This window comes from Clarias gariepinus, chromosome 5 (assembly GCF_024256425.1).
Source record: "Clarias gariepinus isolate MV-2021 ecotype Netherlands chromosome 5, CGAR_prim_01v2, whole genome shotgun sequence".
Lineage (NCBI taxonomy): Eukaryota > Metazoa > Chordata > Actinopteri > Siluriformes > Clariidae > Clarias > Clarias gariepinus.
The window spans coordinates 25,625,113-25,756,487 of record NC_071104.1 but is presented as its reverse complement, the minus strand read 5'-3'; the positions used below and the strand labels follow the sequence as shown (position 1 = coordinate 25,756,487).

Below are 131,375 nucleotides of genomic sequence, written 5' to 3'. Positions count from 1 at the left end.
CAAAACCACTAAAATTACTATTTTTATTTATTACTATACTAATTTTATTTATTTATTTATTTTTACATAGACTGTTCACTTATTTCCTTTCAAATGGATTTCATATTGAAAATGCATTTTTTTATAAATATACATCAAATAAATTATAGGTGTAATATTCACACATCACAAACATTGAGCCCATCATGTCGCCTCTGCGGATGAGCTGGATGAGATTGGAAAGAGCTGTTTCTGCCAAGCTCACCTTCCTGTGTTCCATATTTGTCATGTGACTCATATCACTGATGGGAGCCACATGTAGTTCAAAGCAGTTGTATTCAATGGCCTACAGTACCTACCTCAGTGAATGGTGAAGTTTCTGCATCACAGGAGTAGCTCCGTCTTACCCAGCTCTGTGTGACTCACTCCCTATCGTAGTTGCATATTAGTTTATATGTCACAGTTTTTTTTTATTATTTTAGTTAAGGAAATATAAATATACATACAATATATACAATCTGTATACAATCTGTATATCAAAATAGTATGTTTTGAATATATAATATATATTAATATATAATATTTTAAATCCTGCACTATTTCTTATTTAAAAGATAAGTGTAACAAATTTTCATGCATGAGGTATTTCTATTGCCTTATCTTTTATACTAAAGCAGGTGTTAAAATAAAAGATGGATTTGGCTCTAAAATGGAACATAGACTTTTGCATATACATTCACATTATACATTGTGTGACTGTGACCATACCTAACTGCCATCTCTCCTCTTCTTCTCTTTCTCCCCCTCTTTCTCTTTCCTCTCTCCTCCTGTCTCCCCCTTTCACTCTTTCTCTCTCTCTGTCGAGCTACACATGTCGTTCCTGAGCTGCCAGTGATCCAGACTCCCTCTGCCCTCCGGACCTGTCTGACCCATCCTGGTGCCCCGCTTCTGGCTGAAGATCTCGTCACATGGATGCCCCGTGTGTCTCTCTGGGATGCGTCTGGTGTCTGGGAATGATTCTCTCTACCTAGAAAATGGTTCTGGCCTTGACTGGTGTTGGCAACTGTTTCTCTGGGGACTTGACAGTTCGATAGTTCAGGACTAGAACTACTTACAAGTCTACCCGAGTCTTCAATAACTACCTGGACTCCATATTAACATCAATTAACATCAGCTATTATAGCTGAACTGCCTCCCACCCTACACACTGTATAAATGCAGATTATTTACTGCTTTCTGTTTCACCCAAATGAGGATGGGTTCCCTGTTGAGTCTGGTTCCTCTCAAGGTTTCTTCCTATTACCTCAGGGAGTTTTTCCTTGCCACTGTCGCCCTCGGCTTGCTCACCAGGGACAAACTGACCATTTTGATTCATACAAATTCACATTTCATACAAACTTAAATAATTCATTTGACTGTGTAAAGCTGCTTTGCGGCAATGAAAATTGCTAAAAGCGCTATACAAATAAAATTGAATTGAATTGAATTTGAAGTCTATGCCAGCATAAGCGCACACTGCCATTAAAGCAAACGGGAGGCATTCGAAATATTAAGAAACTCTATATAATTTTTTAAAGATTGTCACTCAAGTTGTCAATATTATTATTATTATTATTATTATTATTATTATTATTATTATTTTCCTGGCCAACAAAGGCGAACACACTACTTTATTTCATGGTCCTTGTGACCTTTTTTTCTTTTCTCCAAAGTCCAAACCAAACAGCCTCGTTAACAAGTAGATTTCTTATGACCGCTATTTAGTCCCAAGCCTCATCACACTGTGTGTGGAAATTCTCTTACTTTCACTATTAAACATCACTGTGATTTCTACTGTGTATTTTTACCAAGCCTTTAAGTTTGTCTGAAAGACAAATGTTCTATATATAGCTGTGGCTTGCTAATTTTTTAGGCCAGGGCTACATTTCCCATTTCATGCAGTGCATGTATCATTAATTATTATAATCTATTAACTTGACATCATAAAAATCTAAGAAAAAGGTGTCATTTCACCCTGGAACTCACTGCGATGAATCAGGCAGATTTCATTTGAACAGTCTCATCATGACATATGTAAGTATTGTTTATTTGTGTATATAGAAATTCACACCTGCAGTTTTGGATGGCATGCACCGCTGCCTGACCTGCTATGAACTGAAATTCAAATAGGAATTCCAACTGCGCCCTCTACTGTGCAAAACACATTATACACTCTAGGCCTTTAGCCAATGAAAGGCCTGAGCAGTGTAATCAATAGTTGGGTAGAACAAATGATTTTCATTTAAATGTTTTAATACACAGTTTTAATGTCAGATTGATAACAAATTTTAACCTGAAGGCAAACTCTTGTTTAAAAACTGTTGGTTGTATAATTGTTTGATTGGTATGGCTTCGGTTCCATACAAGCAGTCTCTAAAATCTGATCCATAATCTCTATACTGTATCATAATTATTATTTTTTTATTAACACAAGTAACAGACTTGTAGATGTAGACCCTAATGAGAATTGTTCAAACAATGGCATTAGCACCAGTGTATTATGTGTCGTGTGTTAAGGGCCTTGATCTTGCTTTCATGGGCCTCCTTAATCAATTCATATACTGTATGTGTAATACTGCACTGAAGACAGTGCATATGCAACATAAAGGTATGTGGTATTTAACCAGCTTGGTAGCAAACACCTTTATGGCGTCATGTTTTGCTAAGCAGTATCTGATCAATTAAATACTCAACAATCAGATGTAGTGTTATGACAATTTACTTCCAGCTTACTTTGCATAATAGAAAGAGATGCAATGTGTAGTACATCCATACAGGTAGCTTTATTTTGGAATAGTGAACTATTAGTATATATATATATATATTTTTTTTTTCCGTCCTATTGAGGTGGGATACCACTTTAAGACAAAAAGGTCATTGTAATAGGTAATAGTATTTAATAATTTGCTTTCTTGCAAAGCAAAGTGAACACAATGTACAGTATTGTGGAATGTACTACAACAGGAAGATTGCTCTTGAAACTGGGTCTAATTAGGACGTCATTCAGGAACCAATTACGTATTGTAAGCCTGTGTTCTACATATTTGGGTGGATTTCAGTACGCATACTATGCAATTTTAAAACACACCCAGTGTTTACACAGAAACACTGAAAATTGTGTACAAAAGATATTCAAAACATGCAGAGCTAGAAATGTGATGAGTGGCTTGTCTCCTGCACGATGCCTTCCCTGCATTTTGCCTTGTTTAATGGTTAGTTAACATTTCAAAAATCAGACTAAACAATCCTAAGTAAGGGACAGAAGGAGCTTTTTTTTAAATAGAACATGTATGATTTTTTCCCCCCAAAATCTGAAGTACTCTGCCTGGGCAAAAAAAAAAAAAAAAAAGTCACTGTTTGGATTTCAATAAGCAAATTCTTCCATATACCAGACTGATGGGTGTGTCGGGGTAAGAAGTGAAGAGTCATGAAGCGATGCACCCATCATACATAATGCCCACTGTACAAGCCTCTGCATGCAGTATTATGATCTGGGGTTGCTTCAGTTGGTCAGGTCTAGGCTCAGCAACATTGTGTGGTAATAACATGAAGTCGACCGACTGCCTTAATGGACTGACTTAAAAACTGATGTTTTCTGCCCTGATAAAAGAGGCATATCACATGTACAGTATATCATATGAAATAAACGTTACTGTGTCCTGACCTTAACCCCACTGAAATTCTTTACGATGTGCTGGAAAAGACTTTATAGAGTTGTTTGACTCTCCCATGATCGAGATTTCAGCCAAAAATGATGGCAACTCTGGGAGGAAATAAATGTTGTGATGTGGCATACGGTTGTTAAAACAATGCCAAGAAACAAATAGGGTGTGCATTCTGCATTTCCATGGGGCACAAAAATATGTGGAACTCCCAGAAACATGAGTGTGAAAACAACAGAATAAGCCTAAATTTTACTTATGGTGCCAAATACAAAAAGGTTTAAAATGATGTCAGTTGTAGAATATAAATATCTAAGAAAGTTAATACTATAAATATGTCAGACCAGAGTTTCAAGTTTGTCAAATTGCAAAAATTAGTTCATACTTATTCACTGACTCATTCACTAGTACTTCCAGTTTCTCCAGATTGATGTGCACATGGAACATGTTTCTTTAAGCTTTTATATAAGCAATATTGGGTTTTTAAAGTGATAAACCTCATAAGTAATGCTAGAATAGCTACTATATAAATCACTATTTCATGTGGTAATATGGCCATGTTTACGACATGTAACAAAAATTACAACCAGCGCAACACAGAGACAACACCAGGAAGCCTGCTCAAGATCTGAAAGGGGTGTTTGGAATGTTTATTTTGAATCATACAATGCCCTTGTTCATTGCTATTTTCTCATGTTATTTTACAGTACTTTTTACAACCATCTCTCTGTCGACAATTATTTAAACAAGGTATCATTTGTGAAGAAAAACAGTCATTAACTCAAACACTGACCCAGTGAGTGAAGTGGTGGCGGGTAGCAGGATCACAAAGGTTACATTGACTGCTGATTCAAGTCACCGAACTTGGAAGTAGTAGTTTCAGTGTGTAAACAAATAATGAAAAAGTTCAAGCAGATACAATGGTTTTGTTCACTACCCATTGATCTGGTAGTCTACGTGATTTTTTTGGGAGGATTTAAAACCAGTAACAGACTCCTTCAATATATATATTTCACCCCTTTAATGCAGTTATCTATCAGTCAGTTTTGTGTTTTGAAAGTCTGAAAAAAAAAAAAAGGCTGTTGGAGAAGAAAAGGGACAAGTCAGTGCATGGCAGTGATCATCCTATTTAATGGAGGAAGCCATTTATCAAGACCATTCAGGATCAAAACATTTAGAATAAGGGAAATTTATAGTGCATATTTTGGAATTGCACTACATGAAACTGGGTTTACAAATACTCTTTGGTGCATGAAAATGTGCAGGTTAGACCAACTTCACATTAGAATCTCAAACAATTATGAATTTGTTAGATTCTTACTGTAAGACAGTGGAAACAACCTTTTCAATAAAGAGAGAAAGAATGTTTGAGAAACCTTAATCGGTAAGAAGTCTTCACTTGGTGCTTTAATGTATTTCAGCATACTTCCTGAAGGTGCCTTGTTGATTTTTTTTTTTTAACTCTACTGTGCATGTATGTTCTATACATGTACTCTTTGCATACTATACCACTTAATGATATTCAAATCTTTCCAGCAGCAGTAATTTCACATATAAAAATAAATTAAAATTCTCTTGTTCAGAAGTTTAGTAACAATAGTGTATATTTTAATTGGCTTATCCTCTCAGGTGAAAGCCCAAAGCTGGAATCTGTCCGCCGAGTTGCAGGGGACCATAGAGGGGTTCTCGTAGCGAGCACTGAGGCACAGCTTCCGCCCGCGGTTATAAAACAGCTGATTCTACAGAGCCAAAGAGGAGCACACGGAGAGACGATTGGCAATATCTTACTGCAATCCAATAAAAGCAAACACTAAGAAATTTATAGCAAGAAATACCAGAAAAATATAACTCTTCATAATGTCACAAAACACAAAGAAAAGCTGCACACAAACACTGACTGATCTATGTTTCAGACTTGTATATTGGTAAGCGAGGGATAAGTTTCTGTTGTTCATTCCTGTGCTACCTCAGATAACCATGCCCTGACACGTTATTAAATGTAAGAGTTTATTACCATTTTTTTCAGGACAAGAGGACTATACAATGCTACAATGCTTTAGGCCATTCAGAACTCATTAGAGTGGCGCTTAAGCACAGATTAAACAGCATGGCTAGCCGCAGGGGAGAAGGATTAGTAAATATGTGGCAGCTCTTAAAGTTTCATTACCTCCTGGAGTTCCCATTTCTGTTCTTGTCCAGTGAAGGAGCTGTGGCCTTTATACTGACAATCCTGGAGTTTTACTGGCCCATCAGCTGCATGCAGGCAAAGCTCCTTCTGAATGTTGTGTCGTATTTCCTGGTGAGTTGAGTACTCAAAATACTGTTTTGAGAGGAAGAGTAAGGAAAAAAATGTTATTTTAAAAAAAGTTGTCCATTTCATATGTTGCATGCAATGTATAAGTTTTAAAATCGGCATGAAGTAGTTCTCATTTTTGTGCTTGTCTTCTACCGTTGGGAGGCACCACAGTGGATCCTCTGAGCTGCACATTTTGATTTTGGCACAAGGTTTTATGCTAGACACAACCCTCCCATTTCCGATATGGCTTTTTTTTTTTTTTTACCATTTTTATCTAAACACTAACAATGCCCTGCAACCCTAGTGGCTGGGTGTGGGGTATTAACTAGGAAGCGAACCATGGCCTTTTAATGGCAGACAACAAGCCTACCACTGAGCCACAAACACCCAATGAAGTTCACATGAAATCCTCAAATTCACTAACTTAAAATGCACTTTTCTTGTTCTTACAAGAAAAAAAGTGTGTTAGAGGGCAGATAAATATAAAAATGTTGTATAGGGACTATAGGACTATATGCTGGTAAGAGTTAAAAGGTCCTACCTGGTTGCCTCCTAAGCCATGGCATGGGTACATAATTAGCACCTTGCCTCCTTCATTGTTTTCTCCTGCATCCAGACACATGTCTTTTCCTGTATTCTTTATCTAGAGGAAAGTGTGTACATAGTCAGAAACTAAAAGACATCGAGATGGGGTAGATAGAGGCAGGAGTTTCGTGAAAAAATAAATTGAAAAGGGAGAGGGCCATCAGGGCAGTAAGATCCAAGCTGTTAAAACATGGAACCGAGCTTTCTCCAAGACCCTCTGCAGGAAGAGATGCATTGCGGGAAACCACAGTGGCCAGACACAACATTCTGTGGTCTGGAGTATTGGAACGAGGAAAAAGACAAAGAGAGAGAAAAAGACCGAAGGAAGAGTTGAGAGCCAAATGTAAGGGGGGCAGGGGGAGTGAGTGTGAGTGTGTGTGTGAGAGAGAGAGAGAGAGAGAGAGAGAGAGAGAAAGTGTGTGTGTGTGTGTGTGTGTGTGCGTGTGTGTGTGTGTGAGTGTGTGTGTGAGAGAGAGAGAGAGAGAGAGAGAAAACGAGAATGGGCTGAAGTAAGGTAATAATGGAAATAACGAGAGAAAATGAGACCCACCACTGTGTACACATGCACATACTCATATGTGAGCACACTCACTTACCGCACCAAACTGTAGTGGGTTGAGATCAGGCAGGAAGACCTCTGGGTATACGTTCTTTAAATACCAGGAGAAGCTCTTACACTGGAGCCTCTCACGGAGTTCCAAGCGTTTGGATACATCTCCAAATGATCTCTGTGGAGCCAAACCCAGACTGTCATTAATAGATGTTAATAAAGGTGAAGTGAAAGACTAATTTTTGAAGCAGCTTTGAAATCAAAAGGAGACCATCCCATACAATTTTCCCCAGGCCATGCAGGAACTGGTTTTAGGCAGTTTACCCTCCCTTCAGTTTAGACTAGCAGCAGGTCTTGGCTAGATTTTGAAAGTCTGCTGATGGTGTTAGTGGTTTGCACTATAATAGAGCAGCAATCTTGGATTCAAGTTGAGAGCCTGGCAAGATGCCTTTAAAATCGTCTCAAGAGTGCAAAATGATCAAGCATTTTCTTCCGCCAAATATGTGACCACAAATCTTGATAATATGACAGCGCAACCATCTAGTTGTAGAAGATGATGAATATCCGGAGTACATCTAGTATTGTCTTTAGGCTGTGCCCATCTAAACCATGACTACTTACAACCTGAACAAACTCTCAGTGGAACCTTCTTGGACATGTAGAGAACATTCATCATTCCAAAGAGGCCTCGCTGTGCAACTATAAAAGTGTGGTGTGTTAAGTGTGGTCCAATGAACATTATATAGGAAACCCTACATCTGTTCTTATACGGTCTAGGAACAGATCTGTGAATGATATTCATGTGAAAGATGTGAAAGATCTTTAATAAGACAAGCACTGCCTTAAAACTCCTTCAGTTTAAAAACTGGTATAAAGTGAACACACAGTATGAAACAAAAGAAAAAAGGATACTAAGAGCATGAACGTCTAGGAATAACTTTATTTGTTCCTCCTCTTTTCAATTTATTCAACACAGATGCTATGACCATCTTTTGGACACATGATTAATCATAGATTTTATTTAATTAAATTACGTTCATGGTGGTTCAATGAAAATCATATTCAGTTTCGGATTTGTCTTAATATAGGTCTGGAAAATACCAAATCCACAAATGCTTAGCTTGGCCAGTATGAGTTAAGTGTCAGGTTACACAAACCAGTCCCTGACAGTCTCAGCCAGGCAAGCTATGTAATTTCTATACATAACACATATAGCCTAATACAGTATATAATCAAGCACATCAATGTTTTTTCTGCCAAAAAGAACAACTTGTGTCTGCGGTAGGTTAAAACCAAACAATGGAACTCCTTTGTCACAAAGCACATTCATCCATCTATCAGCCTGGTCATTAATGAAATCTAGCTTAAAAAATTTTAAAAGTATTGACTGCTCCTGGGAGTGGAAGTTAACTCTCTACTATTGTGCAAGACAGCTAGAAGCAGAATTTAATTGCATAGAATCCTTGCATTACCTCTTTGGATATCTGCGCTGCCTGCTGGTTCCTGCGGTAAAAGATCTCCTTGTAGTTGTCCATCCAGACCTCAGCCAGCCTCACCTGATTACGGGCAATCACTTGCGTGCCCTTAGGGAAGGTGTGAGGGCTTTTGGTGCGAAACACATGGCCCACAATGGAGCAGGGAATGATCTCCAACTGACCCCCACACTGCCAGACCTTAAAATATGGAATCAAAAAGGGCAAACATATGCAGATTATTTTATATACTTCTGTGTGTGCTGTATAACCAAATAAGAAAACCTGGTTTTTGGTGACACTCAGAAAATGTGTTAAATATTATTACAATTTAATAACGACCGGTATTTTTGAAGCAAAACATGTGAAAGCAAATTGGATTTAAAAAAAATTTGAAATAAAATAACCACCTTAGAAAAACAAAGAAAAAGTATTTTTTTAAAGATGGCTAATAGTAAAGCAACAATAAAATAAAACATTGCAGATAATCCTTTTGCAAATAAGAAATGCATGTGCACTGAGGTGAACTTAATTCTAACCCAAATCCAAGACTGAGAAAACCAGGAAAAAAATGTAGCTCTTTTTTTTCCACTGCCTGAAGTTTTTGGGTTAGTTTCAGGTATTGTTGTGTGGTTTTTAAATAGAGTTGGATGAAGATTTTGCTGTGACCTGGCAACCCTGTCCAGAACATTAAATTGTTATGCTTTGAGTCATTACTTAATGAAGACAGAAGGCCATGACTCACTATATCTATGTCTTTATTTTACTTTTTGCACATGTACCCATACACACACACACACACACACACACATTATATACATCACACACTAAGCTAGTGATTTATTTTTTATAGAAAACTAATAACTATACAATAGACATTCACTTTTCAAATAAGTTATTTATTTATTTATGCATTCATACTTCGACTTTTTTATGTTAGAGTCATGGTGGTCTAGATCCAATGCTGGAAATACAGGGAATGGGGCAGGAACACACCCTACACATGGCCAGTCCACCAAATGGCACCATGCATACATACAGTACATTCACACATTTATAGTCACTAAGTATAAATATTATTCATGTATGAATTTGTTTATTTAAATGATTTAAATTATTTCTTACCCTGAAGGACATTTCAATATTCTCTCCTCCCCAGATCTCCATCTCCTCATCATAGCTCCCAATGTGAAAGAAATACTCTTTAGAGATGGAGAACAGTCCTCCAGCAAATGCTGGGGTTCTGTGCAGTGCAGGGGGGGAAAATAACGTCATTTACATAACTAGGTTTGTATTTAAATCTAAGCAAATAGAACTGAAGGACATTTTATTTTTTTTACAATACTTTCCTTCAGTTTTGGTTTACTTATAATATCTCGTATGTTTAATCCTTGTGCTGTGCCTTACTTGATGGGGTAGGTCTCATCTTTGCGCCGCTTTTTCTCATGATCGGGCAAACTTTCCCAGCCGAAGGACAGGCCCCAGTCGAAGTTGCCTCGATTGTGATTTTGCCCATATGGAGAAGGCTTCATGAACTCAAATGTGTTCAGGTCTATAGTGGTGATGTCTGGACTCACTACTGCTGTGTAGTTCTCTGCTATTCGAGCCAGCAAAGGTTCCAGCCAACCATGAAAACATTCACCTGTATTCATGAGAAGAGAGTCCCACTGTGACAGAGGTCGGAACCGAGTGTTTCAAGGATGTTCAAGAAGTGTGGCAAAAGAGGTGTGGGTAAAAACCAAACTATGCCAAGAACAACAGTGTAGAGTTGCATGCTTGAAAGGCACTGGTGCATTGGAAAATCTCTATGTAAATAGTGTGTGAAACCACACTGAATAACAACAATTTTTATGAGCTTAACCAGTATGACACAGAGGCACACACTTTCCAGGGAGGACCATCATTAATGCCACCATGCTCGGTTTGCTAGAGAAACGGTAACTGGGTACAAGGTGTGTGAGTGCAAAAAACCCAAACTTATGATGACTTAGTATTTTTCTGACTTACAGTGAGCATCCAAGAAAGTAAGGGTGTCTCCAGCAGCTACAGAGGCTCCCAGCAGCCGTGCAGTAATGAGGCCTTTCCTTTCAAGTTGGCGCACCACACGTACAATGTGAAGCTGCTTTAGATACTCATTCAGCTCATCCTTTAGCCGTTCTACAGAAATTTGTTAATGATTAGAACAAGGTCAAGGTATTCACTTACTTATATACACAGGATCATATTTAAGAGACAGAATCTAAGCTATGCCATGTAAAACACTATAGTAAAGTCCATGAATAATCGAAAGTTGGTCATTTTGCTGATTGGCCTCTGAACGACGACAAAGTGAATTTTAAATAAAAATATATATTTTAAGAGCAAAGTGCAAAAACATCAAAGAGTTTTTATTTGAGTGATTTCTCAATATGAAAAGAACACTATGCACTATATAGGGATATATGTGTCACAGACCACCATAAATAGAAACCTACACCAGAATGGCCTCAATTACCCTGGGCCTGTAGGGTACTAGTATAAAAATATTATTAAAAAAATTAACATGTACAAGAGAGATTGAATAAGAAAGATGTACAGAAAATGCCCTGCCAGTAATTCTAAGAATATTGCCATGCATGGCTGCAAGCTGAACTGACTGACTTTCTTTAATGATGATAAATTTAGTACAGAAGATTATTCTCTGCTTTGTCCCATCCAAATACCTCAATAATGGTCAATTGTCCCCTTTTTTGGAAAAAGAATGACCACAATATCAAAGTTACACTGGGTTTAAATATGCTGATACTTTATAATAATACAATTATGATGAATACAAAGGAGTATTTGAATGGATAATTGCTGCAGTGATTAATAAGTTTCAGCTAGTGACTAACCGATGCAGTGAATCACTTCTCATTTCTTAAACAAGCAATTCTGTAGTAGGGGAAAAGATGTTGCTGTAGTTCAGAAGGGTAAAATTATTGGCCTGCATCAAGCAAAGAAAACAACTAAAGAAATTGCTGAAATGACTATAACTGGGTTAAGAACCTTCTAATACAATAAATCCTTGAAGTAAAGTGCTGAACCATCAATTTCATGGAAGAAATATGGTAAGGGAAAAACAAGGATGACCGTAACTGGAGATCACTTAAACATTTGAAGTTGCATTGTTTAAAAACTAACAGTAAAAATCACAGCTATGTTAAATATTAATAGACAATTTCCACAAACGCAAAAAACAAACAAAAAAAAGAACTTACATACTTTAGTCTAAATAGCTTGTGGCAATAAATAAAAAAAAAAAAACACTTGTTAGTGAGTCTAATCAGAAAAAAAGGCTTTAGTTTGCAAGGGAGCATGAACACTTTGGACCAATGGAAAAAGGTCCTGTGATCTCATGAGTCCAGACTGACCCCATTCCAAAGCGATGGGAGCATCAGAGAGCATTCCAAGATACTACACTCCATGGTCAAAGAAAACGCCACTGTTAGCATTTAAATAAGCAAATACTTTCAGATACCAGGACAATGGGTGTGTCAGGGTAAGACGGGAATCACATAAAGCGATGCACTTATAATGCATAGTGCCTACTGTACAAGTTTCTGGAGGAAGTGTTAGTTGCTTCAGTTGGACAGGTCTAGACTTAGCAATGTTATATGGCAATAAATTAAGTCGGCTGACTACCTGAATGTACAGAATTCCCATGTTATTTCATCTTTGCATTTTGTTCTTCTCTTTTGGCACAGACATATTCCGGGATGATAATACCAAGTTTCATCTAGCTCATATTGTAAAAAATTGGGTACAGTACAGAAACAGTCTTAGACTGAAACTAAGCCAGTTAGATTATGCAAATACAGCAGTCCTTCTATAATGAACATTACACAACTTACACAAAGGAAAATAGACCAATGAGTTAGAAATGAGTGCAGAAGCACTGACAGTTTTTAAATAAAGCCCAACTGTGTGATAATTTCCTGTAAGCTTAGGATCTGTTACACGACTTCATTTTATGTGCCTTCCCAAACACCCTGGACAGATACTGCAAGATCACAAGGAGCTATGCTTGCTACTCTAAAGTCTGCTACAGTATAAGACATTGGTACAAGGATCCAGCCAGACCATCCTGTTCTGCTTTAGCAGTTTGGCTAGAATGCTTCAAAGTGGGCCACCTGACTGACTTAATTTCAGTTAAACACATGGGTGGTCCTGCAGTCCTAAAAGCTGAAGGGCTTTTACCGTCTGTGCTGGCATCATCGACAAGGATGATCTCTCTGAGAAGAAGGGCAGGAGAGGTGTGGAGCACACTGTAGACAGTCCGCAGCAATGTGCTCCACGCCTCGTTATGGAACACGATGATCACGCTCGTGGTCGGCAAGGGTGGGCAGCGCCGAAACGTCTGTTCTATGCATCTAGAGAGAAAAATAGAGAGAAATAGTTGGAATGATCCTTGCAGAGATAGACCAAGACAAATGCATGTCATTCCTCCTAAATTAGTGTGTACATCCATTAGATGAATACATCCATGAAATTTCCGTACTTCACTAGATGACTGAAAAAAAAAAGAACAATAAAATTGGGCTTGGTACAGTCTAAATTGCCTAGTCAAACTAATAAGAACAAGAACAGCCTTGCTTAATTAGCCAGACATAGTTTAACATCTTCCTTCTTTCCTCTTTTCCCTTCAATCAACCGCCTGCACTAGGCAGACATGGTGAAGCAATGTCTCAGGAAAAAGTCTGTGGTTTTTCAGAGCAGCAGCCAAATATAAATAGCGTGCTTGGCTTTTAGCCTCAGTGTGTGCTAGAAATTGAAATATGCATGCTATCAGTTCTGCTTAATGGTGGTCCTTTTGTTCATTATGTTTTCTGGAATTTGGTCATTTTGCTTAAAGACCACCATACACCATTCCTTAATTTAAGCACTAGATGGCACTATATTTTCCAATTAGTAAACGTTTCCCACAATTTTAGAGCAAGGTTTGGATTATTTTAGGTTTTACTATATTTATACAAAAGGCTACCAGAAACAGTTCCTATTAATGATCTCGTGCCAATCTTTTTATAGTCAGGATCACATTATAGTGTGATCTTTGCTAAAACCAGAAAAATATCTTTGCTTAGGTAAATATTGTTACATAATAAAAGGCAAAGTGTCTACGTACTCTGGCGGCCTTGTATCAGGGCCGAGGTCTCGACTGAGTGAGATACGATCACTAGCATACAGGTTAAAGCAATGTTTCTCCTCGCCTTTCTCCTTTTCTTTCTGCTCAGCTGGGCCAAGGTTCTCCGTATGGAAGGGTTTCCCCGAGGCACCCGGGGCACTGGGATTTTGTGGGGGCCGTTCCAGCACAGGCCTCAGCTCCGCGGCTGTGTAGTAACCAGGCAGACAGGGCTGGTTGCTCCTACTCTCCTGCTGCCTCACTGGGGCTCGAATCTGCATCTTTGGCATGGCATCCCTAAAGTTATTCACAGCCCCCATTACCATGCCCAGCATGGTGTCCCGTTTCTCAACAATCCCTTTTAGCCAGGGATCCTCCTGTGGGCTCTGACTGACCACCTCTCTTTGCATCAGGAACAAAAATGTGACAAACACTAGCGCCACAATGGCAACCTTCCATGGATGCAACGGCCTGCGTAGCAGTCTGCGGATCAAAGTCATTCTTCTGCGGTGGGAATGAATAGTGGTGTATGTGCGTGTACTTGTACAGTGTTGCAAACAGTGATTCACCTGACACAAGATGTGAGTAACATCACTAACTCCTAAACCTGTGAAAGATTAAAAAAAAAAAAAAAACGTCAGTGACAAAATTCATTTGCATGCACAATTCACAAAGTTTATACGTATAAAACCATTACATTTTAAAGAAAGCTCAGTTGCAATTACTTATGAATATAAGTTTGGAAAGGGAAAAACTTTGAGGCATTTTTCTCAGTTTCAACATCTAAGTTACCCAAAATAAACATTTTCATTGACATTTCAGATGTTTTTAGGATGGCTGGGAAACTATTCTCAATGAGAGAAATGTGTTTTTATGTCTTTTTATACATTCTCCAGGAAATTACTGCTGAGGTTTCGCTCCTACCAAACTGTAACATGGTACCTATAAGAACTATATATACCCCAATTATACTCTCCCATGAATCCCATGAAAGTTCTCAGCATTCCATACACTTTTCAGTAATGTCGGTCATAACTATATGAACTGGAGAAAACAAATGGGGAAGGAATAGATCTATATTATATACATATATATTTCCCTCATTAATTTTATCCCACAAATTTCCAAGTTCTTAGCAATCCATACACTTTTCAATGTTGTCGATCATGCTTTACAAAAAAAAAAGGAAGACTTTTAAAACGGCGGTGAATGACGTAAAGACATCCAACATATAACTGTTAATGTTAAATCCCAGTTATTTAGACCACACAAAATGACTTTGAAAAAATGATAGAAAATTGCAATCTTACCCAGTCTATAACATACGATATGCCAGTTAAAACATATAATCCAGGTCTCATGGAGACAGGTGAGATTTTATTCCAAGCAGAAACTTGTAATAAAGTTACGACTAAATCAGAATCATTTCAGTATTTTGTTACACCAGACCATATAACGACGCAAAAAATGACTCCACGTGCGAAAGCCTGGTTTGTATTTAAGTGTCCGTGTTTGATCAGAGGCGTTCTCATGGAGGTTCATCCGGAATCGTTTAAAAAGCTCCGGTTTCTGTCCAAACAGAATTCCAGCCGTCTCAGACCCTGAAGGGAACAGCCACGTAACGAAAGACAGCGCGTCTATCTGAGGAATCTCGACACTCTACTTCCGCGTGTGGAATCCAGGTGTGCTTGTCAGGTAAGATGAGCGGAGGCAAGTCTTTAGCGCGCATGCGCAGAGGCCACCTATACAACCGCTCCACGCCAAGGATACAGAAAGGAGCGTACAATGGATGTCCCCTCAGTGGGAGCACCCCAGAGACAAGGCAAAGTGCACTGCGGTGTCTCTATTTCTCAGAAACTTAACACCTAACACTTGTTCCTTTTTTGTTTTGTTTTGTTTTGTTTAAGGGGAAATGGGTGCTGCAACAAATATTAGAATTTGCGTCAAATAGTCTATTCGGGTATGCTTGTAATGTAATGCCAAATCTGACCTATGTACTATAATATAGTTGCATTATATCTGATCGAAATGTGTGTATAATTTTAAAAGTAATAGGTAGGAGTGAATTTAAATGCGCATAAAAAGCAAACAAGTGTAAACTGCTTAAATTCCGCCACATTAGATACTCAACTCAAAGCGGGTGTGTCCATAAACAGGATGCTATTGCATTGTGTTAGTGGTTATTTAATAAGCCCCGGAGCACTATTTGGTTTGGGACGTAGCCCGGGGATCCTGTAAAGTTAACCGGCTTCGCGCGAGCCCCTCGCTCTCAAACGGTTGCTGGGATACAGCGAGCGGAGGAACGCGCGCGAACTGCTTCCAAATAGAAGCAAGACTTTTACTTCAAAACAGTGCAAACTTGACAATGTTACTAGTAATAACGTCTTAGTCCGATAGAAAGCACGTCAGTGTTTGCTACACAGTAACGTTTAACATCAAACAAGCAACTGATCAAACTTACCCCACGTGTGTGAGAGAGAGCTTGGTTTGTGTTTAACTGCTCGTGTTTGACCGCCGGCGGTCTCACGGAGGTTCATCCGGATTCCTTTAGAGATTATCAAGATCAGTGACAACCCCTATATCTGACAGTGACGACAAAGGGATACCAAAAGTAATACTTTATTCTTACCATTGATGCCTATATTTTATTTTGAAGTTTAGAAAGAAAAAAAAAAAAAACTTACCATCGCACTCGTAAAAGAAAAAAAATACTTTAGTTAATCCATGTTATTTGAGACAGAGAGGACAGGACAAACAGCAGCAGCGATGGCCATGCGAGACAGAAAAAGCGGTGTGTCAGTGGCTGTTCAGCTCTTTAGACGGACCTGCCAAGAAGGGGCACCAGCTTCAGCTCCAGCAGACTTCCCCCTCTGTCCTTCCTTACTGGCACCTCACTGAGCAAGCAAAGTGGAGCTGCAGCTCCTGCACAATCAGGATTGAAGTAAAATCTAGCCTAACCATTCTGCATCTGGGAACACATCTGCCTTGTTATTATTTCTATATTTTTATTTAAATTGATTAATTTTATTCCCTGCAATAACACCAGAACTAACATTACTCATGCATAACTCTGAAGTCCCTGCAGAGGGTTTTCCTCAAATACAACAAAGGGTGTTTTTTCCACATCGAAGAGCTAAGGCTTGAATAGGACAGAGGAGAGAGGATGTCTTGAGAAAGAAAACAAAAGGGCTCAGTCTCCCTGACAGTGAAAAGACAAGCGGACTGAAAGTTCAGACAGTCTCCTATAGCCTAATTTAATCCCTGCTCACAGGAGGTTAAATAAAATTACAAATTAAACAAGGACGGTGTTTTAATTTTTGCTGTAGTACAGAAATAATCTGTATAGGCATCACATTACAAATATCATTCTTTAATAGAACAAATATTTTCTGGACAGATGATTTAATACATGATGTGTCATCAGGGAAAAGAACAACAGTTACAAAAAATATCAAATAGTTAGAAGGGTAATACTAAAGTACATCACCATTTTAAAACACCACAGTTGTTAGGATACTAACACATTTCTGATTTTCAGACAAAAAAAAACACATATAAGGACACACACACACACACACAAACACTTTCAAGACCGTAAAGCAGCTCTTGCTTTGTCTAAAATGTCCTTCCTTATCCTCGGATAGTTTGGGTGTGCATCCAAGACCTGAAAGAATAAGTTTCTCTGTTATTTAGCCTTTAATGTAAATGAATTCTATTTTATTCAAGCTAAAAATATGTAAATTAAAGTATGTACTTACTTTGTGACAAACATCTATGGCATCAACATGTCTCTTTGCCTTCAAATAGTTAAAAGCAAGTTTGTACCCTGTAACAAAAAAATAATATAAATATCAACAATCTTAAGGGCCAGAAAATTTAGCAGAAAGAATTAAATGAGCAAAATACCGATGGTTGGATTGGTCTGATTGCCATATTTCCACGCCAATTCATAGTTCATGGCTGCATCTCTAAAAGATTGCTCCTTCTCCATGATGTACCCCATGTATTCATAAGCTTTGCAGCATGACTATGGAAAAAACAAATAATAACCAGAACATTATAACAATATTTAATTACTAATATGATTATTTATAAATGTTAATATTACAGTTATAATAGAAAGAAAAGAAAAAAGGATTGATAGATAAATAATATAATTTATCACCATAACCAAAAATAACCGTTATCCTGTCTATAACCCTTATCATGTGTAAGGTCATAAGGCCCCGGGAACTTGAGGCACAAGGGAATAGAGTGCCAATCCCAAGCACATACTTACATACCCAATCACACATTACATTATACTGTAGTTAATTTGAAAATGCCCATTAGCATAAACAGAGGTCTTTATTAGAGATTTAAACCCCAACAATGGAAATGCAAAGCAACAATGTTAATCATTTAACAAGAGACTACAAAATCAGGAACCTCAGGGTTTTAAAATACACTGTTTTGTTCATCGTGATATTATAATTTTTATTATAAAAAAGACCAGGGTCATAGATAGAAGACAACAGTTAAAGTTAACATAAACAAAAACTATACTGCATAAGAGTGCTAGTCCTATCCAACCCTGAGCAAATAAGACGGAACAATATAATAATACCCAAAACTACTTAGAAAAGAATAAGCACTTCTGCCCTGTTGGTGTATAAGTAGGAGGTACAGGGTATGTTCAGTCAACTTTTCCAGTTTCCATGTGCCAGTTTTTGAGTTCTTAAAAACTTAAAAAAAATGCAAATTGTGCTAAATGGATTCTGACAAAGAAAAAGTGTTCCCTTTCAGGTATAAGCTATGATCAAGCTCAAGGTATCCTCACCATTAAAGAAAAAAAAAAAAAAAAAGACAAAGCAAACCTTATTGTGGCGCAGGCAGCGTTTTAACAGCTCTCCTGCCATGTCATATTTGCCAGACTGGATATAGATATCTGCCAGAAGCAACCAACTCTTTTCAAATTCATCGGCATCAATAATGTTCCAGTTCATCTTGGCAATGCGTTTCAGTTGGTTCCTGGCTCGAGGAGTCTGTTTGAGGATCATGTAGGCTGTGGCCATCGCCAGCAGTGCAGGGACATGGTCTTTCTGTTGTACATGAGAGTGAGGAAGGGGTCAGTATTACAATAATGTAATCATCATGGCATCCATCACAATACTGATCAGAATAAAGGAGCAAAGATTAATGAATAAATTAATTGCAATAATTGCATTTACAGATTTAGGCAGACCCCATTATCTAGAGTGATATAGATCTCATTATACACTGGAGAATATGAGGGTTGAACATAAATCGCTTAAGTCCTTGCTTAAGGGTCCAACGTTGGCAGTTTTGTGGTGCTGGGGTTTGAACCTGTTACCTTTCGATTAGTAGTCTAAGTCTTAAACACTGAGTTACTGTTTGCTAATTACCTAAAAAAAGCAAATTATTTTAATGTGTTGTAAAAATATTTTTTTTTTCTAAAACCACCAGCAGGGGCCTTAGCAATGAAAGTGTAGACTGCAACTTTGTATCCCCAAGGCCAAAATGTTATCACTATTATGTTTATCAAGGTGTGTCCTTGTGGACACGAGTATGTGTGTGTGTATTCTTTTGGGTTCTTGTGTACTGTTAATCCTATCCAAAAGGTTTTTGTATACCTCATTGTTTGCAATCTCAATGAACACTCCAAGAGCTTTTTCCACGTTGGCCTTCTGCTTGGTAGCCAGGTAACAGTAATGCTCGAGAATACGTAGCTGCATGTGGCCTTGAGGGGTCTGGGGCTTCAGCTCCTTTAACAGTTTCTCTGCTGTTCGCACTGCCAGCTGCTCTGACTCCTGCTTCTCTGTGGAGTTCCTGATATGGCAAATTATTAATCAGAACATAAAGTTAACTCCATTTGCTACAAACCCTTTAACCAAACAACTTAAGTAGAGCATGACGCACTGGCTATGTTTGCATGTATGAGGGTTGATACCACTACTTTTATCTTTTAAACTAGCCATTATTTCTTCCAACACATTAACAATGCCTTTGTTTTATTAGCATTATTATATTTAAATATGTACTTATTTACCTTATATTATGCTTTGACCAATATATAAGGGAAATTGTACCGTGCCGCATAAGACTAACTTTGCCTATTAAAATGTATTGTATAAAACCTGTATTGTGTTGATTTACTTTGTGTTCATCCCTCTGAAATAATCTAAAGTTCCTTCTTATTGTAGTGCATCACTGTTTACTCACCCCATGTCTCCATCCAGGTTCTCAAACACCTCGCCTCCCATCGTCTCATTATCCGGGTTTAAGCAAATCTCAATCATGTTGTACACTGCATTCTGACCCCAGTCATTGTCCTTACGAGCCTTATTGAAGTGACGCAAACCTTCATTGGGTTCACCAGTGTACCTGGGACAGAGAGTGTTAAGTTAATTATAATAGTTTCTCTGATATGTCAAAAGGTTGCATTTAAAGAACCATGTTTGTCAAATATATGTGTCACAATTTCTGAATTTAGCATAGATATGGGGATTAATAGCACTGAGGCTGATCTTATAAGATTATATAACTTTACAAATTTTAAGGGAGGTTTCTCGTGGTTTCAAAAGAAGGCTAATGGTTCCAGGCTTTGTATTATAAACCATCTGTTTGTAGTGTTCTGTGTAAAACATTGACAATTCCACACAAAGAACTTAGGGAAGCAGATAATTGACGAAGCTAAACGGTACGTCTGGTTGGAGGAACAAAGAGGTCAGTGCATTTGCTTCATTTTACAACAAGTAGTAGGATTAAGGCTTTTCTGCAAGATATATTAGTAATGATTTGTGGTCCTAGGCTAGTTTTAGTCACATTATAAAAAATGAGATAAAGAAAAATCCATAAATGCCAACGAATGAACTGAATGTAAAGCAATAAATTCATATTTGTCTGGCTTGATGAATTTTACCCTTTATTCCTTACCATAAGTAAAGGCCTCTGCAATAGTTGTACCCTGGCTCAAACTTGGCCCTCGGTGAATGCTTTTCAGCCGTATCAAGAAACCTGGGAATCTCTTCCAGTTTGCCAGCTCTGCGCAGCAGGTCAATCAGCCGGGACAGTGTTGGATAGTTGTCTAAGGAAGATTAGACATGGGAAGGATATCAAAACAAAATGACAGCATGCCAGCACATAGCTATGTTCTCAGGTTTCTCTCATCACTGGCTCATTCAGATGGGATGCTAGATGGACCTGATATAGATTGGCCGATTGATATGGGAGATAAAAAATAAATAAATAAATAAATAAATAAATAAAAGGCCACACCTGGTTTCCTCTCTAGTAACTGCTGGAAGTGGAAAACTGCCTGCTCATAGTCCTGTTTCCTGAACATAAGATCAGCCATCATCTTCCAACACAAATCAAAGAACACAGGTGAATTTCAGCTTGTACTTTCAACAAAGAAATCAAGCAAACAGAGGGGTATTATTGAGAGACTAACCAGCGTTGCTGCCTCATTTACTGGGTCATTCTTCAGGATGACGCTGCACTGCTGCTGGCAAGCCTCTACATCATCCAGAGTTAGATACAGCTGAGCTAGCTCCAACATTACCTGTTTTACCATAAAAAGAGGAAGCCTTTTTAAAGAAAGTAATAAGTAAAAAGAGATAGTACTTAATATTATAATAAAAAATGAAACAGAACCCAACAACCTTTTCTTCTAAAATCATAATAATCAACAGACCAATTAAAATGCTTTATATTAAACATGCTTCTTGTAGCCACCCACAGGACACCCCATCACTCCCACAGAGGGAACTGAAAGGATCCTGAGACACAGCTGCAGAGAGAGGAGCACACTGCACACACTGATTTAACCGTGCTGACCTTGCTGTCACTCTCACAGTACACAAGCGCTTCTTTGTAGAACTTCACGGCTCTCTCATAGCCACGCTGGTGGCTGCAGTGCTTGGCAATTTCAGCACAGATCTCCGAAGCGAGCTGCTTCTGCATGGGCACTGCATCAGGCTGCTCCAACTGAACACGCTTCAGCACCTTCGCCTGCACATCTCTCGCCTGATCAAAAACATCAGCCAATAATAAATGCAACGCTTCCTGAAAATAAGCTGGATTACACAGACAAATAAGCAATCAATAAAACAACGACAACAGACTTACACGATGTAAAGAAAGCAAAGCCTCGTCATTTTTATTGACTTTGCTCTGAATCTTGGCCAGAAGTACAAGGTAACGACAGTCCTCTGTTAGCAAAGGCAGTTCATTTACTAAAAAAAAAACAAAAAAAAACTATTTAAGCAAATTGATTGCTTAAATACCTGCAGTAAAGGTGTGGCTGCATGCAAAGCATTTCTTTCACACCATGTGCATGATAGTCTCACCGGGGTCATGCGAAATAGCCTCGTGCAGAACTTTCTCACAGCGTTCATATTGTCTCAGCTTCATGAGCAGCTCAGCCAGATCAAAGCGTAAGAAGCTCTGTTGACCATTCTTAAGAGCAGCCTCGTAATAGTTTATTGCCTGGAAAAAAGGAAAGGAAAAAAACACTTCTTGAGTGTGTCTGCTTTACCTTGATTACACAAAAGGGTACGATGCATGGTCACAGATTAAAATTTATATGTACACTTTTATAATCGCATCTTATAACATTTCTGATAAGCGTTTTATTCCTATAGCATTTTATCACAACCAAAGACACTTTAGATTTAGGTGAGCAGAAGAAGAGAATAAAGTTTACACATTAATTCGTAATTAAACTTTAAAATAGAGGAATTAGTAAAAGACTAATACTGTACAACACTTTGACTTAACAAAGAGCAAGTCCATAAAAATGAAGATATCAGGATAATAACAAGTAATAATCCAGTGTAGTGCCATAACTAGTTCAGGGAAGAAGTTGTAACCTTGAAGTTTGGCTTTGAAAAGAAAAAGTTACTGTAGGATCTGACATGGAAGAGTGCACTGTATAATCTACCACTCACCAAGGATAGATGAGCAGGAGTTGTGAAAACATAAATAGCAGGAGACATAATAGGGCATGTAAGAGTATACGCAGATGAATAGGAGCAAAGCTTAAAAATGTTTTGTCAGTATAAATTATTATTTGAAATTGAATGCAAGTGACAAAAAACCCGTATGAATGTATTGTGCATAAAATGTATGGTAATGTAAAAGCAATATGCTGCTTTGTCCTTAACATAGTGCTCATTGTATTGTTTTGTTTTATTCTTTTGGTCTCTAACAGAACCGGTTTTATGTTATCTGTGTGATAAATTAAAATGTTTACACAGTGTAAATATGCTTAGCATTCAAGGGCTTGAATAGACCAAATATTGTGATATGTTACTTTATAGACAAAGTGAGCCAAGTTGCTTGCACATGAAGGACATTCAATATCGTGTTGGGTACAAAACCTATTAGGAGTCTGGTAACCAATTCAAGCTAAGCACATGTATTGCTGAATTATGAAAGTATTTTTAAGTACAAGCAAAGGTGTGGAACTTTTAAAATATCTCTTTATATACTTACCTTAACATAGTTATGGGTTTTGACAAGTGCTTTCCCGATCTTGCTAGCCACAGCACCATCTCTAGGATTTCTCTTCAAAGCCTCTTCATAAACCTCAATGGCCATCTCAGGCTGAGAAAACACATTTTCATATTCATACACAGCAGTAAATGTAAGAACTTACAAACCTGATATTCCTGACCAAGCCACTTTACCAAACTGATATCTGTTGAAGTGTATTTGTACAACATTCCTTGAGTAAATATTGCTTAACCATATTTTTTGACAACACAAGCCATATTTATTCCAAAAATTTGTTTTATATTCATGTAAAAGAACAAGCAAGTAAAGGTTATATAACACATTAAAAGTATATATATATATATATATATATATATATATATGCATATATATGAGGTGCATGTACTGTAAGTACATTATCCAGGCTCGATGTCTGTCTCTGTGTGTGTGGAGTTTGCATGTTCTCCCCGTGCTTGGTGGGTTTGCGATGGATTGGCACCCTGAGCCTACAGTAAGTCTCCTGGTATTGGCTCCAGGCCCCCCGCGACCCTGAATACAGGATAAAGCTATATAGATTATGAGTGACATTGAGTGAGTTATGATGGTACAATTTTGCTCACAAACTGTGTTTGTTTTGTAAAGTTTGTTAAAGTGACAAACTTTAAAGTCAAACTAATATTTTTTGTAATTTACTCACTCAATGTCACTCATAATCTATATAGCTTTATCCTGTATTCAGGGACACGAGGGGCCTGGAGCCTATCCCAGGAGACTTAGAAAACAAAGCAGGGTTCCAATTCATCACAGAGCGCGCACACACATGCACACACACACACACAGTGCATTTAGTACAACTTTTAACTAATTTCCTTCTCACTTGCCATTTGGGTAACCAGAACTAGCCATATACTGTAGCTTCATAATTTGACCCGTTTACCCTAATTCTGATTTAGTACAGGCTTAAAATAAAAATATATGCCTTTAATTGATACCAACCTCTTGGATGTTCATATAGGCATCGCCTAATAGCAAGTATGTATGTGAGCTGGGCATCTTTTCCACCAAATCCCTGTTAAAAAGATACATACAGTATATACTTAGTTTTCTATTAGAATTTTATACATGCAGGTGTGGATGTGAGTGTGTTAAGAGAGCCAAAGAGAAAGAAAGAGCGCAAATTGTGCATTTTCTTATACTGTGCGTGTATCTGAGGTAGGCATTCACTAACGAATTCCAATCCAATATGGGTTGCCAATCCAATATAGGACATTAATAATATACTGTAGTACACTGTAGATGTATTTTATTGAGCCGTGTCTGTTCAAACTACACCTACTGAGGTGTAGTTTGGAGTTCCCCTCACCTATAGCAGCTTATATACAGTCGTTTCTCCTTCCTGTGGTTCAGGTAGACATCAGCCATTTTCTCGGTGGCCTGCACGAAGTAAGGCTGCTCCTGTGTGATGTTTCTAAGCATGCTCAATGCGAGCTCCGTGTCCCCTCGCAGCAATGCGAGATCAGCATTAGCGATGGTGACACGCAGCTCTTCGGGAGTACCAGTAAACTCATTTATAGCATCCTGCATCACTTTAGCTGCCTCGTGCTGTGGTTAACACAACAAAAATGTCAGGCTTTTGAGTCTTAATGCAAATATTAAATGGACTAGATTAATTACTTATTCAGCAGAAAAAAATTTCTTAAAGATACATGGAAAGCCAAGTCAATTTAACCTTGCATTACCTGTTCTCCATTGAGCCAAAGGGCTTCTGCCAACTCCAGATACACAGAAACACAGTCTGCAGTGCTGAGCTCCACTCTCCTGGCTTTGGACTTGGCAGAAGAGCCGACTCTTTTCACTCCTGGCAGACTCATGGCCAACTGAAGTGTCTGAATGGCCTCCTGCAGCTCCCCCATCTTTCTCTGTGTTTGAGCTTTAATTAGATGATACAGAGGGTGCTCCCTTACCTATACCCCACACACACATACACAAAGTGAGAGAGAAAAAGAATGAAAAGAACAGAAGTGAATGAAAGAAATCCTTATCCATACATACACAGGTATTTTTTTTTCTGTGCATTTTGGGATTCCGTGCTCAGGCAAACCCAGTTTCAAGTCACTGAAAATTGTCTGACATTGTTTGTCAGGCTTCTGATTGCCAACACGGCTTTACAGTTAGGGTTATATTGCCGCCTGGTGGTTTGGCATGCTTTATCAGTGCCTTTTTGCCTTTTCATGGTCACAAAGATTTATTTATGTACAGTATTTATGTTGGAAAATAAACAAGGCATAAACCTTTTTTTTTTTTTAATACCCATGTAAATGTGGACTAGGCAGAAGAGGGAAAAAGCACACAATACACTGAACTACAGTAAATTGTTGTATAAATAGGTTGCCTTAAATATCATTTACATACAAAAATAAGATGTATAAGAAAGTACAAATCGTAACAGCAAACTCCAAAACCAAAACACAGAGTCAGTTATTGATTATTTTCAGCCTTGATGAAAATGTCCAAAACATTTTCATACATTTTCCCTAGAGGTGAAACGTCACTGCACAAGATGGCTTTTAAATATATGGAACCATAATAACAAATATTTGTTGAAGCCTTCTTTAAAGAAAATAACAGCACTGAACCTTTTGCCTAAAAAAAATAAATTGAGCATTTTTAAAATTGTGCCACCATCACTCACTCACCGTCATTCATCGTCTATATCGCTTTATCTTGTATACAGGATTGCAGGGGGCCTGGAGCCTATACCAGGAGACTTAGGGTACGGGGCAGGGTACACCCTGGACAGGGTGCCAATCCATGGCAGTGCACATGCACACACATATATGCACTTACATGCTCATTCACACACTATGGACAATTTGGGAACACCAATTAGCCTAATCTGCATGTCTTTGGACTGTAAAAGGAAACCGGGGAACCCAAAGGAAACCCACCAAGCACAGGGAGAACATGCAAACTCCATGCACGCAGGCAAGAATAGAACCTGGCCGAGAAACGAACCCGGACCCTGGAGGAGCAAGGCGACAGTGCTGACCACTAAGCTTATAAAAATAATTTTAGCTTAGTCCTACTATTTCATACATTCTAGAAATACTTGTGGGGAATGCACTGCGAAAAGACATGCATTTCCCTCAAATTTAAGCAGAGCTATTTGTTATTTTATTTTATATACTTTTTCATTTTTATTTTCTTGAAGGATGTTAACGTATTGAAATTATATTGTGGAATCGTTGACAAAAATAATTTGTTTAACACTGACTGTAAAAAAAAAAAAAAAGGAATTCTTTTATCACCTCAAAGTTGTGGCTGAGGCAGAGCTCTAGAGACTGAGAAGAGAGTCTGAAGTTGCCCTGGAGGAGATGGATTTGTGCCATGAGGAGGTGGGCTTCTGCAAAGGAAGGTTTCTGTTCCAAACAATGTTGCAAACTGCTCTGAGCTGCCTCTATGTTCCCTGAACAGGACAAAGATCAAAGTGAACAAAAATGCTTACAAGAGCTATATGTCCTCATGAGAAACCAGATGTTCGTTAAAAAAAAAAAAAGAAATTGTTGAATTTGAATTTTCACCTAACAGAAACCTGATTTTTGCCATCAGAAACACAGCTTGGAGTAGTCCAGGGACGATCTTGACCACTGTGTCCAACACAGCCGCACAATTTTGCAGCTGAGGAGCAGGAGCCTGGCCCTGGGCTGGAGGCTGAAGGGTTTGAGATGAAGACAAATCATCAGTTTATCCAGTAACACAGGTTAAAAAAGAAAAAAAGAAAATGCATGCATTTTATAGAGAAAATATAGAGTGCTACTAAACATTATAACTAACACTTTCTAGATAAGAGGATCTCAAAACTGTAACAATACAAACAGATTTCCTCAGTAAATATTTAATTAAAGAAATAGACGTATCATTTAAATATTTTTCCTATGTGCTAGTCGACATTAATTATTGGCAATAATAGCTTTGATAGATCTAAATTATTTTGCTTGATGGTCTCATTAGTGGCTTACACACACAAACATACACACAATGCTGCTTAAGGCTGAGTGCGAAAGTTTGTTTATCCTTTGAAAGATATTCAAAGGGGATGCAAACCTTTGAACTTGCTAATCAAAGCAAAGTGGTTGAATTAGGATTTCTATTTAGGTCATGTACAGTAGTATCTTTTTTATTATGAAAAACATGTATTAATGTTGGGGGAAAACAAGGGAGATGCAAACTTTTGCACTCAATTATATATTTTGAAACAGTGTTTGTTATCAATGTATCTGTCCTACACTGTATGAGACACACCTTGGCAGGACAGAGAGCCAGATATTCCTTTGCAATCTCCAACAGGAAGTCAGGGTTGAGCTTCTCATAGTATTCTACACTGAGTGGCAAGCCCTGAAGAGTAGAGAAGTGTGTGTCCACAGTGACATTTAACAGGTTGATCACCTCATCCTGAGATTTTCGTTTCCGAATGGCCAAGACTGCTTGCAAATACAGCAGCTCCTAATACACACAGAAATACAGAAGAAAAAAACAACTAATGATGATATTGGTCAAAGACAAAAGGTCGACAGTGTTATCTAGTATATAATGGTTATAGGATATAGTGCATTGTCTGCTATTATGCTTTCCACTGGTATCACTTAAGTGGGTATCTTGCTTATCTAGTTAGTAGGTGAAGACTTAGTAGTTGGAGAGTACACTGCATGCTTTTATTCTGCAGCTCTAGTGAACACACACTGTGTCTGACTGATGTCATGAAGAAGAGTCTCACATGCCTTAATGGGAGATGTTACATACTACAGATGACGCCATCTAAACAAAACACAATGATTTAACAAAAGAAAAAATAATAAGAGAACTCCCTGAAGCATTGAGCAAATAAAAAAAATGCCTATGATTCACCATTACCCTTTTGCAGTGTGCATAACAAAGTCATTATACTGGAATGACTAAGATCTAATTAAATTCAAAAGTGATTTTACAAATACTTTCAGCTTTTAATAGAGTAACACATAGCTTTTGAGTTGTTTACTAGTTTAGCAAAAGGAATATGATAGTCTGTCTGTATACTGTACCAATATACAGCTGTGGAGGAAAACTAAGAGACCACTGCAAAATAATACTTTTCTTGTGTGCGTGTGGTATTTTTGGTTTGTTTTTTTACAGGTGCATGTATTGGTGAGATGAACAGTTTTGTTTAGTTTTTTCGTTAGACCACTCTTTTTGCAAAAAAAGCGAAGAGCTCAGCTTTGCCTGATGGTTTGTGATCATCTATCTTCCTCCTGATGACATTCCAAAAGGTTTCTGAAGTAAATTGCAGTGGTATATTTTTCCAGAGCTGTATATTAAAATATATATATATATTTGATGATATATGCATCAACATTTTAATACAAAAAGCCAAGAAAATCTGAAGAGAGTTAAGCGTGCTGAGGTGAAATTTGTGTTTTTAGTGACTCACAGCAGATTTGCCGATGGATTGCTGGATTTCAGTAAGAAATTCGAGCTGCTGCTCAGCGTCCTGCAGGTGACCCTCACTCAACTGGCAATGAATAATACCTGCAAAACACAAAGGTCTTTATAGACATCTCAGACGTAACCAAACTCCAGTGTTGTGTACCTTGTAATTTCTCCTCACCATTTCTGGAAATTAGTACCTACTAACAAGAGACACAATTGCTATAGGAGATTATTACACTGATATACAGTACAGTGAGGTCAATAAGTTCTCTTACTTAGAAATCATGGAGGGGTCTACAATTTTCAGCATAGGTGCATTTCCACTATGAGAGACAGAATCTACAAAGAAAAATCTGGAAATCACATTGTATGATTTTTTAACAATTTATTTGTGAATTACTGTGTTAAATAAGTATTTGATCACTTGCTTCTCAGCCAGATTTCTGACCCTCAAAGACCTATTATTTTGCTTTTAAATAGTCCAGCTACACTTTGCTCATGATTTTAAATTAGTAGCACCTGTTTAAGGCTGTTAGCTGTTATAAAGACACCTGTGCACCACACAATCAGCCAAAGTCTAAGTAGATACAAGGGGTATCATTGATGCTAAGAATGGTGAAGAATCAGCCCAGAACTACACGGGAGGAGCTGGTCAATGCCGTGAAGAGCGCTGGGACCCTTGTTTCCAAGGCTACTATCAGTAATACACTAGGACGTCATGGGTTAAAATCTTACATCGCACGGAAGTTTCCCCTGCTTAAGTCAGTCCATGTCCAGGCTCGTCTAAAGTTTGCCAAGGACCATCTGGATGATCCAAAGGAGTCATGGGAGAAAGTTCTGTGGCCAGATGAGACGAAAGTAGAACTTTTTGGTCTTAACTCCATTCGCCGTGTTTGAAGGAAAAAGAATGATGAGTATCATCCCAATAATACCATACCTACAGTTAAGCATGGAACTGGAAGCATCATGCTCTGGGGGTGTTTTTCTGCATAGGGGACAGGACGACTGCACTGTATTAAGGAGAGGATGAACGGGGCCATGTATTGTGACATATTGGACAAAAACCTCCTTCCCTCAGTCAGAGCATTAAAGATGGCTGGGTCTTCCAACATGACAATGACCCAAAGCACACAGCCAGGAAAACCAAGGAGTGGCTCCTTAAGAAGCATATGGACTATTTAAATTGTTTAAAAAAATCATACAATGTGATTTCTGTATTTTTCTTTGTAGATTCTGTCTCTCACAGTGGAAATGCACCTATGCTGAAAATTGTAGACCCCTCCATGATTTCTAAGTAAGATGCAAAATCACAGAGTGATCAAATACTTATTGACCTCACTGTATATACTGTGTGTGTGTGTATATATATATATATATATATATATATATATATATATATATAAATATACACATATACACACACACACACATATATATACACACATATATACATACATATACACATATATATTAATAATATATTATTAGTATAATAATAAGACAATATTAATGAAGTGAATGCAACATATTGTTATAAACAGAAATGATCCAGTCATAAGTTTCTGTGATGCCTGCTGACTTTCTCATGACTTGTCTCAAGAGCTGGGCGGTAAAAGGAATTTAGATTTAAAATTAATATTTCTTACCAATGAGAGCAGAGACACTGCTTTCATCCAATGTCATGGCAGTTTTGTACCACTTTATGGCCTCCTTGGCTCTGCCCTGAAGGACCAGCAGGTAGCCTAGTTCAGTGGCGAGCTCTGCATCACCCGATGCCAAAGAGAATGCCCGCTCCACCAATGTACGAGTGTGCTGCAGGATGCTTTCTGCTCTTCCACACTATAAACAAGGTTACATTATCAGTGAGGAGAACATGACACACTACAGTAATTATTTATTCCAACACATTCTTAGGTTATCGCAGTCTTAGATGTGCTAGGAAAACAATAACTAAATTGTGATCATATATTTGTTTGATTATGTCTCAAACAGCACTCTTACAGTAGTAGTTTTTGTTCCTTTTTTACTTAAACATGACTATTGAGTGAAATTACTGTATGAAGAGATCTTACCCCTCGAGTGAAAGCTAAAGACATCTTGTAAAGAAGTTCTGGGTTGTTAGGCTCTTGTGAATCCAGGTTGCTGATAAGGTTCAACAACTGATTTACTGTCTGCAAACACAGAATACAGATTTGAATATTATTTTTTACCTAAATGAAGTAAACTGACATAAAATAAGTGTAAGACTACTGTAGGTGTCAGACCTCTCCGATGTCACCTTCTCGGCAAAGTGAGTGCAGTGCTAGCGTTCTCAATCCCTCCAGGTTGTTTCTGTCTTTCTGAAGTAGTCTAAAGATAAAAGTTTGTTTTATCTTTAGACTACTGTATTAAGTTCATTTTGTGTACAAAATGAACATAAAACATTTAATAGACATGTATAAAGCAGAGTACTCTTTAAATACATGTCCCTATAAATAAAAAGGCTAAACCTTTAGAATTAAATCCATATCATAAATTACTCATTGATACAGTTATCTGTAATATACTTCACATACAGTATAAGTAAACAAACTTTCTTATATATGCTTTATATACAAAACAATCCAAGGTCATTTCCATCTTCATTTTACTTTTAACCAGAATGGTAAAAATGAAATGCATGTGTCCTGTGATAAGATTACAAATCAACATTATGTAACAGTATATGTTAATATAGAAGGGTAAGGCAATAATTATTGTATATTGCACATTCAACCTATATAATTCTTTAACATGATCTATTTCTTAATTTATTTTATTTGTTGATATTAATAAAATAACATGTGATACCCAAGACGCTAATTGTTATGTTGCAATTTCATATATTTTTTTTAAAAAGGTACACAAACTTTTGGACTGACTTCAGTACATTGGTCATCCTTTCTTCAGGTTTCCTATATTTCAATCATTCATTTTATGCTACTAACTTTTTAAAGAAAAAAAAAAAGAACTGCAGAGGTGCAACATGGCACACAATACAATAAAAGAACTGGCTAAATCTGGAGATCATCCTCATAGCAAAAGCATTTTTAATGTGGGAAGGAATGATTGTATGATTCTTTGCTTTCAGGAGGAGACGTTGGCACTACCAAAACCTAAACCACAGAGCGAATGGTCTTTCTTCCCTCACATCCCTCCGCAGCAGTGCACTTTTAAAAATGTGTGGCTTTTGGGATCGGCCTCAAAGGCCCCTTTGATTCTACCTCCCACTGGCCCTTATCCAACAAGGAGGGCAGAAGAGAACAATGGCCCAGTCTTTCAGCCTGAATCTGTGGCATCACATTTGATTTTCATTTACACTCAAACACAGACTGACTCCCACGGCCCTGCCCTGGCCTAATGACTTTTCAGTGTTTTTGCGTTTGTCTGTTTAGAAATCAGGGACACACAATCAAACTAACATATGAATATAAAATCTAATAGCAACAAGATGTTCTAAAGTCAGAATTAAAACAAAACAGTGATACCTCTGAGCAGCATCCACAGTCTGTTCCCAGTCCTGCAGGTTAAGCAGAAGCTTCATCTTCTTCATTAGTGCAGGTGTGAATGATGGGAAACTGACAATGACCTGGTTAACCGTCTCTAAGGCACCAGAGTAATTCTGACGGACCTCGTTATACTGCACCTAAAAAAAATAAAACAAAGAGGTATAACAGTCTCTGGCACTGAGATAATGTGAAGCTGCCAAAAGGCAAGATCATATTCCAAAAATAATATTCCCATATTACTTTTAAATTTATATAAGAAAATCCCCAAATTTAACAGGTAAACCCTAATAGCAAGACATCCTTAGCACCACTTACTGACCTGTGTTTCAACACGCATAGAAATAGAATACAGGAGGAAACACTACCTTTCCCATCAGAGCAAAAATATTGATTTTCTCTTTCAGAGCTTCGTCAAAGTATTTCCCAGATTTCTTGGTGTAGCCATCTTTACCAGAAGTCAGGTCTATCCAGCCTTTCAGTATTAGCCCCTAAAACACATGCATTAGTCATTAGACAATCTGAGATTTACTGATTTACTGGGAAAGCAATTTGAGAATTATTCGTGTCATTAGATTGAGCTGCGAACATGTAAAATGTTTTCAATATACTGCATCACGTTTCATGTAAAAAAAGAAATTATATATCAAATTAGGGGTAAAAAGTAATCTTATTGAACCATTATTGTGTGATCATTCATTAAGTAGCCATTGTTTCTCAGTGAGAAAATTAAAAAATATTTTGGCATGTCAAAGATTAAAACCATTTAAATGTTTCTAAAGTCAATCAAAAACAAAACCTAACACACAATATATCTGTATGGCAATTAAATTATTGTGATGGAATATTAGAAGTGAAATGTAATTTCTGTTGCATGATTTATTGTTTATTTGGGAGAATTGATTACACTGATATAATTTCATTACTGTCTTATACAGTAAGTCCTATTAGTCTTAATAGAAATCTTTATAATAGACCTTACCTCTATGGAGCCATTGGAGATTTTGATCATCCTGTCCACATACTCTCTGGCCTTGTCATTACGGCCAAGGAGCCAGAGAAACATCCCTGCATGGTACAGAGCTTTTGGGCTGGCACTCTTACGATTCTCCTTAACCTTCACATCAAGCTCTTGAATGGTGTCTTTGTCTGAAGCAATACATTAATTCCAAATAAAGTTATATCACAGTGGAGTAGATTAATACATTATTCAAGAGAAGACAAAAAGTTATAACCAAATTTCAAGCAATACATATAGTACTAGTCCCAAGTTTGGACACACCTTCTCATTCAATGTTTTTTTTTTTTTTAATTTAAATTTTTTTCTCCTTACATTGTTTATTAATACTGAAGACATTGAAATTATGACAGAACAAATATGGAATTATGTAGTCAATGAAATATGTGGTAAATAACACAGAATATGTTTTATATTTTTAAATCTTAGCCACTTTTTGCTCACTCTTGGCATTTTCTCAGTTGGCTTCATGAGGTAGTCACCTGGAATGGTTTTTCAACAATCTAAAAGGCGTCCAGAGGTGTTGAGTATTTGTTGGCTGCTTTTCCTACACTCTCTGGACCAACTCTTCCCAAACTAACTCAACTTGATTTAGATGATTGTGTGATTGTGGAGACCAGGTCAACTAATGCAGCACTCCATAACTCTCCTAATTGGACAAATAAGTCTTACATAACCTAGAGGAGTGTTTGGGGTCATTCTCCTGTTGGGAAACAAATGATGTTCCACTAAGTGCAAACTAGATGGCATGGCATGTCACTGCAAAATGCTGTGGTGGCCACGCTGGTTACGTGTGCCCTTATATTTGATTACGTCACCAACGGTGTCACCAGCAAAGCACCGCCACATCATCACACCTCCTCCTACATGCTGTGGGAACCACACATTCAGGAACCATCTGTTTACACTCTCTATGTATAACTATAACATGGGAAAAATCTCAAATTTGAACTCATCAGACCAAAACTTAATGTTTTCCACTGATACATGGCATTGGCCGGATTGGCCTGACTCACAGGGTCTCCTCTGAACATTGGTTGATAAAATAGAGGTAGCTCTTGGTCTTCCTTTCCTGGGATGATTCTCATGAGAGCCTGTTTCATCACAGCGTTTGACGGGTTTGGCGACTGCTTTTGGGGATAAATTCAGTTTTGGAGATTCGTTTGGATTGACTGACCTTCATTTCCTAATCTAATGATGGACTGACTTTTCTTTTTACTTAACTGAGTGTGTCTTGCAATAATATGGGTTTGTAGTAGCACTAATAAGGCAACTGACTCTGTACCCACCCTTCATCTGCTCAAGACAACTAATGGTCTAAAGCACCATAAGACAAGAAATGTCACAAATTAACAGGTTACATCTGTGATTTCCAGGTGACTACATTGTGACTTCAATTAAAGAATGCCACAGGTTTGCCAAGCCGTCACCAAAGCTAAATGTAGATACATCAGACAATTTTAAATATAAAACATATTCTGGGTTGTTCAACAAACAACCCTTTTTTTCAACTTTGTTCAACAAACACTTTTTTTATTTAATACATAATTCAATATGTTTTCTTTCATAGTTTGGATGTCTTCAGTATTAATGTACAATGCTGAAAAGATAGTGAATGAAAACGAAGGAGAAGATGTGTTTAAACTTTTGACTGGCAGTGCATATATTTATTACTTGTTTCAAAACTATAACAAATTCATTTTTTTTGTGATAATGTGGGTAAGTTAGTTCACCGGTGTCTACCTGGGTTAGATCTTTTTTTCTGGGCGTAGACCAGAGCCATCAGTGCACATAATGAAACATCTCTCTTATCCTTCATCAGTTCCAGCTCCTGAATGGCCTCTTGCACATGATCTAACAAATGAAAAAATGCAGGGCGAAATCCACACTATTGAATTAACACCATACAGTGTTTATATAGGAACACTTGGCTTAAAAAAATAAAGTTTTTTATTCCTCATTTGCTGATATACTGGACTCTTACAGATGACATGTTGATGCAAAAATCTAAATAAATGTGTAAAGTAACAACAAAGCCACCTTGCAGCCCCAGGCTCAAATCTGAGCTCGAGTTACAGACTCTGCCTGCATCTATGGGGATTTTCTCCAGGATCTCTGTTTTCCTCTCATGACCTAAAATCCTAATGCTCATAAGATGGCTATTCTAAATAGCCTCTAGGTGTAAATGAATGTGTAAATGAGTGTACTGTGATGAACTGACCCATCTAAGATGCATTCAAACCTATTCCAGGCATAGGCTTCAGGTAAACGACCGCCCTAAATGAAGTGCTGATTGAAAATTAATAAATGAAAAAACAAAGCTGCTTATAGACATGTGCATTGCATGATGCAATTAATCAATATTGATTACATGCTTTGTGCTGTCTGTAAAAATGCTGAGGCTCAGTTGACTTTTAAATAGTGCAAAATAGTGAAGGGGAAAATAATCAAGGCAGTTACACATAGTAATTCTTTTGTGTGGCAATTCATTTATCATCAAACCGATCCCAAAATTGATTTTTTAAAAATATTTTTTGTATTTATAAATGTTTGCATTTGAGTGGTAAAATGTTGTTATTCCTGTATATTCCTGTAAGTGGCGCACTCTGGCAGGTAACCACGTGTCTGATGTACAGTAGCAATATTTTGCTTTGTACCACACACACAAAATGATGCTTAAACTGGGGACAGTGTGCTCCTCTCAGTTGCTTCTAATTCAGACTTTTATAACCGCTGACTCTGACACATCCACTAGTGATAAGGGCAAATCTCATTACTTACCTTGCATGAGAAGGCCGTATGCATGGAAGAACATGTAGATTGGGCTACTGCTGAACTTTCTCTGGGCTTCACTTGAAATGTTTAACACATGATTGGAATACTTCTCCTGGCAGTAATAAATGATCAGGGCCTAAAAAGGTTTAAGATTTGGACTAGTTTTAAAAATAGTCCCACAGGATATGCAAGTTGTACATATCTTTTATCATCAAACATAAACACAACCTGGTGCTGATGTTTGATATTACACACACACACAAAACAATAAAATGTAAAATATTAAGCCAAATATTATAAAGATTCCCTTTGTGCGTGGCTCCAAGACCTCTGGGGGTATGCTGTGGTGCCTGGCACTGCAAAATTAGTGTCAGATCCTTTGGATACTGTGGGTTATGGGGTGGGACCTTCAAGTACTTGACATAGATCACCAATACAAAGTGAACTGAATCTGTGCTCACAATTTTGCTAGTTTCGTCAAGGGGTCACCACAGTGGACTATCCTATCCACACACAACTTGGCACAGGTTTTATGGCCGTCCTGATGCCACCCTCCCATTTAATCCGGACATAAGACTGGCACTGCATCCAGAATTGAATAAAATTGCTTATCGATTATATACCGGTAAACCGGTGACAAGATCATGGGCACCCATGGCTTATCTATTCCTGTGGGGACCACAGGCTAGTCTTTATCAGAACCCTCAGATTCCAATCCGTTCAAGCATCCATGGGATACGTTGGACAAACAAGCCCAATTCATGAAGGTCTAACTCTAAAACAGCCGAATATAACTACTAATGTGTCTGTGGCAGCACAACCCCAGAAGTCTTGTGGAGTCAAGCACAAGGGGAACAGGGGAACCAATACATTATTGGGCTTAATGTTTTACAGTACGACTATATAAGCTTTTTACGTACAATACATACAAGCTTACATAACGAATAAGTAACAAAAAGTAGTCTACCGCATACATATTTGATCCTTAAAAAATAAAACATAGTGTTACTTATATGTCATTTAAAGTGGCAATAAAACATTAGCATGTGATAAGGGAGAGAAGTCGCCGTTAGGAGGCGGATCACTCTCTCTGAGACACTAACACTAAAGCACTAACTGACCTGGGTTATTTCTTCGTCCTCAACTTCAGTCATCTTTGCTCCCGTTTGAAACAGGTCCCTGCTGATGAAGATACTATGTAGCGCACTGGGAACTGCTTTCTCACTAGTTTTTCGCCATCTTGGAGCTCAAGCGAAGCGTCCTGGTAACCAAACAACCGACGCCATTTTTGTCTGGAACCGAGGAAGTGGATCAAAAAATAAAACGAATCCGAACTGTTCCTTACAGATCCACATGATGGCGCCTCATGCCTGCGTCTTGAGAAAACGGTATGGCTGTGTTCGGACTTCGTCTCCAATGTTTGTGGCACTAAAAATGTCCCACCGCTGCACACAATCTTTACTTGAAGTGTTTACTTTTTTTTTTATTTACATTTTTCCTTTCTCAATTTTAGGTATTTGTATTGCTTTCTAACCCATTTATGGTGCTGGGAGTGGTACAGTTGGACACACTGTGGACAGAGAAGCTATACTTAATCTGTTTATATAAAGGTTCAACTCAGAAACCTGGCCCGAGTAGTTTATCACTAGAATTCACAATAAAAGTCGAAATGCAGACAAATGAATTATAACTACTATTGTCATTTAACAGTCGGATAGATGGATGGATCACAGACATTTGGCTCATTACAACTCTGTTACACTGAGAACTCTTATACCTTGATGGTATCCAAGCACTACATACGTGTATAAGTGTGGAAGGAATTTATGTAAAGACATATAGGGAAAAATTTTTTCTTACATAACTATGTTCTGGTATTCTGCACGAACAAAAATCCCAGTTTGACTTGAACAGTGATAGATAGATAGATAGATAGATAGATAGATAGATAGATAGATGTACATATGTATTTATGTTTGTTTGTATAGATAGATAGATAGATAGAACTTTAAAATTCTGTTACTGGTGTCACAATCTCCCTATTCCTACTACAACATTCTTTTCCAACACTGTGTGCATCCAAAGAAAGCAGATGATTTTCCTGCATTAAAGACAAGATCCTTTTTCCTACCAATTTCGTCTAGGTCTGAAAGCTGGTGCAACGTGCAGTATTTTGAATGAATGCAAACTTGGTGTGGGGCCGTGACCATAGACAAGGACTTTCCTCTATGCTCACTATGCTAAAATAAGCCAGATCACATGACAAAGCTCTGAAAGGAAGTCAAATGCTGAACAAATGCCTGGGGCTGCCATTTGACTGTAATGATAGTCATACCTAAAGGGAGGGCTGCACAGCCTAATAAAAGACACTCATTTGTAACACTGTGCATTAAAAAATAAAACAGTCAAGGAAAGGGCTTGGGGCCAAATTCATTTATTCCACAAATATTTCATTCATTTATCTTCAGTAACTACTTTATCGGGTTCAGTAGCCTATCTTGGGAACACTTGGGGCAACATGTGAGAATTCACGCAAAATGAGATGCCAGATCAGGGAACACCGCATATATATTCACACACTCACTCACATCTCACACTCACAAAGAACTTGGAGAACTTGAAGAAACTGGAGAAGTTGAAGAAAAGTCACATAGTGACAGGAATCACACGCACCGGGAAAAAATGGAAAACCTAGGACATTTATGATGTATGGCGGCATGCAACTATATAGATTTTAAAAGGCGACAACTGTTTAAAAATAAAATATTTAGCTATAAGCGACTGCTAGTTTGGCTCACATGCGAGCCATTCTCATTATCTCTAATATGTGGGATGAAAATGTCACTTGGTCTCATCAGTGCCAATGAGCATTATATAACAGTTTGACAATATCGATCATGAAATCTAACCTCTGGTTGTTTTGAATGTAGAGAACAACACAGTGGCTGGAAGTATTGAGCCCAGCCCAGAAAATGTGGTGTGCATCCATGGTGTCTACATGGAATCCTTACCCAAACCTGTCTGATATCATTTCTGGCAAATAATCATTAGTCTGAGCACAATTTTGCAAATAATCACATTGTTATTGACCTCAGATTCTGGGACAAAACATTGCACTGTGTTCTCTTTAGTAGTTGCATATCTTTTCTTAGAAAGGTTTTTGTACTGTTGTAAATTTGGTAGTTTTAAGAAATTCTCTTAGGATTTAGAAGGAAAATCTTTTTATCAAAATTACTTGAAAACATATGCAACAATGGCACATATACAGTACATACATAAAATACAGTAGAGGATAAATAGGGTACTAAATGTAATATCTAAACACTATTACAGGTTTGGGAATGGGGAATTCTGCATCCGTTATCTGGCTTTCATGGCTCACGAGCATGATTAAATCTACAGTACCAGATCATCTGACAGTAAAGGAACTGATCAATAAATGATTGGATTGAGATTAAAAGCATTACATGCTTTCCCCTAAAAGATCTGTAAAACCCTAAACACATCTCTAGTGGTCAGAAACCTCCATCAAATGGCTATGTGGCTTGCTCCATTGTGTGTGTGTGTTTTTTTTTTAAACATTCAAAGAGAGTGGTTTACATGCTGTAATGTGTAGGATAATTTTCAGCTCACATGCTTCTCAATAAGTGTTACTACAAAATAATTTAGGTCACAGTATATTCCATTTCTGTTTCAATTTAAGTCCTAAACACCATGCAGAAACCTGCATAAATGATAAATGGAACAGAAAAGGCAGTTATATGAAAAATTATTGGCTAATTTGGTATTGGATTTTTTTTTTCTTTTTTCATTCCCGTGTTTATTTTATTCACTCTTACTTATGGCCATTAACAAAAAATGGGCCTTGTTGCATTAGTGGTCAGAACATGCCTCAGAATGACAAAAACAGGATGTTGTAATGATTGTAAAGGGAATGGAACTTGATATGGAACTCATTCACTAGACATGTCGAGTTACCAAAGCAGAACTGTACAAAAAGAATACTGCTGCCCAATGGCAATATACAATTTAAGAACAAGTACTATATTAAGAACATTTAACATATTTAAAAACATTCTACATGGCAAAAACAGTCCACAGTTTTAAAAAAAAACATTTGCTGACATGTTTACATGATTGCATCACATAATTTCTTTTCATACTGAAATTGCAGTTTTACCACATTCCAAACATGCTCAATTGACCTGGTGACTGGGTCATACAGTATATGGCCATATAGTCAACAGCAATACTCATCTACGCTGTGGAATTTAAAGGATGCTTGATTGACATAAAGGGGTCCATTGATTAGCAAGAACATTTTAACATTTGCCACATCACACCATTCACCAAAATATTACCCATCTGAACTGTTAACAGTGGTGTTGGTCCTATGATTTCATGTTGTTTTCCGTTGTTACAGCCCATCCATCTCAGAAATTGATGTTTTTTATTTGAGGTACTATAGTCAATCAGTCTGTTTTCCTTTGACTCTTAGTAACAAGGCCTTTCAGATTTTTTAGGCTTTTGGTTTTTATACCTTTTATGCTTTTGCCACATGATTGGATGGAGAGGGAGCCACAAAAGTTCCTAATAATGTGGCTATTGAATTCATGTATAACTGGTATAAAAATGGTATTGCACTCTGTTCTTAAGAAAATGTTTATTTGCAGTTTTTAAATTTAGTATTTTAGTATATTTAGTAATACCATAGGACTGCTTTTTTCTGAAAGCTCTAACAACCTATTAAAATCCACTGTATATCCATATGGCTGCCAGACAAACTTACGTCTTATGACCGTATGTAATATGAGTGGAATGAGTAGAGCAACTTCCACATTAGCGTCCTCGTCACCCAGCGGTCAGTCAAACAGCACAGGTCATGTTGCCAGGCAACAGCCAAGGAGATTCTGCATCCTCTATCTTCATTTAAAGGATTCTCTTGCAGATGAGATTCCTGTGTTTGCCAGTCATAATGTTGTGATAGTGGCTACTGTCTATGATGTTGCTCTTATCTTAAATGTAAAAGTGTTGTGGGAACGATCTGTTGCTAAAGGGAGTGGTGGTTCTGTGGTTAGGACAGCAGGCTATTGATCAGAAGGTTAAATCCCAGAAGAAAACCCAGCTCCACTAACCTGCCACTGTTGCGCCCATAAGCAAGACCCCAAGTCCTTAACTGCTCAGTTGTATCTCCTCTCAGTTGTACCTCTCCCTGAATAAAAGCATCAGATAAATGACATAAATGAGGCTCTACAATATGTACACCATCTATTAAAAAAGCAGCAACAGATTTAGACATGGGTGACATTGGCAGCCCAGCATGGAACAGAGTGTATGGGGAAAAAAAGAAAAAATATATATAGATAATAAGTTTTAGGATAGGGTTTCTATCACTCATTTGCACATCACATTTGTCCATGTCATTTTGTATGATTAATAACCTTATTGGTGCCCTGAATCTATGTAATTTGTGATGCAGGGTACTGACTGTGAAGGTTTCTCACTCAGTAGCCTCTTGAAAGGCTGACTGCGGGGTTTAGCAGGAAAAAAAGTGCACATCTAACTTTGTACAACAGATGCGGTTATTAAAATAAATAACAATACAAAATGCTACTAAATAGACCACAGCTCATTCATAATGTGTACTGTATATAGGTTTGTGCAAAATAGTTAAGACAAATAGGCTAATCTTAATTGAGATGGGTAATGTCCTAATGCTTGTCCGTTTAAAAAAAAAAAAAAAAAAAAAAGCAGGATAAAAGGTCAAATGCATTAGGTGGCCATTTTGGGGGAAAAAAAGGAAAAAAAGTACAAATGGACAAAATGTAAAGTGTGCAGTTATGGAATCATTTTATGGGGATAATATGTGTTGTTATGTTCCTAGCTTATATAACACTGGGATTTTTTTAAATGTACTTATAAATGATAATAATAAAACATTAAAGCAAAGTTTAAACAAAGTAAAAAATTCTTTCTTTCTTTATTAATTCATTAATTTATTTATGACAGGATGGTTATGGGAAGATTGCTCAGGGTGCCATATGCACTAGAATAATACTCTTTATAAGGTTTTTATCCACAAATTTAGACATTTCAAATTGCACTTTTTAATGATCAGCATTTTTTTATGTTACTGAACATACTATACATTATGTGGCATTATGTTACATAAAGTATATAGACCAAGCAAGCCCAAATCATCATCCCTTCACCACCATCCTTGAAAGTGGGTTTGAGGTGTTTCTGCTAAAATGCTGTTTGGTTGTGCTAGGCATTAAGGGCATAAAAGGGAATCATTTTTCTTACTGTAGAAAATTGAACTCAAAATGGTTTGAAAATGGTTTTGTAACAGTATAACCATAAAATTGATGTGCAGCAACAATTGCTTTTCTAAGACTATTGCTTATGTCTTTCTCTCTTGGCATTGTGTTAACACAAATCTGAATGCTCCAGACCAGGAAACTGCCAAAACCTCTGCCTTTTCAAAGATCTGCACACCTGCTGATGATCTAATATTTAAGGGATGATACAGTAATTAGCAGCACCTGGCTGCAGTGACCGATTAATGCACAGGCTAGCCTAGGCTGCAGCTTATGGGCCCCCTGCACCCGTCCTCCCCTGCCTGGCTGCAGTCTATTCTCTTTAACGTGAAAGCAATAAGGAGGTACTTATTATTGGCCACATGTTCTTTTTTCTTTTTGATTTAATTTTTGTTAAATAAATAATGGCAAGGAAAAAAAGTCATGTTGTTGTCAGTCTAAGGTTGTATTTGTCTAATATTAAAACCTGCTACAATCTAATTATTTTTATTTTACATTATTAGTTTTTTATTATTCTATATACAATGTTAATCTTAAGTCTTAACAGTAGACTAGCAAATAAATGCTAGTCAAAACTAATAGTTCCTGGAATAGTTTCTAGATTAAATACACTAACAGGTCATTCTAACAGATAACAGTATTTTGTTGACTATAAATCAGTGTTTGCTATATGTTTGCTTTAAGCACACACAGCCAAATACACTCACATACTCCCTCACTGCACCATCTAAGGACGAGGAGATAAAAGATTTAAGTGCTCATTAGCTACAATAGAAGAAATGGACACTGAAAAAATGGGCCTTTTCCGGCAATGTGGAAGCCTTAATGCTGGTTGTGGTTCAGTTGAAATGAGCATGCTGAAAGTCATAAAAAGGGTGATTGGAAGAACCCAGGGCACTAATGCTTTCCTAATTAGGTGTGGTTAGTCACTTGAGACAGAAGCTTATGGCCATAAAACAATTTCACTTGCTCAAACAGGACATATTGCTCATAGACCTCTTATTATGCATGCATACGGACAGGAATTGAAATTTTTAGTTACTTGGTCTGCAAAATAACATTTATTACAATAGTTACGGTACACATTCTAAAAATGATTAAATGTTTTGCAATTCAGTTTTGGATTTAAAACAACATACTGTAGCCCAAAAGACTTAATTGCAGGGCACAAGCATCCACACACTTACACTTTCATCACACACAATTGGAAAATTCCAATTAGTCCAATCTGCATATCTTTAGACTGTGGAAACATAGAGTACCTGGAGAAAACCCCACAAGTATGGGGAGAACATGCAAACTCCATGCTCTAGACCCCATGGCGGAAATCGAACCCTCAACCTATAATGCCTCCAATAAATTCAATTCATTAAAAAAAGCGCACAATAATATGTAAAGATAATCTTTCTATGGCCAATATGCTGCTGGATATTTATTACTAACTTGTATGTTCTAAAGTCACAACTACAATAACAATATATTCTTAAATCAAACAATAAAAAAAAACGATTAAGACAAAAAGTCTTAAGTTATGACATCTTTATTCTTTTGGCTTCCTTAAACATTTGACTCATGGCAGTATCTTGCATGCACTATAATAATAGATTACAAGCTTAATGCATGTATAAAATATGTCATCTATCACCTGTGCTTATGTAATCAAAACATTCATTTCATACAAATGTATATTCCACTGGCAACAAAATGATGGTAGTACATGTACAGCACACTCACAGAACAGGATCATAGCAGTGTTTATGAGAGACATATACTGTATAATAGGTCTTTGAAGATAAGCAGTTGATTCAAAACAAAATAGAAATGTGCTTGTTTTAAAAAATAATGTTAATGGATTTAAAATTGCTGAATGTAAGTCACAGGCACAAAAATTATTAATCAATGCACATAGAGCATGCTTAGTTGCAAAGACAGCTCTTTAGTGTAATTTAAAGTACAGTCTTTGGAAGGAAGTAATTCAATAAAAAAAAAAGTGCAACCAAGGAGTGCATTGTGTGTTTGTTGTTTCAAATCCCTTCTTAAATAACACACGCATGCGCACACACACACACACACACACACACACACACACACACACACAGTATAAAAGAAAAGCAATATACATTATATTTTACAAATTCAAAATAGGCATATTAAAGAAAAATATTAAATTGAACACATTGTTTTTACCTTACCTCTAACTTAAATTTACTTTTAATTTTTTAAGCACAGTCAATGCCTTATAGAAAATATGCTACACAATTCATATTCATACAATATATCTGCTAGTAGGCATGATGGATGGATTGTTGGTTAATACGTTCAATCCAAACTGCAAGACCAAATGTTCAAGAAACTTGCACAATAAAGTTTAAATAACTGCTTCTAAATTTCTTGCTTGACTTTATTGTGTAACAGATTTTTTGAAATATAAGACCTAATAGTCATTTGTTTATTAATGGATTTATTTTGTACTGTATGCTCATGATGCAAAGAGGCACATATACTAATGGCTTTCTAGTGTTTTTAAGAGGCACCTGTGAGGCATAAAGCCATCCTGAAATACTGGATATGATACAACACTGTCTTTTATATAGATGTCCATATGTCCTATTTTTCTCTTCTTTAAAGCAGTATTTCACCAAAGTTCTTCAGCTGAATATGTTTATCATTATAATAAAAACAAATGTTTTCCACTGAAATAATAAAAACCTGTGTGAAAATGCATTCAATATTCTAGACAGATTATGTCCAAACACATGATCTACGCTGATACAATTAAAAGGTGTTGATAGGACACGATATATATATATATATATATTTGCTAAATTAAACAGTGTAGTTACAGCTGGTTATGGCTGATTCTGCCAGTTTATGTTGTGTATGATATGCTCCCTCATACACAATCAATGTTTTATCATGTTCATAGGCACATTTACATACATTATCTTATTTACTGCAGCACACAGATTCCTCTTTGGTTGATGGAGGATGATTCATGCATAAGTACCACCAATTCCCCATGGACTTTATGGGGAACCAGCTGCTTCTGTTTAACGCAGCATTTCAGAGGCTTTGTTTCAATCCTGTCGTACTACAGAGTCTAACCAGACGCAGCTCAAAAGGTTTCATCAACATCTTCGAAAGATAAAATTCCCTGAATTGTCCATTGTAAACAAGGTGATTCACTACTGGAGGTCAACGGATCCATGATTTCTAGCAACATCCATGTTTCAAAATCTTTGCAGAAGGAGAAGGCATAACTTGGAAGCATGGTTGTTGTCTTACAGCAGAAAAATTACACAAAGTGCATGGCTTAATCGAATAACAAGAACAACAATGTCTGCAAACTTAATGGGGAGGAAGTGTAGTTGATAAGACCAAATGACTTTGGAAAGACATGGAAATCAATCGTCCGTTCATTTTCCAACACGGTTTGGGATTCAGTGGTAATACACGACAAAAGCATCACTGATACCAGGAAGCATGTCAGAAAAAATATGGATGGTCCCAGAACGCATGAGAAGATGCTAGAACACAGTTAATGGCTTTCTTTCAGTGAAAATGGGGCTGACGTTTTAGTAAGACCGAGAGACAGAATGTTTCTTCAAATTAACATCATTAAAGACATTTAAAAAAAAAGTATGAAAAGTTTAATAAGACACAGTTCTGCCCTATAGCATATATAAGCACACTTTGGAAAAGAGCATATTCGATCCATATACTGTACATGATTATTAAATAAACAATGTTTTTTTTTATGATTTTACTTTTACCAGATGCTGTTATCTTTTCCTCTTATTTCCTTTTCCCTCTTGTCTTTCTCATATTTTTCTTTAATAGATTGTGTTACACTGGCATATGAGGGTGGGACAATGGTAGAAGATGATGTATTAGATTTGTCTGAATCACAGTGGTTGTTACACCTGTCTGTCACCACTGGGACTTTGTTTGAAACCATTCCATTCTCCTGTACAGTTGTCCTTGTGTTAGAGGCAGTTTTTCCACTATGTCTCCTGACATGCATCCTGTAGGCCCGCTGAATGATGGCGGCTGACACGTCCTCATGCTTGTGACGCAGAGTTGTAATGATGGGTTCATAAGATTCCTTGGAAGGGTTAGAGGCCATGAAACGGTCCTCCATTTGCCCACGGAGGACATCCATATTCCCACCTTCCCCCAAAACACGCTTTGTAAATGCAAACAAAATGTCCAGGCAGTGGATTCGCTCCCCACTTACGACTGGTAGGTCCATATTAATTAGCTGGATCGTGTTGGGCTTAGGTATACGCAAAGGTGGATCGAGGGTATCAGCAAAGTCAGACAACTGGTTGTATTCTATGAACTGTGTAGCGTCAGGGTCGAATTTCTCCCACACCTCATAAAACATTTCAAAGTCATCCTCACTTAATGGCTCCGCACTCTCCTCTGTAGCCACACTAAAATTCTCAAGGATCACAGCTATATACATGTTCACCACAATCAAGAAGCATATTATAATGTAGCTCACAAAGAAGATGATACCAATAGCTGGGTTACCACAGTCACCTTTGACTTGGCTGCCGGGGTGATCCTTGTTTGGGTCACAATCGGGAGGCCTGTTAAGAATAGGTGAAAGGAGTCCATCCCACCCTGCAGAGGTAGTGATTTGAAACAAACACAACATGCTGTTTCCAAAAGTCTCAAAGTTAAACATGTCATCAATTCCAGCCTCCTTCTTGACATAGGCGAATTGTGACATGGCAACAATAGCGTAGATGAACATGACCAAGAAGAGAAGAAGACCGATGTTGAATAGAGCTGGGAGAGACATCATTAAGGCAAACAAAAGAGTACGTATTCCCTTGGCACTTTTGATGAGCCGCAGAATTCGGCCGATCCGAGCAAGTCGAACAACACGGATCAAGGTTGGAGAGAAGAAGTATTTAATGACTTCAGAGACAAAAGTGCCTGTTGAACAGAGAAGGGACATTACATGTTAAGTACATTGCATGATATCTTCACAAACAATAAGTAATACAATTCGTGATGATGTACAAATCACCAGATCTTACCAACTATTGAGAGAATAACGACTACAAAGTCAAAGACGTTCCAGCCATTCGTGAAGAAGTACTGTCGAAGTGCAATCATCTTTAGTAGACATTCCGTTGTGAAGATGACCACAAACACCATGTTGATCTTCTTCAGGTGATTGCGTGCTTCTTGTGACTGACCTTCCGATTCCACCATCATAGCGACCATATTAAGGCAAATGAGTACCATGATGAAGATGTCGAAACCTTGATTTGTTACAACATCAAAGAGATAAGCCTGGAGCCTGTTCTAAAAAAACAAAGCAAAAACAAAACACAAAGTGTTTAAAAGACACATTTTTACCAATATTTATAGTTAGTTCCGAGACAGAATATTTTAATATAATAGTATATTATTTAATGAAAACAAGTAACTTGTAACAAGTAACAAGAAACTGTGTATTTAAGCAATTACATTTCACTTTAGTATATATCATTGGAATGTCTTACTGATGGCCGGGGAATTGGTTTTTGTGGCTTCTTCGAACCAAGTTTCTTCATAGCGTTGTAATATTTCTTCTGTTCCTCTGTCATAAAAATGTCTTGACCTCCAAAGTAAATAGGAAAAAAAAAAAGTTACATTTCCAACTTACTGAACGATCAGAGTGTTTCCCATGTTACTTTTGCCTACTACACATGCATTTATTTTATTAATAGATTAATTTCATACACCAAACCCTATCATAACCTTATTTTTTTCACACACACAATTTTATTTATAATTAAGTATACAGTATAATGACATATAACAATTAACTTATATAATATACAGCAAACTGTTTACTTATTTACACTACCACAACAACGTTTCGACATAGCTTTACATTCCATGGTCTTTTTTTTAAAAAATTTATTTTAAATTGTATAAACAATGCAGAAGGCATTATAATATGCAATAATCTCCTTCGAACAGTTGATATTGAGATTGAGACTTATGCTATGTAAAACCTTCATACAGTAATTCTGGTAATGGCTGGTAATTCTAAATAAACAACTTCTCCGCAGCAGAGGTAAGTTTTGGTCTTGCATTTCTGGAATTGTCTTCATGAGACATAGTATTATCATGGCTCTCGATGGGTTTTACAAATGTACTTGACAATACTGTTCTTGCAAGAACTGTTCCAGAACAGCCTGTCTTTATGTCTTAAAATAACCACTGACTGTTACTGCTACTTAATTACCTAATGACATTGTGTTATTTTATAGTTTTGAATTTAAAAATCCAGTATTGTTATAGAATGAAGAAAATAAATCCAAAACCTGTGTCCAAACTTTTAACTGGTACTGTAAATCGACAGATTATAACAGGAAAGTTTAGGACATTTTATAAGAGCTTATATTAATGTTTAACTTAATACTTATCTTTTTCTTCTGCTGATTGAAGTTGTCGATAATGACGCCAATGAAAAGGTTCAGTGTGAAGAAGGACCCAAATATGATGAAGATTACAAAGTAGATGTAGTAGTACAGACTTGCCTCATACTCAGGCTGTTGATCTACCTACACAGGTGCAAGGAGCAGTAAATGCCAGGAATATAATGTTAAGGATCCTCATATACTAAGACAATCATAAATGCTTTATTTACTATTAATCCTATTTTTATCCCCAGTTTGCCTGTTTTCTAGCCACAGGTCAGTGTCCAACCCAGGGAGCATGGCCAGTTTAGCTCTCATGCAATCTCTCAACATTACTTTTCTGTTGTGCCACTTAGGAAACCAAGCATTTTTAAAGCATGAACTTACACCACGGTTGTCTACTGCAGCATACATAATATCCATCCATCCTTTGAAAGTTGCCTGATAGGATGCAAAATAAATAAATAAATAAAAATTAAAAGCTGATACAGATTAATAGAAACGTTTTTCTTTAAATGATAGAAATGTAAAAGGTAATACATTTGGATATCAAGATGTTGTTTATTTAAACAAAACCTTATTACTTACCACTTGCAGCAAAGCCAGATATCCTGCTCCAACATTATCAAAGTTGATCTTTAAATTTTTCCACCTGACATCTTTACCCACACATTCACTTTTGTTCACGACCATGCTACCATTTAGGCGAACGCCAGTGGTGTTATTCACACACTCATAAAACTTTCCAGCAAACAAGTTGACACCCATGATGCTAAAGATGAGCCAGAAGATGAGACAAACAAGCAGCACGTTCACGATGGAGGGAATGGCGCCAAAAAGAGCATTGACCACCACCTATTGGAAAGCAACAAATCACTGGGTTAAAAGACTGTTACATTCAGAATATGTATCCCTGTGTTTGGTGGGTTTCTTCCTGGATCTTTGGTTTCCCCCAACAGTCCAAAGACATGCTAATTAGACATGCTTGTAAATGTTGACCGGAGGGAGCAAATGGAAATAAATACGATAGTCACCATTGGCCTCCACAGTCCCTAGTTGGACTACTGAAGTTCCTGGATGGATGGATGGATGGATGGATGGATTTGATCATACTGTAGATTTGATTTGAGCTCTTTCAAGCTCTCAATATCTTTACCCTTTACTGTCAACAGCCGTTCCCCATTTTTGTGTAGTAAAATTGTCAGGAAGACCAAACAGGCACTGCATCATGGTTATGTTCAGAGCTGAGTAATGCCTTTTTGTCACCCTTTTGACTTACATCATAGTTCAAATTACAGACTGTAGCTCTTGTGTAGCTGGCTAAACCTTTCTTACAGGATAATGGAGACTAAATCTAATGTTCTGAAACACATTTGGCTGGACGAGTCAGAAGAGGAGACAAGGTTAGAATCTGTAAAGAGTCAAAGAGGCCTACTGTACACTGGTCATAGACACACTAGAAGTGTAATGCAATGGCACTATTTTTATCTGTACCTGTATCACTCTTAGTTTTGTGTTATAAATATTTTTTATCTATATCTTTATTCAGATTTGTACATGAAATGCCTAAAATAAATGAATAATAAATATGAGCACTACCCCTATGTCAGTAGAATTACTGGAACACACTGCAACAAACCCTAGATACACCTCTCAGAGCTGGAAGTGGCTCTGAGAGCTCCTCAAGCTTAGCTGCTTCATTCATGTTCATGATAGTCTCAGCCACATATGCATGTTGTGAAAGATTGTTTTTTTTTATTATTCTGTTTATGGTCTTTACCTCGCACAATTATTCTAAAAGAAAGTGCTCTATTTCTGCCAATGTACATGTAACCCTAATTGGGCAGTTCCTAATACAGAACAAATTAAGACTATAAATGCATTACACGATGGTGATTACAGCATGATGTTGCCAGCTTTATGACTGTTAACTCACTTGCATGAAAGTAAAAAGCTGCTCATTTGCAGAAACACCAAAATGCACGACACTGTTTAGCCTTATTTGTTATAATAATTGTTATGCCCTTACTTTTTGAGTGCTAGTCACCACAGTTTTGCTTTATTTGTGCAGCAAGTGGGCTAGAAGTAAAACACAGGATGTGCCTCTTACCCTCATGCCTTCAAAACGTGATAGAGCACGAAGAGGTCTCAAAGCTCGCAGTGTACGAAGAGATTTGATGGCAGTGAGTTCTGAATAATTAAGGGCGCTGGCCACTAGGCTGATCAGAGAGACCTACACACACACACACACACACACACACACACAGATATAAATAATGTAATCAGGAGCCACTTCTTTTATCTGTCTCATCTACTACTGCTTTACCTCCATCAGTTTAGTCCCATGAGTGTTAGCCTTAGACCCACAAATGGGCAATACATTTACTCACTCAATCCCTTCCAACCAGAATCATGTACAGATACACATCAAATACAGGTGCATTCATGATTCTATCATACAATGTAGGAAGTGCGCAAAAAAGTAATTGCGGTAAGAAAATATAAACATGATTTAAATCAGTATTAATAATTAGTAAAAATGCTTGTAAATTTTTTTAATTAGTACATACGCCCACTATCAAGAAGTCAAGCCAGCACCAGGCATTGGTGAAGTATTTAGCAAATCCATATGCCAGCCATTTCAAAAGCATCTCCAATATAAAGATGTAGGTAAAGACTTTATCAGCATATTCCAAAACGGTTTTTATAGTCTTCCTTTTCTCAATATAGATGTCTTCAAAGGCCTAAAAAAAAATCCAAAAATGACATTACATTGCCATCAATTGTATTATACAGTAAAATATTACACTTTAAAGACAATAGTCTCGTTCTTTTCAGCGCACTTGTGCATTATGCTTTAATTCACAAGTGCACAGATATGACTCTCTGACAAAAGCTCACAACTCCTTACCAGTGCTGCACTGCTCAGCAGGATCATAAAGATGATGAATGACTCGAACCAGTTATGCTCCACTATCCTGTAACTGGTGTGCCTGATGTTCCACCATGTCTTCCATTTGCCTTTCTCCACATTCACTTGACAACAAGGAAACCTGTTCACACAGCCTGGGGAAAAACAAGAGGACCTTTGATTTTTAGGCAGGAGACTTGTAAAAACACATACATGTATATGTACATTCTTGTACATATACAAGAAAACATCCAGGTAAAAAAAAAATTGTGAGCATAGATACAAACATATACAGTATACTGTGTGAAAAGTCTTGAGCCACCCCTCGTTTCTCGGTTCGACAAACAGGGCAACATGCTGAGGATTCTGGTTTTTGATTTCTTAAGTACTGTTAATTTTTGTATTTAATTGGAAGCCACAGTTTAAGGAGTTTAAGTTTAAGGCCTGCATTTTAGGCCTGGTCATGAGGAGCACCGGTGCTGTACAAGGAACTGTATTAGGTCCTTTTCTTTTACTTTGTTGGCTTCATAGCCTTTCAGAAGTACCTGTACGCTATACCTTTCCCACTTTTATCGTCACTTTCCAAGTTCTCCGTTCGTCTCCAGTCTTCATTATGACACTGTTCTGCACACCTACACACCTGCCTGCACACTTCCGTCCACCCATTCTCCTTTATGGTCCATCATCTTCTGCTTGTGGGTTCACCATCGCCACTTGTATCTCACCTCTTCCAATTTCTTAATCGCAAAGGAAAGGATCAGTGTAAATTCGGTTCCAGAGACATTTTTCCATCGTGAGAAGCCCATGGGAGTTCATCCTTCATAATCCTTTATTTATTTTCAATAAAAGCTCAAACTTTCATTTTCACTCCCTGTGTCATGCTTTTGGGTTCAGCGTAAAACATTCCCCTGACAGATTCAAAAATCTTTTTTAAAGTAGGTGTTTAATCTTTAATGGATATTGGCCAACTTGAACGTGCAAAATTGTATTAGTAGGCATGGTCACTAAAAGTCATGAGTGTGGAACAGTCAAGTGAGCATGCAGAGAAACTGTAAAATGTGAGAGCACCTTATTTCGGCGAGCAAAAAACAGTGAGACGTGCACCTCCTTCCCACAAAGTTGCTAACGTCTGACTTGCAGGTCAACATGCAATTCACTGCATTCTTTTCCCCGCATGAACTTATTTGCATTCAATTCCCACCTGTACTGTTATGGCACTCCAACATAAACAATACCTACCGAACCAAAGAAGACTCAGACTCACCTGCGCTAACACACAGGAAGCGCTCTCTAATCCTTTCCACTTGTGTGAGATGTTTATAATTGGCTAGTGTCACTATGACTGATGTAACAGATGTGCATGCCCCCCTCACCCCCTGAAGGAACGTGGCCAAGGTGATAGTGGCGAGCACTTTACCGCTGTGCCACTTTGGAGCTCTCATTTATTCATTTTTAATGAACATTCTTGCTTATATTGCTCTGTGACCTCAGGTTTGCCTTCCTTTTCTATTAAAGATACAGTTTAAACACCATGATATTATTATATCACATATTGAGAACCCAGCATTAGAAATCCAGCAAACAGCAGCAACCGACATAAATAGAGCTACAAATGATGGTGCTGATTGCTTAATACTATAACAGGTCCACATTGGCCAAAAACATACAGTACTGTGCAAAGTCTTAGGCACCATATTATATGCTGTACCAATTTTGTTATATATGTTTATCATGTCTGCATAATTATGTACAAAATAATTTAGTATTTCCATAAATAACTTAAAAATGTATACATAAATAACATTACAGGAGAATATATGCATGGCTGTTAAGGAAAAATATATAGGACAAGACCAGCAAGTTCAGTAATATAGACTGTCTGGGTCTGCTTGTGTGAGCTCTGATAAGTACCATATAACTAAAGGTAGTAGTGCGAAGAGACGTTGGCTCAGGTGGCTAGAGTTTTGAGTTTTTATGAGTCTCAAAGGCCTAATGCATCTTCTAATCTAGATGTACAGTACTGTACTGGAGGGCTGGAAGCTCACCTTTCAATGATACCCATGGCTGTTCATACAACCCCTCTGCAAAAGGGTTTTAAGATCTGCACTTAAACTGCTGGGAGAGGTCAGAGGATAATGCCAGACTGGTTTGAGCTAAGAGGAAGACTACAGTAACTCAAATAACCACTCTTTACAAACACAGTAAGCAATAAACAAGATCAACACAAGATCATGTTCCCCGCTGTCAGCCAAGATCTGCAATCAGGCTCAATAAAACTGGGCAGCTGAGGCTTGGGAAGCGGCTGGGTCTTGTTGTCCGATCATCAACTGTTCAGTCTTGTTAAGTATGCACCAACTAATGCCTTAGATTTCTCTTGACCTTTACGGTACACTACTATCCCTTGGCTGGATAAATTGCATGGCTTGCATGAATCTGCTGGTGCATACTGTAGGTGTTCATAATGAAACGAATAGTGAGTGTAGTAAGTTTGGGTGCTATTTCATAGTTTTGCGCCTGCAGTGATTGTCTCACCTTGTGTAAAACAAGGATCTGGATCGTCCTCAGGTAATTCAAGCTCGAAATCAAACGATTCTCTTCTCTCCTTCAGTGGCTGGAGGTCCACTGTGCTGCCCTCTGAAAAGCTCATACTGTCTGACAGCTTCTGAAAGAGCAAGTACACACACACAGCACATCACCATGACAACATCTCGGATGGAGCCAATCGTCGCGACATCACTGAAGAGATGACACACAGTGCCTCAGAAGTCAACCATCTGAGACAAGTCACAAGTTAATGACCATCATGAGGCCAAGCTCACCCCATGACTGTTTCTCACATTCCAAAGTGCATGCAAAAGCAATCAAATGTACCCACAGACTGTTTCGATATGCAATGCAGTTTAGACTACCTTCTACCAGGTGTTGAATAATGAATCATATCAGCTGCGAGATACGGGAAAGAGTTTGATTGCAATCAAGAACAGTCTGTAGGTAAACTTGTTAACACTTCATTTGAAAAGCATGCATTAAGAACATGGTTCATTTAAATCTCAAATAACGTGAATGCTTTAATACATTTAGGTCAGTTTTTTACATGAACAAAAAAACTGACTTAACAATTACATGTTTTCCATCTTTACTTTTTCAATAAAAATATAAATATATATATATATATTTTTTTTTAAAAAGATGCTATTAAGTTACTGGCCTTTTCAGCGAGACACTTATGGAACAACAATTTTAATGTCTATAGAATCTTATTTAAATAACATATGAGCACTATGTTATTATTGTATGATATACACCAATCAGCCATATATTTAAAACCATTAACATTTAAACCACCTACTGTAGGTTTGAGGGTCCCCATGTGACAGCAGGGCTGCTCTGGCCCTTTGGGGCATGACTTCACAAGCACAAAAAACATCTTGATTATCAAGATAAGAATTTTGGGCAAATGTTCTATCAACTACTGAGACAAGGACCAGCTTCAGGACCTGGACGACTTGCCATAACCGATGGATCCATAAATTCTGCGCTCCACCAGAAAGTCCTGAATAAGGATGTCCGGCCATCAGTTCTTAACCTCAAGCTCAAAATCTGAACTAAAATGCGGTGGCGTGATCTTAAACAGGCCATTTATGCTCAAAAACACTCCAGCAAGAAGAGTGGGCTATAAGTCCTTCACAGTGATAAGAAAGACTCATTGCTAGTTATTGCAAAAGCTTGATTGCAGTTGTTGCTGCCAAAGGTGGCACAACCAGTTATTAGGTTTAGGGCAATTACTTTTTACTTTTTATAAAAAGGTAAAACGTTATGACTGATCAAGTGTAAAGCTCTATTTTATTAATATAGTTATCTTATTAAGCTAGAATATAACACTTATCTTTAAAAAAAGTAAAAAGGCCACCTATTAGTGCCACTCGGAAAACATGTAGCAGCCAGCAGCATTTTGCTTTTACCGAAGCCAGTTAATGATGTTCTCCTGGGCATGATGTAAACAGGCCACCACCAAATCCTCATATTTATTCTCAAATTTCACTTCCATTAAACTACAAATATACACAGTGCCTTGCATAAGTATTTATGCCTCTTGACATTTTTTACATTTTGTAGTTTTATATTAAAGCTGCACAATTAATCGCATAAAATATAAATCACAATATGGACTTGTGCCATTATTTGTAAAAGGCTGCAATTTATCACAAGTAAAACAGTATACAGATATGTCAATTTATTTGCTGTTAACCTGGATAAATATGTTTGCATAATGGTATATTTAATAGATGCATATCACAGTTAAAATCACAAGCGCAAAATGTCAAAATAAACGCAACTTTTTGATCAGATCGTGCAGCCCTATTTTATAGCCTAAATTCCAACTTGCACTGAATTTGGATTATATGTAATGGATCTAAACAAAATACCTATAATATTATCAGATATCTAATATTATTAACATAATTAGGTAAAAATATTATAAATCAACTAATTAGCTGATTACCTGTTAGCTAAGTATAAATGCACACATTTCAGAAATCTCCATAGTTTATTTAAGTACGGCCTTAACAAATACCATCAAAAAGCCGAAGAAGCTACTGTATAAAAACTGTATAGTGAAGCATGGTGGTAGTAGCATAATGTTTACAGTTACCGTTGGCTTTTTGGTTAATTTTCTGAATTACTTTTTGTGTATGGCTTTTCCTAGGCAAGCGTTATGTTGTGACAAGTTCTTTCTATTTTGTAATAATGGATTTAATGGTGTCCTGTATTATTTTTTTATTTTATACCCTGACTGATACTCTAAAAATGTGGCCCAAACTTACTGTTGACGGTATGGTTTGTTCAGGTAACAAATTTTAATGTGTGAATATTTTTGCACTGTAAATACATATAGATAAACCCTGTTTTGTACGTAAATATCTTTTTAGACTTATAATAACTATTTAGATTTTTCTACCCAAAGCAATATTATGGGTTCCTCATCACAAAGCACGTAAACACTCAAAAAGGGTAAATACATATGCAAGCCACTTTCGCCTATAAAAAATAATAATACATAATACATTTTTATTTATTTTATTAATAAATAATTATTTACTGGCTTTATTTTTCACTTGCTCACAGAATTGACAAATTCTGCTTTCATCATTCCAATATGGAGAGTGTAAAATGTCATCAAACATGTCCACTTTCATGATATTAAAAGATGAATTTTGACATTATGAAGCAAAATGCATTCCTTTGATGCAATCAGTAAGAGCATTTTGTGACATTTGAGTGAAGACAAGGAAAAGTCAAACCAGACATCCATTAATGACATAGGCAATGCTGCTCATTCAAGATATAGAAATAAATGAAAAAAAGAAATGAATAATGGAGATAATATATTTTTCCTGCATGTAGCAGGAAATATGACAGGACTAAACAAAAAAAAACACACAAATAAATCAGTCACAAAAACTACATGGAACTATGCATCCCTTCTCATGAGTGGTAAATGTAATCTATATGGTAGGTGTGGTATGTTCAGTAAATGAGTCTTACAAGTCTCCTGTCTGAAATCTTGAGAGCATCTCTGAAAGAGCAACAAACCAGGTTAAGAGAAGTAATCATGAGAAAAATTATATCAGCATGCTCTTCTCAGCCTGCAAGAAGAAAAGCTTACAGTATTTAGTATTACACATGTGGTGACCCCCACAACTTTGACAATTTAACTGTATTTACTATAAAAATACTATACAGTATATTGTTTTCTTAACTGAATTATCCTACTTTATCCTACAATGTCTCTTTAGTAATTGCTCCTAAGCCATTTTGCCAATTGCCTCTGAATCATCCACGTACTGTATCTACTAACACAAGGCTAAATCCCTAGCACAAGACTAAATCCCAAATCCCAAAACTGGGATTTAACCCTGGAAACACCTAAATGAGATAATATTCTAAAGTAGATTAGGTGAAATATAAAGTTTCTCAGGACTGTCCACCACCTCCATTGGCTATTGTCCTCACCTTTTGGCTGCATGGTACCGGTAAGTATAGGAATTAATTTCACCACTGTTAATTACACTAACTGCCGGTCACGAACAATCGCTAGTTCTGCCAGTCACTAAAGGTTTTGACTGTACAGTGATCAGAACTCGCTCTTTCAGTGATAACTTTACGTTTCATAATTTGGAGAACCAGAAACCAGTCTCAGAAAAGTTTGTCCGTATGTCTGTCTGTCTGTCTGTATGTCTGTATATCTGTATCTTTGGATGTCTGTCACAATTTTGTCACAGCTTCACACAAAACTGGCTGGACAGAATTTAATGAGAAGTCCATCGGTATTTGCCTTTAGTTAAATCTGCGCCATACATTAAATCAAAATGTTTAGTTGAAGGGACATTATGAGCAGCAGCCATCCTTTTTTTGAAATGAACGCAGCGCTTTTGCCATCAAGATGGGCGTAGCTGTATGTGCCACTCAAAGAGCCAATCAACTGGCAAAGTATGCAGAAGACACAGCAATGCCCCTACAAAGCGCCCAAATCCTCTTGAAACACAAACAAATGCACAACTCAGCCTGGCTTATTCCCACATAAGGTATATAACTTTTGGAAACTGATTCTTTAAAAATCTGTGGACAGATCATTGCATGTTTATTCTTCCTGCTGAAAGTTTAAAAGCAGTTTGTCTCAGTCTCATATGTTCCGAAACTGTGGTGCTAATTAATGCACCCATGTGAAGCGACAATATGGGAAAAGAAGAGAAAAAGCATATCTACAGCAAGTGAGGCCGTGTAAAATACCTAAACTGACAGTGTTATGCATCTTGTGTGAAAAGTGATGTTATGAACAGTTATGTGCCAAATTTAATAATCTACTTTGAACAGGAAGTGTATTTGACTGATGTCATAAGAAGTACATCTTTGCGTAAACAAGGCGTAAGATACTTAACCTAATAAAAAAATTATTTTTATGTAATAATAATATAATAATAAGTTGAGCTGAGAGTTTTGCCATATAGAAAGACAGGCAGACATGTAATTGGGCTTTAACCCTTTAACACAGACATTTCCACAAATATCTACTGGGATTTCTCCGGCAAGTACATGTATACCAAAAAAATTTATACCTGTAGTTAAATCTGCGCCATACATTAATTGACTTATTGCCCATTTTACTAAACTTAAAAATTTTATGGATAATTTGCCAATTTGCAAACAAATGAACTATAAACATCTACACGGGAATATTTTACACAATATAAAGGGTTGTAGAAAACCACCAACAACCAGTCTTTTTTCCTCTTTAAATGACACAAAGCAAATAAGTACTGTGTTTTCAAGCGGGGCCCTAAACTAGAACCACAAATCTTGGACGCACTAACCCTTAGTGGCACATAATATAATCTGGAGACAGAGATTCGGATCCTTAAATGTCAACCTGCTATAGCCTTCTTCTCAGTGAGGAAGCCAGCGGAAGCATATGGGTATGAATATACGGCTTTATACGAAACCAAACTGTATGAACAGCATAGATTTCTCCTAAACAATGACATCATTGTATTATCATTGTGCACATTATTTATTTGTGCTGTGTATTTACAAATGTTGTGTTCAAATTTGCATATGCACATCTGAATCACTTATTGTGTATAATACAGTGAATCTACTGCAGTGAACATTTATTTGTAACTAAGGAAATCAGCCACCTTACCTCTTTATCTCCCTCCATGTCAGAAGAGCAACTGCTTAAACCATCCATGTCGTGGCACTCAGGGTCAGAGTCTGCAGTGGCTATTGGCACACAAACAGTCAAAGTGGGATCGAAGATGAAATTGTCAGAGCCACTGTCTGCATGTGATGCCTCTTTCTCACATCCTGGGTTTTTAATCAGCTCCACTTCTGTATGAGGAGACATATCTCCCAGATTCTTGCCATTTTTTTGCTCATCTTCCTCCTTTACCTTTTTTTCTCTTCTTCTAAAGCAACTGCTGTGAAAGAAGCTGTGTAGGCGTTCTTTAACGAATGCCACGCCCTTGCGGATGCGACCCATAGCAATCTGCAAGTTGTTCATTTCATCATCGTTTGTGGCTGCAAGGTTATCTGCACTAAAAGAGCTTAGGAGCAAGGCCAGGAAAAGGTTCAAAACCTACAAGTGTTGAAATAAGATGTCAATACATGTATGTAATACAGGTGATCTCATGACTGTATATTAAGCACAATTTTGTAAGGTATACAAGTAAATAAACAATTATAGTTGCTGCAATGTAGACAATGTTTTTTCCTTTCTAGACATATAAACTTAGCTGGAAATAAAAAATGAACACATATTTAGAATAGGAAATTTAGAATTGCTAAAATAAAGTACAGAAAATATATGCCTACCACAAGGTTTCCAATCACCATGACCATGAGAAAGACGGTTAGGCACATGGGCTGTCCAGCCACCATCATGCAGTCCCACATGGTCTCAATCCATTCACCACACAGAATGCGAAACACTACCAGAAAGGAGTGAAAGAAATCGCTCATGTGCCAGCGAGGGAGACTGCAGTCTGAGGAAATATTACACTTTTTGATGTTGTAACTCTTCCCGAACAACTGCATGCCTACTACGGCAAAGATGAAGACAATGATGGCCAAGACGAGCGTCAGGTTGCCAAGAGCACCCACTGAGTTGTGAATGATTTTGATCAGCATATTTAAAGTGGGCCAAGACTTGGCTAGCTTAAAGACTCTAAGCTGGGATAAAAAAAAAATATATAGGATTTTCAACAAGATTTAAAGCAAAAAGTATAATTGGTTAATAAATGTTTCCATTTAATATAAATAATGCCAGGTAGATTTTCTTACCAAACGAAATGACCTCAGAACTGACATTCCAGGTACATTTTCCAACCCAAGCTCTACAATACTTAGGGTTACAATGACACTATCAAATATATTCCAGCTTTCTTGGAAGTATTTATAAGGATCCATGGCTATAATCTTGAAAATCATCTCAGCTGTGAAGATCGCTGTAAAAACCTGGACATAACGGTATACAATTATTAAGCTGTAGTTCTGACTTTTTATTCTTAGATTAGTTATATTATACCCAGTTAGTTCTGGTCCACCAATTTGCTTATATTTAGCATAACTGCCCAGTGTGTTTTATACTGTTTGTCAAATGGGGATAAGAAGTATGAATGGAAATTTTAGCAGAAGCACATTTAACATGCTATAACATGAGTCTGGTTTCATTGAGATCTATTTCCACAAATCAACATAACATTTTGCCATAATGTCTAAAATTTTATGTGAATGTCTCAATATTCATTTCTTTAGAACTGCTGTACGAAAGAAATTTCACACTCGAAATCCATAGTTATACTTAATATCACAGCTGTATTTATAATCAGGGCTAAAAAGAAAGTACACCCTCCTTTAATCCTGTGTTTTGATTGATTAGAGCCTAGTGTTGCTTTTGAAGTAGAGTAGACAAAATTAGTCTCAATAGGAAGTGTATCCCATTAAAATCAGTCCAGGGTCAAGGTCAATTAATGCTTAAAGATATAAAAAATACCTCATTTTGACCTACAGTATGTATATTTTCATGACCGGACAATCAGAAAAAAAATGACAAAGTTCTTGAACAATGTCCTTTAGACTGAACAAACCAAGGTGAAGATGTTTGGTCATCATGCACTGTTCCACATTTGCAAAAAACAAACAGCATATCAGCATATCATCACAAACACCTCATATCAACTGTTCTACTGGTGGTGAAAGGATGACGATTTGGGCTTAGGTTGCAGCTACAGGACCTGGGACACTTGTAGCCATTGATACAACCATGAATTCTACTTCATAACCAGTGTAAGGCGAGCTGTCCAGTAGCTTATGTTTGGCTGAAACTGTGTCATGTAATGGGGCAATGATCCAAGCACACTAAAAAATTAACATCAAAATGGAGAAAGAATAAAATGTCAAATTAAGTCAAAGCCCAGACCTCCACTGAGGTCCTGAGATGCTGTGGCAGAATCTTAAAATATCTGTGCTTAACAAATGTCCCGTTGGACCTTATTCATTGAAGCAATGCTGTAAAGATTAGTGGGCCAAACTGTCTCCAAATCAATAAGGCAGGGGGATGGATTATGGGGTGTTCTTACCCGAAATTCTGACTGCTGCTTTACTTCACCTGAAGTCAACTGACTTTATTTGTTTTTTTATGAAAGTTGGTGACAACCCCACATTCGTTAGTTAGAGACTTTTAAATAAAACCATAGAACTGGAGCAGGGTGTAAATCCTCTCCCCCATGAGTGTAGCTATACAGTAACACTCATTCTCTGTATTGTTGGTTAAATCTTAAACCCTTACAGGTTTACTTGGTTTGTAATGCCATAGGAATTATTGAAGTTTCTACATATAACCTTACGACATACTGATTGTCTATCATGTGTTCCAAATTAGTGGACTTTTAAGAACTTGTTTTTGTGTAATGAGTAACTCAAGGAACTCCTAATAAAGGCTTTCCAAGAATGTGTATTATATGTAAAAAATTTTGTGACTTAAAATATAAAAAAGTTGTTCTCACATAGTTGCCCACTCTAAGGACGATCACAAAAACGTCGCCCTTGTTGTGATGCTCCATGGCCATGAATATAGTATTGATCACAATGCAGATGGTGATAAACAAATCCACGAATGGATCCATAACAAACATGTGAACTAATCTCTTTATTTTCACCCAGGCCGGAAAGCAATCCCAGATTAGAAATGTTTTCGTAAACTTATACCAACATGGATGGCACTTCCGCCTCGAATCCTCCAGCTCTGCAATACAAAAAAATTTAAACAACATGGAAAAACAGTAATATTTATGATATTTATCATAATCTTGTAAAGCTAACTGGCAAATGTGTAATAAATACATAGCACAGGTGTATGATCATGTTAAATTAAATTCCAATTATTAAAAAATAACATTAACAATTTGTTTTACTGAAAATTAAATAATGTCTGGAATGCTTTAAAGAAAATTTATTTTGGAGAAATGTAATAGAAAATTCTACTGGTTTTACAAAAATCAGTTTATTATAAAACTATTAAAGAACACATACACAACACATACCCACAAGTTATGTCATAAATATGTTTATTTTAAGAACTCTTTCTTTATTGCCCTATAAAAACCTCTCCCTGATAAGACAGGCAATGGTTAATTATTATAATGTAATTTTAGGCTACATTTACATTACATGTCACATGTTAATTTTTGTTTTGGTCAGATAGGATTCATGTCATGACATTTCACATTCATGATTACAAGTGTGGATGCATCTGTCAGCTAAAACGGCACGTCAATACATCTTCGCTCATGTTATCTGGTGTAGGGCATCATATTTGTGTGGCCACTGGATAATTTTAAACAATGGGTGCAAAAGCAAGCAGTTAGTCAGCTGTAGTTGTTGTGGTCCAGAAGAGGAAAGGAAGCCAGAGGCCTCACTTTAGCTGTTTTAGCTATTGCTAACACTGCTATGAGATCCCTATAAAAACATCTGTACTGAGGCAAAAGGTTGCATGAATTCCAACCTCATTCATAACAATGTATTAATTATGTACTCAATCTAGAACTACATATGAAAGTGATTCAGATACAATCTGAAAAGCATCAGATTTGTGGGTTTGGATGGAACTAAATGAATCAGATCTGCATCAGATTAGGGTAACAAAAATCTGATCTGGGTCAATTCAGGCTAGCAGAGTCAACATAGCCTTATTCTACTCACATTCACCAGGTAAAATTCATTGTATAAAAAAGATTGTCCCAAACAATTGATTAAATAGGCAAAGTCTCTAACCTGGGGAAAATGATCAATTGAAACAGACACCAGAGTGTCTCCCTATAGTGCCTGAGGTGTTATTTCTACTAAAAATAAAGCTCCATAGCTAAAATGCCTGCCTTCTGCAACCCTTTTTCTTGGGCACTGGTACCATTTTGAACCTATTGGAAGCTCTTTTTTTTATTTACAGTTTTTGCAGGGTTATTTAATCATACTACCAATCACAAAAAATACACTACCGCTCAAAAGTTTGGGATCAATTCCAACTCCATGGTCGTTTCTGATTTTTATTACTCTACATAGTAAAGCAATGCTGAAGACGTTCAAAATATGCAATAATCTTCTTTGAAGAGTTAATGTTGAGATGTATCTGTAATGCTCACGAGCTGTAAAGTCTTTATAACAGCTCTAATCTAAAGTCCTGTTAATTGGTGATTTTCAAAGCTGGTAGCTCTAAATTGACTTCTCCTCTGCAGCAGTGGTAAGTTTTGGTCTTGCCTTCCTGGGAAGGTCTTATTGACAGCCATGTGCAAATGCACCTGACAATACTGTTGTTGCAAGAACTATTCTAGAAAGTCTGACCTCCATGTCTTAAAATGCCAACTTATTATTTTTTTGTTTGATTTATGTTCACTTAATTATCTAATTCCAAACAGTTACTTTATAGTTTTGTAATCCCCAGTATTGTTATAAAATATAAAAAATAAATCACTAAACAAATAAATTTGCAAGTGATCCCAAACTTTTGAGCGGTTGGCTTATGTATCATTATGATCTAGAGATTTCACTGCACAAGTTAAAATTGATCAGTAATGGAGAATGGGATCATGTGATCATATAACTTTGCAGGTTGTGCAAATTATGGCCTCCGGGCTTAAAACTGTGCAAGTATGTTCAATCATTATGTAAATGAATACAATGCTGATTTCCATGATGAAGTTCGCATCTTTAACATCTTCATGTAACACAATGCGTTGTTATATACGTTGTTTAGTTAATGTATTTTTTAAGACATTTTAATCAGTCTTTTACTGAAAGTCTTCTGGCCTGCTCTTTTATTTGCTGGTATCATAAATTTCGATTCTTGATATCAGCAAATAAAAGAGAAGGCCAAAAGACTTTCAGGAAAGTCCTAATTATTTAATAGTTGATTTAGTCCACTTGTTAGAATAGATTTTAAGTTTCAACTTAAAACCAAGTTCCTGTTTAGCACTAATTGTCTCTAGGAAAGAGAAAAAAATATCTTAATGATACTATTCAGCATCAGAGCACTGGTGGCTCGAGTTTGATTCCCAAACCCCAGCCACTGGATTTCTGCATCACCCTGAAGAGGATGTATTTCCATTAGAGTCTAGTTCCCCTCAGTGTTTAATATCTGGATGTCCAGATATGGCTTTGTGACCAATGTTAAAAGAACTATGTAAATATAACGCAATTAAATTTACGTTCACTATTGCAATTTATAGGACTTTTTATTTTATTTGATTATGACGCTTTCATAGTGATCTGTGTGGCCATAGTTTTTAGTTTAGCTTCTGTTATTGAGAGTGCTTAATAAAAATAGCATCCTGCCTCTATGCCTTATTCCTTCTACAAATAGAAACCTGTGATTCCTCGTGTAAATAAATTTTTATTCATTCATTCATTTTCCATAGTGCATTTGCTGTGTAAGGTTGTGGGGTGCCTGAAGCCTATCCCAGTAAATCATATGATAGCCTGGGGAGGAAAACCAGAGTGCCTAGAGGAAACCCACCAAGTACAGGGAGAAGATGCAAATGCACACAGACCGGAGGGGACAGTCAAACCCCCCTGCAGTGGAGGTTGAAGAATACATTGGTAACCAGCAAGCTACCATGCAGCCCAGGACAAATCATTTAATTAAATAATTAATAATTTGTCAACACATCATGGTATTTTTGGGGTTAATTAATAAATCAGGTTACTATGTAGGTTGTTTTGCTTATCTGCCCATCTACTTACTCACTTACTGTGAAATAGAAGCAAATTACATATAAGGGCAATAATTATTTTTAATATATCCAAAAATGTATTTCTAAATTCTGAAATTATTCCCTGTTCAAAAAGTTATATCTTTTTGTACAGTTTTACATTGACCTGCCACAGTTGCCTCATGGGATGAATAAAGTTGCACTGAATAATGATGGGGTCTTTAATGATATACTGTACTATGAAAAATAATGTTTTCTTTTATTATGGCAAAGCCTTGCAGCTCTTTATCTGATGTAATTTGAGTGCTTTTCATTTGAAACTTGTGCATTTTGGAAATAATTTTTATTCTTATTTTCTGCCTTTTCCCACAATAATTGGCCTACAGGCAATAGCATTAAAAAAACAGCCGTCATAGCTTGGAACATGAAACAGTATGTTGATAGTTCGCAAGTAACTGTGGAAAGTCTGGTTTTACCACTAAACTTACTAATACTTTGAAATTCCATTGTATTATATAGGATTTAATCCATATGGTTAAATTTGAGGTGAACTTACCTTCCATTGTATTGGTGATAATACTAGCTACACTCAGAGCCCTCTGTCTGGCTGTGTGCTCATTCAAACACCCCGGTGACAGTTGTTCAGCTTCATATCTCTTCCTGTACTCCTCTTTTTTCCTCTGAGGAAAAGTAACAATCATAGTGTTACAAAGTATTACTAGACCACTTGAACTATGACATAGTATAATAACTATTGCAAACCATTTATAAGGTGTGGAAAATATACTAAAAACCTATACTATAATACTATAAAGCATAATTATGTAGTTGGCCTAGGAGGTATGGTCTGTTTTTTCAACAGGATGTGGTGAGATGCTCATTTTCGTGCATTTTGCTTCAACTGAGTGCATAGTTGAAGTGTTACAAGACATGCAATATTCCTTACGCTGTCATCTGTAGTGGCTTTATCTATGGACACCTCGGGTAACTGCAGAACGTCTGGAGAGTTGGGCAAGGAGTTCCCTGTCACATATGACACTGTGCCATTGCAATCCACAGAGCAACGCACTTTTCCATTAGGGGACAGAAAAACACGTGGGGTCAGGCTGTTCCTGCTGCCAGTACTATAAAGACGCTCAGAGCAATGGGGAAAAAACAATGAGCCACGGCGGCTGCCTGTGTCGTCAAACGCGCTGTGCTCATCATCTGCAAATCCATTCTCGGATCCCAGACGGCCACGAAAGGTAAAGATGCTAGTCCTACTGTTGCGGCGCGGAGAGAAGACTGAGCCTTGAATGCTCACAAGTGACTGCAGAAAAAAACAGGCCTAAGGCTCACTTCACTTCATGTAAACATCACACAAGGAGTCCACGAATTGACAGTTAAGATGGCATGCAGCTCATAAAATGAACGCACTGAACATAAAATATGACAAAGGATGATGGTGATGATGTAGAGGATGGTGATGATTATAATAGAGACCAAACAAAGATCAGAAATGAAATCAAAACTGATGCTGCAAAAGTTTTGCTGGATAACTATATTGTTGGCATTGACCAACAAGTGTTAAAAAAGGAAAGTGCATGCATGGAAACCTAGAGGACGTATGTAGTATAGAAATGACAACAATTAATAATCAACTATGGCAGCCACACACAGTCATTTTCCATATTTTTAAAGAGAAATTAAACTTAAAAACATGATGATATTTGTAACATCATGAAACAGTAACATAACTCTATTACAATTTAGTATCATACTCTGATTAGGATCAAATAAATGCTTGTAACGCAGCAACTGAGCATGCAATAGGGATCAGCACAACATCAGCTGAGAATCATTCCTGACCTGATGAGGAGACGGATATGTCCTATCATGTGATAGTATGTTTCCATCCACAGAATATCGGAAGCTGGTCCTTCTAACGTTGCTCTCTGAGTCAGAATTGTGGACCTTTTCATTGTCCCCTTTCTCCCACTCCTCCTCTTTTTGTTTCCTCTTCTTTCTCTGGTTACACCGTTCTTTGGCACTTTTGGAACTGAGTCTGGAGGCCAAAGAGGAGCTGTCCCCACTAAGGTTTCCAGTCTCAAATACTGCAACTGCTGCCTAGTAGAATTGTACAAAATAGCCCTTATGGAAAATTTCAATGGCTTTTCCATTGGAACATTGGAACACCGAGTATTCAGTTTGGAATGCCATGGGAAACTGGCATGGGTCATCATAGTACATTACATTTACATTTACTATTACATTTACCATTTAATTGTTTTGTGTTTGTGTTATTCTTTGGAATATGGTCTTATTTTAGTGTACGGTTGTCAGTTTTGACTATGATGGATTTTTAATTGAGTTTTAATTCTTTACAGTATACCTTTTGCTATTTAGTTTGTTATTTATGTTTAGTTAAATGGTCTTATAATAATACTTTAGTATATATGCATATAGAAATACAAAGAAAATCTATTTTTACTATACTGTACAAAAACATAAGTTCAAATATTATTTAGCGATTGTTTGAATTTTATTAAATTTCTTTTGCCGTGGTTAATAATTATAATTATTAATAATTCAGTGGTTTAAGAATCTACTATTTTAATCACAGTGTTACTCGAAATTATTAAAAATGGAATGTCTATGCCTTAGCTGTAACTCAGTAAACAGGTATATAGGGCTTTATACAAAAACAAAGACCAAAAGAATGTCTGGAAGAAATCCACAACTCAGATGCTGGAGATGCAGAACAACAATAGGCAGCTATTTGGAAGACTGGTGAAAATGAAGCCAGGAAAATTCCACCACCTAAACTAAAACTCTTCTGGTCTTCAGAAGACCTGAGATGAGAGCAAAAATGCACTGTCCAACAGGACAATGACTCTAAGCATACTGTAAAAGCTACACTGAAGTGGTTCTAAACCAGGAACATGAATGTGTTTGAATGGCTAAGTCAAAGCTCAGACCTCAAAATTTCTGGTCACCAATGATCTCCATCCATTCTGACACAGTTTGATACATTTTTATCAAAATAAGTAGAAAGAAATATCAGCATCCAGATGTGCAAAGCTGATATATATTTTTCCCAGAAGCCAAAGATGTTTCTCCAAGGAGCACAAAAACAACCTAGGTATGCTTTTTGGGTTATGTAACCGTGGTGTCATAAGAAAACATTTTGCACCTAGGCATATAAGCCAAAGTATTTTAGGGTATTTTGTGTGTGTGTGTGTGTGTTTTTTTTTTTATCCTGGTTCAAGATAACAAAACGTTGTTAGAACCAAACCAACATTCTGTCATGCATTATGATCTATACCACAAGGCACATGAAATGTGGACTGGAGCAGAATATTTCCTGATCAGCCATACCATTAGCACTGCAAAACATTACCATGTAACACTGATTATCAATGATATTCCAGTAAACTAGTGATAGGATCATGGGCATCCAAGGCTCATCCATGCCCACGGGAACCCAAGGCCTGCCTGTTTGATCCCGCAGAAAAGTCAGTGTAGCACTTTTCAAAAAGTCGATGCTGGCCACAAAAGAAAGGTACCAGAACAGCCAAATGCCCAAGGCTGCCAACTTGGCCTCCAAATTCCCCCGATCCCAATACGTTCAAGCACCCATGGGATGTGGTGGACCAATCCATAGAGACCCAACCCCTCAACCCAAAGCACCCAAACAATCCACTGTCAACATCCTGGTGCCAGACACCACAGCATACCCAAAGAGGGACACTGGAAACCTACACAATACTGGGCATAATGTTTTGTTTTATAATGTTATAGCTGATCAGTGTTCATGGGCTATAGGCATTTAAATGGTCATACTTTTCTACTCACTTTACTGTACTATATGAAATGTATATATTAGCTATATTTACATTTCATGTTACACAATACCTGGGCTTCTGCTTGCTGCCTCCTGAGCTGCTCCATCATAGCCTGAAAGGTTTCCTCTTTTTGCTGAACCTCTTCCATGGTGGCTTGGTTCTGTTCATCATAAGCCATGGCCACCACAGCCAGGATCAAATTCACCAGGTAGAACGACCCCAGGAATATTACCAGCACAAAAAAGATCATATAGATCTTCCCTGAAGCTCGAAGAGTCTGTAAATGACCGAACATTTTTATTACATTTACATTTAGGCATTTGGCAGACGCTCTTATCCAGAGCGACTTACACTTTTTTTTTTTTCATTACACATCTGAGCAGTTGAGTCCAATGCCTTAACCACTGAGCTACCCCTGGCCCTATTACATTATTAAGTAACCGTAAAAGGTGCTCTTGAGTTCTGTGTTGGAAATTTTAGAAATCCATTTACCAGACAGAATAAAAGGATATTCTGAATATGTATCTTTTTTTTTGTCTAATAAGTTTTTTTGAGAAACCAAGATTTTGAAGATTAATTTACAATCTCACATCCTTTGTTTCTATTACATGTACAAAGAATACAATTGAAGTGGAAAAGAAAGATAATAAAACAAAACTGAATAAAACAAAGACCCACATCGCAAACCATCCCTTACACAACCTGTTTACATTAGTTTGTAAAGTATGATGAAAAAAAATATTAAAAAATGAAATCATGCATTAATCCGTATGGTTTAAATCAAGGTAATAAAGAAAAGGATGCCAGATTTTGTCAAACTGCTCAAAGTTGCCCTTTAAACAGTACCTAATTCGTTCCAAATGTAAAGTAGAAATCATCTCTCCAAGCCATAGCTTACACGTAGAAGCCTCTTTTTTCTTCCAAAATAACAGTATTAACTTCTTGGCTGTAATTAAACTGTATGCAAGCAGTTTGTATTGTGCTCCTGATAATGAATGCATACCTTCAGAAAATCCCAGAATCAAAAGTGCCGGATCCGGCTGCAATTGCACCCTAAAAATCACTGAATATGGTTCCTTTTAAAAACTATTGTACTAAACTTTTCATTGATTTCATTTAATCACCCTTATCTTTAATTAAAGCACACAATGTGGTGGCCAGTTTATGTGTGAAAATGATTCCTCGTGCTCCCAAAACTGCTCTTTCACAATCCAGTCCTGGAATATGCCCATGCTATCAAAAACTAAATTGATGTGATAACCTGGTCATTCAGAACATTCAGGTTGTCAGCTGATTTCATTTTATTGCAGAGGCATGTACAGTGTCTAATATATGCATGTCAGGTGCATCACTTCATACATGGTGCCCAATGTACAAGCCTCTGAATGCAGTGTTATGATCTGGGGTTTCTTCATTTGGTCAGGTCCACACTTTTTTTCATTGCTCTAAAACTAAAGCCCTTTTTTATTAGCTACACTTACAAGTGGTTTTCTTATGGCCACAGCTGTTAATTCACAATCCTGTGAATCTCCTCACATTAAACATGCAGTACCTATATTTTATACTGTTGCTTTTTTATTTTTTGCAACTTTAAATGTTTAAAGGACCTCCACTCATGATTTTTCTTCCAACCACATTTCTTTCACAAGTTGACGATTCAACAATACCCTTCCAGATTGTCATACTGTGATGTCTTAATCAAGTTCCAGTAATCTCTTCAGTTCTTTACTTTGCTTCAGGCAGCCAGATGATTACTTTTGAAATGATGATCATCATTTTTGGCCAGGCAGTGTATTATTATACTATTTTTAAAGCATGTTATTATGAGCCTTAGTGGTCTCCTACATGTGTCTTGTAATTTTCCACCTGAAATACAATTCAGACCATTCATTTTTTATTTCGTTTCTTATTTACTGATATTTCAAAACCATGTTTTAGCGTCCTTAGCTTTAAATGAAATGCCCCAGAACGCCTTTTTGCAAAAGAACATTTCCCTAGTCAATCAGAATGCAAAAACTGGAAATGGCTTTTTTTTTTTTTAGCTTACATGTTTTTAAGGCATTTCCCTTATATATTGAAGCTTTTTTGATAACTAACAGTGGTAGCTTTCAAAGTAAACTGGCTACTGACTACTGTACATACGTACATTTAAAGAATCAGGCACTGAATGTGTAAGAGATGCATACTATAAATGTACATACCTGTTGGTAGAGATTTTCCCAGTAGTCTTGAGTCATTAGTCGGAAAAGTGAGAGGAAAGCCCAACCAAAGCTATCATAGCTGGTAAAGCCATAATTTGGATTGGCGCCGGCTTTGTGACAGAAATAACCATCTGGACATCTGGAAATTATCATAATTTTAAATTTACATACTCCCTTTGTTAAGTACGAGTCATAAAAAACACACATAAGCAAATGTTATACTATCATCTTTACAAATTTGAAATGTAATTAGTTTTAAAAACTATATAATTATAAATTGTACGTTTATCCATAATTGGTTTAAAATGAAATGCATGAGCTAGCTATGTTTGTTTTCCTTACCCTAAATCACTGCCAACTGTACAGAGCAGGGGATCTTTCTTCCCTTCAATTGTATAATAATTTTCTACAGAAAAACATAAAGGTATTATTTAGTCCCCACCTCATAGAATAACATGTTTTTAATTTACAGTATATATATATATATATATATATATATATACTGTACACACAGGACATACAACACTGTGATAAAGTTTTAGGCAGGTGTGAGGAAAATGCTGTAAAGTAAGACTTCTTTCAAGAATTAACAAAATCGAACAGAATGGAAAAAAAATTAACAGAAGAAAATCCCAAATCAAGTCACTATTTGGTGTGACCACCCTTCGTCTGCGAAACCAGAATTGCCATCAATTCTTCTATGTACAGTACACTTGCACACAGTTGCAGGAATGCACCCTGAAACTTGCAAGGAACCATGCTTTACTGGTGCCTGCAGACACTCATTATTGTACCAATCTCCAGCCCTTCGACAAACAACCTGCCTCCTGCTACAGCCAAATATTTCGATTTTTGACTCATCAGTCCAGAGCACCTGCTCTGCCAGTTACTATGTTTTTATGCATAGTTGAGTCGATTAGCCTTGTTTCCAGCATCGGTGATACGGTGCTTGGGGCGTTATCCTTCATTAAGATCATTTCAGACTTCTCCAGACAATGGATGAGTTCCAATGGTTTCTTGGTGATGGCACTGCTGGACATTTAATGAAGTTAAAGGCAATTAAGCAAGCGTCTTTAATTTGCTGCAAAAAAAAGTTTTCTTGGACTACAGCTCTGCTTACAGTCTGCAATATTCCCCGTTTCTTTGTCCTTTTTAAAGGGGGCTCATCTTGAGCCCCCTTACACTTTGAAATTGTTGTCTGGGAGTGGTGTTAATTTCATCAATGAAAATAATGACAAATAATATTTGCTGATGACCTCCGGCATATCAGGAGTAGTTTGCGTGCGCAGTGATGGGATTTTACAAGATCAGTCATCTTTAACTCTTCGTCATGACAGCAGTATTACTCAGGCAAAAGAGAAGAGACGATATTTGGGCCTATTTTCTTTATAATGAAGCGGAGAAAATAAGCAGATGTGTAGTAAAATCGGAGGGAAAACAGTGTGGGCACAAAATTGCTGGGAAAAATACCACAAACCTGAAGAGACACATCAAGGGATACCATAAAAATCTTAAGGTAGTTTTATAGCTGCTTTGTGGTAATTATGTTTCGTTATATGTGATGTATTTTGTTTCATTTTATATCTAAACATTAAGCTAATAAACTAGCAAACGATGGTCCCTCAGAGGAGCTACAGTAAGCTACTTTAAGTTTCAAAACACTGTATTGTCCATACTGCTTTTATAGTTTTTAGTTAAAAAAAAAGGGTATTCAAAATGCAAAATCTGTTGTGATGGTTATAAAATAAATATCTTCAGCTGAAAACATCAAATGAAAAGAAACATTTTAAATGTTAAGAGAATTCCTATGTGAAAAACTAAAAAAAGAGTGTTTAGACTAGATTGACTGTATGGTTAATTAATAATAATTTTATTGCTAAAATGTTACATTTTCATTGACTAAAATTTGACTAAAATACTTGAGGGTTCCTCTGACTAAATTGTGACTAAAATGCCCAGCCGTTTAGTCGACTTAAGCTTGACTAAACATAAACCAGATAAAAAAATTGACTGTCTTTTACATGAAACTGTCTTCCAAAACCTCACTTTAGTAGCAGTCTGGCTGTTTCTCACCTAGTTTTAAACCTATTACACAGCTCTTTCCGTTTAACCTGTTTTAGTTAATGATAGTATTTCATACCTACATATGAAATTAATCATCATTACCACCTGCATGGTATAATTGTTTAACCATACACCTGAATCTGATCCTACAAAATGTAAATGCATTTGACAATACTGTTCTTGCAACAACTATTTTAGAATAGCTGACATGTCCTAAAATAATTCATTACAATTAATCACAATTTTAATATTTAGATTTACTTGTATTATAAATGTGAAATATTGGACTAAAGAAATGCATGAAAAACAAGTTAAAGGAAACAGATTATTCAGTTTTATAATATCTCCAAACATTAGCATGCAAACATTAACAAATGTTCAATTAATAAATTTTAAATGGGACCGGCACTGCATGCAGTGTCTGGGTTGTATGGGATGTGGCAACACAACAGCAGTGCTCAAACCCGAATCCTCGGACCCGGAAATCAACAACCTAGAGCCTTAGCTGTCTGAGCCACCGCTCACACATCTTACATATAACGTACACTTGTAAAAATAGTTCACTTGAGGGTAGCTCAAACACGCAACTTTAGAAACTTCTAGAAACTTTTTATAATACAACTTGCAGAGCAAGTGATTTTTTTTCTCAATTATCCTATTATTAATATTCGTGTGTGTGTGTGTATATATATATATATATATATATATATATATATATGTATACACACACACACACGTGGGGGGGGGAATTTATGTATACATCTTTCATATGATGGTCTTCCTTTTTCTTATCCTTTTATGCTTACTCATTACTTCTACACTTATACTGTCTCCAAAATGTTGACAGAACCCCCTTGCAAATCATATTACATAACCACTAAGCCATTGTACAAACAGTTATACTCTCCCCTGTGATACATTTGTCAGTCATTGTTAGCTCTTGGACAGCCCTGAACTCTCACCTTCTAAATCTAATCTATGCCTCAAGGGATCTGCAGTCTAAGCCTGATAATGCATGCTAATGGCTAAAGGGTGGTGAGGGCAAAACATGGATACTGAAAGAAAATCTCCCTGATAGGTACATTTTTAACAGGAAAAACCAAAATGTGCTCCAAAATCCCAGTTTTGGAAAAAAATATTCCTGCTGTGCGTTTACAGATTTCCCAGCTCTAACCTATCAAATGTGTTAATTAGGTGATGAGTTCAGAAAAAGAGCACATAACTCCAAATAAACAGACTGTCACATGCAGAATTTTTTAAATTGTCACTTTTTTTGTAAGTAAATCAATGTAGAATTCTGTTGGGGTTTCTTTAACTGTCAGTGCAACATTTTAACTGATTTTATACCACATAAATAACACTCACCCGCATTATTATAGTACTCTGTGAGGTTAAACCCATCTTCATTTATACTGCCGTTGGTTGGAATCTTTATACATTTATTCCTCAGGTTTCCCATAAAAAGCTGCAGGGCAATCAGTGCAAATACACTCAAACAAAAGACGGTCAGAATCATCACATCTGAAAGTTTCTTTACTGACTGGAACAGAGCTCCTACAATGGTCTTCAGGCCTGTAAGCAACAGGTAGCGTAACATGTCATACACTGATTTCATACACATAAAAAAACAATTACCTTTAAAAATTACCTTTAGATAAAATGTAAAATTAATTTAGCACTAATTAATTCCTAAAGATAAATATTTTTTAAGAATACAAATAGGTTTGTTTAGCAGTAAAATAATTTATGCACAAAATCATGCTCATTTAATGTTTTATTTTAATTTTTTTCTTTACCTGGGATAACTGATATCGTTTTCAGGGCCCGAACAACTCTGAAAGACCTCAAAGCAGAGACATTACCCAAACTGCTGCTAAACTCTGTCACATACCTGATAAGGCAGTAAGAAGTCAGTGGTCAAAGATGATTTCACTTCTTATATAAGGTTACAAAAATGTTTTCAAAAGTAAATGTTTTCAAAGAACTTAGAACCTAAACACACAAGGCATGTCTAGGTAGGTCTACACAATTACACTGGATGAACCTTGTATATGAATGTACAGATTTTGAAGACGGTTCATAGCTTGGTAGTAAAAAAGACATTGAATCTGCTCTGAGCAGATAAGTGTCTACTTAATGATTGGATTAATCAATAAGATCATGTCTGGCTCAGGCTTAAGGTAATTAAAACACATCCATCAAACCAAGCATGCTTTTATAGACTGCCTCAAAGCTGTTGACTGCAGAAAGGGGATTATTCAAGATCGATGAGATTGACTTCTCAAATATCACTCCAATGCTAGTCCAAAGCAAGCACTGAGAAAGAAGTAGATATGATTCATTATTCTGAGATTACACATAAGCAATGTTGGCGAAGCTACAGTACTTTGCAACACCTGTCAAGCTACAAGTTACCACTGATTTAAAGTAGCTGAGCTACAACCAAACTACACTTTTGACACTGCTGATTAGCTAAACTTCACTAACTACTTTTTCTTAGCACACTTAAGATATAAGTTAAATATAATTAACTGCAACATTTTTATTTAATAAAAAAAAAACGATTACTCATTTATAACTCACATGACAGTTCATGCAGTTATATGAGGTCTGTCCAGAAAAAAAGTCCAGCCATTGTTAATCTAACGACAGTGGTTTGCGTGACATTAATGAAACCTGTCAATGAGACAATGAAAATTTAACTGACACGCTAGATGCCATTGAGGGTGCATGTGTACTGAGTGGCCGTTGCGTTAAAAATTACTGAGCAAGTACAGCAACGAATCAGGGTCAAATTTTGACATACACTACCGTTCAAAAGTTTGGGGTCACTTGCAAATTTCTTTGTTTTTGTTTAGTGATTTATTTTCTACATTCTACAACAATACTGGGGATTTCAAAACTATAAAATAACACATATGGAATTAGGTAATTACGTAACAACAACAAAAACAACAGTTAGTTGTTATTTTAAGACACAGAGGTCAGCCTTTCTGTAATAGCTCTTGCAAGAACAGTATTGTCAAGTGCTCTCATGAAGGCCATCCCAGGAGGGCGAGACCAAAACCTACCTCTGCCGCAGAAGAGAAGCTCATTTAGAGTTATCAGCCTGAAAAATGACTAATTAACAGCACCTTAGATTAGAGGCGTTATGAAGTCTTTACAGAGCATAAGTAGCAGATACATCTCAATATCAACTGGAGATTAATGCATTTTTTGGACGCCTTCAGCATTCCTTTACAATGTAGAAAGAAATAAAAATCAGAAACCATCATGGAGTTAGAAAGTGACCCCAAACTTTTGAACGGTAGCTTAAACAGTCCTCCGCCAAAACTATCCAATATCAATCAGAAGGCTTTCAGGGACAATGCAGTAAGTGCAAATAAAAGTTTGGCACAAGGTGTAATAAAAATGTTATGTAGTTATACTAGCAGTACTGCTACTTGGAACTAACTCCCTGCCCATATTGCATACAAGAACTGCTATTAAGATAGGGTATCAAATCACATATACATATGTTTGACCTGTATGCATAGTCCTGTACTTACGCCATTACAATCACAGTGAAGTCCAGCCAGTTGAATGGGTCTCTGAGAAAGGTAAACTTGCCTATACAGAAGCCCATGGCTAAGATCTTTATTAATGAATCAAAGGTATATATCGCAGTAAACGTGTACCTGTAAAAATACAATCATAACAGTCATAACACAAAGACAGTGAGTTCATCTGAGGTATTATGTCAAAGTCCTTATCCAATATTAACAGTGAGAGAGACTTACTCTATATTCTTGAACAAGTATCGGCCGTTGGGGGGTTCGGTGAAAGTCATAAACACACAGTTTGCAAGGATAGTGCACATGATTATTATGTTGAACAATGTGACAGGTTCAGTTAAGAAAAACATTATGTACAAATAACATATTTTAGCAAAAACCTGAAGGCAAAGTAAGTAATTAAAATCTTAACTTATTTGTCTACAGGTTACTTATATTGCTTGCATTTAACATTTTTCCGTCAGGTCAGGACTGATATTAGCTAAGCACTAGAAGTCAACTGCATAGCGATAGATCTGAAAAAACTAAAACTTTAGCAACATATGAAAAGGATATGAATGTATCAAAATTTTATATGCTATTTTTCTGATTGGGTTGAATGGACTGAGCAAGTAGAAGGCAGAAGTGGCGTTAAATCGGAAGATTGTCTTCTGCCTGTTCAATACTATAAAGGTCTGAAAGAGAAACAAGACAGAAACAAAGTTATTGCTAGTACTGTATATATCACATAAAATAAAAAAGATTGAGAAACAGTTAACCATGTCTATCAGAACCAATTCAGGTTCTATTTATTTATTTAAGTAAGTAACTTGTTTTAGTAACTTAATGTAGTTTCTGATAAGTTTTATAAATGTTTCAGTTTAACGAATTCTTATGTGCAAACATGACATAATACGTTAATCTAGTAATCTGATTTAAAAAAATTAACACAATAAATGTAAATTAAACATGAATGCATAAAATGAATATGTAATTTTATTGTTGCCTGTACACTTTGGATATTATTCAAGTAGGGCTAGAGTTCCACAGATGTTTGTAAAAAATAAATAAATAATAATAAATAAATATATAATAACATAAAAATCGTCAACAGTAAAACCATCTAGGTTTAAAGTTTTCCTTTGTGCCACCAAAACAGCTCTGACCCCTTGAGACATGGTTTGCACTAGGACGTTGGTCGCAGATCCTTTAAGTGCTGTATGTTGGCAGATGAGCCCTCCATAAATCAGACAAAGTTCTGATACCTTTCTCTAATAGGCAACATTTTTCAGCAATTTGTACATTGGCTTTTTTTATGGGATCGAACTGGACAGGCTAGCCCATAGTCATAGACAGGCTTCGGGTCCCCATGATCCTGTCGCCAATTTACCGTTATATAACTCATATTTATTGTTATTAATTTTCCCCTGTAGTGGTGTTAATTAGTTTTATTTTAAGCCTAACTGGCCTGGCACTTCAGGTGAATTAATTATTCTAAAGCTTATTAATGCAACAATCTAAAACAGCCTAATGTCTTTTTAAAATATTACTGAAAGGAACTAGAAAAATCCTAATATGTTACAGGAAAAAATGTGATTCTATATTTTTTACCCTGTGTTCTGTAAACTGTCGGTTCTGTGGTCAGAAAATAGAATAATACTGTTCCAAGACTACTTTACTGGAAGAGGGCGTTGGCTGCAAAAACATTTGAAAACCCCTAATCTAGATCAAAAATTTTTTTAAAAACTTCATATCTAGCATGGCTTAGTAAAATATTTTGCTTTAAAAAAATCAGCTGTAATTTCATCTTTAGCAATCATGTTCATCATCTCCATGCATTATGCAAATAATCCAGCACTATGACCATTCACACATTAAGGATGTAACTGCAGTAGCCAACCACCCACATCAGCACTCAAATTCTACTAAAAGCCCATTAGACCAAGTACACCCAAATGCATTTCCAGACTGAGTGAAAACAAATCAGAACTACTTACTTTCTGATTGCAATAAAATGGGTCCAGGTCTTCCAGTGCTGTGGATGACATTCCATTGGGAATGTCCCCATATATAAATGGCAATTTCTTGCCCGCTGCCAAGTCAATGTCAGGTTGTGGCTGATCCTCATCATTAGTATTTCCCTCCTGCTCTCCTTTTTTAGGCTTTTTACTCTTCTCCTCTGCAATTTGTTTTTCAATGGCCTTGAGCGACTCCCGGGTAAATGGGCGGAAGCTGTTTGGTCCCGGCGTGGCAAGAATCTGTGCCATCTTTGCATTCTGTACCTTCTGAACTGCTAGCCCACTATATGAGAAGCAACTGCAGCAAGAAAGTACAGACATCTTATGTTAGACAGAAAGACAAAAATGTTATTTTGCTTTTTTTTTTAAATGCTTTTTGTTCTGTAATTGTTTTTTTACTCAAGACAGAAAATCTTTTACAAAATCTTCATAGTTCGTTATTTAATCTTATAAACGCCCTTTATGGGAAGAATATCTGAGTGGATGATCTGGAGCCTATCCAGGACTGGGTGAAAACCAACTTGACACCATGCACATACACACATTTAAACCTAGTGGAGATTTAGAAACGACAGTCCAACTACTGTTATGTTTTTGCGAGAGAAGTGGAGAACGCTCTTAGACACAGTGAAGGCATTAGGGGTGTAACAGTACGCATATTCAGCATTGCGCAATTCGTGTTGTGATCCAAGTAAATAAAGTCCAGCTTTATCTAGTTCTGGGGGATTTTTTTCATTAATTCGGTTAATTCAAATCACCAATGAGGAGTCGTAGCAAAATATTCAAATATCACTTCAGAAAAACAGAAGGTCAAATGAATAAGTTTATTGAAAAAATATATTTAGCATTCCATTAGAACTGGTAATTCACCCTACAGAATAATGTCATTTCTGACGTTGGCCCATTTCCAGACAAAGTGAAAATGCTAGGCAGCTAACTCGGCTGAGTAACCTGTATGAACATTTCTGTATGTTGATGAATCTAAAGCTACAGTAATACTTGAATATACAGTATATACATTTAAAGGTAATAAGTTCTACTTAGTTTATTTCGGATCCTGTGCACAGCCATGTTGATTTGATGTCACTCTGTAAACGAGGGAAAAACTCAGATTTAGGAATAAAACCCTAAGTTAAATCCAGATCATGATATATATGAAAGAACGGTTTTTAATATTTTAAAAATATCAGTTAAATATCTATTGTTCGAAAGAACAATTGTTTCCACTATTTGCTACAGATAGGAGTGTTACTACTAGTGGTACTTCAACAATTTAGCACCTAGATATCTAGACGCAGGTATGTTTTGTCTTTTTTATAAAGAAAGTCTGTGCCTTTTTGTGTGTTCTGTAAGTGTTTAACCATGTATAGTCAGTTTGCCATTTTTCTACTAGTTTATGTGTATACAAGTTCATTCATGATAAATTATTGATTTTATGGCTTTTTTCACTTTGCTGTACTGCAAATAGACCAAACCGTGACAAAACTAAGGTACGTACCAACCTGTGATTTAGACCCATAGAGGACATGCAAAACTACTGTATATGCGGACAATAATCTCAAATCAGGATCAAACCAGGGAGGACTGAGCTGCGTGGCCATGAGTTGCTGTGCTACCATGCCACAAAGAAACAGTGTCATCACGTTTATAAAACATTATATCATTTTAAGCTTGTGATATGTTTGCTCGTGCTTAGAGTCTCTATGGCTGTACAGATAACTGAGTTATGACACAGTGCCAGCATTTTCTTAACCCAATTAGATTGTTGGAGCGGTGACACAACTGGAAAATGGCACAGTTTTCATGTTAGACAAATAACCCTTGTTAACCCTAACAAGGTTAAAGCAACAACAACAACAAGAGCAAGTCAAAACAAGATATTTCTAAAGCGTGACATTATTTCTCAGATTCCAATCCACAAGTAAGACAGGGAATTAGCTGAATTATACATAAAAAGAAAACCTTACTTTCAGAACTGAATGTACAGTAATTGATTGACAGTCTCAGTGTTTACGTCTAGGCAGAATACATCTTTGTTTAGTCACTCCTCTTGTGAATAGTTTTTCATAAGCAAAAGAGCAGATGTGGAGGTTTTACAGGCAGGAATGGTTTGGTGAATAGGATTGCTGATGGCGGAGTGTCTGGCCCCATTATGTCCCAGGGTGCTCTTAAATCTCTGTTACCTTTCGACTCTTCCTTTTATTTATGTTGTTATAGCTAGTCTTGCTGGAGTCATTGCTTGCACTCTGCACACAATGTCCTTAACCCTTACATGACAATCAGCATAATAATCTCTCTCTCTCTCTCTCTCTCTCTCTCACTTTCCATGAAGTTATTTTTGTGGTACAGGTGATCCTGACCTCTTCTTCTCTCCAGACCTTCCTGATGCTTTACTCCTATTACTGTTTGGAACTAACATCATTAGGAAACCCCTCACTAATGCTGGGGTTTGCCCTTTGAACTTTGGACTGTAATTTATTTAATGACCATTGGATGTCTTTATGGTAACACTATAATGAATTTCATGTTTAAACAATTGACTTTTTGACTACATAGGACACAGTTATAGAAGGGAATTCGTTACACAGCTTAGCCATAACATTAAAACCATCAGTCTTTTCTGGTGGCTTTGAGTTCCCCTTGTGCCACCAGGGCGGCTCTGGCCCCTCTTGTTTGCTCAGCTTAACCCATGGGTGATTGATCAGATTCGGAAATGGAGTATTTGAAGGTGGGGTCGCTGGGTATTCTGGTGGTTTTCTATAGTGGCCAGCATTTTTTCAGCTCTTTGTGCTCCACAGGCTTTTTTGTGTGTAGAATCAGACTGGATGGCTTTGCCCTTGGTCCCCGCAGTCATGGGTGAGCCTTGGGTGCCCATGATCCTGTCGCCAGTTTACTAGTACTATATATAATTGACAATCAATGTTTTAATGCTAGGTGGAGTTAATGTTATGGCTGATCACTGTTTAATCGTGCTATTCAGTATCACTCAGCTAAAGATGACTGCTCTCAAGGTGAAACCCACCAAGTACCAAGCATGGGAGAGCATGCAAACCCCACACAAACAGAATTAAGGCACAAATCGAACCCTTAACCCTGGAGATGCATGGCCACATTGCTAACCACTTGCCACCATGCACCATCCATAGCACTGTGGATAATAAGATAGTTATTGGTTAAGTCCTTGTACATTTTACATGAGCTCCAAACTCACTTATATTTCAGTGAAACAATTTAAATTTCTATATATTAGTGTTGGTTTCGATATGAGTGCCATAGTGGCGCAGATGGTAGTATTGGCACGTCACAGTCGTTGCTTTGGGTGCTGTCTGTGTTAACTATGGCATATTCTTCCCATGTCTGTGTGGGTTTCCTCTGGGTTCTTCGGGTTTTCATCTACTTTCCAAAAACTGCCAGCGGGTATATTGATTGTAGCTAAATTGCCACTGGGTTTTCCCATGTCAACCCAAGCGTTCCTTAGATTTAGCTTTAGAAATAGTTTTATTTTCTACACTAAAAAACTTAAACCCAATATTTACTTCAATAGCAAAGCAACGAGATGTACTGTACAAAAGATAGAACATCTAGACAAAAGATATAATTACTATGTACAGTTTTAATAAATAGATGATTAAATATTCAGTAGCCAGTTAATGCTGAGCAGGGGTGTGGTGGATCTGGAAGTGGATTCTGGTACTGTACTAGTATTGAATATAGGTCTATCACAGGCTATCATGCACATACATTCATCACACACTGGGGCAATCTGGCATTTTGGCAATGTGTAATTCTGTGCTGTAACACAAGCTTAAGCTCGAACCTGGGACCCTGAAACTGTACAGTGCCAACATTACCCACAATTATCTGTCAATGATTTAACATTGTACTTTCATATTATAAGTGCAATATATTAAACATGAGTGTATTTGTGAAGTAGCTTAGAACTGAGCTCAGTTTTTCCCTCCACCTGTTCTGTGGAGTCGCTAAATAACAAAACTCCATCCAACTACAGTATATTAATCTGTTTTAACCACCTTCACCAATCTCTACAGATTTCCCTTTTTAAATCTTTTTATCCCATTGGACAACTACAACCTGCAAAGAAGAACATATGTGCCATGATGGAAAGCAGAACAAGTACAGCAGAGCAATAAGGATAAACTAAAAACAGCCTGCTGTGTCCCTTATTAAGGAGTGTCCACTGTGTTGTTGTCTTAGATCAACATCTCATTGATGTGCACCCCATGGGATGGAAATGGGAATGGGAGATAGGGACATTTTATTATTCTTATATCAAACATACAAATACAAACAACTGACCGAAACAACAGATGTGGTGCATGCAAGATTGTGAGTGATGTTGCTTGTGGTCCTGAAATCTCCTCTTAGAAACAATAGGTTTCTAATATAAATCAAATGTAAAATACATATTGAGAAACAAGAAGCCCAGCGTAAGTGTGGAGACATTTCCTGGAGTGAAACTAAAAACCACTAATAGAGCACTTGGCAGCAAATCTCCGAAACACTCACTGCATAATGGGTCCAACCACGTAACGTACACACTCATATGTGATCTAACATAAAACAACTACAGATGTAGTGGTTAGAATAGAATAATATAGAATAGAATAGAATAGAATGAAATATAATAGAATAGTAACAAAAAAGAACCTTATTTTACATATAAACACTTGTTTCCTTGTTAAATCTCTTAATCAAGATACTTAGATGCACATTAACAATTCTTAAGTTATATATTTAATGGTGATATATTTAATGGTGAAAAGAATAGAGCAAAACAAAATTCCTAAAATATAATTTACTAGAAAGTTAAAGTTTAAAACACATTTGAGGTACAAAGGCTATTGGACATTATTATCTTTATGCCATAAAGGCAGACTATGTGCACATTTATCATAATTTAATGAACATTTTTCTTATGTTGTGCAAAAACTGCATTGAGACATGCCCCACTTGAGACATCTGGCATAGTCATATAACAAATAAAACCAAACATGGCATCACTTACTCTAGATCAATTTACATGTGACGTGCTATTTCTCGGGTCTATAACCGAGCACAACATAGTCAGATTTATAAAGCTGTTGATATGTCAGAAATATTACTTGTGTGACCGACTGAAAAAAAGTGTAACCCTTGTTTCAAAGCTCACACAGGAAAGAAAATTCCAGGCTGCAGCATGCACATGCAAATAGACAATGCAAAAGCAACGTCAATGCTTTAAGTGTCAACACTGGTTCAGCCAGGGCACGCTGTACAGTATATACTGTATAAATCTATATTAGTTAAAATGCAGATTACTACAGACCCTGCTGTACACTTTCAAAAAATGCCCAATTTCTATTCCAAACAAAGCTATGAGCATCAAACACACCCATACCCTTAAACATTCATTACTTTTCAAATATACATTTCAGAGTTTGAAATTTCTTATCTCTGTAAAAGAAATCTGATGTGATTTGGCAAAAAAAAAACTAATTATTGAAAACATGTTAACAAAAACACATATCAAAAACACATTTATGCTCAAATGCCTGCAAGACTGGAACACACCAAACCCACCCTGTACAGCACCTGATTTTGTTTTGTTGCCAGATTGATTATATACCATCTAATTGATCTATATTTAATTCCATTGGGATGGGAAATTGTCCCTCTGGTGATAGACACAATCTAGTTTCGCTATAATTTAGTTGACGGATATAATTTATAATTTCATTTGGGCTGTTTTATTCTGATTTAGTCCTTCAGACTAATATGGCAACCCCGGCAAGCTGTACTGTCTGGGCTCTCTCCTGGCTCTTTATGGCACAGAAAATTCTGTTAATAGAGAATAAAATAATGAATAATTCAAGAAGTGTAAAACCAGAATGGCTTTGGTTAGGTTTAGCCTACAAGTCTGACAGTGTATGAATTATTATTCATACATATTTTAGGATCAGGTAATATTTAGAATATATATTTTATATTTCGATTGGACCTATTACTTATTTATTCAACCATAAAAAATATTACTTTTTAGTTAGATTTAACATTTTGAGAATTAAATAGATGTAAGATAGATACTGTATGCAACAGGATCTGCTCTGGTTCATCAACTTCATTTCACATAAAGAAACAGCAAATAAATAAATAATCTAATAAATAACTACTTCTAAAAAAAGATTTTTTTTTCTTTAATAATGCCAAGATGCTAGATGCTTGAGTCATATTAAGTGTGGAGTACTACTGTACATGTGCAGGTCACATCTTCTCCAGCATCTTCAACATCAAATCAGCAAAGTGCTCTAGCTTTAAAAGTGCATTTTAGTTGTGTAATTGCATACAATAATCTGTTTACGATTTCCTTTGAGATCCCACCCGTCCACACTTTTGTCACTCACCATCATCATCATCATTCAGAAAGTCAGTGCTGAAACAGGCTGAGAAGTAAAACGCCTCTAAAGTCGGATTTTACATTCAAAATCCAAGGCAAATCGATGCAGAACAAGAGCGCACAATCAATAAACAGAAGTCGTATTGTATGCACAAAAGATGATGGGGAAAAAAAAGAAGAAGGAAAAAGTTTAATCCGTGTGTTTTCGAGCACAACAAAGGAGTGGACCCGAGCGAGATGAATTCTTAAGTGAATGAAGACGCGCCTGAGAGAGAGAGAGACAGAGAGAGAGAGAGAGAGAGCGCGCGAGCACAGCGCGAGAGCAGCACTTCCGCTTCTTCATTAGGCTGGGACTGGGCGCTGACGCCACGTCCAAAAACCGCACACTCGTGTTTGGGAAGAGGACACACCACCTGTGGTAGACACTGGTTAAGCTCTGTGTGTGTGTGTGCTCTTCTGGCTATATGTAATATGTAGTTTTGGACATATTTTGCACAGGCATGTGTCATATGACTAGACTGATGTAAAGTTGTGATACATTATACTACATATAGTGCATTACTCTGGCACAAGTGGAAACATAAAGCCTCTTATCCAGTACAGTACTTTTGTTCTGCAGCACATCTCTGGGAACCTACTTCTGAATTTAGATGTTGAAATAAGTCGCGTGTGGATTCTGTTTAAGGCTGTAAATGTTTTCACCTGTGGCAACTCTGAATATCACCCACTTGACTTCAGTGTTACAGTGACATCTTGTGTACAGTGACATCATTTACAGCTATTGTAAATGGCTGTTTTTAGAGGGGAAGAAATTAGGTATTAAAAATAAAATAGGTTATTATCACCAACTAAGCTTGGCTCTGTGGTTTAGTGGTTAGCACTGTCGCCTTGCACCACCAGGTTCTGGGTTCGATTCACGCCTCGAGTCTGTGTGCAGGGAGTTTGTAAGCTCTTCTCGTGCTTGGTGGGTTTCCCCCGGGTACTTCGGTTTCCCCCCACAGTCCAAAGACATGCAGTTTAAGCTAATTGGCATTCCCAAATTGTCCCTGTAGTGTGTGGGAGTGTGTGTGCCCTGCGATGGATTGGCACCCTATCCAGGGTATACTCCACCTTGTGCCCTTGTGTCTCTTTGAGGCCCCCCGTGACCTTGAATACAGAATAAAAAGGTATAGACGATGAGTGAGTGAGGTATTGAAAATAAAATAGATTATCACCAACTAAGGGCGGCACCGTGGCTTAGTGGTTAGCACTGTCGCCTTGAACCACCAGGTTCAGAGTTCGATTCTTTTGCCCCGGGTCTGTGTGCATAGCATTTGCATGCTCTTCCTGTACTACTTAAGTACCACCCATGGGGAAGACAGTTGTCCAGAAGATGATTTGTATCTGGAAGGAAAAGGCTGCACCCTTCAGAAAATTGTTTAGCAATCCACTTCAAGAACAGGGAGAGTATCATAAGGAGTGGAGTAGAGCTGGAATCAGTGCATCAAGAGCCATGACACACAGACGTCTTCAGAAAATGGACTACAACTGGCACCATATTCCTAGTATTAAGCCAATACTAAACCAACCAGAGACAATGCCCAGTGGTCCACAGTTCTCTTTTCAGATTAAAGTAAATTTTGTTTGGAATTGAAGGACCCAGAGGCTATATAGTGCAGAAGCAAAGAATCCAAGTTGGTTGAAGTTACCACAGTTGATGATGATTTAGAGTGCCATGCCATCTGCTGGTGTTTCTGTATTTTAAATCCTTAAAATGATTTTAGGAAATATTTATGGAAATATTTTTTGTTTTCATGAGCTGTGAATAATTAAAAAATAACAAATGAAATTAAACCATTAAGTTGGATGGAAGCTTATTTTGTTTAGTTACATTTAGGCAAACCTTTATTCAGTCCATATTATATATCTATCTATATATATATATATATATATATATATATATATATATATATATATATATATATTCATTACACATTAAGTTAAATATTTCAAGCTTTTTTATTTTAATCAAGCTTAGTGATGGAAACAAATGATCCTTTATTGTCAATTGATTAAGTCATAACATATAATTTATTAATTCATTCACATGACATCATGCACACACTAATTTTAGAGAAATTTATAGTTGACAATCCACCTGTCTACTAAATTAATAAGCGATATTATGTAACAACATAGTTGGTATTTTAAAACATGGAGGTCAGCCTTTCTGGAATTGTCCTTGCAACAACAGTATTGTCTGTTAAAAAACCAATCAAGCACCATGATGAAATTGGCTCTCATGAAGACCCTCTCAGGAAGGCAAGACGAGAACCTTATTTAGAGTTACCAGCCTCAAAAATCACAATTTTAAATAATAAACAGCACCTCAGATTGGAGTCGTTATGAAGGCTTTACAAATCATGAATAGCAGATACAGTAAATCTCAACATTAACCATTATCTGTTCAAAGGAGATTAGATTTTGAGAGATTGAAATGATTTACAATTTAGAAAGAAATAAAAATCAGGAATGAGCATGAAATTAGAAAGTTATCCCAATTTTTTTGAGTGGTAGTGTATATATATAGCATATACACTGTTTAAAATGCTTAAAGCCATGCATGTAAACAGTTTCTTTTTGTCAGTGTACCTGTGTTTTGTTTCCCATGTTGTAGGTATTAATATTTTTGTAATGTGCAACCTGAAGTTTTCTGAGTCTTTCCAATCAGTGTGATGGAACCTGCAAATCTCCAAGGAAACGTCTGACAGACCAGTCAGCTGTCACATGACAGTTGCTTAGCAGCAGCAGTGACAAGGCAAAGCTTAAAGATGCAGAGAGCAAAGAGAAAAGAACAGAGAACAGGCCAGCTTTGCTCTTTCTGTCAACTATGCTTTATAGGGATTTGGAACGCTTTTCCTAATTAAAAAGGGATGATTATATAAAAGACTAATGCTGATAGACAACTGATAATATGAGAAGAGTATAAAAGTAAGAAATATAGTGATAGATAGATAGATAGATAGATAGATAGATAGATAGATAGATAGATAAACTTAAGATGTTCACATAATCAAATAAATTAAAATTGTAAATTGTATACATTTTAATAATCTACTACATTTTTTGTTATATTTCCAATGTTTGAGCCGAATGTTTTATCTAGTGTACGTTAAAAAAAGAATTTCAGTAATCTGTAACGTATATGTGACACATACAGTATAAGCTTTCTATTTGTTGTTTCTTTATTTCTCCATGTGGTCATGTGGTTTTATTGTTGTTATTTGAATGTGCAATTTCATGACATAAAACTGAACAATGCACAGTCAGTTGGTTTTCAAGAGTCCATACTTATCACATAGTCACGTGTGAACAAACGATCATGTGTTAAATGCATGTGATTTTTCCATAAAGCAAAGGAAAGGCACAGAAGTAAAAATGTAATATTGTTTCAGTGTTATCTTCATCTCTATGTAGATGCTTACTCTGAGGGGGGGAAATAGACAGGCCTATTATACACATATCAGTATAAAATGTAACAGAATTTTTAAGCACATTTAATAGAGCGACTGTTAAAATAATACAGAAGAAGACAGAAGAAGAAATACTAAGTCACTACAGTAGGATACCAAAATATAACTTAGCACAACAATCTATGTATTAATTTAAGCCACCATCGCTAAGTGATGGTTGACTACAATGACCTATGACTTATCACACACAGACCTAAGGCTGACCCTGAAAGTGTAAGGCGACAAGACTGACCAGTAAGCCACATGGCACATAAGTACACTAATTCCACATCAGTATTAAATAAGGCTAAATGTAGGCTATATTAAAAAGTTGTTGTGTCAGCAGTTCCCATCTTGTCGAAGGAAGCCTCTGATTTCTGCTGAGGATGGTCCTGTCTGGTCTGCTTGGGATGCGTGTGGTGACAGGATGGCTCCACTTGACCATGAAGACGGTGTAGGACTCAGCTAATGCAGGCAATTGTTTTTTCTCTGATGACTTGTTACTACACTTGCTCAAAAGTTTAGGACTGAAAATTTCACCTTCAGCCTCGTGCAGTAGCACACAGTATGACAAATTACATTTGTCACATTTGTCAGTCCCAAATCATTCCGTTGAATGAATGCACCCAAATGAATTTCCTGTTGAGTCCGGTTTATCTCACGGTTACTACCTATTGGCATCTCAGGAAGTTTTTTTGCCACAATCGCCCTCGGCTTATCAGTCATAATTATAATTTCTACACATTTCCTCTTTGGACTTATTTTCTTTTTCTTTTTTTTTTTATTCTGTAAAGCTGCTTTGTGACAATGTCATTTTCTGAAAAGTAATAAATAAATTTCGGGCAAAAATACTTTTAAAAGTGTGTTTTGTTTACACTTCTAAATAAAATATTTTTCTATGATACATACTTTGTTTATATATATATACACACATATCACAAATACCAAGTAGTTTCTTATTGGACTCAGACCATACTTATTGTAAATCATTCTAAAAATCATTCCCAGCTGAAGCATGAGTGGAGACCGTCATCGTGTGCGTCATCTTCGTCATGAATCTTTGCTCGAGTAAAAAGAGCGACATCTGTCTGCTGATGCTCTTCAAACTTTTTACGAGTTGAAATGGAGGAGAAATCGATTGATAGGAGTGGAATTATTCACAAGGTAAGTTCCATTTTTTTTTTTTTTTTTTAATAGCGAAATGTGTGCTTAACATTTGCTAACAACTGCTGTGTTTAGCGGGAGGAGGAGGAGGAGGAGGAGGTGCTGCTCTTACCGCGTACTGAGGGGGGCACGAGCTCCAAGACGTCTGCCTCGTTCAATTTCATTAACTCCATCATTGGATCAGGACTTATTGGTAGGGATAGTCGTTCTTCAATATCTACTCTATGTCTTACATTCTATAAATAGACGTAAATTTTAAGTTAAGAGCATTTATCTGAGATAAAATGTGATATATGTAAGCTTATCACACTTGAAAGAGAAATAGCTTCTCTTCTGATCAATATTACATATAAAGGACTGTATAGTCTTTCACTACTTATAAATCTGTAGGTACGTTGTTATTTATTGATTGATTTATATATTTATTTGCGCTATTTTAAGTCCTCTCTATAGTGCCTGGGGATGTGATTGGAATTCTTGGTCAGAGTGTCCCTCTGCCAATATACTTCCTCAGCTAAACATGGACAGTAGCTCTCCCTAATAACATACTCACTCTTCACAGTCATACTTATTTATCTATCTCCTTACTGTATGTCCCCTTATTCGCATTGACTTACACTACCTCATTCACTTTGGCACTGTGTCACTTTCAATGGCTATAACTCATTGCACATCCCAATTTTTTTGTAGTCTATCAACTAATATTTATCCTCAATCAGCAATATTTTCACATATTCATTTTATTTATCTTATTCCCGTGGAATTTAAATGCACACAGCGTGTTTTTTTATGTTTAAATGTACAGCGTCTTCTGTTGAATTTTGAACTCAAATTGTTTCGAGTTACTTTTGAAGTGCGCGGAATAAAGGTGTGAGCTCGTGTTTATCAAGTAGATTTCTATTGCACACTCATAAGCGTTTTTAAAAATGTACAGCGTTATCTGTTGAATTTTTAGATAAACTAATAAATTTTTTCAATGTTGATTTTTTTTATGCTATAAGGGCGTTTTCCATATAATTTCAAAGTAGCATAGCTTTTCTTCCCGTGGGCAGATTGCAATGAAAAGCCTACACGTTACCTTAAGCTCGGCCAAATACCCATGTGAAAATCTCATTCAAATTCTTTTAGTAGTTTTTACGGGATGCATGCACAAACAAACAGACAAACAGACAGGAAATCCAAAAAATATTTTGATGTGCTATCTATTACTTATCTTACGTCACCCCAAATTATTTTTCTTAAATATCTTTAATGTACAAACACACCAACTTTACAGTTTTATTATATGTAATATACATTATGGCTCAAATGTTTGGGATCACTTTCTAACTCTTTGGTCCTTTTTGATTTTTATTTCTGAGTACATTGTAAAGCAATGCTAAAGACGTACAAAATATGCAGTAATCTTCTTTAAACAGTTAATGTTGAGATGTATCTGCTACTCATGATCTGTAAGGCCTTCATACTGTAACAGCTCTAATCCAAGGTGCTGTTAATTGGTGATTTTTGAGACTGGTAGCTTTAAATTAACTTCTCTTCTGCAGCAAAGGGTAGTGTATTTTTATATATACTCTTATTATCCTAATAAGTTCTGTTGTAGTATGGTTGTCTTCCATGTGCTTTTTTTTACTATACTATACATAATTGATAATCAGTAAATGCATCCATTCATCTAGCCATACATATACATACATACATACATACATACATACATACATACATAAAAACATACATAGATACATAGATACATACAGTACATAATAAATGTTTTGGTTTACACTATTACATGTGTTAACACATTTAGTCATGTATGTCAACATAAAACCAATATTGTCACCATTGTTTATGCATTAAAAAAATTACTTTTTTTTTATTATTAGACTTCAGATGATTCCCTAGGCGGGGTCGTGTGGTAGTAGGGGACTTTTCCAGATAACAGAAAATCTGTCTCACATTGCCCCCTGGTTCAGGATCATATGACTGAGCATGAGGGTCTATTAGTTCTTAATTTATAATATGGGAAAATGTGACATATTATACATAACATTGCAAAAAAAGATCTTGCAGTTGCATAACTTTGAATTCACGAGTGCATTGCATGTGTGTGTCTGTGTAATAAACTTGACCACATTTTATAATGAGCTCACCACTAAACAACAAAATAATAACAATGAACAATAAACAATGTTTCACTTTCTCCAAGAGCGGGTTGACCTGAACTTGTCCTTTACTCTAAATCTGTTCTCAGAAGTGTTGCAAAAACTCTCACAAGACTGAACATCTGAAAAGCTGGATCAGCTGAAAAAATATTAATCATCCATTCATTCATCCTTAGAAACCTCCTTCTTCCAGTCAGAGTCACAGTGAATCCAGGGACTATCCAAGGAACACTGACAGAGAGGAATACATCCTGGATTAGACTCAAATTTAAATTAACCACTTTACAATATAAAAATAAAAAATGTATTATTGGAAAATGCATTAACCTAAGATGAAGTGAAAGGGCTAGATGAAATACATTGTTAATAATATGATTCTCCCTGATAGGCTTACCATTCTCAATGTCTCAGGCTGGCCTGCCTCTGGGACTGCTGCTGCTTTTTCTGGTTGCATTCATTACAGGTGCCAAGTCTTAATTCTTAATGGCTAATATATCTAACATAGATTGTGTTTTTAGTAAACCTTTCAATATTTATGTCTTGATATCAAGTGTAATATATTGTTTTATATATTCCTTCAGACTACTCAATTATCATGTTAATAAAAGCAGGAAACTTGTCAGGGACACACAGTTACCAGTCTCTTGTACAGAGCACTTTCGGCATAGTTGGATATCTAATTTTGTCAGTCCTGCAGTTCCTCTATCCATTCATCGGTAATTATGCTTTTATGATCTGTTATAGACACAAATGCATTACATGTTAAAAATTTAGTGATGAAGGACCATATACTGTACATATATCCTGTACTGTATCTTCAATCTACTGTATGTTTTTGGCTGTTTTATTAGGCATATGTATGCAGGAAAACTTTTAAGGTATACATTTCCTGACAATAGCCTATTAAGTTCTATGTATACTTTTTGCTATGCACAGTTTGACGTGCTTTGCTTCTTTTTTTTCTAGATTTTTTTTTTTTGGTTTATTGCATACTAGCCATTGTTTAGTGGTCAGTTTTGGACCACAGGGCTGCTAATGCCTGGGTAATTTTTATCCAGCCCAGCAACATGTCAGTAAATTATCCACCACCTAGGATATACCGAGTTAATGGTGTTCCTGTGGTAGGTCCTTTTATCCAGAGGACAGAATAGAAAGCCCTCCATCACTATTTTCTGATAAAATGGCCAAAACACACTTATGGGGAGTGAGAAATTAAATGTAACATTCTTTCATCACTTTGTTCAGCAATGATAAGTTACAACATCATCACTGGAGATACTATGACCAAAGTGTTTCAGAGAATACCAGGAGGTATATTCATTTATATAATAGTAATGACTTGGTTCTTTTTCTATTGCTACTTGCATTCATGAGATTGACTACGTGCTACTGTTTCTAATGTTCCTTGCAGTTGGTCCTGATCATATTCTAGCAGAGAGGAACATTGTCATTTTGGCTTCTACCATTCTTTTCACAATTCCTCTCTCAATGTTTAGAGATATGGCTAAATTGGGAAAGGTAGATATGCAGATTATTACTCTTAATTACAAAAATCATTTTAGTTAATATGAGGTTACTCAGATTCAATAGTTTACTTATCTTTACAATAAAATAAAAGATATTTATGTTAACATGTAATGAAATATTACAATTAACCTCTTTTTCAGGTCTCATTAGTGTCCATGCTGCTAAGTCTGGCCATTATTGTCATAGTAGCAGTGAGGAGTGTAACCCTGGGACCACAAATGTACTTTGCCATGCACAAAACTATATCATATAACACGCTTTTCTGTTTTTCTCATACCTTTAATGTAGTAACCCCAATTATTTTTTAGTAACTGCTATAAAACTAATATAACATGTAATGTATAGAAGTCTAGGTTTATAATATTATAGTATTTTTTATTATAGTTTTTTCAGTCTTAATTGAAACGTATGCATACTTATTCACAGTAAATATTTATTACTTAGTATCTTGATAATTCTTGACTTTCAAACACAAATTGTACATAAAATATGAAAGAATTTTGCATGCCATAAATTAAATGTTAACACTTTTTTCATAGCCCGCCCTCTGAGGATGCATGGGTGTTTGCACAGTGGAATGCAATTCAAGCAGTTGGTGTCATGTCTTTTGGTGAGGTAGCTCTGAACTGCTATACAATCTTAAATGATCTTATATGCTCTCTTACTATCAAATTTTCATTTAATTTTAGAATCATTTGCATTTCATTGTACAAACTGGTTTATATATATATATGTTTATATATATATATATATATATATATATATATATATATATATATATATATATATATAATTTTAGTTTATATATATATATACAGTATAATTTAATTTATTTTTTTTTTTAGCCTTCATCTGCCACCACAACACCTTCATGATCTATGGGTCACTCAAGGAACCCACTCTACGTAACTGGTCCCAGATCACACATGTGTCTGTAGGCTCAGCTGCTCTAGTCAGTGCACTGTTTGCTGCTACTGGCTATGCCACTTTTACTGGGTACACACAAGGTAAAGCCAATTATGTACAGCAAAATTCATATATTTATTGGATTGTTTTCATATGCAAATGATCTACATTTTCTTAAAGCAGAGGTGTCCGAATCCAGTCCTGGAGGGCTACTGTCCAACACAGTTTGGTGATTCTTCTTCTCAAACACAGCTGATTTAACTAATCTGTTAATTACTAGGTTCAGTGGGTGTGTTTAGTTGTTGGTGAATTACAAACTGTGCTGGTCACTCGCCCTCCAGGACTGGATTTGGAGACCCCTGTCTTTAAGTATGAGATGTATGTGAGTGTCCTTTTTCTCATTCTAGGTGATATTTTTGAAAACTACTGCAAATATGATACCCTGGCCACAGTTGGCCGATTCTGTTACGGACTTAGTATAATCACCACCTTCCCTTTGGAGTGCTTTGTGACAAGAGAGGTACAACACTATTTTTATATTTTTGTGTAGAATTAATGTAGTACGAAGTCATTATTTACTATAAGGCTGTATAGTTACAAGGTGTTTTTCATGCCAAAATGTTCACCAGTTGTAGTACCCAGACACTGTAGATTTTCTAAAGAATGTATTTTACTTCTATAAAATATGAAGGTGACCTACTGTACTGTAACTGATTGGTTTATCAAATTTTTGTAGTTTAACATTTTTTTAATTATACCAAATCTTAGAAAATAGAATAGAATCAAATAAAATAGAATAGAAAAATATAATTGACCCATAATTTACTTATAATATTAATCTAAAATTGCTTCTTCAGACATATGCAGTGTGCTACCATTATTTTAGAGTGTACAATTTCATGCTTTAGCTTCCTGACAAAGAGCACCCTGAAATTGTTGCTCATTTATGGCGTCTCTCCCATTTTCTATCTTTCAGGTGGTGTCAAATGTCTTTTTTAATGGACTACTTAGCAGCACAGCCCACATCGTGGTTACCTTGGTGATAATATTAGTGGTTACAGCAATATCCCTCTCATACGACTGTCTTGGTATTGTGTTGGAGTTGAATGTTAGTATTGACTTTTTTACAATATGATTTTCAAAATACATAATTCATGAATATAAGTGGATTATGTATTTTAAATATTGCAATGAAAAAAAAACACTGAATGTGCTCGTGACTTTACTTGTCAATCAGTATATTTCTGTTGTTGTTGTATATGTCTAGCTATTCATATAAAAAAGCATGTGTGTGTGTGTCTGTGTTTTTCAGGGTGTTTTAAGTGCCACACCTCTGATCTTCATCATTCCCTCTGCCTGTTTCCTTAAACTCTCTAGTGGGCCTTGGTTTCATATGAAGAACCTTATTCCAATACTTATTCTCATGGCTGGAGTTTTTGTTATGCTTGTTGGTTTGATTATGACAGGACTGTCACCACAGGACTGCTCACATGGAGCTGAGATGTTTTACTGTGCAGACCTTAACTCCACTGCATCACTAATCAAGACTTCAGTTAGTAGTGTGCTTCCAGTTATGAATTCTACCCAGAATATTAGAATTTTCTAGTTTTAAATAGAAATTTGAAGTGTAATTTTGAACATTCTGTTTATATGATTGTCATGCCATAGTAGACCTACTTTGTGACTATATTGTGAGAAATCACCAATGACAAGTCTTCTACGATCTTTTGATTAATAGACCTGTTTTATATATATATATATACAGTGTGGAATATATGCTACAAATTCAGATATAAAAAATAGCACTTCTTTTGCCAGTTGCATCACCAATACCGATAATACAGTTGCACCCTGTTGCTTGTCCAGATGTGCTATATTTAGGCCACAAGGTGTCGCCAAATATATAAGATGACATTTCATTTGCTTGCTGGTGTAACATTGAAGAGCATTATTAGTGCCAAATTTCCATCAGTCCAAACCAGTTAATCATTTGTGCCTAACATGTGTCTGTGTGGCATGCTTACACAAAATGGTTAAGATGTTTATTAAAGCAAGAATGTCCAGACTTAAGTCTATCAATATATTGCAAGGTTTAGAACTGTATGTTTCTAAACAGATCAAATTCAAATTATTAGCTAATTAAATGGCTAAATTAGCTGTAAGAAAAAAAGAAGTTCCAGTGCAAGTTCCAGAATTTACAGTGTTTCATTTACAGTAGTTTCAAGTTTTATTGTCATATACAGATAACAATGAGGCATCATTACTGTAATTAAATTCTTAGACCCGTGTTCCCCAACTTTACATAAATATATAAATATAAAAATATAAGAAGAGGAAAAAAAAAATTTTTCAAAGGTATATGTATGTGCAAGTAAGCTAAAGATAATTTAGTATTCACATATAACAGTGCAAGATGCAATTAAGTATTTTGAATATATATTTAATTTAATTTATATTGCAGTGTGACATCTGTACATTCTAAAGAACGAGGTGGAGAATCAAAATAAGATTAATGTTTAGGCAGAATGACACACAGTCATGCCACTCTTGTCTTGATTTATTCTGTCGGTAAATAATTTAAAAAATTGGTCTCACCATTCCATGCATACCTTTCTTTGTAATCAGCAGGAATGGGCTTGTGATCATGAGGCGACTGTAATCCAGTAAGTCTGGCTTCCCGGAAGCAACTCTGATCTCATGGATTAGAGGGCAAGAAAGAGCACTGCTCAACGCTGTGAGTTTGAGAATATCAATCAAAGGGCTCAAAATAAAAAGCTGAAAAGTAGGCCATATGGTTGAAATACACTGCAGGATTCAATTGTTATGCAGTACACCACATCAGGTACCTTTGCTCCTTTAATTAGCTTAGTATCCGTTTTGATGGTGATTAGACATTGTTGATTTGAATTTGACAGTTTCAGAAAAAATAAGTCACATATGCTATGCATCTATGTAGTGAGTATCTTTGCTCTTTTTATTCCCCTTAATTTATCACGGTCTATGGATTATACAGTAGTATCTTTTAAACATGTGGCACACAGCAAGTTATGGATGTCACATGCCAAATGTGTTGCATGCTATTTCATGCAACCTTACAGTAGTTCTAAACAACTAGCTATATTTTCTCTTCATATTGCTACCCTGACACAGCCATGTCTTTCTAACATCTAAAGGATCCAGCAATTTTGCTCCATTGAGCCTCTTGCCATCTTAAATACTACGACTAAAGCTTATTCCTCCCTCCTGTTATTCCTCTGCATGCCATCTGACTGCTACAATTGATCCACAATGCAGCTACTGTACATGACTTGTTTTCAACCTCAGCAAGTTTCCCGGTTTACCCAATTGCTGTGCTCTATTCTTAATATTTATTTAGCTGCTCATGTCAGATTTAAAACACTGATTTTTGCTGACAAAATCTGCAAAACAAATCAGCCCTCAGTTACTTATTGGTCCACCTATCCATAATATAAAAGGAAGACATTCATCAAGGATCTTTGGCACCCACATGCATTTCCACTGGCTGCCCAAATAGCCGAGTCACTGGCTGTCTTCAGAAGGCTAAGGACCTACCTCTTGACTAAGCACTATGTAATATCAGTCATTTTAATTGTACTGCATTTAGCTGCGTGGTGGTGTAGTAGTTAGCACTGTGGCCTCACACCTCCAGGGTCAAGGTTCGTTTGCTGTCTCGGGTCTGGCTGCATGGAGTTTGCATGTTTTCCCTGTGCTTGGGTTTCCACCAGGTACAGTGATTTCTTCCCACAGTCAAAAGACATGCAGATTATCTTAATTGGTGTTCCCAAGCTGCCTGTTGTGTGTCCTAGTGTGTAGGTATCCTGCAGTGAATTGGCATCCTGTCTACGATGTACCCCACCTTGTGCCCAAATTTTCTTGGGGTATGCAGCATAAAAGATCAGTGAATGAATGTACCACATTTGTTGTTATACCAAGCATCTGTACCAAATCTTCTCAAACATGGTTTTAGCTTGATAGTATTTTAGAACTTGAACTCCTTGTTGTTGTTCTTTCGGCTGCGACTCTCATTGCGGGGTTGCAGAGCGCACAATAACTTGGCAGAGGTTTAATGCCAAATGCCCTTCCTGATGCAACTCACTCATCCGAGCTTTGGGACCAGCACAGCATCCAGTGGTTTGAGCACTGGGTGGGAATTGAACCCAGGCCTTATCCATAGCTGGTGAGAAGGCTACAGTACCACTAAGCCACCAATCCGGCCAGCCCTGAAACGAGAACTCATTGCATTGGCATAAAAATAGGATTTATAAGGATATGGTGGACAGAATTGAGCAAATCTTTAATATAATTCGCTCTGGATAATCTGCCAAATGCTAGAAAATACACATTTACAAACAAATCAGCAGTTAATGCAATAGTTATGACTGCGAGACTGTGCTTGTTATCATAATATTTACTTGATTCCTTCAGAAACAGCACTTTTACTCTCACTCATCTTTCATACCCCTGTATTCTGTATTCAGAGTCGCGGAAAGCCTATGCCAGGAGGATAAGGGCACAAGGCAGGGTACACCCTGGACAGGGTGCCAATGCATTGCAGGGCACACAAACATTGGGAACACCAATTACCCTAACTTGCATATCTTTGGGAGGAAACTGTGGGAGGAAACCGGAGTACCAGGTGGAAACCCACCAAGCACAGGGAGAACATGCAAACTCCATGCACACAGACGGGAATCGAGCCTGGCCGGGAATCGCACCCGGACCCTGGATGTGCAAGGCATCGGTGCTAACTACTACACCACCGTGCCGCCCAGCAGCACTTTTAATGTGATGAAAATATCTGCTTACGTTTACTCTACAGCATCACTGTTACCTTGGCAACTAAGAGACCGTTCTCACGGCGGCTGACATTCTCTTGGATCGTACCAACCCCGAGTCCGCGGGGGGTCCGCAAGCGCCGAATAAAAAAATAAAACACGTGTTTTGCTCAGGAATCGTGAGTTAACACGCGAACAAAAATCTAAAAGGTGTTTAGTGCTTTACCTCGCGTCGCGTGTTTATTAGTATTTTTTCTTCGAGTCTCCGGTGAATACCGAGTCCCAGTTGCCGCCCCTCCCCGCTTTTCAACTTGGGAGCTCTTCCTGAAAAACAGAGTCAAGCTGTCAAATGCTTGTTGCTCGAAGGAAAGTCGCCGCTAGTGTTTAAACATATATATTAAAAAGAAGTATCGCGTTAACCGTAAACGACGTGTTCGTGCTTTACGTTCTGTTCGGACGATGAGATGATTGTTAGCGCGTCGAGTTTATGTTTAAAATAAATTCGGTGGTGTTTATTTTCGCTCCCAGTTCGGCTGTACTGGGTGGGCTGCTGTCGGTTCGTGACTGTCGGTGTGGCTAGCACAGAGAGAGAGAGAGAGAGAGATTTCGTGGCGATGAGGTAAGCAGGTGTTAAAACTGACTGGGAGTTATTTCCGCTAAATAACTCTTGGTTTTCCTGTTGTTTTCTGTTTTAAACTTTGTGAGCTGTTGAACAAGTTATCCAAATACACCGAGGTTAATTTGTTAATGAAATGCGAGGAGAACTGAGCTGAAGTGAATTTTACGCCGGCCGGCGGCATCTAGCTGGCTAGCTCCTCCACCATTAGCCGTCATGCTAGCTGAGCTGGGCAACTAGAGTAAGTTTAACTCGCACACTGTGTCGTGTTACTCGGCTAACTTACACACGTGTACCGTATCTGTCCATGGGTTGTACCGACTGACAATTTGAACAACTACTGTCTAACAACATAACATTCGATATTTCAGCCAATTCTTTGCGTAATTTTTGCCCAGTCATTATTGGCTGCTGTATATGTATCATTTCCAGGTCACAACCATGTAATAATAATATAATAAGGGGTATAAACTTTACTCATTAACTCGCGCAGGGTTTGAAACGATATTTCCCGGAGATTTTACCACTTTAACAGGTAATGCCTTCTGTTTTCACCTGCAGGCCTTTATTTAGACTTTAATAATCGTGGTTTAGTTTATAAGTAGCTTTAGGCATGATGCACAAACACACACAGATCTGCATTAGAAACGCAAATGCTTTCTGCACCGTTTAACAGCAGGAAGTGCTTTTCAGGAAACAGGAGCAAAAGGAAGGGTGAGGTCTGGTAAGACTTGGACAAAAAGGCAGACTTTCGATTTCATGTCATGAGATACAATACTAGATGTTGTTTAGGACACGACTGAGATTGTGGTTCAGTTCTGACATCAGTGGTTTAGTGCTAGTTGTTCACTGAGATAATGTGCTGTTTTATATTCCAGTGGATTTTTTTATTGATTTATTTATTTATTGCCAAAATGTGTGCACAAGTGGAAAAAAATAGATAAGAGAATTAACACTTTATTTGCTTTGGTTATGCTTCATGAGTATCTGGATTAAATCCAGATAGAGTTTATGAGTATAAAAGTCAAAGTATAAATGTACGTAGTTCACTGTTAAAGCTGCTCCGATTTCTCAGATCTACTTTGCAAAATGGCCTGAGACATTTTAAATTATGTATTACAAGAGTATGTTTTCACCACATTTAACAACCAAATAATTTATTATAATATACAGTAAACAGCATGTTATATCTCAATGTCTGAATTTTTTTTGTTGATGACTTTGGAGAGTTTACCGATATAAAAAACAACTCACAACTTGTGCTTTCTGTAATAAAACAGACTTCTTCAATATAAGTATAAATGCATGCAGATAACTTTTTTAGTTACTGTTCAGATCCAGGATGCATGAAACAACCAGCTTGTGAACTGGGTTTAAACTGGGTCATGTTAATAATTTCATCATTGCTATTTACTGAGCACTAAAAGGCAATAAGTGTATAATTATAACCACAGTGTGTGTGTGTGTGTGTGTGTGTGTGTGCCACAGCAGATACAGCAAGTTCAGCCATTTTCATCAGTGCAGATCGGTACTGGCCTAATTTAGACACAACGCCTCTGGCTCAGAAAACTCAATTACAGCATCATTTGACCGTTTCAACAAAACCAGAGATCATGCATTTGGGGCTTTTAGCATGATCCATAATTTCTATTTTAAGGCACATTTTGAGAACCTTAAGCAAGAAGTACCAGCTCTCGTCCACATAAGAACAGGATTAGCGTAGGATATTGCACAATATGTTCCAAGGTTAAAGGAATAATATATGTATCAGGTGTCAGATGTACAGTATACAATATAAACAGGCAAAATAAACTGCATGGCATCGTTTAGTTATAGTCTATACAACTACACAATAAGTAAATAAGCAAAGATACTAAATAACATTTTTGTCCGATTTAGATTTATGTGTATAATATCTCTAGAAGGACATGGAGACCTGACTATGACAGCACACAAATGTTCAGAAAGTCTAGCATGATGGTGCTCTTTTGCATTAAACAAGGTCTATAAAGACATGGTGTGCCAAGGCTGGTGTGAAAGAAGTGAAGTGGCCTGCATATAGTCTTAACCTCAACACCGCTGAAAACCTTTGAGATAAATCGAGTAGAATGCCTTCCCAGAAGAATAGACATTATTAATATAGCAAAAAGGGAACAAAATTTTTAACAGGATGTTAAAAAAACACATACTGCATGGGTGTGATGGCAAGCCTTTGGCCATACAGTGAATCATGAAGTGTATTTGAGTACATGTTAAGTTATGGTAATATTGACCTAGCTGCTAAGAAAGGAGCTGTAGGGTGATTCCCAGAATAAACCAGACATAATTTAGGCCAGGGTTTCTCCTGGGGAGACACTGCCCAATACAATTTCAAGTTTTTTTTTCTTCGCAATAATCTTCATCTAGCTGATGAAGGGCTTAATAATTAACTCAACTCCCAAGACCCATCAGTAAGTCCAGACTTAGTTCCTTACTCTTGTAACTATGTATGTTTTTAGCTTGTTTCACTGTAGTTACTGAATAATAGATGAATATTAATCTCCTCGATTACATACTTTAAGATGAATAACTGAATAATAAGCTTGGAAGTTATTTGCTAGATCGAGTGTATTAGATCAGCAAAGTTAAAATTTTTATGCTTCTTTTCTATTTTAACTTGTTCTTTAGCTTCAGCCCCTCATCTCTATTCTTTAAACCCGGGTGAGCAGTATTTTTATCTGCTGTTTTTATATTTATGTCCTTGTCCTTGAACCAGGTCTGATAATATAGCTCATATAACAATAACATGCTGACTGGGAAAATAGTACTTTTTTGGCAGATTATTTGTATTGATTTTTTCTGGATTTTCTTTCTAGATTTTTCACAACCAAGTGATGTTTATTTTTTTCAGGATTTTTATGTAGGCATCTGCTTTGGCAAATCCTGAGTGTCTCAGTAACTCTTGATTTCAAATCTTCCTCAAGGTCATAATACTCACACATCAGAGCTAATTAGTAAAGCACAAAACCCTGGCACACTCACTGGTTTCGGTGTTGCAGTCCCAGTGATGCTGTGAAACAGCAGCAGGGAAAATGCTGGAACGCCTACACAGAGCCAAAGGTCAGAATATTGAGCAGCAGAATGTAAAACAGTATCTCTGCCCACCATCAGCCAGGCCGATATGCTGTTTACATACACCTACACAGTAACCATGCACATCTTAACTTTTTGCTAATGATGCTGATTAACAGGCTGCCTCGTTTTTAGACATTAAACACATTAATGCGTAATATGTCTGGTGGAAAATGCTTTTTTGCTCTGAACAGAGATTTAGTTTTTTATTGTTTTGTTCTGTCACTGAGTACTAAAAACACAATTGCCCCAATTATGTTTTAATCCTTTGGGAGAACAAAGCAAGGTTCATTTAAATGAGTGAGTTGATGCTCATCTCAAATAGGGTAATGCATGTGGCCTACTTACCCTGCCACCATGTTCAACTGGCTGATTAACTGAATAAAAACCTTTACAAGCAAAGATTCAAGAGAAAGATTCCTGTGAGAAATAAGTAGTAGTCTTAAAGTGCAAATATATTTTTTTTTGGTGTTGGATTTTAGGCTAAATTGTGCAATACTGAGATGCAGCACCACAATAAAATCAATATCTAGCGCACATTCTTTAAAAAATATATTTTTATATATATTATTCAGAATCACACACATTATTTATGCCATGGCAGAAATTCATCTGAATCATATTTAGTGACTAGCCTATGGCTGAAATGAACGCACAGTGAAAGCGAGTATATCACATGGGATGCATTTGAATAAGTCATTGTTATTGACCAGGCAACATACAAACCAACCAGGTCATAGGGTACTTCCTAAACCACAGAGTATTGTTCTGAATGTAAATCTTCTAAACCCGTACTATGCCTGTACAAATCATAACTTTACATCTAATATGGCAGTAACAGCAGACAGTTTCCCTGGGTCATGGCATTGGTGGGACCTCTGCTGATAAAGCAACAATAATATATCTTTGGTATTTGTATGGAGATAAAAAAAAAATACATTTGAGGCTCAAGTTACCATGTAGTTAGCTAGCCATATTTAAGCAACTATAGAACACAGCCAAGCTTGGCTATTTGTGCTGTTAAAGCCATAGAGTTGCAATCATAAAGATAAAGTGGCTAAAAAAAGAAGAAGGCTAAAAAGCTGCAAATTTTTACCTGAATTTGGGCTGGCTAATATTGAATTTCTTACTTTATAAAGTCTGTTTAATTTTTTTTTTTTCATATTATGCTACATTTTTTCTTGCTGGTGTCAAGATTGGTGGCATTCTTACAAATAGTATTTGGTTAAGCCTTTTCTATTGAGAATAACACTCAGTGTCTTCCTGTTATTCAACCTCATATGTAAACCCCCGGGACACAGGACATGGTTAGAAAGACAATAACAGTGTTCCTGGGGACTAACAGCAAAGGAAAATTGCCTTACATTTTTTTAAGAATGACGATTTATTTAAATTTATTTAAAATATAAGGACAATACATTTATAAGGATCAATACATTTAGTCTGTTATTTTTTTAGAGAAAATATCATTATTCTAAATAGAACAGTTCTAAAGAGAACCAGCTTTGTTACAACATTATAATACAACATGAGCAGTTTTTTTTTCTTTTCTTGTATGCAGGTTTTAATTAACATGATGTCCTCTGGATATGTCCAATGTGCCCAGTTTCTTGACAGCAGCTTACAGTATATTGATAAATTATTACTTTCTGATGGACAGGGTTGTTTTTAACAAAACATTAAATTTGAAAATCACATACTAAGAAAGCATGGCATGTCGTCGTCTGATTTTCCAGCAAAAGCTGCTGCGCTGTGACAAGCCATTCTCGATGATCGTTTCTGTCACATGATTAATCAGTACATTTACATGCACAGTTAAGTTAACCTATGGTTATGGTCCAACTAGGCCACTTAATTGGGCTACGGTCCCTGTCTCATTATAGCAAGGAGATAAATTTATTGGTATGGCAGGGAAATCAATTTATCGACCAAAGTATGTCCAACTCCAATGTCCCCTTTCAGCTTGTCAGGATTGTGACCTATTATGACACAGACCAGTCAACAACAGTCAATGAACAAGTTAGCTAGCAGCAAACAGGTATCATGTGAAACTTTGAAAACGTGAAAAACTTTTTGTACAAATGAAATGTACACTATCCTTTGTGGTTCTGGTGTTATTATAGGCAGACGACATGGTCGTATTGTTCGACTTCTTGCAATGTTCATTTTATATCCCAGTGTGTTCATTATATAATCCAAATTCTTTTTTACTTTTATGGCCTCCGAGTGGCACAGTGGTAAAGTGCTCGCCCTATAATCCGGAGATAGCTGGTTTGATTCCCGGGTGATGCTGTTACCTCTCACAGCCGGAGGTCTAGAGGGAGCTGATTGGCTCTCTCACAGGGGAGGGATGAGTGGTACTTTGTGCTCCCACAATAATCACGGCTAAATCAGGGGCATCTGTGAACGAGCGTGCGCACGCGGAAGGAGTGGCTAGCGCTTTTCTCCGAGTGTGTTACTCCGCCCCTAAAGGTGTGTGAGCAAGCAGTTCGAAAAGATGCCGGCTGTCGTCACTCGGTTCGGAGGAAAGGTTCATGATAGTCTTCGGCCCTCCTGGCTGAATGGTAGTAGTAGCCTTAATGTGGGAGCCCCCTAGTGACGGGGAGGAATTGGCCACGACTAAATTAAGGAGAAAAATCGGGAAAAAATCCAAAAAAATTATATTTAAAAAAAAAAGAAATTTTAAAAACCTTGTGACCCCAAGAAAACATGCTATCAGTTTGTAATACTTATTGTTTCATTTGAAAAAAAAAGTTTTTCTCAAATCTGCAGAAATTGAGTTATCTCATTTTACTGTTAAACTGTTCATTCTGTATATACAAACCGACTGATCAGCCAATGTATGGAATAGCATCAGTCTCAGATATATCTGATTCTGTGGTGATCACAAAAGGGCTCCCAAGTAGTGTAACAGAAAAGTATTCGGCCTATTAGTCAAATATCATGGTTTTATTTCCTGATTAATGCTGCAGCTATCTGTAGCCAGGAATCTAGGGTGCAGATTGGCTGTGCTCTCAGGAGGGAGGGGTGTCATACTTGCAATCCCACATCAGTGGTGCATAAGCAGCAGTTTGAAAAGACTTGTGTCTCAGAGAAGGCACATAATAGCTGTCATCTTCTCTGGTTGGTAGCTGTCACCTCATTCTCAGCTGGATATTATTTGTACAAAAAAGCTCGGGCCAGTTTTTATTCTGAGTTTTTTTTTGTTTGAATGAAAGGTCCTGTAACCTTGTGTAGTGTTGGGGAAAATGTAAAGTTCATGTTTTGTTATGAGCATACGTTAACAAAAAAACGTTACAAAATGTTTTCTATGCCCTCAACTATAAACCGATCTGCCATGATGTTAACACCACAAAATATTAATACTGATTATCAATGATATTAACATTGATTATCAATTATACAGTTTACCAGAAAAGTGGTAATAGGATCATGGACTCATTCATGCCTGTGAGGAGCAAAGGCAAGCCTATCTGGTCTGATCACATAGAAAAGCCAATGCAGCACGACTCGCTGACAAAAGTCAATGCTGGCCACGATAGAACAGCACCAGAACACTCAGTGCACCACAGACTTCTGTGCATAGGGCTCAGCAGGCAAAGACCTCAAGACTGCCGAACCAGCCTTTAAACTCCCCAGATCCCAATCCAATCGAGCATCCATGGGATGCACCAGACAAACAAATCTGATCCCCAGAGGCCCCACCCTACACAAGAGGACCTTATGCAATAATAGCCATAATGGTTTGCCTTGTGATGTTATAGCTAATCTGTGTAGTTTTTAGAAGGAAGGAAAATCTGAAATGACCAAAATCAGAACTTATGTTACATGAAGAGGTGCTTTTTTCCTTTACTGCATCAATTGTTGAGAGACTATTCAGATGACAATTCAAAATAAATAAATAAAAAGAAATAAAAATAGAAAGAAAATTATAGGGAATATACCTGTGGATGCCGAGCTTTAGGCCACCCGGTTTGAATACAACTGTAGTGATTAAAGTAGATTTTATTGATCATTCCACCTGAGATTCACCAATTTAGAAGATCTTGTTTGGTATTAAAATTTTAGAGTCAGCTGCGTGTTTGTGTAATAGACACATAACTTGCAGTCTTGCCTGATAAACCGTACGCATTGCAGTTTCATTGTCAATGAATGTTATTCATCTTACCACAGCAAACACACGCGTACAGTACTGTGCCTCATAGTTTGACATACTGGATTTATATTAATCATAGTGGACAATATTTTGGGCAGGGGTAGTCCCCTAAAATAAACTCTTGGCCTTTAGCTGAGGTTGTCAGTTGTTCACATTGCTCTCTTTTTCAGACAGTGTGATTGAGCATATTAATAATTGACCTGCTCTGCTATCCAGCCATTAGGAGCTCAGATTTCTCAGAATCACTCAGACTGCATTTTACCACAACATGGTCTCTTCTGCACCAAGCCAAGTGTTCTGGGCCAGGCTCAAATAGCCTTTAAAAGGTTATAGTCACTTAGTAACAAGGCTCAGCCTAGAATTGCCAGGGTTGATGGTTTGTTTTGAGGTTTCGTGCAAAAGCAACTTTGGCTAAATATAATTTGTGGTTTGTTTATACAGTGCCTGGTTGAAACGTGGCCAGGATATTACACCCATGTCAGCTGTCATCTGATCCATATGTGATGGTAGAGCACGTAGGCCTTTATCAAAGATTTCTTTTTACCAATTAAGGAGATGATAACACTGGATTGCAGGTTCGATAGCATCATTGTCAGCTCTGTGTGTTTCTGTGTTTGGCTGTTGCCGGGCAGTCTTAGCCTGATTTCTCTGAAGTAAGCGCTTGCTCTGTCTGTTCACCAAATCCCCTTGGAGTATGTGATATAATAGGATTTATGCTGTCCCCTGATCTGATATAGGTCTTGCAGGCTGCCGTTTGTGTGGAGATCTCAGCCGGGTGGGAAGGCCTTATCACCAAGCCTTGGAATGCAACAGGAAATATATTAAAATCAGCCAATTTGCGTACGCCTTATGGTTCATCATGGTGATAAGTTGGCTGGGCTGTTCATCGGTGAGGTTTGCCTCAGTGAATAATTAGTGTTTTTGTCTTTTTCTTTCCTAACAGACCGTTATCAAGAAGTGCCTTTTGGATGACTCCCCGTGTTGCTGATCTCTGGTCCCTGCCTGCCTGTACCACCCACACGCCTCTCTCTCCACCTCAGTCAGAGTACTAATCCTCCCACCTCAAACTGTTCCTTCCTCCACCTGACTGCAGCATTCAGTCTCACCCACAGCCACAGGAAAGCATAAAGAGGGGAGGAAATTACAAACTGAGTCTGCTATCAAAGCATTCAGAGGATCATGCTATGCAGGAACATTACAATTCTTCAATAAAAGCAGACGTGTGATTCACGATACGGCAACAAGTTACAGTGTCCTTTAACAGTAAATAATTACGCCATACTCGGACAGCTTGAACGTAGTGCCCATATATCTCATTTAGTGAGTTTCACTGTGGCTGTCAGCAAAATGTCTGTGGCATTGCCAGCTGTACGCGACACTAAGTGGCTGACTTTGGAGGTGTGTCGTCAGTTCCAGAGAGGCACGTGCTCCCGCAGTGACGAAGAATGCAAATTCGCTCACCCACCCAAGAGCTGTCAGGTGGACAACGGCCGAGTCATCGCCTGCTTCGACTCCCTCAAGGTAAGGAGCTCTGTGATGTGATTGCTGCATATCATCTGTATAAACAGTTGCAATGAACAGTTCTAGCACATGACTTCCTAAAAGGTACAAAAATCAGCTTCAGTCATATCACAGAATATTAGCATTATTTAACATCTTTATCTTAATCTTGGTAAAATAACTAATTTGGATACAAATATTTAGATTGTATCACCCAGTACAAAATATTCTCCATCTAGTTCACCCTTAGTTCACCAGAGAATACCTTAACTTTTCAGCTTTTTCATTTTTGGCAAGTTTGTAATATTTTTGTAAGCTTATGAAAGTATTTCATATTGTGTGCTGCGCTGCAGTTTTTTTCTCCACCACAAATCGGTTAATCGTATGGTTGCAAGTAATAAGTATAAAAAGGCAAGTAATGCATATAAAATGAGAGATTAAAGGTGTTTCCAAACCACATTATACTTTCGAAATATAATACAATTTAAACGTCATTGACGCCATTAGAGAACTGGCAAACTGTAGTTACCATGCAGTTTAGGATGTAGTCAAGTAGTTCAGACTTAGAGAATATGATTATCTGTGGTTCTGTCATTTAATTAGTATTACAGAAGCATTACGAGAATAAAAACTTTATTCTGACAGTTGTTTAACAGTTATTGAGTACTATGAGAATGAGAAAACCATTTTAAAAAGAGTCTGCCTTTTAGCTACCGCTGTAAGGTTAACTGACAAGATTTATGCCATAACTTGTTTGTGCACTCTTTTTTTTTTTTTTTAATTTTTTTTTTGGCCTTTTTTATTATGGTTCATCAGCAAGCTCCCCAGGTTCTGGTTAATTTATGAATTATTTTTAAATTCTGTGGATTGTCTTTTAGATGAGTAGTTAACGTTACAGTAATGGGCCTATCCCATAATCCTTTAGGGTGTGGTGGTGTAGGACATCTGATCTGACATATCTGTGTAATGAGCGAATTACTGAGTTAGAATTACAAGATTCCCAGGACGACTCACAGCAACTCTGAAACATGAAGTTATATAAAAAAAAAATGTTATCTTAGTCTAGCTAAAAGAACTATTTTGGATACACATTTTTAGATTGTATCACCTACTATGAAATATTCTCCATCTACTGTAGTTCGCCCTTACAGTACACCAGGGAATACCTGATTTCCTCAAAGGTGTTAGAAGTACTGCTTAGAAACAGGAGAGGATGTGGTTGTCTGCTTTGGATCCTTCACAGAGGCATACGAGAGACATATCCCTGTGTGTTCAGGAAGCCTTCCTTACTATGACTCATGTCATTTTAGGTTGGTTAGAACACTTCTTAGAGACTAATGGCGTAAAATGCCTGGGTGAAGTGCTGGGTAGGATTCAGAACTACACAGGCAGGCATAGCCCACACGCAGCCCTCAGTCAGAGGGACAGAATACTCTCTACCTCTCACGGTTTAATTGTGTTCTGCTATTATGTCTCGCTTCTTCTCTTTATTCCCCTGAAACCCCGCACCACCACCTTGTGCTTTGTCATAATGTTGTTTGCCTCTGTAATGCTGCCTGTCAATCACTCTTTGTTCAAAAACCATTCTAGTGAGAGAATCTCTGTGAAATTTCGAGGATGACAAACTTTGTATACAAGAATATTTATTTGTATTTATTTAGACTAGACTATGCAGACTTTTAACAGTGTTAATGTTTGCACCAATTTAACAATTTTTAAAAAACTTTTAATAAGCTTAAGGGCCATCTTATTACACAGATACAATACATCACATAATAAACCTACAGCTGGATCTTGATATTGGACAGCAAGCACATATTAAAAATCAGCTGTAATTACCGCGTGGGTGTAGGACTGTCACGATTAGTATGACATTTGGTTGAGAAATTATTGTCATACACATAACAACTTAATGGTTTATATATAATATATATATTTTTTTACTTCATGCCACTGTTATACATCAAGCATAACATCTAAGTAATAGTATACATACACAGCTGTTTGTCAGCAGCAAACTTGTTGATAGATATAATTTCTCTGCCTTTTAGACTGTAAGAAACAGTTAGAAAGAGAAAAAGGAGCATAACTTAATAACGGTACAATATAAAACCTATTACAGAATTACACAAATAAGCTACCTGCTAATTAAAAACTGTTAGAACTGATTATAAATGCTAATGATAAACTGTAGTCACTTGGAAGAATAGCGGCAGTAATAACGTCACAGAGAGAGGCGGGTGTACAGCAGAGTACTCAATCATATTTATGTGGAAAGTAGATGTATGTCTCAACCTTAAATCCTTCCTTATTGACTGGCATCTGAACAAAAAAACATTTGGGCATTTATTATGAGATTTAAAGTGCAATGAACAAGCCATTCTCAAGTGTGGATTGAAGTACTGTGCTTTCATTATTGTTTTTTCACATCTGCATCATAATTAGCATTAATGTTAAGCAGATTTATTCTCTCGGGAAAGGATGTGTTGTGTATTTTCTCCATGTGTAGACTTCCTTTCTTTTAATCTCTCTCTGTATCTCCTCCAGATGAACGATGTCCTCTCATATCCTCTTAGTGATAATGTGTAGATTAGTTCTGCACAGTTAGTCGCATCAAAATCGAAATCGCAGTATGGACCCTGGCAATTATTTAATCATGTTTATTTATAATTTATTTATGCATTTGTCGAAAGTTATTTATTAGTAATTAAGTAGTTACTAAAAATAATTTTGAGGTAATATATAAATATTGGAAAACATCCTTTACGTAAGTAAGATAATTTGTGCAATCATTTGATATTTGCCTAGATAAATACACTTAAGTACAAAATAGTACATTTAATAGTTAAATATTGCAGCTTAAATTGCAGTCACAGTATGTGTCAAAGTAATGCTAAAAAAACACGCAGCCCTAGTATAAGTTTAAAAAGATATTTTATATGCCACAAGCTCTACCTTGTAGTTATTGGAGAGGCACAATGACTTGCCATAATATAATAAAAGAAAGGCTAAATATAATAAATGAATAAGATCAAATATGATGTTGATATAAGTGTATCATAAGGTGTTTCATGTGTTTTTTTCCCAGCTGGTTGTTTTGACCTTTATGTAGAACAGTCTTGCTGGGCTTCAGGCAGCATCACCTGGACATGTTTTTTTTCTTCTTTTTTTTTTATGCAGGTTTCAGTTTCATACAAGGAAAAGGAAAAAAAACCCACTTGTTTTTATCAGATGGTGTGGAATATGTGACACACAATGACCATCATTATTGTAAAGTGTCAGAAGCATAGCAGATGGTTGCTGTTGGTTCAGGTGCTGCGTGGCTGCATAGTTTAATGTTCAAATAATACTCTTCTCCTCACCATAGCATGCGGCTTTCACTGTGCTGTCACTCCCTTTCAGTCATGACATTTGCGATCACTACACATCTCTTTTGTTTTCCATCCCCCCACGCCGTTTAGCGGAACTGATGTTTGTTTAAAAGCATGTGTAAACCATGCATCACATGCCTGCCAGGTCTTACCTTACAAGACATACTAAAATAAAAGCTAAACCTGTTTCATTACGGCGACTCCTTTCATTACAGATTTCGTTACAACTTAGTGACAGGCTGACTAATGTAAAAGTGTAAACCATTTAACAGTAGTATACTGTACAGCAGATCGTTTAACAGCAAACAACGTGCTAAAGCGAAAATTATGTAATTGTATAATGCTATGCAAATGCAGGTCATAGCTTTTCTTCTACAAGCGGTTTTAGAGATCTTGGTTAAGTTACAGCTCTCACTAAATATTACATCTTCTTTTTTGTCTTTCGGCTGTTCCTTTTTAGGGGTCGCCACAGCGAATCATCTGCCTCTCACTAAATATTACTGCATTACATAACAAATTCAATTCATAATTTAAAGTGCTTGAATAAAAAACATTATATGTTTAGTCAGTCTAAACAGTGCTTGTTCTGTCAGACTGAGTACATATACAACACACGGTTCAGGAAAGAAAGAAAAATAATATAATTCACTCCAAGTAGAACCAATATTTTAACATTTCCATGCATATGTTTTAGCCCCATCATTGCACTTGTAAACATGGAAAAATAGAAAGAGAGATAGATATGTGTATAATTTTTAATGAGTGTTAAGGTGCAAAGTGCTTTTATGCTGTAGTGTGTGTGTCTTTGTGATTGACTATTCATGTTCAGAATCAGTGATCAGTTGAACTGGAAGGTAATTCCTGGGAGTTTTCTCTGTTGCCATGTTTGTTGGCTGTGCAGAGTTCTGGGAAATTACATAAAGTAAGTCAAGCGTTGCTCGTACCGGCAGTAAAGTAAAAGTAAAAGGAACTTGAGTGTTACACTTTGTCAACATTGTTAGCATTGTTTAGTCTAAGCCTAAATTATAATGTGCATTGCTAACTACTTGTCCTTAATTTCTATTAACTAAGCAGTTTTAATCTTATTTTTACAAAAGCAGTGCAACAGCACACATTTCTTGGTTATATGTCTAATGCAAACCTCAACAAAATGAGGTCTTATGTTCAGAGATGACTTGTAGTAAGTCTTAATTTAATTTTCTGCGCTGAGGCAATGTAAGATGATATCCTGTAATTCACGCTATATGTAAAATGATATGTTGAAGGAAATCATGTAAGACATAAATATTGATCAGAAAATATTCTGGACCATGGAGATGTAGATATAAAAAAGCAAGTGATCATGCTGTTTGAAGAGTAAAAAAAAACTTTATTAACTGGCAACAGATTTAAAGAGCTTGACAATAAACCATATTTATACATATATAAAAATGGGAAAAAGAAAAAAAAATTCAATTTAGAATGGCTTACCCCACAGATTTTTAAAAAAGCATATTTTTCCATTTTAACAGACAATCTAGACTATTTGCCTATTTTTGGCTGTATATTTTAAGTATATTTAAATATTTTATCTGTTCTGAGAAGAAATCAAATCAGGTGATAGCCGCCTGGGAATGGTAGTGGTTGTGAAAACAGCTTCACTATTATTCTATTCTGTGCTATTTGTCAGAAAACGACATAATTTTGAGTCGCATTTTGTTTGGAAGAAGTATAATACTTCTTTACATGTTTTCTAAGGTATCTCATGTGCCAATACTGTATTAATACATTTTCTGTATCAGCTCACAAGTGGACAAAATAATAATAATAATAATCTGTCACTGAAATACTGTGAGTTTAAATCTCAGTGACACCACAGCCAATTTTGGCTGAGAGACAAAAAAACATAATTAGCCTTGCACTCTGGGCGGAGACCAAATTACTCTCTCCCCTGTCGATTAAGTTGACACAAGCCAATTGTGGGCGTCTGTGAGCAGTTAGCATACCCTCCAAGCATATCCGGCTGCCCAGCAGGAGTTTGAAATGATGCAGTGGAAGAGCAGCACATATCTCAGGAATTATGTTTTACCTATTTTTCTTAATGTGTTTTTAGTCAAATCCCTTATTTTTTTCTGCAAACATGCAAATATATAACATGCGAAATAATAAAGAACTTGTTTTATTGTCATGGGGCAATGTGTAAAAGTACCTAATTTTAGCTTTAGCAAATATAATATGTAAATGTAAGCTTGTGAATCTACTGTGTGATGGGTGTTCAGGGAGTAAGAACATTATAGAAACAATTGACAATCTTAACCCTGTTGTCTGAGATTTGTCGCACGCTGTACTGAATATCAACTAACCAGATTGTTGTTGTAGCAGTGTAAAACCTGATGACTGCTCTTATGTCATCATCTCTACAATGAATAGACTGATGTGTGAAATAGCTTTGTGCCTTTAGAAAAAACTTTGTAAAATACAGTATTTGCCATAGCACAAAGAAACACAGAGACCTTATTTTAACCTTCTCAGACCCAAACTGTAATTTTGTGCACTGGGGACAGAAATCACCAGGGACCAGCTGATACAATGTTATCACGATACCTGGATGCCCATTCAGTTTGTATTGCGATTCTGTTAGTATTAAATACTGGAAATATCCTAATACGATATAGTAACAATCCTAAACATACTGCGCAAATCATTTGCTCCTACCACACAGGATGCTCTGCTGCCTGTGTGAATAGTTTAGAGTGTGCCACCTGTTGGATTATATAGGAACTGCAAGATTTTACCACCTCGAATTCAAACATAAATAAAAGGAAATGAAACAGAAAAATGTATTTAGTGTGGTGATACATGAATTAACACATTAGAGAATTGCGATAACAAACTGAATTAATTCTCTCTATCTTTACCGTGCATCTTGCAATTTCTCGCCTTACATATTTCTGTTTATTATCAGATGATAACATTTAAGGTTAATCAACGTCTATAAACAGGAAGAAGTTCGGCCAAAGGAATCATCATATGAGGACCTTAAAAATATACACTACTTACAATATAGTTGGTAGAAAATGTAATGTCTTATATGAGGACGGTTTGTTGAGGTTAACTTGAAGCAGGTTCCAGGGCTGCTCTACCGCTAAACACTGAGTTTATGTGGCTTGGCCTTTTTATGGAGTGATCGTGCTGCTTCGGCAGTCAGTAATATTATTGTACTCTCAGTGTATTCTTTACAAATACATTCTAATTAGAGCCACTCCTGTGTAGGGAAAAATCACCACCCATGTTTTATTGTTGTTTTTTGCGCTATTCCCTTACTTACTTTCCAAGTACAAGAAATTCCAGTTTTGCTTCTATTGTGCTTTCCTTCAGGCGATTGATTACCTTAACTGCTCTTAAAGCGAAACTCTGCCCTAAAAGATTTGAGTTTTAAAGAGTTATGTTATGATTTTTTTCTAAGTTAGTAATTTTAATTTTAAATATTTTTTCATAGTGCTGCACAAATAATCACATCATAATTAAAATCGCAGAATGGACCTGTGCAATTATTTACTCACAGAAGGCTGCAATTTATTACAGTAACAGAGGTGCTGCTTGTCAACAGGTAAGGCAGGCGACTGCCAGTAGAAGGCCCCCTGAGAGCTGACAAACTTATTTATTATTTATAAGATGATGGTGATGAATGCTGGTTTGAAAGGCCCCCTGCTAATTTTTGCATAGAGTCTCAGCATACTGTAGAATCACCTCTGATAAGCATAGTCATGAATATATGTAGAGTTTGTGAATAATTTAAATATTTGATTTTTTTTGTTAATAAAGGTGATAAATAAACATTGGCAAACATCCTTGTAATGAGATCCTTTGTCCCATTTTATTTTTTTTCTGTTAGTCTATATAAATAAGTTTGAATACAAAATGGTATCTATTTAATGGTTGCATGTTGCAGTTTAAATCACAGACGCAATATGTTTCAAAATAATTTAAAAAGGCTTTTTTTATCAAATTATATTTCATTAACCTTCGTATCAACATGCATTTTATTGCTTACCCAGTTCCTTACCTTTTTCTCACAGGAATAACTTGAATAAAGGAATAATATAAGTAAATCAACCAACATACCAGTTATGATGAACAAATTATTCATTATAAATGCATGTAATATGTTTTAGAGTGTTTTTATATCGAAGTGTTAATCCGCTAGCACTGAAAAAGTTGATGTGATGTAAAATTCTATTTTTACCAGCACTTTATATTTGATAATCAATTTTCTTGCCTGCACCATATAACATAACTGTGTATCAGACTATTTGGACTAACTGGCTAATCAGTATTGTTAAATATGAAGTATTTTTGGGTGTGGATTATTCTACTTATGTTCCTACAGCGAAATGCTTTTGATAGAACAAACATTGCAATGTATATCAAGCAACATTTATATATATATATATATATATATATATATATACACCTCAGAATATGCCTGGTGCTGATAACGCTGTCTACTGTTTCATATAGTAGGCTGATGTATTCGTTTGTGTTATGGACAACGCTGCCTACTGTCGTGGTCAGCCAGAAACACCTGTGACTGGCTGACAGTGTGAGATCAAATCTAATAATGACGTTGCTCACTGCCACAAAAACCTCCCGTGCATACAGCACTTTTTGTATGTTTTAACATGGATTACATACATAGGTGTGTTAAATTTCACACACACAAAACCTACTTAAATCTAATTGCATGCCTGGGGCCCTCAAAGTAAACTGTATAGTGTTTATTCAAGATCAACCCCTTGTTGATCTTGATGAGCCCTGCATATTTTAAATAACGATCATGTGAACAGCCAGTGTGAACGCTGAGCAACGTTTTGCTGGCTGAGCTCTAACATTGTTTAGTCCAATGCAATACAGATTTGCCTATCTATGTGTGTAAGAGGAGAAACAGTGGAGAAGGGACAGTACTAAATACTATGTTAGCTGAGTCAACACACACACAGAGGTTGGGACAGAGAGTCATTTGGTAAGCTCCGTGTAAATTTGCTCATGAGCCAGTTATTTAGTGGGGTGTCGAATGTTATTCTAAATGGCAAATTATTGCTTAGCTTGTAACACTGAATTATATTTTAAACAAACATGTTGATCTGACTTTTTTAAAACCTGTATAAATTCCATATGTCTCATGTAAAGTATCATTTGAATATTTTACTTCAAGTCCTCATAGATGGCGTTAATGGAGAAAATCCCTTCCCAAGAGACGTAAATGTTGATTTCCTGTACCAAGTTGTACAAACTATAATACGCGTACCATTGCACGCCCAGTGAATGAAAAATCCAGGGGTGACATTTGTTAAGGTTGAGATCCTCATTTTTCAGCATAAATCTGTTTAGCTGTTTTCCTACATAATGAAGTGATCGTTGCAGCAGATCTGTCTCACCGATCTCAAGCTCATCTGATCATACCAGACTTCTGATTGCTTGGTAGAGGTGGACCTTTTCCAAAGAGCATAGGATATGAGTTCACAAAACACACACACACACCATTTCAGCCCCACCTTTTATGTTCTCTGTGTAGTTTGGTTCAAAGCTGCTGACTGGTGTGACAGCATATCAATGTCCAGACTCTGAACTATAACTACAGTATACCTAGTTCTGACCTCTTCTGTATAGTGTGCATATCTTTCTGGTCATTAAAACCTTAGCGAGAAGGCAAGTTTTGGTTTTATTTAAGAAAGATTTACTTTTGGGGGGGCCGAATACACGCAGCAAACTTTTAAGATATTTTTTTGTAAAAAAAATTGAAAACAATCATTTTTCTTCCACTCCACACTTTGTGTTGGACTAACAAATAAAATCTCAGTAAAATACATTTACATTTGTGGTTGTAATGTGACAAAATGTAAAAAAGATCAAGGGGTGTGAATGCATTTGCAAGCCACTGTAGATCAAGAGCTTCAGTTAATGTTCACGTTAACTATCAGAATGGGAATAATGTGATGTCTATGACTTTAAACATTTCAAAATTATTGTTACCAGAAAGACTGGTTTAAGTATTTTGGAAAGCTACTAATCTCCTAAGATTTTCAAACACAACAGTCCCTAGAGTACAAAACACTCTGAAAAACAAAACAAAAAAAATTTTTGTAAGTAAGGTCAAAGGAAAATAGGACGACTGATACAACCTTCCAAGGAGGAGACTTAATCACTCACTGTGGTGAGTAAGGGATAAAAAGCAAGCAAAAAGCATGTCGGTATGCACCAAACATTGACCCTTCAGTTGTATGGACGACAACAGTAGATGATCACATAAAATTGAAAACTGGAAAGACCTAAATGATTTTTCTGTTCTTCTGGTCTTGTAGCCCATCCACATTGCTGACTGTTCTAGATAAAAGTTTTACAAATTCTGTGGCATTTGTTCTTGTTGAACTTCTACTTAAAACATTACCACACACATTTAACTAATTTCATGGCCTTTATTCCAGGGTCGGTGTTCACGGGATAACTGTAAATACCTTCACCCTCCTTCTCACCTGAAGAGTCAGCTGGAGATCAATGGAAGAAACAACCTGATCCAGCAGAAGACGGCTGCCGCCATGCTGGCCCAGCAGATGCAGTTCATGCTGCCAGGATCCAGCTTGCCTGCTGTGGTACGTCCCACCCTATTAGTCATTTCATATTGGGAAGGCTCCCAGTGTCTGGGACTCTTTTACATTTCTGTGTGTATGTGTGTGTGGTCTCACACGAATATATAAAATCTGTCTAGTTGCATTGGACAGGTTTCACAAAGCATCTTGATGTCACATCCACAAAGAGTACTTTATTTATATTTATAGCATTAACAGTGTAATGTAGATGGAAATATAGTACTGTATATGCTATGTGCTCTGTTGTTCCAAATTAATCATTTGAACATCTTTGTTTGGCACAATTACTAAGGCATCTTGGCTTGCCTCCGCACAGTCAGTCTGTCAGAGTACGTAAAAGAAGCAGCCATCTTGCACATTGGGATTGTACGCTTGCCAGGCTCTAGGTGAAACTCAGAATCCTGAGGAGTGAGTTTAGCTCAGCTTGAGCCCTGTAGTTTTTTTGGCAGTCCATTGCTGTTCTTCTTGGACGGAGGTGCCATTTGGATCTTTAGGCCTTTGCATATTAGTCTTGTGTGGAAAAAAAATGCTTATATTTTTTAAAATATGACATTAAAGAGCCAGTATTGGCTTTTTGTTTTTGTTTTTTGCAGTCTTCCTTTCCTGTTGGTCAGAGTCTGGGGCCAGGACCCGGGATCAGCTACTCGCCCTACCTCTCTCCTGTCACTCATGGGATGGGTCTGGTTGCCACGGAGATGCTCCAGAGCAACCCTGTGATTGTCTCTGGCAGCCCTGCTGTAGCAGTGCAGACCTCAAACTCCTCTTCATCGTCTCAGAAAACACTGCGCACTGACAAACTGGAGGTACAGGGACCATAAATGCAATTACAATTAACAGGTTTCACTTTCTGCGTTGCTCTCAGACCGTATTGCATGGCGCTCTCAAAGCACACTAGCACTCACACAGAGGCACAGATATATCCAGGCTTGAGTTCTTACATTGCATCGGATCTAAAAGTTGCTATTTTTGTTGTTGGCTGATGCTGTATGTGTAGGTGTGTAGAGAGTTTCAGCGGGGGAACTGCTCCCGAGGAGAGACAGACTGTCGGTTTGCCCACCCTAGTGACAGCCCCATGATTGACAGCACTGATAACACGGTGACGGTGTGCATGGACTATGTGAAGAGCCGCTGCTCTAGAGAGAAGTGCAAATACTTTCACCCTCCTGCGCATTTGCAGGCACGCCTCAAAAGCTCTCAGAGCACCCAGAGCACTGCTGCAACCGCTGCTATGGTGAGGCTCTGTCAACACACGTGCATTTTACATCTTATACACTGAACTCAGAAACTCTCATCGCTTTTTGTTTTGATGTTGTGCACACCCACAGACATATGCTGAACACTGAAAATCAGCATTCAGAACACTGCTACTATTGATTATGATCTAGCAAGCATTCAATCACACCCTCCAAACGTACTGCCTCAAACCCCACACACACACAAAAACACATATGCATACACACGGGCAGACACACAAACCTCGGCTACTTCCTTCTTACAGATAAATTTAAAGCATCGACTGGCAGCTCCTGTCAGACCAACAATCATGCTTCATTAGTTTATCTTTAGTATTTCAGTATTATATTTAGTATAGTTCCAGAATTAATTTCTGGAAGCTATTGTGTGGTGTGTTTTTACGAAAAATTAATTAACATCCTGATTTTTCATCAAGCTGTTGTGGTTTTGTTGAGCAACTAATGAAGCATCATGCAATTTTGTGCCATAGTATTGTTTTCTGCAGCTTCTTTTTTTTAACAGAACTTTTGTAGGACTTAAGGAAGATAACACTGATTAAACTTGTTTTGTGTGTGCATGCATATTGTTTATGTAGTAAACAGCATTCCGGTTATTTCATTTTTTGTGTTTTTTTCCTCTCACCTCTCCACAAATGCAATGCTGTTCCCATGATGCACCTGTGCTTGCTGTTTGTTAATACGCTTGACTCCCATTGGCCCACTGCCATCATGTGTTGGCTGCGTGCTGTGTGCAGACTCAGTCAAGTGCCAAAGTGCTGAAGCGACCCCTCGAGGCAACTGTTGACATGGTACTTCACCTTTCACCTCTGGCTTTGCATGGTCTTAAATCACTGTTATCGTACTGTGGCTATTTTCAGATTTGATTTTGCTTCCTTGTTTAAAAATTCTCGAATTGCTCATCCTGTTTGTGTGGACATCCTGTGCTCTATGTAAAAATTTACCCACAAATCCTCAGGTCTGTCAGGTCATATTTTACCTCTTTAAACTATTTCTTAATGGTCATGATTTAATTATTGTGATTTGATATTAGTCCTCAACATAGATAGGCTAGTTGTCATTTTGATGATTTCATACATTAAATTGACTTACCCTGTCTTGCTTTCTTGCTCCTTCTCTCTCTCTCTCTCTCTCTCTCTCTTTGTCTCTCTTTCTCTGTCTCAGGCGTTTCCTCACAGCATGTTGCAGCCACTGGCTAAGCGTGTAGCTCTAGAGAAAAGTGCAGGGCCTGGAGGTCTATTAAACCCCAGCGTTCTTCACTACCAGCAAGCTCTCGCCAACACACCTCTGCAGCCGTCTACGGCACTGTTCCCCACAGGTACACACACACAAACCTGAATGTAAACATATGTATACATTTTATTTTTGTTCATGTATTGGCCACAGCGTCATCCCTTGGGCTGAATGCACCAAATGTCAGCAACTGCACACCTTCTTAAACCTTTAGTCTAGCCAAAAGACTTTTTTTATTCTCTGCCAGTATGTGGGCTTTCCTGCCTCTCATTACCAAGACCTCTGTTATGCCTGTGCAATGAGCTTTGGCTTTTATAAAGTAGAAGAATATAAAACACTCTAAAGATGGGTGCTTACATTAACCCTGTCTTCTCTCTACTGCTGCTGTAGGCTCAGTCTTGTGCATGTCTCCTGGACCTGGCATTGGTATGTTTTTCTCTGCTGTTTCTTTATGACTTTTCCTATTATTCGAATGATCTCTGTCTCTTCTGCTCTGAATCTCTGTTTTGATAAAATAATGATGCGTCTCAGCTGGACTATGTATTAAAACTCCTTCTGTGCATTATAGTTTTAGATCATTTCTTATGTACTTGACAATTTTTTAATGTAGTACATTATGACATTATAGCAAAACATCGCTATCACATGTATTTCTGTATGATACTAATGTCTTCGATTAAATGTTTTCTACCCTAGGGCCACAGAATAGTTCACTAATTGTAATAATGAAAAAAACATGTATTTATTAAATATTTTTTCATTTTAAATCATCAGCAGATCAGTACACTCACATACTTCTGCATACTGGACATCTCACAAATATGGTGTCCAGCTTGAAACACACAAAATACAATATTTATATTTTATTTTTCAGTGTATTCCCATAATCTTTCTCAAGTATAGCATACTGGCTTTATGTTTCAGGCTTAAGAGATCATATATAGTAGTGGTACATGTTTATCCTAATCTGAGTTTATATATTTAATAAATTGCCATGAAATTAACCTTAAGAAAGTATGCCCAATGAAACATGGAGTTTAACTTATTCGGCCGATAATTAACTAATAATAATATTGATAATAACAATAATTTTAATATGAAGGCTGTTCACGTCAAACTGGGACTTGTAATTAATTTTTTTAAAACCTGGACGTAGCTGTAAAATCCATTGACATTTAATAAGGACTTCAAGTATAGCATAATGATGATGTCTTTTAGTTGCAGTAAAACATTTGAATGCTGCAAATGTTTTAAAGAAGGCTTTACGTCCATTAAGATGATCCTGGCTGAGGTGGCTTGGAGCCTACTGCAGTCTTTTCTGTGCATATTTGAGCAAGTGGAACACCTGGGGCCTCATGTACAAAGACTTGCATTAAATTCATACTAAAACATTGCGTACGGACAAAGCTGTAAATGTGCGTACGCAGTAAAAAAATCTGATGTATGAAACACTGCGTATGCGGAATTCCACGCATATTCTCTTTGTACATCTAAATTAACGTGAAATTAAGCGCGCATGCACAAGCGCAAAACCCCTCCCTGCCTCCTCCTCCGTATAAATATGTTAATGACTCCACTTTGGCAAAACCAAACGAAAAAGCAATGGCATAAACAAGCAAGAAGAGAAACTTCACAGAATGTAAATTGGAGGTGCTCCTATCGGAGGTAGACCGGAGAAAAACTGTGTTATTTGCAAGTTTGTCCTCCGGAATTAATAACAAAATTAAAAAAAAACTTAGCTGGAATAATATCTTTAAATACATCACTCACCAAGAAGCCACCCATCGCGCACCCTGCCACCTTGGAGCCTCATCCCAACCATGCTGTTTGTGAGGATGAATGAATCATGGGTTGTCCCAAGCCACCTTGCCACAATATTTGTTAGGCGCATTTGAGCATCACATATTATTTGCACATTTATTAATTGGAAATGTTTCTGATTCACGTATGCAAATTCGTCTTCAGATGGCGCCTTTATAGTAATGTGCGTGCAGTCGATCGCTCCGATTACATGAAGGGAACGGGTAATGCGTGGCTCCTCGCTGTCTCTCTTTCCAAATTCAGACCCAACTCAGCACAGAGCTCCAAGAAGATAGCTCTTGGAAATCTGAAACGGCTAATAAGCCAGTCATCAACGTGGGCCAGAAAACCACTGTGATCCCTAAAAACGCGTCCCCTTCGGATTCAGCCATTGACAATGTCCTCTAATAAGGCCAACACTGCCATTGCCATATACTAAGGGTTGTATACATTTGCAAATGCTTTTATATGTTCTAAATCACATAATTGGCAGAAAAATATTGTGTCAATTAACCCATTTTATCAATTATAAATTAATAACAATGTTTTTTACATGTGTTGGTGCGATACTTTGTAGTGTGCAATTTAACATAATTGCCTCTAGGAGTCGCCAACGGAAATAAAACAAACACACACAAGAAATACATGTACGCCAGACATGAAGGTGGCGTGGAAGAACGCACATTCTCACATTAATTTCACTGTTAGTAAATCCGACCGTGAGCGGGAAAGTTTTGGTGCGTACGCAGCGTTGATACATGAGGCCCCTGATCCTTTAAAATCAACGGATAAGTTGTTGCGAGAGAGACATGTCTGTCTCTGTGATCTGTACACACAATCATTTGACAACACCACTTGCACATTACAGGAACTTAGCTGGGACTTATTGCCACATCCACCATACAGTCCTGACCTCAAGCCAGCTTTAAGCCATTTCCACATGTTTGGGCCATTAAAGATGTTCCTGGAAGGCCAGCTTTTCAGACTCAGACAGTCTGATCTTGGATCTTGGTTCTGTTGTTTTGCACAATCACAAGTCCCAATTTGACTTAAAAGCACTGTTTTTTTAACACACTGCTTGTGCTAAGTACTGTACAAGATTTGACACTTTTTACTTTAAATCATGAGGTTTCTCAGATTGATGGTTTTTTTTATAAATTCACCGCAACTCAACGTAAATGAATATTGATATTTTGCTTTCAACCAGTTCACATGACATTTATATTTAAGCATTTGTGAAAACAGTTCAGTTATATTTAAGCATCAGGTAAAAAACAGCACAGAACTCCAGTTATGTTCCAATTATCACCCACTTTACCACAGTAACCAGACTTTTTCAGTTATTTCTTTCCACATGCCAAAAGTAAACATATGTAATAATGTCAGAATGTTATAATGTACTAAACATTGTGTGCTTATGCTAAGCTGACGAAAATAACTGACACAATTTCTTAAATGTTACGAGAGAAAAGGCAGTCTGTTTGTTGCATGTGTGCCACCATGACACTCGCTCATGATTTACTTTATTAATGCTGTTGACAGGAGTAGTGTAACCGTATTTTTGTCTTTTCTAGCCATGTGAATAAATATCTTGCATCTGCTCTAAAAATTAAATCAGAGTTTAATATCTACAAAACAGTCACTATTAATCGTGGCTCTGTCAAAATAATCTGCATTTTAATTTGTGTTGGGGTTTTGGTTGCTTATTAAGACTGGGTTCAGTTCACATTTTTGAGTGTGTGCTTGCATTTGAATACATCTGCGCTTGTGCTTTTATGTGTTTGTCTTTCTTTTCTGAGCTTGTGCCACTCTTCAAATTGATTGTGCTTTCACACTGTTTGATCATGGAGAATTTCAATTTAATTCCCAAGTATAAACATTAGTCTTATTATCTATTATAGTCTGTTGATTTTCTCTGTCTTGAAGTACTGTAGTACCCTTCTAAATCATAACTAATTTAAATAATAAGGCATCAATTCTGTCTAACAGACAAGTTGAGTCATTTTATCCCTCTCTCTTCTGCTTTGCTCATTGTCTGCATGCCATCTGCTGGTCTGATTTATATAGTGGCTTTACCTTTTTTAATAAAAACAAACACATATACAGATATATATATATCCCACACAGTTCTATGGTTACCGTAACGCTGCTCCTCCTTGTTCATTGCTTTCATGGTTCCCTTCCTGAAAAAAAGTTCCCATGATGCTCAGTGCCCCGCCTGCTACCGCCTCCGCTCCTGCTGCAAGCCCCTACGCTGCTGCCGCCGCGGCAACCGCCAATCAGGTTTGCTCCTTTACAAGCTCTCTCTTTACTGTTCCCACCCTCCTAGTTCAGGAGCAGAATACCCTCTTTTACCTGAGTTCTTCCTTTTATACAGATCAGACTTCTCTATTAGCTGTCTCGTAGCTCAAATGCATTTAAACACAAGCTATCAAGAAATCCTTCCTGATAGCTTATTGGCTGCTTTTCTAACACAAGTTGCATATTAGAGCTAATTCTTTAATTGTAAGAAAGATGCGCATGTATATGGTTAGAGTATCAGGTGTGAAGTGTGTCCTTGTTTTCTCAGCTTTTGTTGGTTTGGCTCTTGCTGGCTCTATATTGCTGTTAGTAGCCTGGATCCATAAGCAGCTCCTGTCACCTCAACTACTCACAACAGCTGTTCAGAGCTCCCTCTACATGCAGTGTGTAGTTATGTTTTATGCTGCTTCATTGGCATCATTGTTTTGCATGTGTTTGCCTTTAAAAAGCTGCCCTTGTCATTAGCACACAGAACACAGTTTCTCTGGTTGGCAGAATCAGAGAATACAATCAAAAACAAATTAATGCCATTAATGAAAGTATGAGCTACTCCAGCAAATTCATAATCCATGTATTACTGCCCTCTGCTGGTCACTTTATAGACTTAGCACATGAGCATCAAAACTTAACGTGAGATAAATAGTAACTGTAACAGGTGTGACAGCTCCTCAGTCTCCTTGACTGATTTTATTTTGACATCCACACTTAAGATTTTTTTCTTAAGAATAAGAAAAAAATTACCTTTAGCCTGGTATTAACAGAAAGATTTACTATACCTACCTAATTAATGTATGCCAGATGTCATACGCATACAGCCTAGAGATCAGTTTTAAAAGATTTGAATATTAAGCATATTGAAACATAGGTGCTTTTTGCCTCTCTCAGGAATATCTGTCAGTGCAAAATCCAGTCTATGCCTGAATGGGTAGTGAGAATGGGTCAAGTGAGTACAAAAGTGGCATCACAACCGAATTACTCTTTGGGCATGGGACAGCAGTGCTTCCTTATGTGCCCCTGATCTAACACGGCTTCTACAAATCACTGTCAAAGGGCACAAACACTGCAGGATGGTCCTGACTTTATGCTTAACAAGTACAGTGGAAGACTAAGTACGATATCTGAGCTGGTCAAAATGACTAGAAAACTGTTGTAGTTGTAGAAACTTAGAGTGCTGCAGAGATCACTATTTTCTGTGTTAGAATGAAAGATACAGTTCTAATTATATAATACATTTTGTTTAGTTCAAAGAGGCTATGTCTATTTTAGCAATAATTTCATACCAAAATAGCAACAAAGTATGATGTGACTTGTAGCCTCTTGTGTACTGTATACAGTGGCAGGCATGGATTGCTTGGAAATGTTAAAAGAAGATCAGCCAAATCTAATGATTTTTTTTTTTTGCATTTTGTCAAACGTGGACATACCACACTATTGCACTAAAGGGCTCATTTGGTAGTAAGATCTGATGCGGAAGCACTGGGTAATACATATTAATTCATATCAGATAGTTTTCAAATTTCATCTCCAATTCAATTTAAGTTAATGGTTAATGATATCAGTCTGCCAAATGCCTAAATGTAAATGTAATATCAGTGTACTAGTTATAATTAAATTGGTATATACAGTATGTAGAAAAAAAAATCTTTGGTTAAAGTCAGCAGTCAGCCCAGAATATAAGAAGTTGCCAGAATTAATAAAGAGGGCAGTTTTAAGTTGTAAGAACATATGTAAGGAGGTGTTATGGCATTTGACCTTTTTGTCTTATTCATAAAGTTTAGAAATGTACATGGATTATGAATTTGCCAACCAGTAGATGAGGAGTTTCTGGTTTTACACATAAAGCTGATGGTCAAGTCATGGTGATTTGTAAAGCACTCATTATTAGACACAAATGAAATTTCAGATAATGAATTCCATTTTTAAATTGGTATTAGTAAAACAACTTCCTTCACACAGGTCCTACATTCATTTCCCACAATGTGGTTCACTTTTGGTGACGCTTGGAGTGAAAAAACTAAGAGCAGTAAGAGCAGGTTATTACTTAGATTTCCCATTGCAGTTTGCAGTTATTAAAAATTGTTTTTCCCCATTCACAATTTCTTTGTTGAAAGTCTTTTATGAATATTTTAACATGTCCTTTTGTTCTTTCTGCAACAGATCATATTGAAATAGAGCACAGGAGCGGGACAGAGTGCCAGCACAACATACACACACTTCTTAAACAACGAGTGTGTGGTTATAACATCCTCAACTCTACAGAATTACTGCAACATGCATGCTGATACACTCACACACACACACACACACACACACACACACACACACAGAGCCTAATAATGTTTCCCCACAGTTATGTTACAGAAATCCATATACAGATATATAAATATATATATATATATATATACAATATATACACAACAAGAAATTAATCAATCATATTTGTTTTTAATTAGTTTCACTGGAAGAAAATCATTCTCTTTTTTGCTTGTCTAAGTACACTATATAATGATACAGTTATACACAATATCTTCACCAGTGTTGAGTAGGAAATCATTCAACACTTGTTTAACTGTGTGACTCTATTTGCACTTCTTTTTTTTTGTTCAAGAGAAAGGGCAACATCTTGAGAAAGACTATTAGAAGCCCAGTTTGAGGATTAACACAATTCTCTCCAAGCTGAGTCCAGAGATTCAGATCTCTCATGAGAGTTTATCTGCCTGCGCTGGCATCAGAAAGGACTGTATAACCAAGCACGGAAGCACGTCGAAGCCATGCAGGAGGATGACAGGCAGCATGTCACAACCCTGTAGGAGAATGTCAAACAGCAGGTGAAAGCTATGCAGGATAAGGACAGAGTGAGTTCACCTCTCAGCTCCACACTTAAAGCTTTGTCTGAGCACTGCTGCAATACAGCAGCTTGGATAAAGAGAACTGTGTTAGCCAAATTATTAATAAAGATAAAAACATAAAAAAATTAATAAAAACCCTTTTCACCTTTAACAGTGGCCAAAGTGAATAGTGACACACTAACCCTTTAAAACTTGATGTGAATCTGAACTTTATTACTTTATTACAGCCGTTCTTTTATAAATTGGTTAGCTGGAAAATTTTGCAGTAAAGTTTTGCCACAGCAGAGGTTATCTCTTATTCTCTTGATACTGTGTCGTTGAAAGAGAGTGGAAAAGAGACAAACAAAGAGATGACTGCGTGCACTTGTGAGTTTATATGCACGTGTGTTTGTGTATAGTAACAGAGCATGACATCTACAGCTAGACTTGAGCAGTTTGAGCTGTGTTTAGTTGAGCCGAACTGGCCTGCATTCGTCCTGTTTTTTTGTTTGTTTCTTTCTGTGTTTATTCTGTTCTGATTTTGTATAAGTGCCTAACAATGTTCTTTACAAGTCTAGTATGGATACAGATCTGAACTGTTCATGTTTAATTTAGTTGCTGCAATCTGTCATTCTCTCTTTCTGTCAAAAAAAAATTATTGTGGATGTTATGTTCACTGTTGAAGTTTTTTTTTTTTTTTTTTGAAATTTAAAGGAAAAATGATAATTATTAATACTAACACAAAATGATGTCATGTATAAAAGAAGTCTGTGATTGCTGTCTGGGAAAACCCTTTCTCTGCTCCTGCGTATAGAATTGTCAAGCTCTTTTACAAGGTGAATTTGAGGTGAGTTCTACTTACAGTACATTTGTTTCATTTCCTAGAGCAGTGATTGACAACAGTGTGACCTGTAACTGACCTAATACTTAATAGCTCAATTATTCTAATCCACATTAATTTAGAAGACAGTCAGTCAAATAAGTTCTTTTTGTATGTGCGTTTGTGTCTTTTAATGAGCGTTTTAATTCAGGGCGAGGGAGATAAAATGCCATGTGAGAACCTAGACAATCTTTAGTTTAGATACACAAAGGCACTGCTCAGACTTGTAGTCATTTAACTTCTCAGCATTGCCTGAGGATAATTTATGTTGTGATCTATAAGATATATGAGAACTATTATGTATTGTTACGGTATTGATTGTGGTTAATGGACCATTGTTATGTTTTGTTTTGAGATGAATGTAATTTATTTGATGTAGGGCCTTGTTGTTTTAAAATGCCAGCTTGGTGCCACCTTCTTCTCCTGCTTTACCTGACTTGTGCAGGAAGAGAAAAGCAGGGTGCTTGACTTTGGAAAGTCACAGCGTCCTCAAATGAAAAGCATTAAGCATTATGTCGTATTACACAGTTGTTTGTGAATCTAATTCTTCGATATAATAGTTGTTTGTTTGAGGTTGTGTAACTGTGGCAAAGATCGAGTTTTGCGAAAGAGAAGCCTAGCAGTGAGTAATACAAGGTAGCCAGCTGAGAGAAGCACTCAACAACCCATGATGCACCAGTGCAGGTCAGGCTGCAGAAGTGTTCATGTTATGTCAATTAGAGTTAAAACTGCATTTCATTTTATAGTTCAATTTTACGTGCTAATATTTTAGAACATTACTAATGTGTTGATGTGACAGTTCAAACTTGCTATGAATGAAAATGTTTTTGTAAGTGATGTTCTTGTTCTGTTTTTTTTTTTAGTTGTTGTTGTTTTTAAGATGGTAGTTTCAAGTATATTTTCCTATTACTGGAAAAGTACTTAGTTTCAATGCCTTATTGTCATGGACCATACTATTTAATGATATATATATATATATATATATATATATATATATATATATATATATATATTAGTCTTAATTTTTATAAATTTTTCATTAATTCTAATAAATGTTTATACAGATTTATTTCCATTGTCATAGAATAAATGCACATTATTTGGAATTTCTTATAAAACAACATACTAGTGCTAAAAATGCAGTCATGACTCTGGATATGAGCACAGAATGTCCTCCTGTAACACACCATGACAGATCGAAGATCACCTACATTACTTACAGTAGTGGTTTTGTTTTGGAGTAGATAATAGAAAACAACATGTTTACTGATTTGTCCATATGTCTGATCCGGAGTCAGAGCACCTCATGTTCTGTCTCACATTACACAACATATACTAAACATACGAATGTGTCTCATCATCAGTGTGTATCAGTGCGTCTCTTGCTTTTTTAGTGTCAGTCCGATGGATAAGAATTTCAGAATGTAATTTATCTCTTGACTGTTGTAGCACATTCTGGACAGGTTTATGACTCGAGGGCTACAGTGCACTCACTACCTTAGTCTGTTCACATGTGATCTTATCTTGCCTTATCTTCTTTGTGTTGCTCTGACCATTTCATGTCTCTTAATATTGTTTCAATTTTTTTTTTTTTTGTTTGTTTGTTTGTTTGTAAAACAACAGACTGTATTTGCTCTCCATAAACTAAATATAAAATAACTATAGTGAAAGCATTTGTTTTCTCCACAACTGGAATAAACATATACGTTTAGAGCCCAAAGATTGCTAATGCAAACAGAATAAAATGCCTGGATAGGCTTTTTTCCTTTTTGTCGTGGAGAACCAGCTTTTAAATAACAGATGTAATAGGCTAACTTACCTTGTTTTCTGAGCACTACTTTGTTCCTAAGCTTCATTTTACACCACATACAAGGAAGAATTTACACAGTCAAATTTCATGCAGATCAATTAAGCCACACATTATAAGAATTTAAAGCTTTTTTTAATGTTTCTTTATGTAATATTAAGTAGGTTATTGCATTTTTTTTTTTGGTTCTGTAAACATAAAGTTTGTAAAATATATTGTCACAAAGTGAATAAAATCTTTTAATGACCATTATATGTTTTATTTTTATGAATATAAGCGGCTTGTGCATGCAAAACACAAATGCCAGGCGAAGACATCACTATGAAGATGATCTTCAGTCATACTTTTAATGTCTGAGCAGATAACTGCACAGAATTGTACAGAAAACCTTTTAAA

The 131,375-nt window shown here is 36.9% G+C and overlaps 5 protein-coding genes across 14 annotated transcripts; 2 read left to right on the top strand and 3 right to left on the bottom strand.

Moving 5' to 3' along the window:
* Positions 1–4,309: 4,309 nt before the first annotated feature.
* galnt3 (UDP-N-acetyl-alpha-D-galactosamine:polypeptide N-acetylgalactosaminyltransferase 3 (GalNAc-T3)) lies at positions 4,310–16,635 on the bottom strand. Of its 2 annotated transcripts, XM_053497400.1 has the most exons (12): positions 16,408–16,635; positions 16,185–16,305; positions 13,727–14,330; positions 12,802–12,974; positions 10,591–10,740; positions 9,991–10,225; positions 9,709–9,826; positions 8,584–8,784; positions 7,158–7,289; positions 6,518–6,619; positions 5,848–6,000; positions 4,310–5,419 (listed from the first exon to the last, which is right to left on the bottom strand). In XM_053497400.1, exons 2-12 carry the CDS (start codon positions 16,258–16,260, stop codon positions 5,306–5,308), a joined length of 2,058 nt encoding a protein of 685 aa, XP_053353375.1. In that variant the 5' UTR covers positions 16,261–16,305; positions 16,408–16,635; the 3' UTR covers positions 4,310–5,305. The 2 variants fall into 2 exon arrangements, with proteins under 2 accessions (XP_053353375.1, XP_053353376.1); XM_053497401.1 differs by lacking the exons at positions 16,185–16,305; positions 16,408–16,635 and adding an exon at positions 15,034–15,390.
* A 437-nt stretch (positions 16,636–17,072) lies between these two features.
* On the bottom strand, positions 17,073–37,285 carry ttc21b (tetratricopeptide repeat domain 21B). The gene is made up of 29 exons (XM_053495753.1): positions 37,123–37,285; positions 36,008–36,137; positions 34,970–35,080; positions 33,191–33,357; positions 32,577–32,699; positions 32,191–32,348; positions 30,949–31,033; positions 30,757–30,855; positions 30,331–30,523; positions 28,686–28,783; positions 27,524–27,724; positions 26,803–26,932; positions 26,530–26,687; positions 24,961–25,185; positions 24,585–24,823; positions 24,218–24,290; positions 23,222–23,332; positions 22,075–22,213; positions 21,854–21,960; positions 21,563–21,751; positions 21,177–21,287; positions 21,002–21,083; positions 20,660–20,810; positions 19,946–20,107; positions 19,357–19,552; positions 18,580–18,804; positions 17,630–17,750; positions 17,482–17,549; positions 17,073–17,387 (listed from the first exon to the last, which is right to left on the bottom strand). Exons 1-29 carry the CDS (start codon positions 37,153–37,155, stop codon positions 17,310–17,312), a joined length of 3,963 nt encoding a protein of 1,320 aa, XP_053351728.1. The 5' UTR covers positions 37,156–37,285; the 3' UTR covers positions 17,073–17,309.
* An 8,169-nt stretch (positions 37,286–45,454) lies between these two features.
* scn1laa (sodium channel, voltage-gated, type I-like, alpha) lies at positions 45,455–79,336 on the bottom strand. The gene is made up of 26 exons (XM_053495902.1): positions 79,043–79,336; positions 77,622–77,740; positions 77,292–77,390; positions 77,061–77,189; positions 75,309–75,403; positions 74,878–75,084; positions 71,791–71,854; positions 71,449–71,587; positions 69,318–69,524; positions 67,272–67,529; positions 66,370–66,732; positions 65,980–66,103; positions 62,226–62,464; positions 60,502–60,675; positions 60,034–60,390; positions 59,363–59,797; positions 54,193–54,322; positions 51,661–51,815; positions 51,320–51,493; positions 50,860–50,982; positions 49,338–49,604; positions 49,137–49,190; positions 48,756–48,893; positions 47,844–47,948; positions 47,373–47,643; positions 45,455–47,268 (listed from the first exon to the last, which is right to left on the bottom strand). Exons 1-26 carry the CDS (start codon positions 79,310–79,312, stop codon positions 46,091–46,093), a joined length of 5,874 nt encoding a protein of 1,957 aa, XP_053351877.1. The 5' UTR covers positions 79,313–79,336; the 3' UTR covers positions 45,455–46,090.
* Positions 79,337–90,198: 10,862 nt separating this feature from the next.
* slc38a11 (solute carrier family 38 member 11) lies at positions 90,199–96,423 on the top strand. Of its 2 annotated transcripts, XM_053497086.1 has the most exons (11): positions 90,199–90,305; positions 92,660–92,734; positions 92,853–92,987; positions 93,517–93,582; positions 93,683–93,789; positions 93,939–94,018; positions 94,338–94,408; positions 94,644–94,805; positions 95,112–95,224; positions 95,681–95,812; positions 96,017–96,423. In XM_053497086.1, the coding sequence occupies exons 2-11, from the start codon at positions 92,674–92,676 to the stop codon at positions 96,308–96,310; spliced, it is 1,221 nt and encodes a 406-aa protein (XP_053353061.1). In that variant the 5' UTR covers positions 90,199–90,305; positions 92,660–92,673; the 3' UTR covers positions 96,311–96,423. The 2 variants fall into 2 exon arrangements, with proteins under 2 accessions (XP_053353061.1, XP_053353062.1); XM_053497087.1 differs by lacking the exon at positions 93,517–93,582.
* Positions 96,424–99,830: 3,407 nt separating this feature from the next.
* Positions 99,831–130,753, top strand: mbnl2 (muscleblind-like splicing regulator 2). 8 transcript variants are annotated; one of them, XM_053496110.1, is made up of 10 exons: positions 99,831–100,119; positions 108,327–108,904; positions 118,719–118,883; positions 119,474–119,683; positions 119,875–120,111; positions 120,868–120,921; positions 121,295–121,448; positions 121,754–121,789; positions 125,358–125,446; positions 127,622–130,753. In XM_053496110.1, the coding sequence occupies exons 2-10, from the start codon at positions 108,731–108,733 to the stop codon at positions 127,634–127,636; spliced, it is 1,134 nt and encodes a 377-aa protein (XP_053352085.1). In that variant the 5' UTR covers positions 99,831–100,119; positions 108,327–108,730; the 3' UTR covers positions 127,637–130,753. The 8 variants fall into 8 exon arrangements, with proteins under 8 accessions (XP_053352085.1, XP_053352089.1, XP_053352087.1 ...); XM_053496114.1 differs by lacking the exon at positions 125,358–125,446 and adding an exon at positions 127,421–127,487 and having other exon boundaries at positions 127,622–127,752; XM_053496112.1 differs by lacking the exon at positions 121,754–121,789.
* Positions 130,754–131,375: the final 622 nt, after the last annotated feature.

What these genes read in the sequence shown, in the direction of transcription:
- galnt3 (XM_053497400.1), bottom strand. Translation starts at nt 16,260, where the DNA reads ATGAACCTCCGTGAGACCGCCGGCGGTCAAACACGAGCAGTTAAACAC. An exon ending in CTCTCTCTCACACACGTGGG is followed by an intron (nt 14,331 to 16,184) that starts GTAAGTTTGATC and finishes AATCTTTCACAG; the next exon opens with GTTTAGGAGTTAGTGATGTT. An exon ending in CAGCGCAGATATCCAAAGAG is followed by an intron (nt 7,290 to 8,583) that starts GTAATGCAAGGA and finishes TTGGCTCCACAG; the next exon opens with AGATCATTTGGAGATGTATC.
- ttc21b (XM_053495753.1), bottom strand. Translation starts at nt 37,155, where the DNA reads ATGACTGAAGTTGAGGACGAAGAAATAACCCAG. An exon ending in CAGTGTCTCTGCTCTCATTG is followed by an intron (nt 28,784 to 30,330) that starts GTAAGAAATATT and finishes TGTGTTTTGCAG; the next exon opens with GTATTATTCATTGCCAGTTG. An exon ending in CTTTGCTTTCTTTACATCGT is followed by an intron (nt 21,752 to 21,853) that starts GTAAGTCTGTTG and finishes GTTTTTGATCAG; the next exon opens with GCGAGAGATGTGCAGGCGAA.
- scn1laa (XM_053495902.1), bottom strand. Translation starts at nt 79,312, where the DNA reads ATGGCACAGATTCTTGCCACGCCGGGACCAAACAGCTTCCGCCCATTT. An exon ending in TTCACTGTGATTGTAATGGC is followed by an intron (nt 75,404 to 77,060) that starts GTAAGTACAGGA and finishes CTGCCTTATCAG; the next exon opens with GTATGTGACAGAGTTTAGCA. An exon ending in ATCTGGCTTTGCTGCAAGTG is followed by an intron (nt 49,191 to 49,337) that starts GTAAGTAATAAG and finishes GCATCCTATCAG; the next exon opens with GCAACTTTCAAAGGATGGAT.
- slc38a11 (XM_053497086.1), top strand. Translation starts at nt 92,674, where the DNA reads ATGTCTCAGGCTGGCCTGCCTCTGGGACTGCTGCTGCTTTTTCTGGTT. An exon ending in GTTTCAGAGAATACCAGGAG is followed by an intron (nt 93,583 to 93,682) that starts GTATATTCATTT and finishes TGTTCCTTGCAG; the next exon opens with TTGGTCCTGATCATATTCTA. An exon ending in GTAACCCTGGGACCACAAAT is followed by an intron (nt 94,019 to 94,337) that starts GTACTTTGCCAT and finishes CTTTTTTCATAG; the next exon opens with CCCGCCCTCTGAGGATGCAT.
- mbnl2 (XM_053496109.1), top strand. Translation starts at nt 108,731, where the DNA reads ATGTCTGTGGCATTGCCAGCTGTACGCGACACTAAGTGGCTGACTTTG. An exon ending in GATCCAGCTTGCCTGCTGTG is followed by an intron (nt 118,884 to 119,473) that starts GTACGTCCCACC and finishes TGTTTTTTGCAG; the next exon opens with TCTTCCTTTCCTGTTGGTCA. An exon ending in TACGGCACTGTTCCCCACAG is followed by an intron (nt 121,449 to 121,753) that starts GTACACACACAC and finishes CTGCTGCTGTAG; the next exon opens with GCTCAGTCTTGTGCATGTCT.